The sequence below is a fragment of the Dipteris shenzhenensis genome, chromosome 1 (genome assembly GCF_047967505.1).
Source record: "Dipteris shenzhenensis isolate YYH24624 ecotype China chromosome 1, Dip_SZ_1.0, whole genome shotgun sequence".
Classification (NCBI taxonomy): domain Eukaryota; kingdom Viridiplantae; phylum Streptophyta; class Polypodiopsida; order Gleicheniales; family Dipteridaceae; genus Dipteris; species Dipteris shenzhenensis.
The window spans coordinates 8,638,543-8,782,721 of NC_141596.1; the positions used below are offsets into that span (position 1 = coordinate 8,638,543).

General features: G+C 41.9%; 1 protein-coding gene across 1 annotated transcript; it reads left to right on the top strand.

Moving 5' to 3' along the window:
- Positions 1 to 1,253: 1,253 nt before the first annotated feature.
- LOC147905331 (protein NRT1/ PTR FAMILY 7.3-like) lies at positions 1,254 to 72,889 on the top strand. The gene is made up of 7 exons (XM_087378952.1): positions 1,254 to 1,377; positions 70,247 to 70,413; positions 70,553 to 70,721; positions 70,812 to 71,029; positions 71,115 to 71,620; positions 71,759 to 71,918; positions 72,025 to 72,889. Exons 1-7 carry the CDS (start codon positions 1,254 to 1,256, stop codon positions 72,667 to 72,669), a joined length of 1,989 nt encoding a protein of 662 aa, XP_087235078.1. The 3' UTR covers positions 72,670 to 72,889.
- The last annotated feature ends 71,290 nt before the right edge of the window (positions 72,890 to 144,179 follow it).

A 144,179-nucleotide genomic window follows, 5' to 3' on the forward strand; every position in this document is an offset into this window, starting at 1 on the left:
GATGTGGCTTGATGACATGGTTTGATGATGTGGCCTGATGACATGGTACCAATGACATGGCCTAATGATGTGGCACAGGTGATGTGGCTATCGATGATGATGTGGCAGTCATTAATGATGTGGCAACTAAGCTGGCAGTGATGATGTGGCAGTGATGATGTGTCTTGATGGATAAGATGATGTGGCACTTGATGGTGACATGGCAGATAAGGTCTGCCATGTGGCTAACTGTGGATCAACCAGTTAACCCAAGGTCATCTTCAGCGGACCCTAGTTCTATCCTATCTGCCACATGTCTGACTGCTGGAGTCTGCTGATGTGGTAGACGAAATGCCACATGGCCTCGACAGCAAGATGACATGGCTTGTTAGAATCTCCTAGATGCTGATGAAATCTTTGAGATTTCGTTGTCTTCTCCGAAGCTAGAGCCGTTGTTGGTTGGACGTGCGTTGTTGTGCATGGGCACTTTGAGGAGCCACGCTGGAGTTGGCTATGAAGCTTGTCTGTGCACGGAGGAGCCGACGTCGTGAGAGCAGCGCATTAGGTGAGTTGTTCGTTGGTTGAGTAGCCACATGGGCTCTAACGGATGGCGTTGTGTTGGAAAGGGAGCTTGTTGGTGATCGGACGTTGTTGCATGAGATGAGGGAGCTGCCTCTCATTCGGAGGTTTGCGTAGAGCTTGTGGGCTAGCTGTGAGGAGACGCTTGCTATTGAAGGCCCGTGAGCACCTTCGTGAACTGGGCTCATTGGAGTCGGCTCGTAGGAGCATTGTAGTTGCACTGCCTTGTCGCCCGTGATCGTTGAAGGCTCTGAGGGGCTAAGCGAGTCGTTGAAGATTCCGTCGGAGGCTATAGCCCGTGAGCGAGTCGGTGGTGCTGGGCTTGTAGGAGTTGTAGGTAATGCTCGTAGCTTTGGCGCTATTTGCTGGAGCAGGCCCGTTGGCTCTGGTAGGCCAAATCCTCCTCCTCCCTCGCTGGCCAAATCTCCCTCAAACCCCAAAATGAGCTCGCTTCCAAGATCGGTAGCCTCGGTGAAGCCCATATCTCCATGAGAAAATCCATCTCCAAGGTCTCTGATAGCCCCTAATATGGCCTTGACCGCGTGAAATACCTCGGCCCCTTCTCTGGTGAGGCCCCTAGCTACCTCACTGGTGAGTTCCCCGGTGACTATGGCTGGGACACCACTGGGCTCTCTGCTAACCCCGAGACCTTTGCCAAGAATCATGAGCTTGAGGTCATCCACTGCAGATGGGCTATGCTCGGAGCTTTGGGCTGTGTCACCCCTGAGCTTCTGTCCAAGAATGGAGTCAAGTTTGGCGAGGCTGTGTGGTTCAAGGCTGGTGCCCAGATCTTTGCTGAAGGCGGGCTTGACTACCTCGGTAAAGAGTTGCCAAAATTCCTATCTCTCTTTCTCTCAAAACCAGTAGAGCATTAAGCGCTCTCTCTCACAATAAGAATGTCTCACAAAATGAATTAAAATCCTCACAAGGAAATTACTCAATCTCACACAGACGGAAATCTCTCTCAATGAACATAAATTTCTATCAAAGAAATGAAAGGTGGTCTCTTACCGGAAGTGGACTCTCACGGAGAACACTCAAGAGAACTCTCAATCTCACACTCTCTCTCACAAGAAGGATGGCGCCTCAGCAGAAGGCAAAACCATGCTTTGATACCATGACAAAATATGAAGAGGGGAGAGGAGAAGAGTGGAGATGAGGAGAGAGGGCACAGCTAGAGAGCACACCACAAATGACTAACTGTACACTAGATTTAGTTGAAAAAATAGAATATATACAAACCCTTTTAGGGTTAGGGTTAGGGGATCTAACCCTTTCCTTTATACCACTCTATAAGGTTAGTGCTATGCACATATGATCACGTGATGGTGCTATGCACACATGATCACATGATGTTGAGCGTGAACTCTCAACACATGGTGCCCAAGGGCACACACAATCTGATGGTGCCTAGCTCGAGGGCGGCTGCGGCACCCAAGGGATGTGTGGCAAAATCACTATACCTGAGGATCACATGGTTCTCGAGGGATTTGAGTGGTCAAGGGGGATGTATGAGGGGTTAGAGGGGGGTGGCATAGTGACTAGGAAAATTTAGCTTGTTAGCATAAGAAGTACGTGATTGAAAGAAGTGAAAAGGAAAGCTAGAGATATTCACCTCTTTTGCTGAGTTCAAATCAAGCAACCATGTGTACTTTCTCTTCATCCACCAACCTCTCTCTGATCGGGTCATGTAAGTCCATCTCTTCATCATCATCAACTAGTACATTATGATCTTCGAGGTCATCATCCATGTCATCAGTCTCCTTGTGCTCTACCTCTTTTTCATAGCCTATGGTTAGATATGCTTGAAGCTGAAAATAGGCCATGAAATGGGAGGTGAAGGGAACTGTAGGATGGTATCCTCTTAGTAGAGGGTATTTGGCACATCTAATTTTCCAGGTAAGAAAGCCCTAAACCCCAGAATTTTAGCCTCTCGATTAAAAATTTCCAATATTTTATATTAATATATAAATATACCTTCAATAAAAACATCCGTGATGGCGTCGATGGCAACATGCATCCTGCCATGACTTGCAAGCAAAGGAGACAGAGGCTACAGGATAGGAAAGCCAAAAAGCTTGGTCAAGGCACAAGGAACAAATTGCAGGTTGAGGAAAGCAATGACACAGTATCAAAATAGCAAAATGGCAAACACTTTTGCAACATTTGCGAAGAGAGGGTGGGAGAAAATGGAAGGGGAGAAGGAGAGAATGGAAAGGGGAGGACTATGGGACAGAATGGAAGGGAGGGATGTGAGGGACAATGGAAGGAGGAGAGGTAGGAACCGAAGGGGGGATGTGGGAGAGAACGGAGGGGGGGTTACGGAGAGAATGGAGAGGGGATGAGAGAGAGGGAGGGGTGGAAGAGAGAGGAAAGGGTGGAAAGGGGGTGTTTTAGGGTGGAGAGAGGAAAGGGGTGGGAATGGAAGGAGAGCGGGGGAGAGGGGATGCTTGGGGTGCCAACTCCCTTTAGTAATAAAACCCATCAAAATCTTGAGTTTGAGATGGATTTAGCAATATGCCATGAGTAGAAATCATTCAAATTAACATGGTTGTGTTCTACACTAAAAGAGCTTCAAATATGTCTTTACACCTTGAAATTTGTGTGACACATGAAAAAGTTACATTAATTTGAACGGAGATGGTTTTTCATATTTTAGTGTATTTTTCTTTTTACCCCCCCTCGTCCAAAAGACACCCCCCTCCCCCCCGCTTGGGCCTCACATATTATGAAAAATATGTACAAATCTTAAAATCTTGCATATTTTTCAAGGTATATACCTTATATTTTGAGGGTGGGGGTGACAAAATATGAAGAGGGGAGAGGAGAAGAGTGGAGATGAGGAGAGAGGGCACAACTAGAGAGCACACCACAAATGACTAACTGTACACAAGATTTAGTTGAAAAAATAGAATATATACAAACCCATTTAGGGTTAGGAATAGGGGCTCTAACCCTTTCCTTTATAGCACTCTATAAGGTTAGTGCTATGCACATATGATCACGTGATGGTGCTATGCACACATGATCACATGATGTTGAGCGTGAACTCTCAACATCTTCCCTCAAGATACACATCATGAAGTAGGCCTTCCTTCAAGATGATGATTCTAGGGAATCGAAGGACTGAGCATTACATTCCATCACACCCCTTTAATGGGAATGTCCTTCCTCTGCGTCAAACCAAGAGCTAGTCAGTGTTTCTCGAATAGCTCTTTACCGAGTGGTTTGGTAAAGATGTCTGCAACATTCTCTTTGCTATCACAATGCTACAGTGTGATGTCACCAAGTAACACTCTTTCTCTGATGAAGTGCTCTTTGACATCAATGTGCTTTGTCCTGGAGTGATATATTGGATTTTTTGCCAATGCTTGAGCCGATTGATTATCACAGTATATTATTGTTGGCTTTGACTCATCAAAGTAATCTATTTTTGACAATAGTCTTCTGAGCCATATAGCCTCACATGCACCTGTAGTAAGTGCTCTATATTCTGCTTCAGTCCAAGATAAAGAAACAGTTGGTTGTTTGTTTGAAAACCATGATATAGGACCTTGACCAAGGAAAAATGCATATCCCTGTGTCGATCTCCTGGTCTCATGATCTCCGGCATAGTCACTGTCATAGTATCCATGCAACTGTGGATGACTTTCTCTATATTCTATCCCAAACTGTCTTGTACCTCTGATGTATCTCAAGACTCTTTTGGCTGCATTCTAGTGAGACTGTCTTGGATTTGCCATAAACTGTGCTAGTGAGCTTACTGCATAACAAATATCTGGCCGTGTGATTGTCAGATATATAAGAGATCCAATGAGCTGCTTGTAGTATCTGTCATTGACTGTAGGCTTTTCTGAATCTTTAGTAAGTTTCAAATTTTGTTCCATGGGAGTGGCTGCAATCTTGCAATTTGCCATATGAAACTTCTTTAGGAGATTGTCAATATACTTGAGTTGACTCATGAATGTGCTATCTGAATCTCTTTAGAACTCAATTCCAAGACAATAGTGCATAAGTCCAAGATCTTTCATGTCGAACTCTGCAGATAAGTCTTGTTTCAGTTTTCTGATCAAGCTATCCTTGCTTCCTGTCACAATCAGATCATCTACGTACAAAAGTGCAATAGTAATGTCTTCCCCTTGAACTTTGTAGTAGAGAGTATGATCTACATTGGACTTCATGTATCCTAGATCAGCAAAATACTTGTCGATTCTGCTGTACCAACTTTTGGGTGCTTGTTTTAAGGCGTAAAGACTTTTATTGAGATGGCAAACCTTATTCTCCTTTCCTGGTTCAACATAACCTGCTATTTGTTGCATGTAGACTTCCTCGTCTAGATAACCATTGAGAAATGCAGCATAAGTCTCATCATAGTCTTGACCATATTGTTGTGCAAATCCTTTTGCAACTAATCTGGCTTTGTATCTCTGAATACTGCCATTTGGATTGTACTTCACTTTGTATACCCATTTGTTTGCTATGGCCTTCTTTCCTGGTGGAAGGTCGCATAATTCCCAAGTATTATTCTTATACAAAGCATTCATTTCTTCATTCATAGCAATTTGCCATTCTGGCTTGTCTACTATGTCTTTGAAGTACACTGCCTCTTCTGTAGCCATGATGGTAGTCATAAGAGCATAGTTAGTGGTTTCCACCTGAATTGCTTTACCTTTCTGAGCATATGTCAATCTGGCTGGAGGTCTGCTTTCCCTGGTAGACCGTCTGAGCTGTTGTGGCTCTGCTTGGGGTGTTGCTGGAAATTCTCACTCTTCTTCATCAACCTGTTCTGTAGATGACTGTGAAGTCCATGCTTCTATATCCTGTGTAGGTGAGGTTTTCCATTCTGATTCCTCATCAAAGATTACATCTCTGGAGATAATCACTTTGTGGTTGATGGGATCATACAATTTGTATGCTTTGCTTTCTTCACTGTAGCCAACCATGATGCATTTGCATGACTTTGCATCCAATTTTCTGCGATGATCATCATGTATGTGGGCATATGCTATGCCACCAAATATGCAGAGATGCCCAATGTGTGGCTTTTGTCCAGTGAATGCTTCATAAGGAGGCATACCCTATATCAGTTTGGTAGGAAGCCGATTAAGCAAGTAGTTTGCTGTAGGTATTGCTTCTGCCCAATACTGATTTGGAAGATGCTTTTCACTAAGCATTGCTCTAGCACTATCTGCTAAAGTCCCATTCTTCCTTTCAGCTCTTGCATTCTATTGAGGAGTATCTGCACATGTGAATTGTCTTCGAATGCCGTGATTTCTGCAAAAGTTCATGAATGCTGAAGACATGTATTCACCCCCTCTATCTGATCTCATGACTTTGATCTTTCTGCCTGTCTCGTTTTCTACCATGGCTTTGAATTCTAGAAATCTAGAAATCACTTCAGATTTCTCTTTCAAAAAGTAGACCCAACAATATCTGCTGTAGTCGTCGATGAAAGTCAAGTAGTGAAGTGAACCATTGATGCTACGGGTTTGGGCATAACCCCATACATCTGTATGTATCAAATCAAGAATACCTCATGCACGAGAGGTACTTTTGACAAAGTTGGTTTGCTTTTGTTTGCTGAAGCAGCATGCTTTGCAAACTTTTCCAAGAAACTGTAGCTTCGGAGACATGGCATGCTTATCTGGTACTATAGCTAGCATTCTATATAAGCATCCTTCCTTGACACCTTTTGCTACTAGCTGACATCTTTTGGATTTGTCTCTGATAGTGCATTCATCACCGTCGAAGATGACTTTGTAATTGTGTTCCGTCATTTGACCTACTGACAAAAGGTTTTGCTGAGCTTCGGAACATATAGCACATCTTTCACTAATCCTTTCATACCAGTGAAATTGTTCATAGGGATAACACATAGTCCCTTGAACTAGATTCGGTGAATTGTTTGCTGTGTAGATGACATTTTTTTGACCTTCTAATGGTTTCATCTCTGTGAACCATTCCTGATGATTTGTCATGTGAGATGATGCACCGCTGTCGATATACCAAGGATCCTGTTCCACTTGGTCGACTTGATACATGTAATCCTCTTTGGGATTGAAATCAGAGTTTAGGTACACTGTATTAGTCTGATGCATCCTTGCTTGCAAGAAACATATTTCCATGTTAATTTGCAAAATGACTGTGACTAGAATGTCCACCATGATGATTTCCTCTGCCTCGAGAATTCCCTCGATTGCTACTGGATTGACCACCTTGGTCGTACTGCTTCTTGCGGCAATCTCTTTCATAGTGTCCAAACTTGTAATAGTAGTTGCACTGAATGTTTGACACATTGGTGGATGCATTCCCTCATCCTTGGAATCTTCCTCGGTTGGAATGATTTCCTCTTTGCTGATTTTGATGTTGCTGAGGATGATGCTGATGCTGATGCTGATTCTGGCTTTGATTTTGTTGATGATGACGCTACCTCTGCCTTTTCCTTTGCCTCTACTTTTGTCTGAAGTTGTAAATGCTTGATCATTAGAATGACCTTTTCAAGCTTGAATAGCTTGAGTCCTGAGTTCTTCACCAAGTAGAACTGACTGAAGTTCTTCCCGTGTTAGAATTTGCCATTGAATGGCAATACTCTAGACTAGATTCTCGTATCCCTCTCCTAGTCTATTGAGAATGACTGGTGTTGTGACAACAGATGGAGTAGAGCTACTTGTGGCTAGATTGTCCAATGGTCCAAGTGTAGACCCATTGACATACTCCCATTTGTCTTGAAGTACAAGAATGTTCTCCATTCGGTATTTCCATGTACCGTAATTGGAGTTGTCTAACTTAGCAGATGCCTCTAGATTGAAGTTGCTAGTCGACATGGTGCAAGAAATGTACTCAAAAGTGTCATGAAAAGCTTTGTATGAATCAACTGCAAATACACTGACTATGCCAAGTGAAATCTCTAGACTATGCAATATATAAAATCTAATCTATATTACAAGGCTTGTGGAAATGATGCTGGGAATAGCCAAGAGGATGTACAAGGCTAAAATGATGTGCATGATGCCATGAGATAGCCGAATAGGCTTTACAATGGTGGCATGTGTGTGTGAAATCAAGTGCTATCTGCCCACTGAAACAATCTGCAATGCCTTTCAACTCTGAAGTCTACTCACTGAACTGATGAATGTAAGGTTTCAGGTCATGTAATGATGTGAAATCGTATGTGAGCATATGGACTGGGTACTAGTCGAGAATTTTAGTCATGGCTTAGATTGGTAACTTAGGGAAATTCAAAGCGTCCCCTCTATGGCGATCTAGTCTACTCTGATCTAGATCTATACCAACCGTCGATCGATGAAAGAATAGCAAATAATTCCTTTTCTTTTGTTCTTTTTAAGTGCTAGGTCAGATGCGTCGATGTAAAGGCAAATGTGCATGAAGGAAGTGGTTTTGTCGATGAGGCTCAAATGTGAGTGTAACTTGTGCCGAAATGTGTGCGTGATGTAACAAGCGCGTAGAGCACGAAAAAATGATCGACATCCTTTTTGGAGCACCCTCAAATTCTTCCTGGATCAAGAGATACAACTTGATCTATGTGGAGGGGCAAAAGGAGTGCAAATGTGCTCAATGATGATCTGTCACTATGAGTCACATGTAGTGATGATGTGGCACTGTGCCTAGCAAGATGTGTGCTAGTGAAGCCCTATGCTGAGGTGGCAGGAGTGGTCACATGAAGTGACTATGGACCACTGTGTGTGCCTGCAGAGGTCAGTGCTGTCTGGACAGCTGAGGTGGCACAGATGATGATGTCAGCAGATGACATGGCAATGATGATGTGGCACCGTGATGTGGCCAGATGATGTGGCTTACTGATGTGGCAGTGATGATGTGTCCTTGATGACGTGGCAAGTGACGTGGTAGCTGAGCTGGTAGGGGTGATGTGGCAACCTCACGGGGCTACTGACGTGTTAGATAAGGTGATGTGGCAAGTGTATGAGACTGCTGATGTGGCAAGCACGACTGACGTGGCAGATAAGGAGATAAGGGTGCCATGTGGAGACCTATTGATCACACCTTGGCTAACCTAGACTGGGTTAGATAAACTAAGGTTAAACCTCACCTAGGATTGGCTTGACCAACCCTACCACTGTGGTTACAGTTTGTGGATTGGATAGGGTGAGGTGGGGTGCCACGTGCCTCATCGTGGGCAGCCAGAATCTTGTCAAGATTTTGAAAAAATCTTAGAGATTTCATCTCCTTCTTCATTGGAGCTTGTTGGATGGAGGAAACAGCCTGTGGATGAGCCTGCAAGAGGGTCATTGCTAGAGGCGTAGGTCGGGCAGTAGCTCCTTAGAGGTTGTAGAAGCACTTGGTTGCAGCCACGTAGGAGAGCCTCCCGCCGAGGGAGTCCATGAGTATGGAGGCGCTAGATGGCCCTTGATGAAGCGAACAAAGGTGTGGATGCCTCAGGTTGCTACAAGACGACAAGGAATCCGTGGAGCCTGTGCACCGTGATGCAGGTCGAGGAGGTAAGATTGCTCCCTATTTGGGTGTGCACTTTCTTCTTCTACACTGTGTATGTGCAAGGAGGGACATTCTTCATTGAGGAAGGGCTGTTGGCCGAGGTGGTGCTAGCTCCTCCGATCTACGATTGCCTTTTGGTGCCGATTCTGAAGAAGTGTACAGTTCTTGGGAGCGATAGGATAGATGGAGTTCTTCTATGGAGAGGCACCAGAGACACTGCGAAGCTTAGGGAGCTCCTTCTACGGAACAACAATATTTGGGCAATTATCTGATTTCGGTGCTGGTGATGGTGGTGACGAGCATCATAAGTGGCTATGGTGGAAGCAATTCATTAGCGGTGGCTAGGAGTTGTAAGAGCTACTGGAGCCATTGTGAGTCATAGCCGTGGCTGTCAAGCAGCTCGTTGTGTAGATCTAGGCTTGCTGGAGAGCTTTGTTGCAGCTGCCTTAAGCATTGTGCTTAGACCTTAGGAGGCATTGCTGTTGTGGAGTAGAGGCTAGACTAGTAGAGTCTGTAGGTCACTGTAGAAGTTGAGGCTGCTACCACTCTTCGAAGCATGCTGCTAGATGGGTTGTTGGAGTAGATTTGTTGAGGAAAAACCGGCCAGAACCTCTCTCTCTCAGTCATCAAGGATAAGAACATCTCTATCCCAAAGAACTCTCTTATAGAAACAATGAATCTCTCAAGAAGAATTCTCCCTATCTTTCTCTCTCTCTCACCCGGAGTAGAACTATGAACGGAATGAATCTCTCTCAAAGAACTCTAAAAGGAGATGATGGAAATCTTCTTTCAATGGACGGAATTTTCTCTCAACAAAAGAGAATGGAACACTCAATCTCTATCGATCTCTCAATCTCTCAATTACTCTCACATGAAGGATGGCAATGCCTCAACAGAAGGCAAGGGAGCTCTGATACCATGACAAAATATGAAGAGGGGAGAGGAGAAGAGTGGAGATGAGGAGACAAGGCACAGCTAGAGAGCACACCACAAATGACTAACTATACACAAGATTTAATTGAAAAAATAGAATATATACAAACCCATTTAGGGTTAGGGCTAGGGGATCTAAGCCTTTCCTTTATAGCACTCTATAAGGTTAGTGCTATGCACATATGATCACGTGATGGTGCAATGCACACATGTTCACATGATGTTGAGTGTCAACTCTCAACAAGGGGGAGATGAAATTTTAATATTTTCCCCTTACATATTTGAAAATTTTAAAGGAAATCCATGCATATTATATATGGATCTTGTCCCCCCATACCCTAGATTTTGGACTAGGGTAGTAACATATTACATATTGAGTTGGCACCCCAGGAGGGGATGGAAGAGGTGTGGAGGAAAGAGGAAGGGGGGTATGGGAGAATTGAGGAAAAGGTTTGTACCTTGAGTGGTGGAGGTGGTGGTGATGGAAGGGGAGGTTGTGGCGAAGGAGGAAAAAAGGAGTGGTGGTGGAGGGGATGGAAAAGGTGGGTGGAAGGTGAAGGATAGACGGGAAGAGCTTGACAAAAAAAGTGGGGGGGGGGGGAGATAGACGAAAAAAGTGGTGGTAGAGACGATGGAAAAGGCTAACAGAAGGTGTAGGATGGAAAAGGATAATGGTAGGTGTAGGATGAAGGGGAGGAGCTTGATGGAAAAAGTAGTGGTGGTTGTTGTGGGGGGGGCAGATGGACGAAAAAAGTGGTGGTGGAGGGGATGGAAAAGGTGGACAAAAAGTGGAGGATGGAGGAGAGGAGCTTGGCAGAAAATTTGGTAGTGGTAGGGAGGAGCTTTGATGGAAAAAGTGGTGGTAGTGGGGGTGGAATTGGTGGATGAATGGTGGTTAAGAGAAAATGGAGGTGGATGGAAAATTTGGAGGTTTGGCAATACTTGGAGATGGAGGAGAGATGGTAGTGGCTTGCAAAAGTGAGGGGAGACAAATGAGGGGCAGGGGGGCTTGTTTGGTGGTGTTTTTATAGGATGTGAGGGGTTTTTTTCTCTCGATCTCCTTCCATTCTTTCAATTGAAAAATAGTATCTATCCCACAAGTCCCCTCTGAAAGATCATAGTGGTAGGGAGAGAAGGAATCTAACACTAGGAATGGAAAGGAAAGATAACAAGCATAATGGAAATGAAATGGAAAGAAAATGAAAGCAATGGACAAGTACGCACATGAGATGAAAGAGCTTGATGTTGACTGATATTTTAGACAATAGACAAGTACAACATTATATAGTGTGCCACTAAACTCTAGAAAGTCACAATGTCTATGGGATATCTCCCAATATGACACGTGGCATGTCTAGGAGTCACTAGACTATAAAATCACACCTAGACCACCTAGAACACTCATTTTAGATTCACTTTGGCTTCATATTCCAACACCCCCCCATGAAGGCAAGGTGAAAGACTACTGGAATGGAACCAAGAATAGAACATGACAATGACAGTCATCAAACTGTGCACCCAATGAAACACAGAGGCTAAAGTCTAAGCATGTTCCAAGCACTCTCATGGCTTGAGGCTCAACATGCTCAGAGGCTCATGTTATAGCATGGCTACATGACCAGCTCATTGGTCTAGAAATACACCAACATCTTGAAACTCGGCTAGGCCTGATAACGAGACCTATCAAAGCCAATACATATGGCTCCCATAGTACATCCCCCCTTGGCTTCATAACAGGACATGTTAGGAAGCCACACACCAAAAATAGGAAAACCAATACATCTTTTTAGGAGGACTATCCAAGGCAGAGGACCTTTAGACTTAATGAAAACCAAACACTCAATACATATCATTTTAGGGGGACTACCCAGGGTGGAGAACCCCAAAATACATCAAGCTATAGGAATAATAAAAATAGATCTCTTAGGAGTAACAGATGTTCTCCAAGTAGCCACTGCACATGTGTGCACATCCATGTGAGACGATGATGATGTCGAAGAAGCACTAGGTAGGAACGCCCCAAAAGAGATGTGTTGGTGAAGTCCATGGGGTACCTAGATGGAGCACTCACATAGTCTTGGGAATCAAGCTCTTGGTTATTGTTCTTGTTGTGTGAGTAGGTGAATAAGGTGAGTCACACTGACTCAACCATTGTTAGTTCTTATCTACTATGTATGGTTGTGACCTTAGTAGTGCTTAATTGTATTGTGTGGGGTGAATATGAGCTGATTGTGGAGGAGGCTGTTGCGCCCTCCTCGTTGCTTCCTATATCTCTCTTCTTGTTTTTTCTTAATATGGTATCATAGCTACTGTTCCTTGCCTTCTGGTTGCCCAATTGCTTGTGGAAGCTTGCGGGAGTGCTTCTTCTACTCTAAAGCTTCGAAGTGATGAGAAGAGATCTCGTTTTTTGGACTGAAGTAGCAATTTCCAACTTCTGTTTGGCTTGGGAGCTATCCAATTGATGTCTTCTTGCTAAGGCGAGATCACTATTACCCATAGGTTGCTCGTGGGAGATGTATTTTGACAAAACAAAACTCGTTTTTATTGTTTGGGTGTGATAGAACAGAGCTGATCTCTTTTTTAGGACAACTACTACTTGGTTTGAGCCAAGCAAGAGGTATACATAGCAGTAAGAAGCAAAAACGCCTCTCCAAACCTCATCGCCTAGCTCTCTGGAGGTTGTTTGTGAAATGTCTCTCCAAAGCTCATTGCCCAGCTCTCTGGAGGTTGTTTGTGGCTGAAAAAAACTCTCCTACATCTCCTATCAAGTAAGGAGAACCTTCAGCTTGAAGATCTCGTTTTTTCTCCTAGACAGCTTTTGGAGACTTCAAAAGTGATATATGACTTGCTTTCTTCCTTTTCCAGCACCAGCACCCCAAAGGTTTGCTACATCCTCATACATCATTTTTTGTGGAGTCTTAGTCTCTCTATAAGCTACGAGGACTCTCGTGTTCCTCCAAACACAAAAAGTGCTACTACTGTTTTTTTGTTCAAAAGTGATCAAATTGTCACTTTTCGGACTGTTTATTTCTCAAATTGTGTGGATTTGGATGCTAGTTTGAACTGACAAGTTGGAGGCAAGTATACAAGCTCCGACTTTGCTTTTGGAACAAGTTCATTTGGATTTACTGTCAAAAGTTATGAGCTTGGGAAAATAAAAAAAAGTCACAGTTTACAACTTCTGTCAAATTGTCAGATGTAGTTGAAACCAAAAGGGTATTTCTTTTCACACAAAGTCACCACTTAATCGATTGGAGAAGAACACAATCACATCATGAAAGCAACAACAAACTGGGTACAATCTCCCCCCCTAGATGAGTTGCTCATGCTTCCTCATCTAGAGTATTTATGATATTTCATAAAAGCACCAAGGAGCCAAAATTATCCCTCTCATCCAAAAATGAGGGATTTGCTTTACATAGCCATCTTAGGGCCCAAAATGAATTATGTCCACTACAAAATATATTGCTCAAACTTGCAATAATAAAACAAATACAAAATTTGGCCCATGGCCATATATAATGCACTGTGCGACACCTCGATCGGTACCCTCGCACTAACTCCAATCCTCATTATGAGTTCCATCACCTGTACTCAAGCTGCCAATTACATTAGTTATTAACAATCGATTGAACGAATTACCGAATCAACCAATCCCAACATAACTGTGCTCAAAGCATAATAATCAAGCACAACACCAATAACACTAGCGACATCAGTATTAACATGGAATCACCCACAATACCGACCATCTAGCATGGCAAAATACAAGCTAGTCAGGCGTCCCCAACTAACCACACAAAGTATCCACTAACCCTCGCCGCGTCCGGTGCACTCCTATGGAGCACTTTGCCATAGTCATACTTGACTAAAGTAATAATATCCAAAGCAAGATATATCATAAAATATAATTTCCGTAACATCCCTCTTGCTTGGATTGCAACTAACCTCAGTTGCGTGTTTGATTATAGGAACTAATGAGGTTTGGGAAAGCTCGAGAAAACCGCTTAGGCATCCATTGAGCATCATCTCTTGGATGATTCTTAAATTTGAGCAAGTATTTTTTAATATAGACATTTCCTTTTTGGGTCGAGGTCCGGCTGTTGATGATCAATAATGCAGTCAGGTTCTAGAATTTCTTCTTCATCAACAATCAATGGAGCCTCTTCATAGACAGGATGAATAGGTAAAGTTCCTCTGAAGGGCTTTAAAAGGCTGATACGGAAAGCATTATGTATTTTCCAATTATCAGGTAATTCAAGCCTATAAGCTAGATCATTGATTTTTTGAATCACCTTGAATGGTCCATAAAGATGTGGGGACATCTTGATTACTGGCCATTTCTCAACACTCTTCAATCTTCTTTTCTCAATCTGAAGAAGTACATAATCACCTTCTTTAAAAAGCATGTGTTTCCGTTTCTTATTAGCTTGTTTTGTGAACTTCTCTTGAGCGATTACAATGGCTTCTCAAACCTCTTTGAGAATATTTTGATAGTCATGGGTAAATGCATCTGCTGCCTCTACTCTATGGGTCAATCATGTGATAGGAATAGGTAAAACCTTCCCATGGATAATCTCAAAGGGTGCTCTTCCAGTTGCAAAATGAGGAGTATTATTATAAGCAAACTATAAGAGATGAATGTATTTGTCCCAAGTCTTTGGTTGACTTCCCGCATAAGCTCTTATCATATCCAAAATAGTATTGTTTGTAACCTTAGTTTGTCCATTCGATTCTGGATGAAAGGCTGATGAGAAATCTAACTTAATGCCTAAATTATGAAATAATGCAGTCTAGAAATTACTACACAACTTCGAATCTTGATCAAACACTATAATCTTTGGCAAGCCATGATGAACAAAGATATGCTTAATGAATAAATGTGCAGCTTCCTGAGCTGTTAAAGTCTTCTTGCATGGGATGAAATAAGCTTGCTTACTAAAGCGATCTACTATCGTCCAGATCATATCATTTTGATTTGCTGTAGTAGAAAAACCACCAGTTATGAAATCCATAGAATCTATTTGTTCCCAAGATTGTGTAGGAATAGGCAAAGGCATTAGCAATCCTGGGGTCTTTCATTTGTAACTCTTGATCTTCTGGCAAGTGATGCATTCGGCTACAAAATTAGCCACATCTTTTCTTATAGTAGGCCAATGAAATTCTCTTGCTATCATTGTAAAGTGGCAGTCACTCCCCTATGTCCCATATATGGTGGTTGGTGCATTTCCTCCATTACAATTTGTCTAGAGGGTCGAGTGATGCATAATTTCTTTTGATAAAAGAGGTATCCATCATTGCATGAAAAGTCCAACATAGGATTCCAATTGTTATTCTCTAATTTGTTCCATATATCAGAAAAGTTTGGATCCCCTTGATAAGAAATCTTCATACCTTCAAAAGGGTGGGTCTCTATAGCAGTGATGTGATTAATACTTGGCTTTCTGCTAAGAGCATCAGCAACTACATTCCCTTTTCTAGGTTGATACTAAATCATGGGCTGAAAACTCTGTATAGATAATGCCCACTTGATATGCCTATCGGATATAAGTGGCTGAGTCAACAAATGCTTGATACTTTGCTAATCGGTTTTGATAAGAAACTCAGATCCCATCAAATAATGTTTCCACATTCATAAGGCATGCACAATAGTGGTTAGTTCTTTATCATATGTGCTATAATTGCATTCCGTTGGTTTTTAATTTTCGTCTCTCATATGCTATTGGATGTCCATCTTGCATGAGTACGGCTCTAATTCCATATCCACTAGCATTGGTTACAACTACAAAGAATGGTCTAGAGAAATTGGGTAGTTGCAACACAAGAGCTTGTGTGAGAGCTTCTTTCAAAGCTGTAAAAGATTTATCTTGACGCTCAGTCCATAAGAAATGCTTAGCTTTTCTAAGAAGGTCTGTCAATGGATGTGCAATGTATGCGAAATTTCTGACGAACTTTCTATAAAAGCTACACAATCCCAAGAATGATCTTAATTCATGTATATCTTAGGGCTTAGGCCATGTGACTATGCACTCAATCTTCTTTGGATCTACTCGAATGCCATCGGCAGATACAATGTGACCCAAATACTCTATCTGATTTTGAAAGAAACTGTTCTTTTCACGATTTATGTATAATTGATTTTCTTTCAAGAGTGAAAAGACTAGCTTCAGATGTTCCTTATGCTCCTCAACATCTTTGCTAAACACCAGAATATCACCGAAAAATACTACCACACAATCTTGGTGTTTAAAAAAGATTTGGTTCATCATTCTACTAAAAGTAGCTGGAGCATTAGTTAGCCCAAAAGGCATATTAGGAACTCATAATGTCTCGTGTGAGTTCTAAAGGCAGTCTTGTATATATCCTCTTCTACCATACGAACTTGATGATAGCCAGATTTGAGATCTATCTTACTAAAGACCTTGGCCCCTTTCAATTTATCCAAAAGATCATCAATCTTGGGGATTAGATATCTATTCTTCACTGTGATTTTGTCTAGTGCACGATAGTCTATGCACATTCGATAGGTTCCATTTTTTCTTTTTGACTAATAAGACAGGTGCTCCATAAGGAGAACTACTGGGTCTTATCAATATTCTCTCTATCAGTTCCTCCACTTGCTTTTGAATATCCTTTTGTTCTAGTTGATTGACTCTATAAGGAGCCTTGCAAGGTGGAGTATTGCCCGATAGAATTTCTATCCTATGATCTTCAGGTCGAGAACTTGGTAGTCCAGGTGGTAAATCCTCTAAGAAACAATTAGAAAATTGAGAAAGAAACTTTTGGTGTGTAGGCTTAGTGTTTGGCTGAGTAGCCGTTATCGTATTCACCAAAATTAGATATGTCTTCTCATGTTTTCTAATTGCTCTTTTGGCTTGTGTGTGGTTGAGTAAAGGACTGATCTCAGGTCTCATTGAGCTTTTCAGACATATTTCTTGTCTGTCCTTCTCAATCCACATTTGATGTGAATCGTAATCTATCTTAGGATTATATTGATGCCTCCATGGCATTCCTAAGATGATGTCCACTCCCGGTAGGGGTGCCACTAGAAAGTTTCATGTATCCTTGTAGGGTTTGATTGAGATTTCAAGATTCTTGACTTCTATAGTGCAATTGTACTTTGTTTTGGTAAAAGCAGCTTTAACCTTATAGTTAGATGGGAAAGACTTTAGGTTTAGCTTTGCTAAGGCTCTTTTCGAAATGAAATCATGTGTGCTACCATCGTCATGCAGAATAACAACCTCTTTGCCATTAATGAAACCTTTCATTTTTAGAAGAGCATGACAATTATACTTACGTCCCTCTTGTTTGGCTGCTTTGTCGTCAATCATGTGCACTTTTGCCGTCAGGGTCTTCTTTCTTTCAAGACACTCAGTGGCTATGTGTCCCACCTTGTTGCACTTGAAACACCTTATTTCTTTCTTTAGAAAATTTCCACCGTTCAGCTTCAAAGGAGAATCTATATTCTGTGGAACAAAACCATTTTTAGATTTAAAGAAGGGCTTTTTATTAAATTTCTTTTTCTTATGGAAGGGTACATGCCATTCATAATCTTTCCCTTCTTTTAGGATTCCATTCTTCCTTTCACAATTCATTGCAAGAGAAATTGCAGAGCTCAGTGAGCGAGGATGAAACATGTTAATCTTGGCTCTCAACTTAGACTTTAGACCTGCCACATACTTCCTGCGTTGATCTCGCTCATTAACTTTCTCTAAGGATTGTAATTGGATCAACGTTTGCGAAAATCTATCAGTATATGTGGAGATTGTTTCCTTATCGAACTGCCTAAAAGTATCCCACTGTTGTCTAGCTTTTGCTTTGAAATGTGAGGGAAGAAAATCTCTCTTGATGAGCTTTTGAAAATACTTCCAAGATTTTGGTCGCTTTTTACTGTGCTTAGTGATGTTCCACCAAAGTGTAGCACTCTCTACTAAATGATTTGCAGCACATTTAATCTTGTCTTTTTCAGAGAATTTCTCCCATGAAAAATAATTATCTAACTGATTGATCCAAGACAAGACAGTGTGTGCTTCTTTCTTTCCATCAAAATTTTGAAATGAGAAAAATTTTCTACTTATCTTACTCTCCTTCCTTGAATTATGTGCTCTCAGTGTGGCTTTGACTGTCTTGATAATAAGATCATCCTCAGAATCATCGTCAGATGATACATTGTCAGATGAATGCCTCTTTCTTTTCTTACTATTGATTTTCTTTTCCAATCTCTCCCTATGCTCACGCTCATTGGCCAACTATGCCTCTGAAGTGCATCTAACTGCTCTTGGAGTGTGGGTGGTTGTGGCTGGTGTGCCATGATAATGCGATAAGTACAAATAAAGTGGAGCAGAGAAAGATAAGGATACTAAGTGTATGATAATTAAACGAATGAAAAAGTGTAATTCGAGTGTATGTGGTAAGAAATGGATGGTGGAAAATACTAAGCGTATGAAATATAAAGCAAAAGAAATCAATTATCTCACTCTTTGATCGGAGGTGAAAAGGACTAGAGTGGGAGATATGTGACCGATGATGTCACTCGTAGTCATCTTTGCACTCGAGTGATCTCCAATTAATTGTATGGGTTCGTGGTTCCAATCGCCTTCTTGATTCAAGTGTCTTCAGATTTTGCTTTGCTCTCTTTTTTTTTTTTTTCCAATGCCTTTGCTTATCGGTGGAGTAGCCTCCCCCTTCTGTGTTGAAGATCGCCAAACGTCTTCTTTTTAAAAAAAATAAAAATAAAATTTAGAGCCTTTACCCTTGCTCCATCTATATGGTCAAAGGAAAACTTTGACTTGTGGACGCTAAAGTCTACAGGAACGACATTGCCAATTCTAAAGGAAAAAGCGAACTGTCTACAGATATAGTCTCTGAGAGGCCGGTCAGCTGCTCTTGATTGCGGTGCAGTCAATGGACTGTGGGTTACACAGCGTAGGCATACAGAGATGCAGCAGAGAGGTGCGTGTCGGGCGGGGCAGAATCGATTCCCAATGAACTTCAACAAGGGCTACCAAAGTAATGACAGCCTCTGTGGCAACACGACAGCACTGCATGTGAACAGAGACTGTCGATGGCTGTAGATCTCAGACTCTGCACTCTGGTGCACGCAATGGGTAGCTGTACTGTGAGAATTGAGTAAAGGTAGCGCCATCGAGGATATCAGACTTGGTCAGAGACTATTCAGTGCTCTGAAATCTGTGAGGATGCGGTAGGATGGTGCACACAAAAGACAAAGTCTTGCAAGCAGCTGCAGGTTTGCAGACGGGCACACACAGTGGGAAGCTCTTGGTAAATCTGCAATAGGCGTGCTGAAATGCCACAGATAAGTGCACCAGGCAAAATTTGAGGTTGCTAGAGTATTATGGGCAACACGGCTGCACTGTGCACGTATCCTTTAATGCAAGGCTAAGTCTAGGGAATCGAATGGTGGAGCCACAAGCGGGCGCCGAGCTGCAGTGAGCCGCTACTCTTATTGGTGACTCCTGAGTCCTGACTACTTGAAGGCATGAAATCCAATTAGTTAAGATGTAGGCTGGCTACACATTAGGACTTTGGGAGTCTACTTCAAAGTTTGCCAACAATCAGTTGTAGTTCTCCCAAGATGATGATGCCAGCCTAAGTACTTGGTGTGATCTACATGGCTCAAGACCTAAGGCTCGATGCGCACTTTCCTGAATGCAAAATTTCTCTCCCTTTCAATTTCCACACGAGGGAGCTTCTCTTTAATTCCTTCACAAGAGCATGACCAAAGCTCTAATACTAGTGAAACCAAAAGGGTATTTATTTTCACACAAAGTCACCACTTAATCAATTGGAGAAGAACATAATCACACCACGAAAGCGACAGCAAACTGGGTACAATCTCCCCCCCTAGATGAGTGGCTCACACTTCCTCATCTAGAGTATTTATGATATTTCATAAAAGCACCAAGGAGCCAAAATTATCCCTCTCATCCAAAAATGAGGGATTTGCTTTACATCGCCATCTTAGGGCCCAAAATGAATTATGTCCACTACAAAATATATTGCTCAAACTTGCAATAATAAAACAAATACAAAATTTGGCCCATGGCCATATATAATGCACTGTGTGACACCTCGATCGGTACCCTCGCACTAACTCCAATCCTTGTTATGAGTTCCATCACCTGTACTCAAGCCACCAATTACATTAGTTATTAACAATCGATTGAACGAATCACCGAATCAATCGATCCCAACATAACCGCGCTCAAAGCATAATAATCAAGCACAACACCAATAACACTAGCAACATCAGTATTAACATGGAATCACCCACAATACCGACCATCTAGCATGGCAAAACACAAGCTAGTCAGGCATCCCCAACTAACCACACAAAGTATCCACTAGGACCCCCGTTGCATCCGGTGCACTCCTATGGAGTACTTTTCCATAGTCACACTTGACTAAAGTAATAATATCCAAAGCAAGATATATCAAAAAATATAATTTTCGTAACAGTAGTTGCAGGCATGATATTGCAATGTTCATGGATATATGTGTTGGTGCCTAGTGGTTGGATGTTAATGTCAAGTAGCTTGATAGATGCTATGCCTTGTCAGTGATAGTAGCAAAGTGGCATTTTGAGTCCGGTTGATCCATTGAACTAGTAACTGAAGTTTTCAGACTGCTGTCAAAAGTGTGTAGGTGCCTATTTTCAGCAGCAAATATCAAAAAATCCTTAAGGAATTTGGATCTATAGTGAACTAGAAGTTTGTAGAGCCATGCACTGGCTACATTTTTGCTTTTGACAGTATTTGCATCCAAGCTAAGGTGTGAAAGATATTGACAGTCCAAATTGCAGGAATCTATTTTTTTTGTAATTATGGCAAATGCAAGTGGGTCTAATAATATCATTCAGATTGTTGGTGAGAAATTAGATTACCATAACTATCCCATTTGGAAATTTAGAATGGAGAACTTTTTGATTGGAAAAGGCTATTGGGATTTGGTTACAGGTGATGAGAAAGAGTCTAATTTGCCAGAAAGAAATGCTACTATAGAACAAGTTAAGAATCATAAAGCTTGGTTGGAAAGAGCATGGAGGGTACTTCACTGGTTTTCAATATCTATTTTAGATGCCATGGTTATGCAAATTCTGAACTGCAAGTCTCCCACGAATGCATGGGATATCTTGACAAGATATTATGGCACAACTACAAGTGCCAGGAAAATTCAGTTGAAGCAAAAGTTCAACAATATGTCAAGGCAGGGTAGAACAATACAGGAGTACGTGACTGAAATAAAACCATAGCTGATCAATAAGCTTCTACTGATGCTTTTGTGGATGATGATGACATGGTTGCAGTCACTCTGAATGGACTTGGTCCCGAATATAAGTCATTTGACACTTCTATTTCTGTGAGGCAGAATATGCCGGATTTCAATGAGCTGGTTGCTCTTTTGATCCATGAGGAAGTGAAGCCTAGGTTGAATACCAATGGCAGTAGCTCAAGGAATAGTGATGCAATGTTCTACTTTGATCAGAGAGGCCGTGGTGGATGACACAGAGGTTCATTCTGTGGTAGAGGTGATGGCAGGCATGTCCCTAAAACCCTTAGTTAGTCACCTCAGAGAGGAGGTGGAGCCTTTAGAGGTAGGGGGAGAGGTGCTTCTCATGGTAGAGGTACTTGGCTACTGATATATGGTATATTGATTCGGGAGCATCTAATCACATGACATCACATGGAGAGTGGTTTGATGAGATGACTCCTGGTGTGCATGGTTATGTTTGCACAGGAGATGATACATAGCATGACATTACACACAAGGGTGTTATGCCTCTGGTGATGCATGATGGTCAGACCAAGAAGCTGCATGAAGTGTTGCATGTGTCTTCAATCACCAAGAACTTGTTGTTTGTTGGACAAATGGCTGAGTAGAACTTACAAGTCCAGTTTAATAAGGATGGATGCTTCATTGAGGAGTTTGGTAATGGCTACAAGTTGATTGCGAAAGGGAAAAGGCAAGGAAGAATGTCTACTTTAGATGCAGGCATGTCGGAACTAAAGGTTGCTATGTTTACCCATGGTATGGGTGTTGTCTCTGATTTGGAAATTTGGCACAAATGCATTGGTCATATTAATATTCAGAAGCTGAAAAATATGCAGCATAAAGGCATTGTTGTTGGCCTACCAAAGTTCAAGTATACTGCTTTAGAGCATGTTTGTCCTGCATGCCAGTTTGGAAAACAATCAAGGTTGCCATTCACTAAGCATCTGCAGGAGAGTAGTAGACCTTTGCAGTTGATTCACTCTGATGTTTGCGGTCCTGCACACACTACCTCGATGGGAGGTTCATCATATTATGTCACATTTATTGATGATTTGAGTCGGTATACATGGCTGCATTTTTTAAAACATAAGGATGAGGTCCTGCCTGTTGAAAAGGAGTTTGGGTCATATATCACATGCTTGAGATCAGATAATGGAGGTGAATATCTGTCAAATGAATTTGATGACTTCTTGGCCTATCATGGGATTAGATGGGAGCTTACATGCCCATATACACCACAATAGAATGGAGTGGCTGAACGTAATAATGGGGTGATTGGTTCATGTGGTAGAGACATGTTGAATGAAAAGAACTTACCTGATTATTATTGTGCAGAAGCACTTACAACTGCAGTGTATGTGCTGAATCGCACTCCTACTACTGGCATTCATATGCTCACACCATATGAGAAATTGTATCGACAGAAGCCTTATGTCAGTCATTTGAAAGTGTTTAGTAGTTTGGCATATGTGCATATACCAGATGAAAAGAGATGGAAGTTGGATCCCAAAGTTGAAAGATGTGTGTTAATTGGCTATGCACAGAACCGAAAGGGTTACAAACGCTACAACCCATCGACAAGAAGACTATGGTGAGTCGGGATGTTTTTGATGAGCTGGAATCTTGGTATGGCAAGCCGAAAATGGTTGCTCCAAATGATGCATCTGCACATCATGCATATGATAAAAATCAGCAAATTAGTACATCCATATATGGGCCTACATCTACTGGTTCTACTACAGTGAATCCTTGGTCTGGCAGGTTATGCAATTCCACTGACACTCCTATGTCAGTGAGGGGGAGAGATAAAGGGAAAGCCAAGGTTGTTGAGGTGCTTTTGCAAGCTGAAAATGATGTCCCTGGGCCATCAAATTGTGGCTATGATTTGTCATGTAGTGACAGTTTGGATAGTGAGTTGGGTATACCATCTGTGTCCATCTGTGTCCACACTTGGAGTCAAGGGAAGCAGGTACATACCTCCTCATGAACAAGGAGAGTCAGGCACTCCAGTGAGAAGGTCACAGAGAGCCAGGTATCCTATTGACAGGTGAACTTATAGTGGTTATGCTACTTGGCATTATGCATATATGATAAAAGTTATGGGACATACTGAGCCAACTATCTTTGGTGAGGCTATGCAACATGGTCATTGGCAGAATGCCATGGATGAGGAGATGGATGCCCTTGCCACTAATTAGACTTGGGATTTGGTGGAGTTTCCTAAAGGCAAGAATCCTATTGGTTGCAAATGGGTCTACAAAGTAAAATGCAAGTCTGATGGATTAGTGGAAAGGTATAAAGCAAGGTTGGTTGCCAAAGGGTATGCACAACAGTATGGGCTAGATTATGCAGAAACTTTCATCCCTATTGCCAAGATGGCAACTGTGAGAACTATCATAGCATTGGCTGCTGCAAATGGCTGGAAATTGCAACAAATGGATGTTAAGAATGCTTTCCTAAATGGTGACTTCTTGGAGGAAGTCTATATGGTTCAGCCCAAGGGTTATGTGCACCCTGACTATCCCAACTATGTTTGTAGGTTGAAGAAAGCTCTCTATGGGCTGAAGCAAGCACCTAGAGCATGGAATGAAAGGATCAGTAGATACCTGCAAGAGCTTGGTTTTGCAGTTGGGAAGGCTGAGCATTCACTGTTCACAAAGAAGACAATTGCTGGATATGTTGTGATTGTGATTTATGTTGATGATCTAATTCTGACTGGTAGTGATGATGATGGCATTGCTGAAATTAAGAGCAAGCTGAAAATGGAGTTTGATATGAAGGATCTAGGGGACTTGAAGTTATTTCTTGGCATAGAGGTGTTGAGAACACTTGATGTGGCATTTGGCTTATGCAGAGGCAGTATGCCTTGAATATGCTGGAGAGGTTTGGCATGAAGGATTGCAAACCAATGGATATCCCCTTGGATCAAAACTTGAAGATGATGGCTGATTCTGGAGATGAGATTGATGACATTACCATGTATAGGCAGATGGTTGGAAGCTTGATTTATCTGACTATTACTAGGCTTGATTTAATATATGTTGTGGGACTCATTAGTCAGTTTATGCAAAAGCCACGGAAGCCTCACTTGGATGTAGTGAGGAGGATTATGCGCTATGTCAAGGCAACATTCAGTATGGACTCTCTATGAGTATGGAAAGGATATAGAACTAGTTGGATACATAGATGCAGATTGGGCAGGATGTGCCTATGATAGGAGATCCACCAATGGTTATGCATTCAGCCTTGGTAGTGTAGTGGCGAGTTGGAGTAGTAAAAAGCAACCTACAATGGCATTGTCTAGTACAAAAGCAGAGTACAGAGGTGCAGCATTGGCTGCATGTGAGATTGCTTGGCTTCAGAAGCTTCTGCAGGATTTGGGACTGCATGTGGAAAAACTAGTCAAACTTTATTGTGATAACATTAGTGTGCAGTTGGCAAGTAATTTGGTTTATCATGCTAGAACTAAGCATATTGAGGTACACTATCATTTCATCAGAGAGATGGTGTTATCAAAGAAGATTGATCTCATACATGTGAAGGCTGAAGATCAGGTTGCAGATATCTTTACCAAGTCATTGGGTAGAGATAAGTTTACATACTTTAGAGAGCTACTTGGTGTTGTGCTCCCTACTTGAGCTTGAGGGGGAGTGTTGGGAATCAAGCTCTCGATTATTGTTCCTATTGTGTGAGTAGGTGAGTAAGGTGAGTCACACTGACTCAACCATAGTTAGTTCTTATCTACTATGTATGGGTGTGACCTTAATAGTGTTCAATTGTATTATTGTGTGGGGTGAATATGAGCTGATTGTAGAGGAGACTATTGCTCCCTCCTGGTTGCTTCCTATATCTCTCTTCTTGTTTTTTCTTAATACATAGTGACTCTCAAAATGGCTAAGGGAGAGTTACTGATGTCAAAGTAGAGGCAGGAGGTGTCACGAGCACTTTGAAGAGCCAATCAATGTGTACCACGAGTACCACAAGCACTCGAAGAGGTGATCGAAGAAGTCAAGGAGTAATTGGGACTCACATCAAGCTTGAAGCAATGCACTAATTAGAGAAGTCACTATAGTGTAATGTGTCAAAGTAGTGATGGAGTGCTTACATCATGCTGGAAGCATCTTCACTTCTAATGCAATAGTAGACGTGGAGATTCACCTCGGGTATGGGCAAGTGTAACTATGAAAATATCATCGTGATAAGTTCTTCATGAGTTGGAGCAAGTCTAGAACTTCTTCATGGTAGACAGATGTAGAAGGACAGTAGCTCCAAGAGATGATGGGCAAAATACGGGCACCAACTTGCAAGCAACAGCTCCAAGAGAATGTCGGGCAAAAGGAGCAAATGGCGGGCTGGAGTAGAGGTCAACAATGAAGAGGATGGAGAGCTCCACATTGAGATGGTTGCGTCATGCTTGGCTGTCAAATCATTGAGCTGCAGAACAAAATTCGTGCATAGAAATAAATTTTGTCACTTCTTGCAAGGGCTGTAACTTTTCACAAAAAACTCAGATTGCAATGATGTAAAAACTTTTCACAAAAAACTCAGATTGCAATGATGTAAAAACAAAATTTGTAGTACTCAAGATCCTCTACAACTTTGCTGAAGACACAAAGCTGTGGTTCTACTTTAGATCCAGATAGAAGCATCACATCATCTGCAGGTCACAGAAAGATGTAGTTGAAGGAAGGAGAAGAGAGGTGGCACATCATGGCATGGAGAAGAGAGCTCAAGGAAGGAGAGAAGCGGGCAGCCTTCAAAGAAGGAGGAGGTAGAGTAGCTTCATTGGCTTCCCTCACCTCAACCTCTTGGAAGGGAAAGGGAAAGAGAGAGCAGGGCTAGGAACATGGCTCTGATACCACATGAAAGATCATAGTGGTAGGGAGAGAAGCAAGCTAACACTAGAAATGGAAAGGAAAGATAACAAGCATAATGGAAATGAAATGGAAAGAAAATGAAAGCAATGGACAAGTACTCACATGATACCAAAGAGCGTGATGTTGACTAATATTTTAGACAATAGACAAGTACAACACTATATAGTGTGCTACTAGACTCTAGAAAGTCACAATGTCTATGGGATATCTCCCAATATGGCACATGTCATGTCTAGGACTCACTAGACTATAAAACCACACCTAGACCACCTAGAACACTCATTTTAGACTCACTTTGGCTTCATATTCCAACACCCCCAAGTTAGAATATCTTTGTTAAACAATCTATGGGGGAGCTCTTCCTTAGTTAGGTGGTCTTCTCTATGAAGGGTGGAAAATTAAAGATTGTTAACAACCATGAAATCTCCTTTTACTTGCCATTTAATGTGGATTTTAATGGAATTTCAAGCATGCCATATACATACCCATACATCATTGCCCTTCGTAGTGCAATGTTTTGCACTAAAACTAGTAGCTAATATTGGAACCTCTTGTAAAGAAAAGGGTGCTAAGCAATCTAGTGACATTAGTTGTGCTCTCTATCAACTTCAATAGATTTCATAAATACTTAACTCACATTTTCATTGCTTAGTGCTATGTTACAACAAGCTGTCATTAGTAATGTAACCATGAGACTCATGTAACATTACCTAAAATAGCTCAGTTCCAAATCAAAATGGCTTTCACAAGGGTTTCAACGTTTTCCAACTAGAGGGGGAGTTTAGACAACTTATCAAGAAGTAAATGTAGAGTCAAGTAACGTATTGTTTGGCTGTATGTATGTTAAGAGTATGGACCTATCAACATTCCTTATGGATAGAATTATGATCATAATTCATGAACAAACTTGATGCAAATGCATTGATATATAAAAATTTAATAAAAGAATTTACAATCATTGACTATCAAAAATTAGAATCCATTCAAAAGCTCAAAAATAAATTCTAATGGAAGTTTAAAGCATGCATATCCAAGTTTTAGACCTTCTAGAACAAGTTACAAAATCATACATTGATAGTTAAGCATAACTCGTTTCTAATAAAAATATAACTTTAAATGTTCTCATTGCTTATAATAAAATGATGTTTATACCTTTCAAAATTTTATTCCCACCAAGGTCAACGTTATTTGAAACAGGGGTTTCTATTACTGAAATCAAAATAGTTTTAGGCTTGTCTTGAGACAAGTCTTAGATCAACTAAAATATGGCTCTAGGAAATATTGTCATGTTAAAAACTTTTCATGGAAAGAAAAAAAAGAGATTAAACTCAAAGATCTCTCAACAAATCTCTAAAGATAAAATGAATTTAAATGGATGAAAATCTCTTAGGAATCTCACTCAAGAAATGAGCAAAATTTTTTCTCTCACGGAAGTGAAGAATAGAAGGCTTTCATCAATGGAATGAAAGATGCAAACCTCTCAATCTCTCAATCACTCTTATGCCCTCAAGGATCACGACGATGCCTCATTAGAAGGCAAGGAAGCTTTGAAACCATTTGGAGAGAGGAGAGGAGAAGAGTGGATATGAGGAGAGAGGGCATAGCTAGAGAGCACACCAGAAATGGCTAACCTGTACACTATATTGGTTGAAAATGATGAATATATACAAACCCCTTTAGGGTTAGGGTTAGGGTTTCCAACCTTTTCCTTTTTAGCACTCTATGTGTTAGTGCTATGCACATATGATAACACATGATGTTGAGATGGCTCCTCATCACTACATGCCCCCTATATGACTATTATGATAGCTCTTTAAGAACTCCCCATGGCTCTTGGCCTACCAAGAAGCTTTTTGAACTTAAAGTTCCCAAATCCCTTGGCATTCTAACTACCCTAATCCTCATACAGCCATGTCTTCCTTTGGTTCCTTGGGAGTTCCTTGGCTCTAATCTCATGTTGAAAAACATACCTAAGCAGACATCTCAATATCAAATATGGTGTTAGGACACCAATGACCTTATGTTAATCACCAACTATAAACACAAGTCATCTAATACCATGTTCAAAAACACACGTAAGAACATGTCTCAACTCAAACACACTATTAGAATACTAATAACCTTGCATCGACAACTAGCTACACGCACAAGTTATCTATGTGCAAGATATGCCAAGGTATTTTATCTCACTTAAATGTCCAAGCACAAAACCTACCAACATTAAGTTATTACAATGATTATATGATACACTTGGCTAGTATGATGTTGATGACTCCTAAACTACAATGTGCCTCTACAACAAGATTTGATAGTTTCTCATAGAGACCCACTACTCTTTACAACAAAGTGTTGGCTTGCACTTTATCATGCTCAAGGCACTAGGGGCTGAAGTACCCCACGATTAGCAAGCTTGGCCAATTGATTAAGCAACCAATATAGGGTTGACATAGCCCTTTCCTTGACCTAATTTGGGCCTATTTCCAAACAATCCTATAGGATGTCGATATCTTAGATTGTGATTGATGATTGTATTCAACATTTCAAGCCAAATTATGCAGTACTTTTGTAAGCACTAGGTAGGCACCTTATGTTGAGTCTTTCTACACATCACATGGCCTACATACATGAGCATATTTTAGCCCTATTGTTATCCCTAAAATAGGTCTTATTATTGTCCCTAATTGCTAACCAGGTTGGCCCATGTGCCCTACATGTGGCTACCCTAAAATCAACTCGAGGATGACTAACACATGGGCTACCAATATTGTGGCAGCTAGCTTGTTGTGCACGAGGGAATTTCATTTAGCCCCCCTACATGTGCTAATGTGGCACTAGATCTATACCCATACACATAAATCTATAAAGCCCCTTTTGCCTTCCTAATTTGGGGCCTCATAGGTGGGGAATTGACCCTCATACTTCAATACTCAGTTGGTAAATTAATGAGCTAACTAATCCCAAAATATATGTTTTAAATTTAAAGCTGAAGGTTCAAGACAGGCAAAGATGCTATTAGATTGGACATGAGAATTAGAGCTTAAATTGTACTACATTGGGAAATAAGTAAGAGAAGGCTAGCTAACAAGAGAGGAGCTAAACTTAATTTGTAGAGGAGGGTTAGATTTTATTTTTTTGCTCTAGTTAGAAGGTCTTTTAAGTTAAGTTTCAAAAATTTCATTACTTTCCTTGCATTTTGGATATCTTTTCATGTTTATTAGTAGAAAATCTCAAATTGGGTGAATGTTTTTACTTTTTTGGGGGGGAAATGCCTACATAACTAGCAATGGATTCTCAAGAGGACCCATAAAAATAGCCAATCAATGAATATTCACTCTTATTTTTTTCCTTTGGTACGAGATTTAGTTATGTTCTATCACAAAGTTTGAGTAAAATTTCCATAGATCTACAACCCATGCATATTTCAATGCAACCATTTCAAAATAGGTAAAGCCATATATGGAAAATAGGCACCATGGAGGATGAGCATGGACTCCAACACAAATAACTTGTGTAATAAAAATGTGAAATGTACCTCATGTGTTAAGTATAAGAATTCTAACATCATGGACAACAAAGGCTACTATCATGAGTTTAAATGGAAGCAATATGGTTTCAAGTCTTGTTATACTGTTGAACACCCATAAATAACTTCTAGCATGCTTAGAGTTCTCTCTAGTCACTATAAGAAGGATGGCTTCTATAAGGTAGAGCATGCCACTCCCATTCATCAACAAAGACATATTGATATTCTAGAATAGTTTTTGGTTTTGGAACAAAGCTCTTGTTTAACATTCATGGCTACCAAAATTTTGCTAAAGGGCTTACTTATATTAGCCAAACTATTCAATTGAGCTCCTTATAGAAATGTTGTAGATCCCACCCACTTTAGTTGGGCTTAGTAAATTTCATTAAAGGAATCATCCTAAACATAGATTCTAACTTATCTAAGAACATTCAACATTTTGCATATTAGTGAGAATTTACAAACTTTTATACATTTCATACTTTGCTAATCTTCTCTAACATCAAACTCAAACATTGGTCATAATTTTGGTCACTAAAACCTTGTTTGATCAAGATGATAGGAACACATATCTCCTAATGAATCCTAATATAGGATTGACATAATAAGACCAAGCTCCTATCATCCTTCATTGCACTTATATATTCATGTAGAGAACTGATGTGCTTCATGATGATATCTCTCTTTCAAGAAAACCCTCACTTTTCATATCAAAATTGATGTGCATGATCTCTCTCTCTCTCTCTCTCTCACACACACACACACACACACACACACACACACACACACACACACACACACACACACACACACACACACTAACCCCACTTAGTACTTGTTTTGATTCTTTCTTTTTTTCTCTAAGTATCCCGGTTTCAATATCTAAGGTATTTTTCCCCCCTTCTCCCCGGCTTTCCCCCCAAAACTAACTCCTATACCTACCGCTTTTATTCCAAATTTTTAGTATCATATTTTTTCATTTTGACACTTATCATATAGATCCACTTTTATTCACTTATTATCAGTAGGTGGGGAGTAAGTTCTACATGGTGGGCTTACTCCCCACCATGTGGTCTTACCCTCTAGGTTGGAGGTAGGCCACACACACACACACACACACACACACAAAATAAATTTGATTAGTAAATGTATCTCACACACACAGACACTTATTTCTTTACACACGAACACACACACACACACACACTCACATGAATACTTCCCTAACTATGAATTATTCTTTTATGTACCCCCTTGAAATCTTCCCTTTACACTTTCTTTTTAATCATCCCATACCTCTTGTAATCCATTCTTAACCCATGCACTCATTTGCTCCTTGCTCCACTTGTGACTTAAACTTCACTTGTGGCTAAATTGTTTTTTTTTCAATTATTTAATAATCCTTATGGGTGTCTATATTCCTAGGCAAAGCGATAACAAGCCGGGGAAAACATGCATTACCTGTCTACCAAAACGTAACTATGATGTTCTAACACCTAGTTTGTTTGGATGGTTGCAGTATTAGGTAAGTGGACCCTGACCTCGAAACCTAGACTGCCTGAGGATTTGACATCGTTTTTCAATATTATGTTTGTCAAACTCAATATTATTAAAATTTCTTAATTTGATCAAAATTTTTGCAAACTTTAGTTGCATTTTTCAACTTAGATGTCTTAAACATTTTTTCCTTATATGTTTTCCTTTTTTAACTTTTTATCCAATTGATGGAATTAATTGTATGGCTCAATCATTGATGGGACTTTTTAATCTAAACACACACACACACACACACACACACACATGTATACTTTCCCAACTATGAATTATTCTTTTATGTACCCCCCATGAAATCACTCATTCACTCCTTATTCCACTTGTGACTTAAACTTCACTCGTGGCTTAAATTTTTTTAAATTATCTAAGAATCCATATGGTTGTCTATATTCCTAGGTAAAGTGATAACAAGCTTGGGAAAACATGCATTACTTGTCTACCCAAACATAACTATGATGTTCTAACACCTAGTTTATTTGGATGGTGGTAGGTAAGTGGACCTCAACCTCTAAACCTGGACTACTTGAGGATTCGACATCTTTTTTCAATATTATTTTTGTCAAACTCAGTATTATTAAAAATTATTAATATATATTTGTCAAACACACACACACACACACACACACACACACACACACACACACTCACACACACACACACACACACACACACACACACACACACACACACACACACACACACACACACACACACACACACACACACACACACACACACACACACACACACACACACACACACACACACACACACATTTTTCCCTTTAACACCTTATCTCTAATCCTTCACATCGTACCTCTACTGTCACTATTTTTACCCCTTAATTTCCTTCCCCTCTCTTTAGTTTTTCTCTATATTTATTCTCTCTCTCTCTCTCTCTCTCTCTCTCTCTCAAATTGCCCCCCTCACACTCTCTTGAACCTTCTCCCTGCTCTCTCCTAATTTCCCCCCTCCAACCCTCTCCATCTCTAATCTTTCCCCTTCTCTCTTTTCCAATTTATCTACTCTGCTATTGCCTAATCTAATTCCTTATTTCCAATTTATTCCCTCTCCTATTGCCTAATCTAATTCCTTATTCTTTGAATATTTTCCCCTAATCCTTGCATTTCCCCCCTAATCTACTTCTCCTTAACTACACTCCCTAACTACCCTAACTACACGTCCCTACTCTCACTAACCAAATGACACTCCTTAACTAACCCCCCCTCACACTCTTTCTCTCTCGACTGTCTATTTTATGGCCACTGCGCTCTCAACCGCACACTGACTAATTCTCCCAAGGACTATTAAAACCCCCGTACCCGCCTTGTCTCTCTTACTACTGAGACTGGCAGCATTTTCTTTCCACTCTCCCCATCATTGGGCTAGTGCCTGCTTTGAGCCTATTACTTGAGCTCTCCATCTATGCGTGCCACTCTTGCCCATTCTCATTAATTGTGCCATCCGCATCACTACCTCCCCCTCTCGCTCTCGCTCCTCTCCTTTCGTTAACAACATCCTCTCTCAGTCCTTTTGCCTGTGCATTGATTTGAAGTTCACAAAGCTCACATGGTGCCTTGTCCCATTTTGACTCTCACGTCCTTTATATCATAACTCTCAAACGATATTAGGTTATCCTCAAAATTGCTTTTTCATTTCCTTAACTTCTCGCTTGGACACTTAATGTCACTTTTCACACTTAATTCAGTTTTTAGACCTCTTTCTTGATTCTTCATAAAATCCCCCCTTCCCTTGCCAAGCTCCCTCACCAAGATGATAGAAACACACATCTCCTAGTGAATCTTGATATAGGCATGGCATAATAATACTGAGTTTATATTATCCTTTATTGCATTTATATATTCATGTAAGACACTGATGTTCTTCATGGTGATATCTCTCTTTCAAGAAAATACCCAATTTTCATATAAAAATTGATGTACATGCTCTCTCTCACTCACTCTCTCTCTCTTTCACACACACACACACACACACACATTAATCTCCTTAGGGACCCTTGTGTACTTTGGATTTTTCAATGCATTGATGGCCCATGTAAACATATGATCATATTGAAGTCCTTTTGAAAGTATATGATGGCCCACATGCTATGTTGAGGACCCCTAGAGTTATTCACCTTGAGGGGGAGAGATCTTGGATTTATTCACCTTGAGGTGGAAGAGATCTTGGACCACCATACCTAATGTACTTAGGATGTGTTTATAATTTGTCTCTATTTGGAGGCTTGTGTACATGACTATCTACATGGTATATGTTTCTATCTGAGAGCAACTAAAGGCCTTGATGACTAATTGATGAATGGTTTATTGGGGACCTTGAATTTGACACTAATGGATTGGCAGTTGCCCTTTATGATGGAAAAAGATCTCCACTTGAGAGATATTTCAAGACACGACATCCTCTGACTTTACACATGCCCTTGCAATCTTGGGATGTGCTATACATAGAATCCTTGCAATCTTGGGATGTGCTATACATGGAATCACTAGGTTCACCTAGATTGTGGGGAATATTATGAAAAGGAGTGTATCTTGGTATTGGACCAATATGGCCACACAGCATTGGATATTTATGAGGTATGAAATAGAGGATTATTGGATTTAAATGTGGAACATTTGTCGAAAAAAATGTTCCTTGAGTCCTTTGACCTTGGTGTATCCTATTAGGTAGATATGGATATAAAACTTCAATAAGGGAATTGGACCACCATATGCATATTGGCATGGATAATACGATTCCACATCTCCTAACACGTTCCCAACTACATACATTGAATTTCGAAAGCAAGGAGGAAGGAACCAATTGGTGGGGAGTTTAAAGACTATGGAGTAGAGAGAAGGTAATGTAAGAGAAGATTCTTGCACTTCCCTTACCAACAAGATAATCAGGTCGCAAATCCCTGGCTCCTATTTCTTACGTTACCATTCAACTCGCTATGCTTCCCATTGTTACTCGCTGTGCTTCCTGGGTGTGTGGTCTTGTTGGGGAAAGCTACTACATAGACATATAGCGTGATGTAAGGTTCATGAAGTATAGTTATGGTACTTGATACCTAGATGCAATACTTGCACAAAAAGTTTTTTTGGTTATGGCAAAGTGGTCTATGTATACATGATTTGCAGTCACTGGTTGCCACTCTTTTTTGTCACTCTAGATGGTTTGTGTGGATTGTGAGGTGGTCACACTTTTGTGAATGAGAGCTGCGAAGTTATAGACATAGCATGTTAGCTATGATGGATGAGATATGTGATAAAAGAGACTCCAAAACTTTCGTTTCCTTGGTCTTGCCAATACGGAGCTTGGTCGCTGCTACCAGAACTATAACCTTGTAGCAGTAACGTCTCATTTGTTTTGCCAAAGAAAGCATTACAGGCATTATGGGCCTGACTTCCCGTCCTCTATAGAGGTTTTGAGGCCTTGAAGAGAGTCACCTATGACGATTTCAGTTGGGTATCGATGTGTAATGGGATCTTAGATCTGTCTTATAAGATGCTCAATCTAACAGGACTGTTAGTATTTGTCTGCGAAGGGGTGTGTGTCACATTGCAGAACTACCACTACAAGCGAACATCTGTTACAAGAGGTTATTCATGTTGTTGGGCTTCAAAAATTGTGCATAGCGGGTGCAAGCTTCAAGTGTGAGAATATGATTAACCTCCGAGTGAACCCACTGGCCACTACTTAGTGATATATAGTAGCTTACCTCTTTTTGGGGATGGCTATGATATTGCGAGTGCTTATAGCCAATTGGTCATCCTTGAGCATGTCCTAGCTCTTTAGGCTAGTCTGATAAAATATCACAGACCTCAACACACACTCTTCTCACCAATTTCTTGCTACTCTCTACCTGCTTGTATGACCATAGCAACTCCTCCTTTCATTGGGGATCCGCTTCATCCTTCTCGCTCTATACATTGTCGAGCCTCTGCCATGTCCTTCCAAAGGAAACATACATCATGAGCTTGACAAGTATCTTAAAGGAATAGGAAAAACGATAGACATGGAACTGAATATTCATCCTATATATTGCCTCCATATCAAACATCTAGTTACGAAGCATGTCCTTATAGCTATTTTCCTCCCTCATCTCTGGATCTATTTTTGCAAGGAGGTCATCCAACATTGTTCTTAGATAGAACATGAGCATTCCAATGTCTTTTGGGTATGCCATAGATTTGCAGTAGGTGGATTGATGTACATAGTTTTGGGGCTAGATTTTATAATGGGCTCTTAGTAGTGTCTGCACTGCACTTAAATAGGGAGAGAGTTCATGGAGCCCGGCCTTCTCATTCTTCTTTCATACAACTTGACATGTCCACCTCTCATCATTCGACTATTTAATCAAAATCTTTTGTCTCACATTAGTTGTTTAATCAAAATATTTCATCTAACATTATGGACCTTTTCTTGTCAAAGGACACTATCTAGTCACATAGCTGAGAAAACGTCACTTCAGTCACTTTGGAAATATTATAATATTGCATATATATACATATACATATAATAATATATGTATATGTATATATATGCAATATATATATCTTAACGACTACACTTACATCAAGAAATATGAAATCCCATAACTAATCCACAATTTCTAGATGAATGAATAGTATGTCGTTCATCTTGTCTTGTAATAATAATAATAATAGAAGCAAACCACCGTGCTTATGGCAGTTATATTCCTAGTGTGCAACCAACCACCATACTAGTGACAAACCATCTCACTGGTGGCAGTTAAGTTAATATCCTCATAATAATAGAAGCAAACCACCGCACTAATGGCAATTAATATCCTAATGCAATTATACTAAAAGAATTGCATTCATGCAAAGTGTTATCCTAAAAAAGATACATTGCTTGAGTAAACTCTGGAGAAAATTAATAATTCAATAGATTACACACAGATTACATAGATTACATCTCAAAGACTCCTCTCCTTCATGGGGTTGGTTCCACATTGCTTTGAGAAGGTCGCATTTTTTATCTCCTTGATTGTAGGCTTAGCCCTCCTTGCTCCTTTTCTGAACCTTGGGCAAGTCGTTTAATGGCAATTGCATCTCTTGCTTGTGAAACTATCTCCCATGCTTCAGGCTAGTGAGCAATCGAGCAAAAACTTTTAATTTCCTTTTCTTGCTTTGTGCCTGTCTTTTGGGGACTTTGATTTGCAAAATGTCCTCTTTTGCCACAAACAAAACATTTATCTCCACCTACCCAATTGAAATATTTGCGGCATCTTGCATACCTTTTTGGGCGTCAAAAGTTGGAGGATCTCCATTTGAATTTTCTAGAACCTTGGGCGAGTCATTTAATGGCAATTGCATCTCTTGCTTTTGTATCTTCTTTCTGATTTTGGCTATCTTTTGCAGAACTGATCCTGGCCTACTATATCACAAACATTTGTAAAGGGGTCTAGTTCCTTCCTTCTAAGGCCCGGCCACTCCCTTCATGTCACTTCCTCTTTCCTTGCTTTAAGCTTCCTGGTTGCAGGCTCGGCCCTTCCTACTCCTTTCTTGATGGGGGTTGGTTCCTCCCTTCAAGCTCCTTTTCCTTGTTGCAGCCAGTGGTCTTCTTCAATTTGAGCTCTTTGTCTTTTGCAATTTTTGCCCAAATGGAAAATTGAGCTATAGCATCTACTTTCTCATTGTAGATAGCTATAGTAGGCATGCACATCTGATCTATCCACCATGACCTAGGCTCGACCTAGGCAATGGCAAAAGACATTCTCTACATACCAAGCTTGCATGCACAAACACACCAAAGAGAGAAAAGAGAGTGAAAAAAGAGAGAAAAGAGGGGGGATAAAGAGGATGTGAAAATAAGAGAAAGGGAAAAGTAGAGGAGAAAGGGAAAAGAGAGGATGGAAGAGGAAAGGAGAGGGGAGAAAGAGGGAAAAGAGAGAAAGAGGGAGGGAAAAGAGAGGAGAAAAAGATGGAAAAGAGAGGGGAAAAGAGGGAGGGAAAAGAGAGAAAAGAGAGGAAATAAGAGAAGAGAGGAAAAGAAAGGGAAAGAGAGGAAAAGAAAGGGGAGAAAGAGAGGAAAAGAGAGGAAATAAGAGAAGCGAGGAGAAGAGAGGAAAAGAGAGGGGAAAAGAGGAAAGGAAAAGGAGGAAATAAGAGAAGAGAGGAGAAGAGAGGGGAGAAGAGAGAAAGTAAGAGAAGATAGAAAAAGAGAGGAAAAGAGAAGGGAAAAAAGAGGAGAAAAGAGAGGAAAGAGAGGAAATAAGACAGGATGAGAGGAAACAAGACAGAAACGAGAGGAAATAAGAGAGAGGGAGAGAGGGGAGAAAGAGGATGTGAAAAGGCAAAGTAATTAAAGAAGGTGAGGTTTTCAGGTTGCTCAAAATCCCAATGGGCTTCAGATGCACAAAACAAAATTAGGTGGGAATGGGTCATTTAAAAAATCAAAGAGAGGATCTCAAAATGGCAGGGTCTTTGGCCCACACTTGCTAAGAGAAAGTTTGTACTAAATCACTATACCTAGCCTTCAGTAATATACTTTATTTCTTGCTAGTTCCCCTCAAAGAAAACACTCAATCAGATTAACTCTTTAGAACTTTCCTATGGGGAGGTGACATGGGGCAAAGAAAGATGGCTAAGGTTCAATGGAGATTTTGCACAATGTCCAAAGAGAAAGGAGGGTTGGGCATAGTAAACATGGAAATGTTAGTGGCAGCAAGATTCATGACACAGTGGATCATAAAGACCTTTGAGGCACCCCAGACTAACTGGGCCTTTCTGGTGAGGAAAAACATCAAAAAAATCAAACCTGCTAGATGCAAGCATTGGAAAGTTCTCCCTAAAGGCACAGTAGTCTTCACTAGGTAACACTTTGTGGCTAAAGGATTTGAATTATGGAAGGCGATGTGGAAAGCTTGAGAGCTTCTCAAGCCACATCTCCTTTGGAAGCGTTTCTCAAGAAAAACAGGAACCTTCGATAGTCGGGACTCTATTTGGTTCTCGGTAATCCTGGGATTCATCCCCACAGACGAACGTTTCGGGGCCCTCCATCTCAACAAAAAAGGAATTAGATGTTTGCAGGGGCTTTGGGACAGGAGCAAAAAGAATGTTGAAGAGTGATGAGGAGGTAGCGACAGAATCCATACTAAACTGGTTCGATGCCATCCTAATCAAGGAGTGACATAATTTGTGGGATGTGGAATCTCTAGCATGGATGGGAGGAAGGGCCAAGCCTTTGATCAGAGAATTTAGATAGGCAAGGCAAAACCAGCTCTACCCATCATTTAGGAGCACTAACAGGAACACTAGTTGCACATCTCAACCAAAAATGGATAGACGGGATGGTGGCAAAGTGGGAAAGGAGGTTTGAAAAGATGTGGGATAAGGCAATCCCAAAAAGAGAATCATGCTTGCTATGGCTCATTGTGCACAAGGAAATCTGGACAATGAGGAAAACCTGAAGAATTGGATGTGGGAATGGGAAGTGTGCATGATGCAAAAGGGAGACAAAGGATATTCCTCAACTTTTCATGAACTATGGGCACTCAACCAACGTCTAGAACCTTATGAGAAGCCAAATAATGGGTGTCCCTATGCATTATGCATATCTGCTCTCTTGGGAGACACCCCATCCAAAGCAGCACTGGGACACTGGCAAGTAGTACGAGTGCAAGTGCTTTGGCTGTTATGGATTCAGAGATGTTCTATTATTTTTTGAAATGATATCATTGATTCTTCTCTCATCTTACTAACGTGGTGGTTGAGCGTAGGAACAAAGAAAAATTGGGAGGCACTTGATAGGATGATGAACGAGTTTAAGGCGGGTCTTGAAAAGGAGCAAGCACTCACTAACCAACACGATCAGCTCATGCAAAAAGCATGAGACCTCATGGCAACCTATGTACATAAGCTTTAGGAGACGTCTCCCCTCCCCATGGAACCAACCGTGGCCCCTCTATCAATTGTAACAAATGCACCAACCCCCTCTCCTATCTCACCAGAAGGAAGCATCTCATACATGCAGTGCAAGCAACCTATGGCCCAAATCGCTCCAAGAAGTGTTACCTTCAGAGTTCAGAATGAGAATAACTTGTGGAGCCAACAGTTGCTCAACGCTTTAGCTCAAGAAATGCCTCAGAGACAGGGTGAACCCCAATGCAATGCAGGGCTAAGAAACACATAGCAGACAAACCGATCTTCTAATACTATTGTTATATCTATTACCTTTCGTCCTGGCATGTCTGTCCTAAAGGAAGAATACTAGATTCTCTAAGCAGTAATGGTCTTGCAGTTTTTGAAAGGAGCAGTTGTATTTACTATAACAGTTCACTTTGACTTTTTAATATAAAAGACTCCTCTTTGAAAAAAAAAGTTGTCACCACTTTCCATCAATAGATCATTCCTCAGCACAAGGATACCTATACATCAATGCGTTCTTGCCCTAGTGTAGTGGACATCATTAGGTTCAGCCATAGTGCAACCTACGGAGACTCACATTCCATACTTGATGCTGATTAGTGGTTGAATCGAGGACTACAGATCAATCCTACATCAGCATTCAACACCGCATATGCCTCATGGAAATCTTATGCATTTACAATCTTATTTAAGGCTTATAGGCCTTTATACTATCACATCCTTCTTGACAAGCCTCTGACAGATGCTGCATTCCATGCCAATGGATGTTTAGCTATGCACACATCAGAAAATCCTCAGCTCATGAAAGTTGAGCATACAGGTTTGATTGGTTGCCATACCTTGAGGCTTTTTGTGGGCCTCTTCATTAGCACATCAGTGTATCACACCTGCACCTTCGGCCTTAGCTTTTATGTAGCCCTTTGATCACTCTATCCTCACCGATTATGCAATCTTTTATGATCTTGCATCATTCAACAGAGATTATGCTACTACAACATACATCCGACATTGCTATTAGCTCTTTTGGGTCGATGACACCTTCGTGTGTCACAACCTATTGGGTTTCTTCTCCATCTCTACATCAACTAGCCTAACATCCAGATGCCTCCTCTACAAAGCAATTGCACAGTCCATGGTGACTTATGACATGTTAGCCTTGACATGTTCAGCACGCAACCATACACATAGTTCTTCATGCCATCATCTTTTGATTGACCACCAGTCTTTGATCCAAGTGGACTTTACTATTTGCATACTTCCTTCCTCTTCCCTTTCACTTATTTTTAGGGCTTTGTTCCCAAAGGAGAAGGATTGTTGAGATATCGAGCTCCACTCGCGATATGCCAGGGTGACTGTTGTGCATTTATGTCACCGACTTGTTAGCTGGAGATGCGGTTGGTACACCGCCCACAAATAATAGCTGGATGACAGCTATCCTTATCTACACTAGTTCGTGGCTCAGTTAGTATGCCACCTTAGTTAGTTGAGTTTGGTTTGAGACCCACATATAGGGTTCTATTTTTTTGTACTTGAGTTCTTTTGGCTTTCACAACTAAGAAGAGGAAAACTGTTTTCAGCCTCCACCTTTGTGTGTATTCCCCCATTTGTGCATGTGAGAAAGCCGTAAGTGAGACTCCTTCCCTCTCTCCCACTATCTTCACATGGTATCAGAGCCTTGTTCGTGGTAAGGAGCTCAAGGAAGCAAGCCAAGTTCGTGGTGTCCTGGTAAGAGGACCAGTGTTGCTTTCCTATTTCGAGTTTGGGAGCAAATCTCTGCAGGTAGCACAGCCAGAAGTGCAAGAGTGCACTGTCTCAGATTGAGACGCCCTTCGCGGTGTGGTGAGAGCGCAATATTTCTGATTCGAGGTCATTTCGGGGCCCGTTTTGGAGACAGAAGTTCTCCGCAGGCACTCAGAAAAAGGCCCTGTTTTTGCTATGCGACCACTGTTCTGCGGGTCGGTGAAAAGTTGCCACACAAATTGCATCGTATGCCTGTGTGCATAGATATTGGGAGTTGCAGATTCATGCTTGTTGCCTGTTGATGCAAAATCGTCACTAGGAAGTGACTGTGTGGTGAAATACCACTTTCGTCAGTTTTGCAGATCTGCCCGTGTGAGGCAAAAAGCTGTGTTTTTGCAGTGACAGAATATTTTGCAGTGTTCTGTAATGGCATCTGATTCTCTTTCACAGATTGTCACTGAAAAGCTTGACAAGAACAACTTCCAGGCATGGAAGTTTAGAATGACGAATTTCTTGATGGGAAAAGGCTATTGGGAATTCATTACAGGAAATGAAGAAGAACCTGTTCTTCCTAATGTTCCCAGTCAACAGGAAATGCAGGCATTTAAAGGATGGCATGAGAGAGCCAGGAAAGTTATGTACTGGCTGTCTATCAGTATTTCGGACTCCATGATTGTGCATATTCAGGATGCAAATACACCAAAGGAGGCATGGGATAATTTGGCAAAAATGTACAGCACAAATATGCAAGCCAGGAAAATGCAACTCAAACAGGAGTTGCACAATGTGCAGAGAGAAAATTTGAGCATAAATGACTACCACATGAAAGTGAATAAAATTGCAGATGCACTTGCTTCCATTGGGTCACCAGTGGATGATGACGATTTGGTCTCTGTGACCTTGAATGGTCTAGGAAAGGATTATGCACAGTTCCGGACATCCATTGCCGTTCGTGAAAAATTTCCTGATTTTGAGGAGTTGATTGCTCTTCTAATTTCCGAAGAGCAAAGAAATGGGGGTGCATCTTCTTCAGCAGGAACTTCAAAAGAAACTGTCTTCTACTCAAATGCTGGCAGAGGTAGAGGCAGAGGTAGAGGAGGCCGATAGGCCGTTAGAAATCAGAATATGCAGCAAACGCAAGAAAACCAGTCCTATGCAGGAGGACGTGGTAACTCTAGAGGCAGGGGGAGTCAAAGAGGCCGTGGTGGATGGCAGAGAGGCCAAAATGCAAACAGCAATATTGAATGCTACTATTGTGGCAAAATGGGTCATATGGCTAAGGACTGCTATAAAAAGCAGAATGACATTATGAATGGAAAATTGCAACAAGGCAATTATGCATCCTCTAGTAGACAGGGTGATGACAGAAATGAGCATTTGTTTATGGTGCAGCATATGACAAATTCTGTAACAAGTGCAAAAGAAAGCAATGATGTGTGGTATGTTGACTCGGGTGTGTCAAACCACATGACAGGTCATGCTGAATGGATGCAGGATGCAAGAAAAATGGAAAAACCAGGATTTGTGGAGACTGGTGATGATATTGCACATCCTATTGTGCAGATTGGCAAAATTCCTTTGTCTATGCAGGATGGGAAAAAGAAATACTTGTCTGATGTATTTCATGTCCCGAACATCACCAAGAACCTGGTTTCTGTTGGTCAAATGGTTGAGCAGGGCTTGCAGGTTAGATTTAATCCTTATGGATGCTTTGTTGAGGATATGAAAAATAATGGTCGCTTGATAGCAAAAGGAAAGAAGAAGGGCAGGATGTTTACGTGATGATTGATGTAAATGCACAAAATGGTAATGCTACACAGAATGCACAACAGCAATCACAAAATATCAGTGGACCTGGAGTGTCCTCTACCAGGTTCACATACTTCGCCATGGACAGGCAGATTGAGATCAGGAGAATCCCCTCAAAGCAATGCAGAGAGTGGTATGCAAGTATCACGAAAAGGAAAAGAGAAGGTAGATCAACTCATGTATGATGTGAATGCAGGTCACTCTTGTGTGGATGGTGAATCCAGTGGCTCTGAACAGAGCATTGATGATGAGTTGGGTATTCCTTCTGTTGTTACACCTGGAGTAAGGAAGACCAGGGATGTTTTGAGAGCACCTGGAAGTGAGCCTATTTTGCGCAGGTCTACCAGGGTTAGGTATCCTGTGGATAGGCTAAAATATGATGGATTTATAGCCATTCACTATGCCTATATGGTCAAAGTGATACAGGAACCAGAACCCACTTCTTTTGAGCAAGCCATGGGAAATGAAAAATGGGAGAAAGCCATGGATGAAGAAATGGATGCCTTGGATGCTAATGCTACATGGGAATTGGTGCCTTTGCCTAAAGGCAAGAATGCAATTGGTTGTAAGTGGGTTTATAAGATCAAGCACAATGCAGATGGTTCTGTGAATGAATACAAGGCAAGATTAGTTGTCAAGGGGTATGCATAGACATATGGCATTGATTATGAAGAAACTTTTAGCCCGGTTGTAAGGATGGCAACCGTAAGAGCAGCCATTGCTATGGCTGCATCAAAGGGATGGTCTTTACATCAGATGGATGTAAAGAATGCCTTCTTGCATGGTGATTTGCAAGAAGAGGTCTTTATGGAGCAGCCAGCAGGTTATGTTCATGCTATTCATCCCGAGTTTGTTTGCAGGTTGAAGAAAGCCTTGTATGGCTTGAAGCAAGCACCTAGAGCATGGTCTGACAAGATAGGATAGTATCTTGTTACTATTGGCTTTCAGATTTCCAAGGCAGATTTCTTACTCTATGTGAGAAAAACAAAGAAAGGGATTATGCTGCTAGTCATTTATGTTGATGATTTGATCATCACAGGTGATAGTGATGAAGATATCCTTCATGTGAAAATGCTATTGAGGCAGAAGTTTGAGATGAAGGATTTGGGAGAGCTGCGTTATTTCTTGGGCATTGAGGTGATTAGATCACGAAGTGGGATACAGCTCTTGGAGAGGCAGTATGGATTGGACATGCTGTCCAAATATGGGATGACAGGCTGTAAGCCTATTTCAGTTCCTTTGGAGCAGAATGTGAAGCTGAGCGCAGATGCAGGTGAGCTTCTGGAGGACCCTACTATGTACAGACACATAGTAGGAAGTTTGATTTACATGACTATTACTAGGCCAGATTTGAGCTATGCTGTTGGGTTGGTAAGTCAGTTTATGCAGGCTCCAAGGAAACCGCATTTGGATGCGGCTAGATGCATACTCAGGTATGTGAAGTCCACATTGCAGTATGGACTATTTTATGAGGCTGGGGTTCAGATACAGTTGCATGGATACACTGATGCTGATTGGGCTGGTAGCATTTCAGATAGACGATCTACCAGTGGATATGTGTTCTCTTTTGGGAGTGCTGCAGTCACTTGGAGCAGCAAGAAACAGCCTACAGTTGCCTCGTCGAGCACAGAGGCTGAGTACAGGGGTGCAGCAATGGTTGCATGTGAGGAAGTTTGGTTGCATAAGCTACTTTATGATATGCATCAGTCTACAGATGGGCCGGTTGTCATTTATTGTGACAACATGAGCAGTATACATTTGGCAAAGGACCCAGTCTTTCATGCTAGAACAAAGCACATTAAGGTGCATTATCACTATGTGCGGGAGAAGGTTTTACTAGGTCTTATTGATCTAGTTTATGTCAGCACAGAGGATCAGGTAGCTGACATATTCACGAAAGCATTGGGCGCAGAGAAGCTGCGCAAGTTCAGAGACCTGCTTGGTGTGCAGGATTTGGGATTGAGCTCGAGGGGGAGTGTTGAGATATCGAGCTCCACTCGCGATATGCCAGGGTGACTGTTGTGCATTTATGTCACCGACTTGTTAGCTGGAGATGCGGTTGGTACACCGCCCACAAATAATAGCTGGATGACAACTATCCTTATCTACACTAGTTCGTGGCTCAGTTAGTATGCCACCTTAGTTAGTTGAGTTTGGTTTGAGACCCACATATAGGGTTCTTCTATTTTTTTGTACTTGAGTTCTTTTGGCTTTCACAACTAAGAAGAGGAAAACTGTTTTCAACCTCCACCTTTGTGTGTATTCCCCCATTTGTGCATGTGAGAAAGCCGTAAGTGAGACTCCTTCCCTCTCTCCCACTATCTTCACAAGGATGACCCCACAACTTACGAGGGGCAAATGCACATCTTGTACAGGACCACATAAGTTGTACTCATTGTACATGCTTTCGCTACGTAGTCACTGTGCTCACATACGCACACATTACTCTGATTTCTTTTTCGTTTTCTTTTCTAGTTTTGGATGCTATAATATGCACAAAACACAAAAAGGTCGTGTACATACACCATCTACTTACCCAATGCAATTAAAGAGGGGGTGTTGAGAATGGTGTAAATTGCACCATACCTCTAGGGCATTAGGGGCATACTTTAACCCTAACCCTAAGTGGTTCACATGTATATCTTCATGTTCACATTCAATACAACTTAGTGTTCAAGTAGCTATATTGTGTGCACTCCTCTCTCTCTCACTTTTGCTATCATTTTTGTATGCTATTTTCTTCCCCCTTTTAACCTCCCCCTTTCCCTTCTTTTCTCCCCTCTTTTCTCCCTTCTCTCTCCCTTAACATCCCCCTTTCCCATCTTTCTCCCCTCTTTTCTCCCTTTTAGACATCCCCCTTCCCTCTTTTCTTCCCCCTTTTAGCCATCTCTCCATCCCCTTCTCACCCTTGTCATACATTTAGCTTATCCTTCTATTGGCATTTCAACCAATGGTTTTATTTGGTTGATCCGTATACTAAGGGTGCTCCAACCCTCAACCATCTAGCCATTTCTAGGAGCCTCATCCCAAAAGGTATTTTAAGTCTCTTCCATCTAAGCCTTATAGGCCTTGGCATTAGGCTATCCACTTTGTATGTGGGATTGAGGCCTTAAAAACCATTTGCAACATGTTATTACAAGTTCAAAACTCCATTTAGTCCTCTCCCTTCTTGCACCTTCATGCACTCACGGTTATGCACATTTTTATAGAACCCCCTCAACCATGAGTTAGGTCTAACTAGTATTGATTTTTATACCACGTGCTCCCTTTGTGATTTGTGGGTTGCAATTTTTTTATCATTGACTACACATCGCATGGCTCTTGCCTTGCACATGGTCTTCCAAGGCATGTAGCTTCATGGTTTTTTCACATCTTCATTCATGTGCAAAGCTTCCTTGGTTGCATGTTCTACTAGTTGGCACAAGTGGGCATTAACTTCTTTGAGGACTTTTGGGGTCAAGGTTTTTTTGTGAGAATACAAATTGAGAAGGGGCCTTCAAGGGCCTCATTCCCCCCCCCCTTGATTTGTCCATCCATTTTTTTTGTCACATGTTGCCTGCACGAATCTAGTCCATGTTGTGTCTACCTGCATCACAATCTAATCTACTAGTAGTCTGATCCCCTTGTATGTAGTCCACGTTACTACTGATAGTTGCATCCTTTATTGCATGGTATATGCACTACAAGTTAGTTCTTGGTGTTAGTTGTGTAAGGCCATCTATAGTTCCACTTTTGTCAACTACTTTTGCTAGTCTCATCTCCCTCATCTTGTAGTTCTACTAGTCTAGTATGTTGTCAATGCTGGCTTTCTCTACCCTACTACAATATTTGACCATGCTTTGTGCTAGCTTGTTTTGTGGTCCCTGTCACATTTCTTGTGTTCCAGTCTGACATACTTTTGTGTTGCTGCACTTCCCATGCATCTATCCATCCATTGTGTTTGTGTGGCTTATTTTGCTTATCCATCTTGTGTCTTGTCTACTTCTCGTGCCTACACTACTCTCTTCTCTCCATCATGTGGTAGTCTTGTGCTCTCACTATAATGAAATCTTGTTATCCTGCACATTTATTATTTTCCCATTTTCATTAATGCTTGTAACCTCCTTCTCTACTTCATGCATCATGCATTTGCTACTCCTTAATGTAGTCTACTCTTTTTTTCATGCATCACATCATGTGTCTTGTACTCTTTAGATTAGTCTATCCATTGTTGTGCCATATGGCATGATGCCATTGGTTCATGCCCCTGTGTAGTGTTGTATACTATCCACCCAAACTATATTCCACTACCACATGGTAGATGCTTCACTTTGCACCTACATGCAAAACCACTAACTTTGATAAATGGTTAGCATTTTGATAAGTGTCATTATCTAGCAGAGCCGTGTATTGAGGGTACCCCAAACCTTAGCCACCTAGCCACTCCTAGGATCCTCATCCCCAAAAGAGGACTCAAGGTATTTGAGATATCCTCCATTCAAGGTTTATATGCCTTGAAATTGTGCTACCACCTTTATATGTGGGATTAAGCCCTTAAAACATTCTACCACACGTCATTACAAAGTGAGGTTATATTTAGTCCTCCCCTTCTTGCACCTTCATGCACTCTAATTGCACACATTCTAACACCTTTGCCCTAAATCCCTTGCAGATTCATCTCTTATCTCATGCATCCATTCAATCCATCTCACATCCTACTTCCCTTATAAATTCATCGCATCCTTCATATTCAACCCCTCTCTCCTTTATCTGTCGTCTCATCTTCTTTCATGCATCCAACCCATCCATATAATCTCAGATTCCTTGCATAAAGTGATCCCAACCTTCATATACAACCCCTCCCATGCATCCATATCCCTCTCTGCATCTCTCATCCATCCCTCTCTCTCGCCTTTTTTACATCACTCCTCTCTTCTCTCCTTCTTTCTACCTCCTTTATTTCTCCCCTCCTTTCTTCCCCCTTTCTCCCCTTCTTATTAGGAAGAAAAAAAAGAATGTGTGGGGTCCCTCTTTGCTTCAATGGTATCAATGCATAGGATCCTTAGCCTCCTTCCATCAATAATAAAGAGAAAAATTGTGAGTGGGAAGCACACGCATCATGAATGATATGATGTAAGTGAACTAATTTTAAGTTTGTACTGCTAAAGCATGAGTAGGAGACTAGAGATACAAGAGCATGCAAAGTCTCAAGCTTGTTGAGTATTGATTTTTCCTTGAGCTCGTATTCCCCAAAGCATGCAATTTAAGAAATATGGTGGTCACACTTATGGAAGTTAGCATTACTATCTTAAATTGTAAAGTCCATGACATTTGCATCTTTAGAAGACAAGCAAATAGCTCCAAATGCTTTGGTCTTAAAAAGTTCCCCTCTACACATCAACCTCCACTTAAACAAACCTTATGATCCAAGCATGCAACTAAGACCGAAATCATAGAGAGGAAACATAGCCCACTGAACCATTTTGTTTTCCATCATAGCAAGTCAAGTACATCACTGAAGTACTGACCATGCTAGCAACCTATTAATTCTTTGGATCCTCATATCCATCAGTGCATTCAGTTATCTTACATTTTTCTTGAAGCTAACCTTACTCATCCTTTCTTTCCTTGATAATAACAACCTCATTTTGAGCATTATCTAAGAAACATGTGCTATCCTTCACCTTCATAAAAGGATTTAGATCCTATGCCCAACTGCTCTATATTGGAGATATTAATACTCATACTTGGATCAATGAATATTTTCTTGGGGATTTTGGGTATGACACCTAAAACATCTCATTGACTATTGTATTTTCATTCTAGATTCTTAGCAAACTCATCCTTCTTTTTATCTACCTTCTTCTTCTTGCAACCTCTCAGAATATACCTTGGCTAATCATTCTAATAACATTTCTTTTTCTTGCACTCATTGTTTGAAGGGTTTCCATCTATTGATGAATTTTTTACTTGGGCTTGCCCTTCCCATTACCCTTCCCTTTGGAAGAAATAGTATGCACTTTCTCATTGCCATCATCTTTGTCATATAACTTCAACCTTAATTGAACATAAATCAATAGTATAAAAACCTCCTCAACTATGAGAGGCTTCAACCTCTCTCTAATTGCCAACCTTTTAGCCAACCATTGCAAGTTGATCTTGGAAAGAATTTATGTTGATAAAATGGCCACTAAGATATTTTCCCTCATCACCAAACACCAATGTAAATAATTGCCTATGGAGTGTAACTATTTGTGGTGCACTTTTGGTCTCATACAGATCATTCAATATTTTCATTATCAAATATATATATATATATATTCATTATCTTTTTCGAAGGGCAGAGGCATTAGTTGTTGTAAACCAATCAATGTTCACATGTATTGAATGTCTTTAATGATGATTTTCTCCACTATGCACATCTAAGGATTGACTTTATGCCCACTTGCAACATATATGGCATCATTTGAAAAGTTCTTATGATCATGCAGTAATTCAATGCATAGTGGATTTAAATAGAAAAACTTGTTGAAAGCATCATCATCACCGGGGTGTTCACACATCATGTGAATTGTTCTAGCATTATCAATGGATGAAGTTTTTCTACTATGAAGAACAATCATGGTATTTATGACCTTGGCATATTTTGTGTTATTTGTTGATGGATGGAATTCATGCTAAATATTCCACACTTTTTTTGCTTAGCATGAATCATGTACAAATAGTATTTTTCATTTGGTATTTTCTCTTCTAAGAGAGGCTTACATGGATTGTCAATGGAATATTTCTTTTGCACTATGATTGACCTTGCGTTCATTTTGTTGTCTTTAAATTTGTGAGCATCTTTGTTTGGATCGAAAACATGTGCACATGCTTATCAAATTCATGAGATGAAATTGTGCATATGGCATTTCGGTGGACTAGACTAGCCTTGAATACTAATATTCTAGCATTTTGTGACACCATATATGTGAATCATATTTGAACGATTTGATGATTGACTCCATGTTAAATAATATTTGTTGATCTTTGAACACTACGGTTCCATTGTTTGAAGTCATTGCATTACAGCATGTGTTGTGTATAAATGACATATTATTTCTTGTATCACTTATGTTTGATGCCTTTGGCCTATGGTGGGTCCAGTGGCAAATGTATTATTGATGTAGTATTGCATGTATCAATTATGTTTGATGCATATAGCAAGTGTAAAACCCTAAGGGCATGGATTAATAAAATTTTGAATGGAATTTTATTGTGTACAAGCTTTCTTTTCATTTGAACATTCCACTATCATGTTCTTTGTCTTTCTTCTAGTATTTGTTCCATCATTGTGGATGTCAATCTTTGCTTGGTTGAACCAAAATTGTTTGATATTTTTTATAGATTTGGAATTGGGAATAGAATTTGAATAAATCATATCATATTATTTTCATGTAGTGGTTGACTTAACACCTATATGAGTCATTAATCTATTGATTATTCATGTAGTGGCTGCACCTAGAGGTGGGGGGAAGAAATAAGAGCTATGTCATTGAGTTAAATTAGCATGATGAATGTGGGAGGACTTTGGCCAAGCTTCCCTCAATATTAAAGAAAGGGAATACTATTATATGTCATCACTCGAGGAAGGTCATGAATATGCATGAAATCACTAAAAAAGTTGTGATCGGGGTAGTAGTAGACATTAACAACACCCCTTTCATCCCGGGGGATTCACTCTTCATTAAAGGGGGACGTCACCTGCGTGCATGTACTTCAAGAAAACCCCCTATTTAAGATCCATGTAGGATGATAAAACACCCATATTTAAGCTTATAAGATACCACCAAAATTCCATTATGTCCCCCCCTTTCCTTAAATCTACATTCTCTCTCAAGCATTTAGATTACACAATAAGCAAATTTAGGTTACTTTCCCTATGACTATTTAAAACCATACACAAAATCAAACTTGTTTGGACTAGTTACCCAAGGTAACCTATATTATGTCCCCCCTTCTTAAATATGACATGGTCCCCCTAGCTTAAATTCAATATTGGGGGAAAAAAAAGGGCCCCCACCCCTAATGTATAAGCTTATGCCTCATTTCAAAAAAACCCCCTATTGTACACTCACGTGATATCATAAGTTTCCCCCTGTGAATCCCACGGGCCTTTCATAGAGTGAAAAGTAGACAAAATTTGGAGTGAAAAAAGAGAAATGTTTTAATAGAAATACTCTGCAATAAATATCCACAAAAAAGGAATTGACATCATTAAAGGAAGAACAGATTTTTCAAAAGAGAGAAAGCGAGTAGTGATGCTTTGAAAAGTCGTTGGCAGCATAACATTTATTGAAGAGGGGAGTCTGCATACCTACCACCATCCAACAAGACAAACATGGTGAGAACCAGTCGAACCTTAGTTGGGAAGATAGGTGTCATAAACACCCTCCCTTATTATCAGAGTCACAATAAAGATAAATGCTTAACCATTGACTTACAAGCTAGTTTAAAAATATTTTTAAGGCAAAAATTGTATGGTGTGATCAATAGGGTTGTGTAGAATTATGTTAAGAGAATTAAGGGGGTGAAGAAGTAGAAGTATGTATAACCAAAGGACTACGTTAAATGAAAAAATGATAGTTATGAACAAGAAGAAAATAGGGAGAGAAAAGAAATTTTTGGAGAGATTATTTAGAGGAGATAAAGCTGAAGAGCAGATGGGGCACATGAAAACTAAAAATGTTTTTGCAATATTAAGTAATGGAAAAGGTATGGAGATAGACTACCAAATAAATTGAAAATAAGGTGCAAAGAGATGGCAAGAGGAAGAGAAGAGCAAGGTAAGGAGTTTTTTTGAGGGGTTTGAAGCAAAAATAGAGAGAGGGGGGCAGAGGGGTGGGGGGGATGTGATAAATAAAAAAGCGAAAGAAAGAGAAAAGAAATTAGTAAAGAGACAAGAAGGGGGAATTGTGAGTTAAAGGTATATAAAAGGAAGGGGACATGTAATTAAAGAGAAGGGAAATGAGAAGGGGGGTTTGATGTCAATGAGGAATAGTAAAAGCATGGAAAGAAAGAGAAAAGAACTCAGTAAGGAGAAAAGAAGGGGCAATTGGGAGTTTAAAGGGAGGCCATTATATGTAATTATAAAAAGGAAAACGAGCAAAAGGGGGGAAATTTGAAGTCGACGAGGATTTGAAGGAATAGAAGAAAGCATTCGGGGGATTAGGGGAAAGGATAGAGAGGGAAGGGGGGGTTTAATGACATAAGAAAACCAAAAAAGGGGGGGGGGGGGTAAAACAAAACAAGAGGAAGTAAAAAAAGAAAGGAGTGAAAAAGAACCTCAGAGTCCATGGTGGAAAAGCATCATCATGTGTATTGGAGGTGGAAGGATGGCGTGAACAGAGAGGATGTGGTCGTGCTAGCAACGTCGATCGACAGACAGAGGAAAAGAGTAGGTGGTAGGGAGGTTGACGGTTAGAGAGATCTGGTTGGAGATTAAGGAGGGCATCGGAGCAACAGGTTGTATCCAGAGCCCACAAAAGGTGGAGGTAGCACAACCAAAGATGAGGTGTAGGCTGTGTGCAACAGCGCTATTACGGGTGCAGAGAGTAGGAGCAAATGCATAGCAAGGGGGGTTGTGCAAGTACAGTAAGTGAGATGAGTGGAGAGTGATGTGAGGCTTTAAATAGATAGAAGCGATGGTCAGGTAGGGAGAGTCAGGGAGGTGAGAGGTCTAGGTGGTAGGGGGAGTGGAAGCGCACAAAGCAAGGCATAGAGACCACTGTAGAGAAGTGGAAGAGGCACAAAAAGTGAGATGATAGGCACATAAAGCAAAGAGAGTGAAGGGAGGTAGAGTGCACATGGTGGGAAATAAGGATAGAGGGGGGCATTAGTTAATTTTATGTGTAGTTAAAAAGTTCCTATTAGGCCTAGTTTAAGAGATATAGGATAAATAGGGCTAGTTTCTTTTAGGCTTAGTTAAAAGTTATGGGAAATTTTAGGGGAACATTGAAAAAAAGAAAAAGTATAGGGAAATTAGGAAAATAGGGAGATTTAGGAAATGGGAAAATAGGAAAAAGGAAATAGAAAAAAGGAAAAAATTTAATTAGAGAAATAGGAACAATAGGAAATTAAAAGGTTTTAGGAAAATAGGGGAAAATTGAAAGGGGGGTTAGGAATATAGGGGGTGTTTAGAAAAGTTAAAAAATCTTAATTTAAAAAATTGAAGAAGACAATTAAAGTTTTTAAAAAAAAATTATATAGGGAAATAAAAACAGGAAAAAGGTGATATAGGGGAATAGAAAAGTAGGAAGAATTAATAGAAAGGCCTTTTTTTAAATAGATAGGAAATTAGGGAGATTAGGGAAAAGGAAAGAATGAAAAATAGAAAAATAGGGTAATTAGAGAATAGAGAAGATAGGAAAATAAGGAATATAGGAAAATAGGGGAAATTTATCAAAAGGGAAATTAGGGAGTGTAAAAGAGAGAGAAAGGCTTGAGAGTGTAGATGTAGGGGGGGGGGGAGGGGGAGTTCGGGAGGGTAGGGATGGAGGGGGAATTTTGAAAAAAGGAAAGGTGGGAAAATAAGGAAAGATTAATAGGGGTTAGGAAAATTAGGGGGAATTTTAGGGAAGTAGGGGAAATAGGGAGTGTGATGAGAGGGAAAGGGCAGAGAGTGTAAATGTAAGGAAAAGGGGGGGGGGAGGGGAAAAAGTAAAGTAAATGTTATGGAAGAAATTAATAGGAAGTGTGTGTGTGTACCCGAGCAGAGTACATCACACAAGGTGAGACAGTAGGTCATCACCGAGTGTGATGACATACTGTCTACCCAAAAAGGGAAAGAAGTGTGTGTAAATTAAGTTGAAGATGTGGAAATGAGTTTGAGGCAATGTAGTTGTGGATAATTTTATTGATTCTATGGAGAAGGATGCTGTTGTCCTTGCAAATGTTAATAAGTAACGATAAATGAAAGAAGACATCAAATTCGTTAGAACATGAGTAAAGGACAGTGAGAAAAAGGTTAGGCATGCTTTGTAAGATGATGAAAAAGGTCGATCGCTATGGTAGCAAATAAGGGAGATGGTGGGAAAATTGAGGGTTTTTTTCTTCCAAACAAATGTGGAAGAAAAATCTCCAAGAAAAGGGGGGGAAAGGGAGATGTGAGTGTTTAAAAAGGTGCAAGAGAGTCCAATGAGATTTTGGTTGGTGTTGATAAAGGAGGAGGTTAAGCTGCATTTGAGGGAGACGATGTGAAGAGGGTAGATGGTAAAGGGGTCATCCTCATTAAGAGGTCTAGAGGGGTCGAGGAAATTGGTGATGAGGGGATTATTGATGAAAAGGATGTCATCGACATACCTAAAGGTAAGGAGAAAGAGAGAGAGAAAGTTGGAAAGCCAAGACGTGCTAACTTCTTTATGAATTTGAACTTGAAAGAAGTGAGATACAAGTGGCACCAAAGGGGTGAACAAGAGAAGCCCATAGGGATGCCTTTAGATTGGGTCTAGTAGAGAGGGCTAGCTTGGATAACACTTGAATCAAGAAGAATGTGGTTGTACCTTAGAAATGTATCAAAGCTAAGGAGAGTTTTAACATCAGCCCTTTTCGTGAGGTGGAAACTACCAAAATTGAGAGAGAAGCCTTTGTAGCCTACTTTTGAAGCAAGTTTGCAAAAATAGGTGAGGGATTCCATAAGGCTAAAAGGGCCAAAGTGGGGAATGGCTTCCTAGCAGTTTGCTATGTCGGCAGAATATAAGGAGTGAATTTCAAGGGATAAGTTAACAAGGAATTGTAAGTTAGAATCAAAGCCCCAAAGCATGTTTGTGGATACATTGAGAAAGTTTTTATAAGTGGAATGTCATTTTTCTCCCTCTACGGAGATGATGTTTTTTTAGCTCTTTGAGCCCTGAGGCTAAGAGATCAGTAAGTGAGGAGAAGATGCAGCTATGGGCATTGGTAAGCCAATGAAAGCTGTGTTTATGTGCCTTGTAGGGGCACATGAGATAGGCATTAGGGGAGAATTGGGGTCTCCAAAGGGCCCCCACTTAGTGTTTCCTAATTTCAAGGATTAGTGAGGTATTTGAGGTGTACCAATGGGAGTACTCCTTTTTGTGGGGCAATGCCATGTTGAGGTGGAGGGTGGGCAGACCTGCCAACAACCCCTATTGGCTTCTCCTCTTACACCAGGACCACTCAAACCGTCCCCCCACCTCAACCCATGCTTGACCCTTCTCCCATATGCACCTCCCCCAAACAAACCTACAAGTCATTCAAGAGGCGATGGGCCCTTCTTGGCGAATTTTACCCCTGTCTCAGCTTGTTAAAGGCCTGCCCCCTCCTCTTCTCTTGTCCAGCTCCATTCTCCCTCCATTTTTTAAATGTGGGAATGCATTTGGCATCGTCTCTGCCCCCTCTTGCTCTGGTCCACTGTGTTTCTTCCTCTCCAGCACCTCCTGTAGCAGCTGCTCATTCTCTCTCCACTCCTAGCTATAGCACCTCCTACAGCAGTAGCTGCTCATCCCCCTCTGCTCTTTCTTCCTCCATTCCTAGCTACCTCGGGGGGGTCACTATTGAAATTAGTGTCTAGGTACACTGTCTAGGTACACTGTATCAGTCTGATGCAATTCCTCGCTTGCAACAAACATATTTCCATGTTCATTTGCAAAATGACTGTGACTAGAATGTCCACCATGATGATTTCCTCTGCCTCGGGAATTTCCTCAATTACTGCTGGATTAACCGCCTTGGTCGTATTGCTTCTTGCGGCAATCTCTTTCATAGTGTCCAAACTTGTGACAGTAGTTGCACTGAATGTTTGACATGTTGGTGGATGCATTCCCTCGTCCTTGAAATCTTTCTCGATTGGAATGATTTCCTCTTTGCTAATTTTGATGTTGTTGAGGACGATGCTGATGCTGATGTTGATTCTGATGTTGATTTGTTGCTGATGATGACCACTTTTTTTATATGATCTACCTCTGCCTTTTCCTCTGCCTCTACTTCTATCTGAAGCTGTGAATGCCTAATCATTAGAATGACCTTTACGTGCTTGAATGGCCTGATTCTTGAGTTCTTCACCAAGTAGAACTGATTGAAGTTCTTCCAGTGTTGGAATTTGCCGTTGGATAGCAATACTCTGGACTAGATTCTCGTATCCCTCTCCTAGTCCATTCAGTATTACTTGAACCATTTCTGCAGGGTTCATAGTCTCTCCTACTGCTGCAAGTTGATTGTTGTAGTCTTTTATGCGGAGAACATAAGCATGACTGGCTTCACTGCTATTGCAAAAACTCTGGTTGATTTGGTTTCTCAGGGTGAGAATCTTAGATGTGTTCTTGGACTCGTAGAGAGCTACGAACATATCCCATGCTTCTTTTGATGTCTTCACTGTGTTGAGTTGTCCTAGCATGACATCTTGCACACTTTGCTTGATCAGGTGATAGGCATACTTGTCTTTCTTATCCCATTCTGCTTGAGCTCGGGCAATGGTAGGATCTACTACTAGTGCAAAAACTATTTGTGTAGCTGTAGATGCCATTGTAGATCCCATTGCTGGTGCTATGACAACAGATGGAATAGAGCTATTTGTGGTTGGACCATCCAATGGTCTAGGTGTAGACCCATTGACATACTCCCGTTTGTCATGAAGTACAAGAATGGTATCCATTCGGTATTTCCATGTACCATAATTGGAGTTGTCTAACTTAGCAGATGCCTCCAGATTGAGGTTGCTAGTCATAGACATGGTGCAAGAAATGTACTCAAAAGTGTCGTGAAAAATTTTGTATGAATCAACTGCAAATACATTGACTATGCCAAGTGAAATCTCTGAACTGTCAGTGAAGATCGAACTGCAATATATAAAATCTGATCTGTATTACAAGGCTTGTGGCAATGATGCCGGGAATAGCCAAGAGGCTTTATAAGGCTAAAATGATGTGCACAATGCCATGAGATAGCCGAATAGGCTTTACAATGGTGGCATGTGTGTGTGAAATCAAATGCTATCTACCACTGAAACAATTTGCAATGCCTTTGAACTCTGAAGTCTGCTCACCGAATTGATGAACATAAGGTTTCAAGTAATGTAATGATGTGAAATAGTATGTGAGCATATGGACTGACTCCGAGTAGGTACTAGTCGGGAATTTTCGGCATGGCTTAGATTGGTAACTTGGGGAAATTCAAAGCATCCCCTCTATGGCGATCTAGTCTACTCTGATCTAGATCTAAACCAACCATTGATTGATGAAAGAATAGCAAATAATTCCTTTTCTTTTGTTCTTTTTAAGTGTTGGGTCAGATGCATCGATGTAGAGGCAAATGTGCATGAAGGAAGTGGTTTTGTTGGCGAGGCTCAAATGTGAGTGTAACTTGCACCAAATTCTGCATGTGATGTGATGAGCATGTAGAGCACAAAAAACCGAGCGACTTTCCTTTTTGGAGCGCCCTCAAATTCTTCCTGGATCAAGAGATATGACTTGATCTAGGTGGAGGGACAAAAGGAGTGCAAATGTGCTGAATGATGATGTGTCACTATGGGTCACATGCAGTGATGATGTGGCATTGTGCCTAGAAAGAGGTGCGCCAGTGAAGCCCTATGCTGAGGTGGCAGGAGTGGTCACATGAAGTGACTATGGAGCACTGTGTGTGCCTGTAGAGGTCCAGTGTGATGTGGCAGCTGACTCGATTGCTTATGTGGCATGGTGCCACGTGTCAGAATGTTCACCACGTGGTGACCCAAATTTGACCCAGAGTTAACTTGACCTCAGGTTGCATTGACCAACCCTATCTTCAATGAACCTTACCATGGTTACAAGTGTGGTTTTGTGGATAAGATCCACATGTCAGTTGATTGACCACACCTCTGTGTGGTGACCCTTGTGATAGGGTGAGTGGCTTGTGCCACGTGTCGCTCAATGGAGAGCCAAAATCTTTAAAGATTCTATCTCGTTCTTCGTTGGAGCTAACAATGCTGAGGCGTTGCTAAAGAACTGTGAGCACTGGAGTAGAAGGGGCCATGAGCTATAGACGATCATCGTTGTGGTGTTGAAGGAGTGCTGGAGCTTCCGTTCGGCTGAGCGGATTGTTGGTCAAGTTGTTGCTAGTTGAAGGGCTAGAGGCAAGGGCTAGAGGCAAGCTCATAGTCGTTGCAAGAAAGTTGGCATTGGCACAGCTGCCTGTGTGCTTGCAACGAGAGGCACACCATGGATCGATTGGCGAGGTTGTTGATGGCAGATGCAGGAGGTCGGCAAAGGCTTTGGAGCCTTTGGCTATTGAGTCACGCTAGATATGTAGAGCGCATTGGAGTTTTGCTTGCTTTGGTTTGAGCACTGCAGCCGCCTAGAGCAGAGAGCCGCGAATGTAGAGGTCATTGAGGAGGTGCAGCTTTGTACGTAAATGGTTGGAGAGGTGGCTTGCATGGGCAGTTTTGAAGTGTTGTCGGTGAGCCCGTGAGCCAGCGGGTCAAAGCTTGGAGAAGCAAGCCGTCATGGATGAGCCCTCGCTATGGAGAATCAGGCCGTCGTGGATGAGCCCTCACTAAGAAGGCTATGCATAGAGATCCTTATTCGTTGTAGGCATGTAGTCAAGGTCGGAGCCTTGGAGACTTGGCGAGCACGCAGGGGCTGATGCGCCTCACATATGCAGTCGTTGAGGGAGTCCAAGAACTCTTTCTCACAGATATCTCCAAACCTCTCTCTTTCACACAATCTCTCAGAGTGAACCTCTCTCAACCAAACCTCTCACAATGGAATCCTCACAATCTCTCTCTCACTCAAGCTCTTGTAAGAGCTGAGATCTTTTCTCTCTCAATTGGCAAAGAGATGAGACTCTCTCTCTCACAACCACAAAACTCTCAATGACGGAGTGAGTAGAATTCAATGGGAATTCTCTCAAAGAACTCTCACAATCTCTCAATGATAGAACGGAAACAAATGATGGAAATTTTCTATCAATGGACATAATTTTTTCTCTCACAAAAGAGAACTCTCACAAGAACACTCGAGAACTCTCAATCTCACAATCTCTCTCACACTCTCAAGAATCACAATGCCTCAGCGGAAGGTAGAACCATGCTCTGATACCATGACAAAATATGAAGAGAGGAGAGGAGAAGAGTGGAGATGAGGAGAGAGGGCATAGCTAGAGAGCACACCACAAATGACTAACTGTACACTAGATTTAGTTGAAAAAATAGAATATATACAAACCCATTTAGGGTTAGTGTTAGGGGATCTAAACCTTTCCTTTACAGCACTCTATAAGGTTAGTGCTATGCACATATGATCACGTGATGGTGCTATGCACACATGATCACATGATGTTGAGCATGAACTCTCAACATGTTGCATACTTGGGTATCTCACATGCACGATGGGTTGCTTTCCCTATCAAATGTAGTACCAGCCCTCTCAGATATTAGCAACTTTTTTCACTCAGTTGCTCGACCTAGGAGAGGTGACATCCTTAGGCAAGAGATAGGTCTCCGCTAGCAACTGGCTACTCTTCAGAGAAAAGAGCATAAGGGGCTTATAGATGCTTGGGTTCAGGAGCACATTGTTGCAGCAAGGGCTCAGCAGTAGCACTCATTCCTGGATCAGAGAGCAAAGTATGCCTTTCATGCCAGGGAGTCATTTTGGACCCAAACGGGAGGTAGGTTTTATTAGATATCAAAACTCCACTCTCGTCTAGCTACGTGGGAACCAGCTAACTCTACTTGTAAGCCCCCCATATCAGCAGAAGGCATTTGAGTAGCTAGGTTATCCAGTAGGTCCTGGTTTGGACACTAGATGGGGGCCATGTGTGGCCTGATGGCTGGACCACTTCAGATAGAGTTGGCACACTACCAACTAGGCTACATGCAAGTGTGGGAAGGCATCCCATGACTCACCGCACTAAGGGTAGATGGAGCATTTCGCAGGGCAGCCTACTCTAGGGTTGTGGGGCTCATTTGGAGCCCCAAATGATCTCGGATGGGGCTCTGGGGCTGAACAGAGGCTGAACAGAGACTGTAGGTTAGTTGCTCTATTTTGCCCCATAGTTCTAATGTGTGGTCGGTGGTCGGGACTGACCTCCAGTCGGCCATTTTGGGCCGACTGGGTCGGTCTCCAAATTGGGTCTAACCGACTACGACTGGTGGCTATATAAGAGCAAGCTCATGAAGCCCATATTTATCACTAGCTACAACAACCCTAATTCCTTAGCATCCAACCTCTGTCCTCTACTGTTTCCAGCATGCCATCAAAGCTTCTCACACAAGAGCAAACGGTTGGGAGGCAACGCCATCTATTGTATCAATTTTACAGTAATCAAATTTGGATTCTCCATACTATTTGCTTTTATCTCTTGCATACAAGATCCTGTTATCTGTTGAGCATGGACGTTGTATTGTTTTCTTACATGGTATCAGAGCTTGGGCTCTAGCAAGAAGATTTGGTGGTGTGTTTTTGTTTGCGAGCAGATTGTGAGAGATGGCCCAACCTGCAAGACTGCAAATCCCACCGTTCGGCGAAAGTGGAAAGTTGGACGGCACTAACAATTCACTCTAGAAGTTCAAGATGAAGACCATCCTAAGCGCATACGAGCTTTGGGATACTGCTACTGGGGTGGACATGAAGTCGGTTGCGAGATCGGATCCAGCCAATGCAGGACAACAGATAGTACCAACTATAGATCATATTCTTGTGTGGACAAGAAGAAATGCAGATGTGCAGTGTAAGTGATTCTATCATGGCATTAATTCAACATGTCACCACAGCGGAGGAGGCATGGACGGTCTTGAAAAATCAATATGAGACCATGAATCAGACGTGGATTCATAATCTAGAGACTCAACTCACGAATGAGAAACTGTCTGAGTCTCAAACGGCAGAGAAGTTCATCACCATGGTGAAGAATCTACGCGACCAGATGACTGCGATTGGCATCACCATCACCAGCGAGAATCTAGCACGAAGGTGCATACAAATTCTCCCACCAAAGTATGACGGTCTTGTTATGGTGCTGAATATGCAGAACAAAAATCCGCCCCTCAACTTTGAGGATTTCAGTGCTATGCTTCTGGAGGAGGAGATGCGTCAAAAGACGAGGATAGGAGAAGATTCGGCTTTCTCGGCTGGATCAAAGAAAGGTAAGGGTAAGGACTCTGGTAACCCATCTTCTTCTGATGATAAAAAAAGAAAGAAGAAGATCAAGTGCTTCTATTGCAACAAGGCAGGGAACAAGCAGAATGAGTGCCAGAAGAAGATTGCAGATGAGAAGAATGGAGTAAAGAAAGAGTCCAGCAACAGTGCACAGGAAGTACCACTAGAGCTGTTCATAGCAATTGAGAAGATTTTCATGGAGGCAGTTCATGTACCTATAGATGAACCTTGGATTATTGACAGTGGTGCATCACGCCACATGACCAATCAGAAGGATTTATATATCTCTCTACATCCGGTAGGGAATGACATCCTGGTAGCAATTGGCAACGATGCAAAATGTCTAGCAAAAGAAAAAGGTACGATTGCTCTCAAGTCAAATGGAGGTACACGGTGCAACAACATCTACAAACTCTCAGCTTTCAGTGCTCGAGCCGATGTGAGCAACACTAAGCTGTGGCATGAAAGGTTTGGTCATCTAAACCTTAGTTCTTTAAAGGAGATGCATAAAAGAGGAATGATTGCAGACCTACCAGAAATTATAGATCTGCCTGATGTATGTGAAGCTTACATGATGGGCAAGCAGCATTGGCAGCCCTTTCCTAATAAGGCCAGTAGGGCAAAGGCTCCTCTAGAGCTCATTCACGCGGACCTTTGCAAAAATATGGAGATGGAAGCTTTCGGTGGTTCCTACTACTTCATGACGCTGATCGATGACTACAATAGAAGGATATGGATATACTTCCTGAAGACTAAAGATGAGGCTTTTAGTAAGTTCAAAGAATGGCATGTAATGGTCGAGAAAAAAATAGGGAGGAAGCTGAAGAAGTTGAGATCAGACAGAGGTGGAGAGTTCATATCAAGTGAATTTGAAAGTTACTGCAAAAGTCACAGGATCAAGAGGCAGAAACCCCCACCACATACATCACAGCAAAATGTAGCAGAGCGCCAACCTTTTTTGGTAAGAAACCTTCAGCTACACATTTCAGAGTTTTTGGATGTGACTGTTTTGTGCATGTCCCTGATGCTAATAGGACCAAATGGGAACCAAAGAGCTGGAAGTGTATTCTCTTGGGCTATAGTGAAGAGGTAAAGGGTTACCATCTCTATAATCCTATTACCAAGAAGGTAATAGTAAGTTGCGATGTAGTCTTCTTAGAACAGCCGCATCAATTGGAGGAGGATGCTTCCTTCCCAGACAACCAAGACCAAGATATCCATCCGATACAACCACCAATAGCAGACCGAACTCCCCCAACAGTGCTTGGGAGGATTCAAGATAAAGAAGAGAAAGAAGAGCTTATAGAACCACAACAGCAATGGCCATTCCCAAAGTGGGTAAAGCAGCTTTTGGATGGGAGAGAACCTCCAGCTATTGAGGAGGAACCATCCGCACAGCACCGGTCCAAGAGATTAGAGGAGCGAAGAAGGGCGCAGAAACACTTGGTCAACTATGCTTTGATGACAGAGGTGATCTGTGCTGAAGAACCCAAGTGTCTTGAAGAAGCACAGGGTGATGATAGGTGGATGAAGGCTTGCAGTCGAAGTATGGCTCCATAATGAAGAACAACAATTGGGACCTTGTGGATCGACCACCAAAACGCAAGGTAATGGGCACCAAGTGGGTGTACAAGACCAAGTACAAGTCCGACGGTACATTGGATAAGTACAAGGCTCGGCTTGTGGCAAAAGTATTCGCACAGATACATGGTTTTGATTATCAGGATACTTTTGCTCCCATAGCTCAACTAACCACAATTCACAGTATTTTGGCTTTAGCAGCACAGGAAAGTTGGCTCGTGTTTCAGATGGATGTAAAATCTGCCTTTTTGAATGGAGATCTCAAGGAGGAGATATACGTGGAACAACCACCAGGTTTTGTGATCCTCAGTTCAGAAGCCTCAGTTCAGAAGGTAAAGTCTGTAAACTAAAGAAGGCACTTTATGGGCTGAAACAGGCCCCACGAGCATGGTACCAGCAGATTGATGCCTACTTTTTGCAAAACAGGTTTAGGAGGAGCCCATCTAATGCAAATTTGTATATCTACAGAGAAGGAGGCAGGTGTATGATGGTGGTCCTTTACGTGGACGACCTTGTCATAATAGGGAACCATGAAGAAAATATCTCACAGACAAAGCAGTTGCTAGGAAGAGAGTTTGAAATGACAGACCTCGGACAGATGCATTTCTATTTGGGGATGGAAGTTTGGCAAGAGCCAAAATAGATCATCTCACAGTTGAAGTATGCTGGAGAGATACTGAAGGCATTTGGCATGGCTGAGTGCAAGACAGTTGGCACCCCTATGGAGGTTGATGTGAAGCTCTCAAACGAGGATTCATCACCACTCGTGGCAAAGGAAAGTACAGAAGGCTTATGGGCGGTTTGATTTACTTGTGCAACACGCAGCCAGGCATCAGTTTTGCGACTGGTGTATTAAGCAGGTTTTCCAATAAGCCCCGGGAGAACCATTGGAGGGTAGGGATGCGGGTGCTAAAATACATCAAAGGCACACTTGATTATGGCATCACCTATACCAAGGGCAACATCTTGACTGGTTCTATGACTCAGATTGGGCAGGAGACATGGACAGCAAGAGATCAGTGACAGGTTACTGTTTCTCACTTGGATCCGGAGCTGTGTCATGGGTCAGCAAGAAGCAACCTACAGTTGCTCTTTCTTCTACTGAGGCTGAGTAAAAATCAGCATGTTTTGCTTCTTGTGAGGCAGCGTGGTTGAGGAGGATTTTAGGGGACATGCGTGCAGTGCAGAACAAACCTATGCAATTATCATGTGACAATCAGAGTTGCATGGCAATTGCAAAGAACCCTGTGTTCCACGCTCGCACAAAACACATTGAGATTCAATATCACTTTGTACGCGAGCTCATCATGGATGGAGAGGTCGACTTGGTGTACTGTCCGACTATAGAGAATGATGCGGACATCTTCACGAAGGCTCTTGGAAGAGACTTGCTGCAGAGGCATCTTCATCGACTAGGCATTGGCTCGGCATTGGACCGAAAAGTAGTTCACTTAGGGGTGGACATTAAGGGGCGGTGTTAGATATCAATGCTCCACTCTCATGTAACTACACGAGAACCAGCTAGCTCTACTTGTAAGCCCCCATATGAGGATAAGGCATTTGAGTAGCTAGGTTATCTGGTAGGTCCTAGTTTGGACACCAGATGGGGGCCATGTGTGGCATGATGGCTAGACGGCTTCAGATAGAGTTGGCACACTGCCAACTAGGCTACATGCAAGTGCAGGAAGGCATCCCATGACTGACCACACTGAGGGTAGACAGAGCATTTCTCGGGGTAGCCCACTCTCAAGTTGCGGGGCCCGTTTGGAGCTCCAGATGATCTCGGATGGCTTTGGGTCGAACGGACTCTGTAAGTGAGTTGCTCTATTCTGCGCCACAGTTCTAACGTATGGTCAGTGGCCTATTTCGGGACCGACCTCCAGTCGGCCATTTTGGGCCAACTAGGTCAGTCTCCCAATTGGGTCTAACTGACTACGACTAGTGGCTATATAAGAGCAAGCCCGTGAAGCCCATATTTATCACTGGCTATAGCAACCCTGGTTCCTTAGCATCCAACAGAAACAAATATACATAAGGGACTATTTAAAATAGTTTTGGAAAAATTTTACAATTTTGTATAGAAAAGGGGTACATTTTATTAATGAAAAATTTACAGATAAGGGATTTTAGAAATAGGCCTTGAATGCACGTGGTATAGAGAATTTATACTTAGTGGCCCCCCCGAGGTACAATCATCCAATCAAAGAATCTCCTATCGATCCAAGGAGCTTAGATCAAGAAACACTCGTAATAAGGAAACACAATTTGAAATAGCCACACAATTCAAATTGTGTGGGAGGCCTATAAATCTCATCAAGGAAACACAATAGTACAGCTACAGAGACTTCAATTGATACAAGGAGCTTATAGTAGGCAACTCTGCTATGGGCTCATGATGTGAAACACGGTCAGAGCCTTGAGATTGAGTGGGAGGCCTGCAGACCTCATGCAGGAATGAAGCTTTCTCAACCAAAGAGTTGGCATTCAATCAAAGGAGCTTCTATCAGGAAACACTACTAAGAATTGCAACATTCAACCATCAGGCTTCTTAGATTGGGTGGAGGCTTGCAGAACATTGTGAGGGAATTAAAGGATCAGAGGATCAAATTCAATAATGCTCTTTAAAATCGCATCTATAGTCATGTGAGTGCAATCAATTTTGTGACAATGGCTACCCTTGAGGAAGGAACTCTAGCCTATTGATACTGATTAGCTGACACCCGAACAAAGGTGATTGGATTCATCCACACACCACTTTGCGATGGTCAAAGGGACATCAACGTTTATCTTACAAGAAAGTGTCACAAAAACCCAACACAAACATGGCATCCTAGCACATTGACAGATAACCCCAATAAGAAGATATAATGTAGATGCACAGTCATCAACAATTGGTCCCACAAGGACACTTTCCTTCCTTGAAATTGTGAATGCAAGGATATATCTTTGCTTTGGGGATGTCTCCTATCTCTTGCAACAAATGCATGCACCGTTCCCAACAACAAGCTTGCTTGCATTGGCATCCCCAACAACAAGTCTTCTTGCATCTCACTTGCATTGGGAACACAAGAGTGGTTGATGAAGGAAGGAAGTACCCAAATTGGTTGCTTGAAATATGGGACAATACGCATTGTCATTGTGGTAGATTTGGAAAGAAACTGAGGGTGTGACAGACTTACCAGAAAAGAGCTTGCTACCAAGATTTAATCAATACAATGATTAGTAGCTTTGTACTCCCTATCAACTCTTCCAATGACTGGGGTTGCTTGACTTCATTTGAAAGCTGAGTTGATGTACTCTGGATTAAACAAGAGTCTCGAGGGGTTCACCTTAAAAACTTTTATGATACCACGTGCATTCACAAGGAGGAGTATTTAAAATCAACCTTTTGGAAAAATTTAACAAGATTGCAATAACAAGAGGGGATTTTTAATATAACTTTAGACAAAAAGCACTTAGTTCATAAGTAAAGAGGGGTAAGTTTTATTTGGGGGAAAATTTTACTAAAGGTTTTTCTTAATGCCCCTTGAATGTATGTGATACTTACAATTTCTTACTAGTGCACCCCTTGAGACAAGAGGCTAGGACTATTTGCGAGAAAATGAATCAATGAGCATAATAAAGAGCAACAGATAATAGGAGACATGTAGAGTTAATATGGCAGGTTATGCAATCATGCAATAGATGTGTCATGTTAAATTATATGGCGCAGCGAAACAGAAACTGAACAAAGAATAGAGTACACAGCAAACTGGAGAGGAACAAAATTTTCCTTCAATACTGATGTAGTATAAATGATGGCTCCGTCCACTCGTGCACTCTCATAGTGGAGCTTAGATGGTGATCTAGACAGATACTAGGTGAAGAGCTACTAGCTGGAAGATCTGATCTCATCTGAACTGATCTGATACAATGAACTTGGGAGGTCGCCTCTTTATAGCTATGAGGGTGGTAGTTGGATCAACGTAGTCAGTGGAACCAACTAGTCATCCATGGAATATTCAAGGAATATTTCCTATACCGTCGCCTCGACGGCTCCCGCCCCCAAACCCCCACTAGGGGGGCCAGCTGGCCCCCAGGTCCTAGCAAGAATAAGGGGCTCCCACACAATCACCTTTCTACCATCAACGGTCTTATTGATAGACCTCATCTGACATGCAAGTCAGGATCCATCCAGTGTCCCGGGCTCACACATGGCTTCTCCTCATATGGGGGCCTTACAACTTGAGCACCTTGGACCATTGATGGTTATCAAGAGGATGGGGCATTAATTATATCTAACATGTCATGCTCAACATAGTAGAAAGAGCAATAGATAATAGTAGACATGCAGAGTTTGAATGGCAAGTTAAGCAATCATGCAATTGGTGAATACCAACATTACTTTTAGAGGAACAAAGAATTTGCAAACTTAGCACATCTAGAGTGGACAAGAAATACTTGAAGATTGTCATTTTTTTATTGCTTATGCTTTTATATCTCAAGAGAAGGCATATGGTACCAAATGAAAGAATGAATTTTTTTGGAACCATGGCAACGCTCATGTCAACTATAGTAAATGATGTTGCTATGAAAAGTGTGTGGGTTCATGATTTGCTGCTTCACCATATAGATTCATGGGAGTGTAATGTATACCCATTCTATGAAGCTAAAGACTTTTGGTCACAATATCGATGTTCTAGGGCTCCCTTTGAGTGGTTATGTTCTACTATCTTCCGACCCTATGGATTTGAGGTAACTGACTTGGGACCAAATAAAAGAGTCATCTCTTTATGACATAGGGTTGCCATTTCTCTATGGCGTCTTACCCATGGGGATAGCCAATTGTCCATAAGCTCCAACTTATTTTGTGATCAAAGTATAGTGGCAAGGATCATATAAGAGGGACTTCATATCATAACCCAATATTGGATGGAGGTGTATATCACATGGCCATATGGTGAACAGGCTAAGAAAATTTGAAAGAAATTTGAGGATTTGCATGGATTCCCTCGAGTGATAGCCTCCGTGGATGGAAGCCACATTCCTATTGTAAAACCTTTGTTGGGTGGCAATGAATTCTATAACTACAAGTCATTCTACTCCATAATCTTGATGGTAGCTGTAGATGTGGACCAACAATTCCTTGAGATTGATGTGGGTATGTGTGGCAATATTCATGATGCAAAGGCACTTGCTTTACCCAAGATTAGGCATAGGGGGATGGAAGGCCAAATAGCTCGCGAGGGATATTGGCTATCAGGAGATACAGCCTTCAATCCCCCCAAACTAAGCCCAAACCATGGTTGATGTTCCCGTACAAGAGATCCCATGGTCAACATATTGCTACACAATGAGCTTTCAAGTATGCCTTTAGCGCCACTCAAATATGCGTTGAGCAGGCTTTTGGAAGCTTAAACGCAAGGTTTTGAATTTTATTGAAATGCATGGAAGCATATTTGAACACGAACATACTCACAATTGCAACCTATTGTGCCTTGCATAATATGCTTCTTGTCAAAAATGAAGTGGGAGATCCTTCATTGGATAGAGGAGGCCAAGGTTCTACTACATGCTGCAAAGTTGGGTAGTAAAAGAAGAAAGTAAGGAGCAGATGAACCCACACAGATGGTCGCAATCAAGGTTGCCGTTACAGATGCACAATTGGATGAACTTCAATCATGTAGGAATCATGTGCTATGGCTATAGAAGCTACTTTCTTAGCCAGGCCAACACATCCAAGTCCAAGTTCTACAGCCTTTGATGATGATGAGGATGTTGCTAAATCAGTAATAATTAGAGATAACCTTGCAGAATTGTTTCTTTTAAAGAAACACATGATGGTCTCAACATTTTCTTGGGTCTAGCCAATCGCGAAACTATTTTCAAGGCCATTTTGGGGCCACGACGCGATGCGCTTCTGAGTGAATATTTGAATTTTGTGTGGACCTGCGTTCTTGCCACAGAAATTTTTTCGATGTCATGAATGTGCACTGGCACAATAATGAGAAAGAATAGAAGACAACTTACTCGAAAGAAGACAATGGCAAACCAAAGTCTACGCAAGGCCACATCGAGGTGCATGCGGGTTGCAAGGCATTTGCAGGGCAAGGGTAGGTTGTAGATACTTAATCTTCCAAGATTTGATGGGCGGGAGGTGTGAAAATTTGAAATTCGTGGGAGTAGTGAAACTTCAGCACAACTTTTATGGCCAGTGACCATTGTGACATAATTCTTGGCAAGTGTGTTGCCCACACCTCAGTATTTAACCACATACAAGTGTGCAAAGATGAGGATCATCGTCTCCCAGAAGGCCACCATTGTCACATCATTAGCCAACCGACATCACTTGTTGATACACCTGTGTCTTCCATAGCTCTTCCAACTCCCAATAACTCTTAAATGGGTTGCTTACCACATGGGCATGTCTGGACCTTTCCTGGTGTTGATTCACAACCTCAACATTGTCCGGCATGACATCTTTTACTACACAAGTGTCCTTCACATTGAAGCTTGTTCGTTGTCACAAGAAAACACACATTTGTCCCAGTGGAGGTTCCCTTGTAAACTCATATTAGCACACGTCCTTGCCTCTGTTTTCCCGCCAAAGAAGCACTTCACTGGCAATATTGCATCACAGACCCCACAAGGACCTTCATGGTAGATCTTTGCACAATAATGTCTCCCACAATGCAGCTGATGGCCACAAGGCTTCCCACAGCTCAGAGCACTGATGTGTATGACTAGTCTTTCCAAATGAAAAGAACTGGGGGCCAACCAAGGCGTTACGAGGAAGGCAAGGGTACCCAGGGCAGCACTTCATAGTGCAAATGTGTTGGCAATGGATGTTCCTTCCTGAGTTCAATGGTTTCTTGCAAGCCCCCCCACAAGAATGGGGTGTGATATAACCTAAGGCTCTAAAACTTGCCCACAATAGCATCTATATCTAATCTGATCAGCACTTACAAACTGTGGAACACTGGCAACCAGGACACCTCCAATTTCCTGCTGTCATCTGGCTCAAAGCAGAAAGAGATACATGTATAGAAATTGGTGCTCTTGCCCATTTCCTGACGCAAGCAATATGAATAAGGTGAATGATAATAAATCATTCATAAGGTCTGCCCGAGATCCATATAGCGATAGAGGGTGGAGATGATGAATTGAAAGCCATGAGAGAGAGAGAGAGAGAGAGAGAGACACACACACACACACACACACGTTAAAAAGGTGGAGGATATCTAGAGGAAACAATCTTGTTTTCACAAGTGGCATGCATTTAATCAAAGGCAACGCAAACCACATAAAATCCACAACTAAAAGGCCATAGTTTGAAAACAATAGGTGATAGGTGAGGGCAACTCCAAAGGAAGAAAGACTAGGCATTAAAGCACTTTGACGATGGAGCCTCCAATAATAAAGAAACCTCCACTTGCAATAACTAATGGACCAAGCCAATTGCAAAAAAAGAAGAATTTCCAAATTTCCAATAATATGGATTTTTAGCTTTGCAAAAGTAGAACCGTTGCTAAGGCTACCCATAGGGCAGGCCAAAAATGGAGTAGCAACCTCAGCAACACCAAATAGCAGCTTCCCTCTTCACCATGTCGTAACATATCATGCACTCAACTGGTCCCCTTCTCAACTTTTCCTCGAGCTCTTGGACAAGCTGGATCTTCTTCTTAATAAGAAGATCAAGAGCTAGGCGACCGTAGCCACACGATATCCTGAAATCATTGCACCCCATGACACCACGCCTCGATCTTGCAATTGAAGACGTGTCCATACTGTACATATCCTGCAATGAATGGTTCCCAGGAGATACCATCTTGATTGGGTAAATCATCAAACACACGGTGTGCATATAAACAATGCCACGAGCTGCGACGTAACGTCCCGATTCCCCACCTTGTTTGACATTGAAAGGATTCGTCGCACCAGCAGTTGCATCCGGCGCTGATTCCGCTCTCCAAGAGTTGCTGGAATTTCATTGCCTGCCTACAGCTGCCACCCGATTGGCTCTCAAACCGACCCTCTCTCCAACTGCATCATATTCCTCATTGGTTCTGAAGTTTAGGGATCCCACAACAATGGTCTGTCTGCGTGGCTCTCTCATCCTCTTTTCGGCGCATACATGCTATCTCGCTTAGAACCAAAACTTCCTAAAGTTGGTTCTTCTACACAACCGCGCTTTCTCCTAATCTCTGGCTGTTGTTCGCCTTCATGTTTCAGAGGGATGTGGACCAATGTGAGGAGAACCGGGGGCTTCGACCACCCTACTCGGAGTCACTGCTACATGACGACGAACGTGCTGAAAGAGGCAGGTCAATGGATTGGCTGGGACGACCTGCAGACAATAGACATGAGCTTGGCGGCTGGACATGCTCTTTGTGTGCTCTTGGTATGGATGATTGGCTTCCTTGAAAAGAATCGGGTGATTGAAATTCTTCTAGACACCTGTAACCAGTTAGTGTGGATGTGATCATTACAGGAGCATATGGGCTCATTTGCTCTGCATTATCCGGCATTGTTGGCAACCTAGTACTTTACTTCGTGGATGTGTTGAGCGAAACAAATGCTGCGGCAGCCAATAACGTGAACTATCTCGCGGGAACTTTATGCCTTTCTTCTATCATAGGAGCTTTCATAAGCGATGCCTATATGGGACGTTTGTGGGGTTCCGTCGTATTCGAGATCCTTTCCGTTCTCGTAAGTGATTACAATCGATCCCTACAAGTTCTCGTAGCTACATCAGCATATGAAGCAAAATAATTTTGCACACTATGTACTGCAGAGTTTTGGGTTGTGTAGCTCGGCCGCTATGCTGATGACAGGCAATGGATCGCCAAGTGCGGGTTCACGGACATGGTTGTTTTGTTCGCTATATCTTATGGTAATGGCGTGTGGATCGACCTATCCAAACCTTTCGGCGCTGGGAGCAGATCAGTTGCGTTCGCATGATCAGAGGACTCGATTCTTCACAATTTTAGCCATGATCATTAGTGTGGCAGAAATCTTTGCAACCACGGGCATAACCTACCTTGACAACAAGGAGCTTTGGGTTTTGAGCTTCTGGCTTTGCACGGGAGAAGCAGCCGCCGGACTGATCTTGAGTCTTTATGCAGCAAGAAAGTGTCGACAATACCGAGTAGGAGGCAATCCACTTGTGCGAGTGGCTCAGGTGGTGGTGGCGGCCACAAGGAATCGGAAGCGGAAGGGTTCAGGATTATTGCACGAGGCGAAAGGGAAGCTTTCAGCGATCCCAGGCTGTCGGAAACTTCCGCATACTTATACCTTCAGGTGACTGAAACAAGGTTTCGATGCGGTTGAACGAAGGTAGCCAGCTGGGCAGCGACATATGATAGGGGGGCAATGAGAGGAGGCAAAGTGGGGTGAATTGAATTTGCAAGGAAAGACTTGACGTAAGCGAGCTGGCAGGTATTTGGACAAAGCTGCAGCGCTGACGATATGCGAAGGAGGAAAGCAGGAGGAGGCGGAGAGTCCATCGCCATGGCGATTGTGCACGGTGACGCAGGTGGAGGAGGTGAAGTGCCTGTTGCGAGTGCTTCCCGTGGGCCTGGCATGCGCGTCTGTGGAGGCGAGTTCTTCGACCTTTTATCAATGATCATATTCTTTACCTTTTTGTGATTTGATACCAGCTTTGTCTTATCGTGAATGAAGAACTTCTTTCTTCCTGCTCACAGGTTGTATGTGCTCAGAATAACACGCTCTTCATTGAGCAAGCGGCATTGATGGATCAGAGGGTGGGTACAGGCCTCACCATAGCACCCGCATCCATGCAGTTGTTAAACACAGCAGGAGCCCTACTTACGGGCTTCCTCTACAATGCATTTGGTGCTCGCCTACTCCATGGCTACGTGACGTCCCTCCACATGCAAGGCTTAGCCATGGTTGTTAGCATCGCCTCCATGGTCATAGCCGCCCTAGTGGAGGCCCATCGCCTGCATATTGCCCACGAGGGGCGTCTCATCTCTATCATGTGGCTCATTCCTCAATTCTTCTTGTCTGGTGTGTCCATCAACCTTCTATATGCTGGTTCCCTTGATTTCTTCTATAATGAGGTCTCCGATGGCATGCGCACGATTAGCACCTCCTTAAGCACACTCTTCTTGGGCTCTGGCAACTACTTGAGTTCCATCTTCATCATCATTATTACAACTATCACCACTCAAGGTGGTCAATTAGGATGGATCCCTAAGGATTTGAACGATGGCCACGTCGATTACGTTTATTGGTTCCTTGCTTGTTTCTTAAGTTGTGCTTTGGCCTTGTATGCCACATATGCTCATTTCTACACATACATTTCAAGTAGATATGAACAACCTTGAATGGGATTTCGAAGACATCTTTTGTAATTATCACATCAAGTCCTAATGGCAGCTACATTGTCCATTACATAAAGGCCTTGTGGCACCTTGGCCATCTACCTAAATGTCCATGTCATGTTTACAGTTACAAAAAATCAATCGACTTGAACAAGTCTTTAACATTATTTAAGAGAGAAATTTTAATAGTTATTTATAAAAGTGGATTTGGCCACTTCAAACAGGGGGCTTTTTCATGTTTTTTACTTTGTCAAAATGATAGGTGTTGGTATAGCGTCAATTCTTTTTGGAAGTAAGCATCAATATATTTTGCCTTAAATTAAAGAATGAAATTTGGTTTCTATTTTTGCAAAAGCTTTACCTTGCATTGTTTTGTGAGGGCACATGTAGGTTTCCATCCTACTTTATCCCATGTTGAAAGTGTAGAGTTAAAATTCTATTCCTAGCTAATAGAATACTTTTTTCCACTCACCAAGCTTTGTCTTTTATGTTGAGTGATTTGGAGGGTGTATCATAAAAGAAATGCTAAAATATGATTCATTAGTATTCTTCACATGCATGGATATTATATGTTCTCCAAATATCGAGCTGCTCTGCACTTGTCAAATACCACCAGTCAATCATTGTGTTCAAGCTTCGCACTCAAGGCTTTCTTGCTTCATGAAAACCTCATCAGCAAGGCTATTCTTGTGTAATCTTAAATAGAAATCCATGTGATCCATTTAAAGTTTAGGCCCGCTAGCAACGCTAGCACATAGCTAGAAGTTGGTCATGGTGGGGAGGTGGTAGCTTGATGTATAGGAATTACTCACAAGAAGTTTTTGCTATTTTTACTATTATAGAAGTATTGCTAGTTCTTATTAGTAGCTTTCACCCATTCCCCACCAACAAGAGGAAAACTTGGAATATCATTCACCCCTCATTCACCCTCACTTTAGATTTCATACAAATATTGACACAAAATCCATCATTAGGAACATAATCCAAAGCTAGTAGAAGTAAATCCATGCCAGTGACATGAATTTAGTTTTGATCTAGTTTTGATGTGCATTCTAGACAATGATACTTCTCCTTCATTAGGGGATAAATGGGGTCTCAAAAGGGCCTCCAATTAGTGTTTTCTAATTTCAAGGGATTAGAGAGGGATTTGAGGTGTACCAATGAGAGTGCTCCTTTGTGTGGGGCAATGGTATGTTGGGATGGAGGGATAGCAGGCATGCAGAGATCCCCTATTGGCTATTCCTCTTGAATTGGGGACCACCCAAACCATCCTCCCCCCCTTAACCCATGCTTGACCACCCTCCCATGTGCACCCACCCCAAATCAGCCCCAAATCTCATTTCAGTCTTTGTGGGCCCTTGTGGGCGAATTTCTCTTATCCTTGGGTGTATTGCAGCTCTGTCCCTTCTTTCTCTATTCCTTTGATCTGGTCCAACTACCCTCTCCCTCCATTATGGGACCTTTTGGACGAATTTCTTTTGTCCTTTAGCCTACTGCTGCAGGCCTGTCCCCTTTCTCTGCTCCTCTACTCTAGTCTAATCGCCCTCTCCCTCCATTGTGGGACCTTTTGGACAAATTTCTTTTATCTTCTAGCCTAATGTAGGCCTGCCCCCTCTCTCTCTTCTCCTCTACTCTAGTCCAACTGCTCTCTCCCTCCATTTTTAAAAATTTGGGTTGCAGCACCTCCTACAACTGGTCTTCTCTCTCCTCCTCTTCTCACTATTTCTGTGCCTCCTCTTGCTCTACCTTCGCCTTGTCTTTCCTCTCTTGATTTGCCCTCTCTTGCTCTATGGCCTCTTACTCAGCCCTCTCCTAAAGTTCTCTTTCCCTTCTGTAGGTGCTTTTCCTTCTGGTATAGGTGCTCTTTTCCCTCCTTTAGGCACTTTTCCTTCTACTACAACAATTGTTTGCCCTCCTATAGGTGCTCTCTCCCTCTTGCTTTTCCCTCTCATATAGGATACAATTGCTCTTTCCCCTCCTATAGCTATTGTTTTCCCAACATGCATGGTCTGGAACACAGTTTCACAAGATGGCAATGATGTGAGCTCTAGTATATTCTGGATGCATGGTCATCAAGATATTGACACAAGCTGGCAATATTGTGAGCTCCAGTGTGTTGTAGAGGCATGGTTAAGAACAAAGTGACCAAAGTGACCAAAGCTGGCAATATTGTGAGCTCTAGTGTGTTCTAGAGGCATGGTCAGGAAGAAAGTGATAGAAGTTGACACTACTGTGAGCTCTAGTGTGTTCCAAAACATGAAAAATGCATTGGATGACTTGAACTTACAATTTTACTAACTAGATAGTCATGGAACATTTTGCCAAGGGTCCACATAAGCTTTCCAAGAGGAAAGATGTATTTCTATGTACCTTCCTTGCCTATCTTCTTTACAAGTGTAGGTGTCAAGTGCCTATTTTAACATAGGAGTGGGAAGTAGTGGAATCTTTGATATAACTGACAATGGACTATCTCTAAGTTATGTGCAAGAATACCTTTTAGTCATGGACAACGAAATGTATAGTCCTTCAACTTTACTTGAAATGGTGAAATGGTAGGCAAGAATCTAGAGAAATGTATGAAAAATGTCCATTTTATCCCTCATGCAACATCAAACAATGTGTTTGACTAGTATAGGCTATTTATAAATTGTAGGTTGGGCATTTTGGCATTTCCATAGGTTTTCTTCATGACTTGGAGGACATTAAAAACATTGATGCATTTATTTTGATGGTTTTATTGTGTGGTTTCGTGTCCTAAGTTTTCAAGTAATATGTATAAAGTTTTCATGCCTAAAGTTTTCATGTCTAAAATTTACAGTTTATACCTATTTGCCTTGCTTGCATCATGCAAAGGTCAATAAACACTGGAAGAGAGGAAAATTTTTGGAGAATAATCATGATTGAAGGAGACAATGCTATGATGGTAAGCATCCTATGTATTGATTAATATTTTATGGTCTTTTAATGTAATGTGCTTTGTTAGGTCTGCTAATGTAATGGTTGTTGAATTGATGCAGGAGGTGTTTGAGATTAAGGAGTTATCTCCTCGACATGCCAACTTTCATAGCACATTTGGTTGAAATCACTCATTAGTGCACTATATTAGTTGAGTAGGAGGATACGCTATGGTCTTCCACATCCAATTTTTAGAATGTCCTACTTAACTACTGAAGTGCATCAAAGTATTGACAGCTTGATCATTGTGATCCACATTACATGGCTTCCCCTATTGCATTGTATCCAATTGGCAATGGTGTAAAAAACTTTGTGCTTGGCTACCCTGAGAGGAGAGCCTTAATGGTATTTGTATTAGGATCTTACTTGGGGATTTCAAAAGCCTCATTTTTCTATGTATTAGATGTAGCAAAGAGGAGGTACAGGCTATAAAGAGTCTTTGTATTTGAATGGAGAGATTATAATACAAAAATGTACATTTAATCACATTCTCTTCCTTGCAAGATACCATGTCATAAGCAATAAATTTGATTTAGTCATGGTTAAATTTTGAATGTTTTGTTAATGCAATATAAGGTAATGTTGCTTTGAATTGTAGAGTATTGAATACACCACCTCCAAGTTTGTTGTGTAGATCTACATGAACCTTTTATATGCAAACTTGTCCCTTATCCTTCATTTGTATCCAAAGTAATTACAAATTTATGACCCCCTCAACTTGTGACTGATTTTTAAATGTCTTCTACATTGAAATTGAACATTTGGGTCCATTCAAATATCATAGAGCTACTCATGCTCTTGATTGTGAACTATAAATATTTGCAATCGGAGTTATAGCGCAAAAGTTATAGCTATTTTACTATTCTCTTCATATTCCATGCAATTAAGTTCTATTACTTGTATATTTTTTTTTATAGAACTAATTTAGGAAAATATTATGAATATTCCAAGTCAAAAAAATATTCTCAACCAAGTTTGGTCATTTTAGTGACCATTTATGGCAAATGTAGGATGAATTCGACCACGGCGAAGAGGGCAAAGTTCATTAGGATGTCATGGGGTGTCCAAAAATGCCAAAACCCGCCACGATGTGAATTTGGCCATTTGGAGGGTGTCCAAATGGCCAAATTCGTGCAGTGGTGGGTTTTGGCATATGTGGACACCCCATGATGTCCTAATCAACTTTGCCTTCTGCGCTGCGGTCAAAATTCCTCCTACATTTGCCAAAAATGGACATTTAAATGGCCGAAGTTGTCAAATTCCTTCATTTGTCCTTTCAAAATGTATATTTCTTCATAGAAAGTCATGACATGCATCAATCCTTTACAAGGTGATATAATAGCCAACCTAAAAATTAAAACAAAAGATACATGGATGCAACCAACCTCCATGACCAAGAAAACATAGAAAATGAAATTTTTAGATTCCTCTTCAAAACATATATTTTCTCATGTAATGCATTAAATTATTTCAAGGTGATTTAGTGATATTAAATCAAAAATTACATTGACATAGACAACCTAAAAGGTGGCTTCAAAGGCAAGATAAACAAAGAAAATGAAAATTGATAAGGCGATGTAGTGGAAGATCAAAGTCTTTTGGATTAAATAAAAAATTACATTGACATAGCCGACTGATAAGGTTCCTCCAAGGGCAAGAAATTATATAGAAAATATATTGCCTAAGGGTCTTACCAGAGCTATGCTACAAGGCACATGAGTTGTGATATTGACCAACCATCATTTGCTAAGTTACTTTGTAAATATTTTATTTTCTATGTTTATCTATGTTGAAGGTGATGCACCCCATGACTTTCTATAAAGACGCATGGATTTCAAATAGATAGATGAGGGAATTTGACAATTCGGGCCATTCCAAAGTCCATTTTTGGCAAATGTAGAAGTAATTTGATGGCGACACAAAAGACAAAGTTGGTCCAGACGTCATGGGGTGTCCAAAAATGCAAAACCCACCACGACGTGAATTTGGTCATTTGGAGGGTGTCCAAATGGCCAAATTCGTGCCATGGTGGGTTCTAGCATTTCTGGACACCCCACGATGTCCCGACCAGCTTTGCCTTTTGCACCGCGATCAAATTCATCCTACATTTGCCAAAAAAGGACATTGAAATGGCTAAAGCTGTCAAATTCCTCCATCTACACCTTCAAAATCTATATTTCTTCATAGAAAATCATGAAATGCATCAATCCTTTACAAGGTGATGCAAAAAAATCTCAAATTTTGGTTTTTAAACACTCCATTTAATCAATGTGGTGCCATGGTCAAATCCCTTCTACATATGTATTGGAATGGACAAACTTGGCAAACAGCATTTTATTGACTTGTAAGTTACATCAAAATGTCATATAACTTTTGTGTGCAAGCTGATATAAAAAAAGATGGAATATTAAAAACAACAGATAATTAAAATAGCCATAACAAAAGATTCACCATTTGGCCATAGATACATTAAAAATTTTAGCTTTTAATAGAAGAAGATTATTATAGAAATAGGTGTTTCTATTTCAAATTGTATTACAAAGAGGCTTCATAGCCTATTTCTCTTCTTCTTCAGCTCTAATACACCAATAATAGGGTCTTTGAATCCTTGACTAAGTCCTTAGAAAAACCACTATGGTATTTGGAATCTCACATTCAACTCATAAGTTTTTATAATCTCATGTATAACACATTGGAATGGATCACATAGGTTGCCTTGGGTCAATATTGTGAATTCTCCATGCCTTCTTGTCCCAAATGGATAGATTCTCCATTCTTGCTTGCTACTGCACACTTGAAGAAACATCAATTTAGAAATTTAAATTTAAATACTAATGTAATGCATCATGTGAATTATTCCTCTTCAATCAACTTCTCAACTTCAAGACTTACATTAGCACAGCAGCATGAGCTCCACAAATCTCCTTTACATCACCATTCCCTTCAAGTCTTGCATTACCTCCAAAACAACTTGCTAATGCATGACTTTGTGTCTTTCAATATGAAGAGTCCATATCATCCATGCCCAAAATTCTCATATCATCCTCCATGAAGTTCCTGAAAGAACAACTAAGGGAACCTTATCAAAAGCAATGCACCACAATGGATAATCCAAAGTAAGAAATTACATTGAAACACTATGGAATTAAGCTTTTAGCTCATATTCTCCTCTTTAGAGCACCTCTAATGGTTCAAGATACTTCTTTTCTTGAAAACAAAGATCATGGATCACATATTGATCTTGCAATTGTACGTCACATGCTAACATGGGAGATCTCCTCAAATGGTGCCATCAATAGTAACAGAGTTTACAGAGACTATGATAGGCCATGATAGAAGGTAGGTCATGTTTAAGGAGGGATGAGAAGGACCATGAATGATTACGAGGGAGAAGAAGCAAGCAGAGGACTAGGTGTGAGGATGAGGGCAGACGAATACACATGAGTAGGAGGAGTAGAAGCAACAAGAACAGGCGTGAGCATGAGGCAAGAGGTGCTTGCATGAGTAGGAGGAAGCCTTATGTATATTTATTTCTGTAAATTTTAGGAATAAAAAATATCCTTCTTTTGAACTCACGTGATAGGGTTACATATGATGAGTGACCCCCACGAGCTAGCTACAGTACCTCCTGTAGTGGCTGCTCATCCCCCTTTGCTCTTTCTCCCTCCATTCCTAGCTACAACACCTCCTGGAGTAGCTGCTCATCCCCCTCTACTCTTTCTCCCTCCATTCCTAGCTATAGCACCTCTTGGAGTTTCTCTCAAGCTTCAGTTGCACCCTCTATACCTTCTCCCTCTCTCTCCCTCTATCGGAGCTGCTCTCTCCCCCCAAGCTGCACTTTCCAATCCACTATTGCTATTGTGACCTCTATACAAGCATGGTGAGGAGACCATACATGTACTTTGTGTCCCATAGGAGCAAAAATGCACTGGGTGAATGGGTGCCTTGCACCTATAGCTTGAATGATTGGATAGTCATGAGAGGATCTACCAAGGGTCCATATAAGCTTCCCAAGAGCAAAAGAGGTGATCTTTTGCATGAATGGAAGGGCTGCATCATGAAGCTCAAGCTTGGGAAGAAAACAATACAACGTCTGTGCTCAACAGATAACACGATCTCGTATGCAAGAGAGAAAAATAGATAGTATGGAGAATAAAAAATTTGATTACTGTAAAATTGATACAATAGATGGCGCTCCCTCCCAGCCGTGCGCTCTTGTGTGAGAAGCTTTGATGGCATGCTAGAAACAGTAGAGGATGGAGGCTAGATGCTAAGGAATCAGGGTTGCTGTAGCCAGTGATGAATATGGGCTTCACGGGCTTGCTCTTATATAGCCACTAGTCGTATTTGATTAGACCCAATTGGGAGACCGACCCAGTGAGCCCAAAACAACCGACTGAAGGTCTCGAAATAGGCCATTGACCACACGTTAGAACCATGGCGTAGAATAGAGCAACTAGCTTATGGTCTCTGTTCAGCCCTCTGTTCGGCCCAGAGCCATCTGAGATCATTTGGGGCTCCAAACGGGCCCTGCAACCCGAGAGTGGGCTGCCCCGGGAAATGCTCCATCTACCCTCAGTGCGGTCAATCATGGGATGCCTTCTTGCACTTGCATGTAGCCTAGTTGGCAGTGTGCCAACTCTACTTGAAGCCGTCCAGCCATTAGGCCACACATGGCCCCCATCTGGTGTCCAAACCAGGACCTATCGGATAACTGAGCTACTCAAATGCCTTCTCCTCATATGCGGGGCTTACAAGTAGAGTTAGCTGGTTCCTGCCTAGCTACACAAGAGTGGAGCATTGATATCTAACACCCCCCCTCAATGTCCATCTGCAAGTGAACTTACTTTTTTGGCCCTATGCCAAGTCGATGAAGATGCCTCTCCAGCAAGTCTCTTCCAAGAGCCTTCGTGAAGATGTCCACAACATTCTCTGTAGTCAGATAGTACACCAAGTCAACCTCTCCATCCATGATGAGCTCGCGTACAAAGTGATATTGAATCTCAATGTGTTTTGTGCGAGCGTGGAACACAGGGTTCTTTGCAATTGCCATGCAACTCTGATTGTCACATGATAACTACATAGGCTTGTTGTGCACTGTACCCATGTCCCCTAAAATCCTCCTTAACCACACTGCCTCACAAGAAGCAAAACATGCTGATTTGTACTCAGCCTTAGTAGAAGAAAGAGCAACTGTAGTTGCTTCTTGCTGACCCATGACATAGCTCTAGATCCTAGTGAGAAATAGTAACTTGTCACTGATCTCCTATTGTCCACGTCTCCTGCCCAATCCGAGTCACAGAATCTGGTCAAGATGTTTCCCTTGGTATAGGTGATGCCATAATCAAGTGTGCCTTTGATGTATTTCAGCACCTGCATCCCTACCCTCTAATGGTTCTCTCGGGGCTTATTGGAAAACCTGCTTAGTACATCAGTCACAAAACTGATGTCCTGCCACGTGTTGCACAAGTAAATCAAATTGCCCACAAGCCTTCTGTACTTCGCTTCATCCACCAGTGGTGATGAATCCTCATTTGAGAGCTTCACGTCAACCTCCATAGGGGTGCCAACTGTCTTGCACTCAGCCATGCCAAATGTCTTCAGTTTCTCTCCAGCATACTTCAAGTGTGAAATGAAGATCTATTTTGGCTCTTGCCAAACTTCAATCCCCAAATAGAAATGCATCCTGTCATTTCAAACTCTCTTCCTAGCAATTGCTATGTCTGCGAGATCTCCTCTTCATGGTTCCCTATTTTGACAAGGTCGTCCACATAAAGGACCACGATCATACACCTGCCTCCTTCTCTGTAGATATACGAATTTGTATCAGATGGGCTCCTCCTGAACCCGTTTTGCAGAAAGTAGGCATCAATCCATTGGTACCACGCTCATGGGGACTGTTTTAGCCCGTAAAGTGCCTTCTTTAGTTTATAGACTTTACCTTCTGAACTGGGGATCACAAAACCTGGTGGTTGTTCCACATATACCTCCTCCTTGAGATCTCCATTTAGAAAGGTGGATTTTACATCCATCTAAAACATGGGCCAACTTTCCTGTGCTGCTAAAGCCAAAATACTACGAATTGTGGTTAGTCGAGTTGTGGGAGAAAAAGTATATTGATAATCAAAACCATGTACCTATGCGAATCCTTTTGCCATGAGCGGAGCCTTGTACTTATCCAACGTGCCGTCGGAATTGTACTTGGTCTTATACACCCACTTGGTGCCGATTACCTTGCGTTTTGGTGGTCGATCCACAAGATCCAAGTGTTGTTCTTCATTATAGAGCCATACTCCAACTGCATAGCCTCCATCCACCTATCATCACCCTGTGCCTCTTCAAGACACTTGGGTTCTTCAGCACGAATCACCTCTGTCATCAAAGTGTAGTTGACCAAGTGTTCCTGTGCCCTTCTTTGCTCCTCTAATCTCTTGGACCGGTGGTGTTCGAATGATTCCTCCTCAATGGCTAGAGGTTCTCTACCATCCAAAAGCTGCTTTACCCACTTCGGGAATGGCCGTTGCCATTGTGATTCTGCAGGCTCTTCTTCCTCTTCTTTATCTTGAATCCTCCCAAGCATCATTGGGGGAGTTCGGTCTGTTGTTGGTGGTTGTACTGGATGGATATCCTGGTCCTCGCGTTGTCTAGGAAGGAAACATCCTCCTCCAATTGATGCAGCTGTTCTGAGAAGACCACATCATGACTTACTATTACCTTCTTGGTAACATGATTATAGAGACGGTTACCCTTCACCTCCTTCACCTCTTCACTGTAGCCCAAGAAAATACACTTCTAGCTCTTCAGTTCCCATTTGGTCCTGTTAGCATCAGGGACATGCACAAAACAGTCACATCCAAAAACTTTGAAATGTGCAGCTGAAGGTTTCTTACTGGAAAAGGCCTACAGTGGAGTCATCTCGTTCACAGCCTTCGTGTAGCTACGATTCAGAATGTAAACTGCCGTGTTACATGCTTTAGCCCAAAAAGTCTTTGGCAAATCTTTCCCTTTCATCATACTCCTGCCCATTTCATAGATGACGTGCATCTTGCGCTCTGCTACTCCATTTTGCTGTGATGTATGTGGCGGGGGTTTTTGCCTCTTGATCCCGTGACTTTTGCAGTAACTTTCAAATTCACTTGATGTGAACTCACCACCTCTGTCTAATCTCAACTTCTTCACCTTCCTCCCTGTTTCTTTCTCGACCATTACATGCCATTCTTTGAACTTACTAAGAGCCTCATCTTTAGTCTTCAGGAAGTATATCCATATCCTTCTACTATAGTCATCGATCAGCGTCATGAAGTAGTAGGAACCACCCAAAGCTTCTGTCTCCATCTTTCCACAGAGGTCCGTGTGAACGAGCTCTAGAGGAGCCTTTGCCCTGCTAGACTCTTTAGGAAAGGGCTACCGATGCTGCTTGCCCATCATGCAAGCTTCACATACATCGGGCAGATTTGTAATTTCTAGTAGGTCTGCAATCATTCCTCTTTTATGCATCTCCTTTAAAGAACTAAGGTTTAGATGACCAAACCTCTCATGCCATAGCTTAGTGTTGCTCACATCAGTTCAAGCACCGAAAGCTGAGAGTTCGTAGATGTTGTTGCGCCATGTACCTTTACCAATGACCTTCCCTTGAAGATCCAAAATCTGTGTGCCATTCTTATCGAAGTGAACTTTGAGGTCCCGATCCGTGATCGTAGAAATGGACAACAAGTTCCTCTTGATATCTGGCACATAAAGAACATCAGACAACTGTTTCACAACTCCATCTGACTTAAGAGCAATCGTACCTTTTCCTTTTGCTAGACATTTTGCATCATTGCCGACTGCTACTAAGATGTCATTCCCTACCGGATGTAGAGAGGTATACCAATCCTTCTGACTGGTCATGTGGCACGATGCACCACTGTCAATAATCCAAGGTTCATCTGCAGGTACATGAACTACCTCTGTGCAAATCTCCTCAATTGCTACAAACAGCTCTACAGGTACTTCTTGCACACTGTTGCTGGACTCTTTCTTTACTCCATTCTTCTCATCTACAATCTTCTTTCGGCACTCATTCTGCTTGTTCCCTTCCTTGTTGCAATAGAATCACTTGATCTTCTTCTTTCTCTTTTTATCATTAGAAGAAGATGGGTTACCAGAGTCCTTATCCTTACCTTTCTTTGATCTAGTCGAGAAAGCCGAATCTTTTCCAGTCCTTGTCTTTTGATGCATCTCCTCCTCCAGAAGCATAGCACTGAAATCCTCAAAGTTGAGGGGCAGATTTCTGTTCTACGTATTTAGCGCTATAACAAGACCGTCATACTTTGGTGGGAGAATCCATATGCACCTTCGTGCTAGATTCTCGCTGGTGATGGTGATGCCAATCGCAGTCATATGATCGTGCTGATTCTTAACCCTGGTGATGAACTTCTCTGCCGTTTCAGACTCAGGCAGTTTCTCGTTCGCAAGTTGAGTCTCTAGATTCTAAATCTGTGTCTGATTCGTGGTCTCGTACTGATTTTTCAAGACTGTCCATGCCTCCTTCACTGTGGTGACATGTTGAATTAACGCCATGACAGAATCACTTACACTGCAGACAATAGAGCACAATGCATCTGCATTTCTTCTTGTCCATGCAAGAATCTTATCCGTAGTTGGTACTATCTAGTGTCCTACTTTGGCTAGATCCGGTCTCGCAACCGGCTTCACGTCCACCCCAGTAGTAGTATCCCAAAGCTCGTTTGCACTTAGAATGGTCTTCATCTTGAACTTCCAAATGGATAGTTAGTGCTGTCCAACTTTCCGCTTTTGGCGAACGGTGGGATTCGCAGTCTTGCAGGCTGGGCCATCTCTCACAATCTGCTTGCAAACAGAAACACACTACCAAATCTTCTTGCTAGATCCCAAGCTCAGATACCTTGTAAGAAAACAATACAACATCTGTGCTCAACAGATAACAGGATCTCGTATACAAGAGACAAAAACAGATAGTATGGAGAATAAAAAATTTGATCATGAGAGTTGGATGGTGGGGACTCGCGTTGCTTGGACTCCTGATGATGAGAATCGCCTTCAGATCCTTGGTGATCATTGCCCTCTTGGCCAGTGGGGCTTGCAATGTGTTTGGAGGCCATGGCATTGTGAGGAGGACAACGGGTAGCATCTAAACGGTGTCCAGTGGGTCTAGCCATTTGTTTAACTCATGCCATAGAAATGAGGGATTTTAGGGTTTTGAAGTGCTTTATATAGTCTTTTTTAAAGCACTTTAGGGTTTTTCTTTTAAATTAGGGTTTTTTGAGTGCACATCCTCCCCCCCAGTCTTTTGTCACTAGTTCGGTAATACTTAATCTTCACCACCCTCCCTCCCAACCCACTCACCCCTCTACCCTGCCATGTTGCACATGCAATTCGAGTGCAATTCTGGAATTTCCAAACAAATTTGTGAATTTTGGAATCTATAATTGACTCAAAATAGTGTTAACTTTATTCATCAAACATTTTACATTTGGGGCTCTCTTATGACCCAACGCCTCCCTTGTCTGACTCTACATTGCAACCAAAGTGCAACCCCTTGGCTCCCTATTGAGGACTTCCAAGCAGCACATCTCCTTGTCTTCTTGACATGTTGAACTGCTTTTGCGAGACTTGAGACTTCTACCTTATCGTGCTTGCGAGTCCTAGCCTCTAGACATATATAAAACCAATCGAACATTTCGTGTAGTGCATTGCTTCATGCGATACCACCCCCATGCCTTGTATTCTTGAAGTATGCTGCCTTTGCTCTGTAGTGTGATTTCTCCATTCCTTGAGTATTCCAAATGGACAGAGGCCCCATTGCTCCACAAACCATGGTGCATGTGCGTAAAGAATATGCTGTAAAGAAAAACATTGTATTAAAAACATAAACTGACTCAAGTTTAAAGCACAAAAATTCAACCTAAGGAGGATTACCATGTAATGTGTAATATGTGACTCCCCCCATGCTTCTACCATTAATGATATCAATTCTCCCAATGCTATCCTAAATCTCTCATAATAAAGCTCATCTGTTTGACCTTGTCTAAGCAACTTTATAAATGCATCAAGCTTTGTCCACAGTTTTGCTCTCAAAGTAGCAATTCATAGATGTGAAGCTTGATTTGTGGTGAACTCACACAAATCTTTCCAGTACTCCCAACCTAGGGTGCTTTGAGCCAATGTTTGTTTTTCTTTATCAGCATTGTGGTTGGACAAGAACCTCCTTACCTTTCCTCCACCCATGGACACTTTAGCAGGAAGATTTTGTGTCTTTCCTGATTGTTTCTTGTCCTGCTTAAGCTTCACATTGCCTCTGTGAAGTCCCAATAGTGAGAGTAGTTCTTCAGCTTTTGCAATGCATTGTGCAGATACTTGTTGTGGCCTCAAATTCCAAGCATCTACAATCGCTTTATGCTGTTACTCTATAAGGAGTCTTCTTTCTTCTCGTTGTTTCTCCCTTCGCAAGTGTTGCGAAAGTGTCTTCTATTGCTGTTTCAATATCATGCCATTGCTTTCCTTGACTCACAATCTATTCCTTGTGCCTTGACCAAGCTTTTCATCTTTCTTGTCTCGCAGCCTCTGTTTGCTTCTTTTACAAGCCTTGGTGAGCTGGATGTTGCCATTGATGCCACGATCAGTCCAAAATAGATATGGAGAAGTGAGCTTGTGAGGAAAGCAAAGAATAGAAGACAACTTACCTGAAAGAAGATAATGCCAAACCAAAGTCTGCTCAAGGTCACGTCAAGGTGCATGTTGCAGGGCATTTGCAAGGTGGGGGCAGGTTGTAGGTACTTAATCTTCCAAGATTTGATGGGCGTGAGGTGTGAAAATTCAAAATTTACGAGAGTAGAAAAATTTTTAGCCGCTGGTTTCCTCCCCTTTGGTGATACACATTAGTAGAATTGATATCCCAAACAAGTGCAATGTGGCCTCAAATGCTTCAAAACACAAATAGACCAAAGGGCATGCTATCAGGTTTGAAGCTGTGTATTATGAAATGCAATGAACTTTGGCATGCTTATGAGCCATATAGCAAGCAAGTGCATGGAAAAAGAAATAATTCAAAATTATAAATAATGTTGGATTTATCAAAAGATCTTTATACATGTAGAAAATTGGACATTTTTAACTTCTTCCATTTTAGGACAAATCTAGATACCAATACCAACAACTATCAATATTTTAAGATCACCATGCAGTAGTCCCACTAGTTTGGATTCCAAATTTTCAATCTGTTTTGGTTTTCTGCAACAAATCAAAAAAATATTATTGAGCATGCCCTCAAATGGGTGTGCATCACTTTAGCACAACATTGGAGGCCCATTAATCCATGCCTAATGTTCTCATTTAGGTGTGTCCTTGGGTTCAGGTGAAGCTTACGTAGTGTACTTTTAAATGATTACTTGGTTGCATTTATGTATAGAGCACAATTTTGATGTTTTTAAAATAAATTGCTATATCCTATAGTCTTCAGGATGCATGCTTCACATTCAACATAGCACTTCTAATGCTTTAACGGTCTCATTCCAAATATTTGTCCCTGATTTTTTTGGTCTCATGTTCAAGTTTGGAATATGTAATATAACTTGAAGACATAGTTTTCCAAATTTTGTTGAGCAATGCATAAGTTATGGGTCATGCAAGATCCCTATATACAGAAAATTCCCTAAACCTTACAAAAAATGGCTACACCCAAGCAAACAATGACCCAATGGTAATTTCAAGAAAGTGATATCAAGTGGTATTATGAAACAAAGAGTATAGTACCTACCCAAGCAATATGATGGTGATTCTATAAATGAGGCACTGATAAAATAAGGGGAAAAGAAGAAGGCCTAGATGGAATGGAACAATGTTACATTGGCCATCTTTGGACAAAGTCCAAAACAAAAGATAAAGTAGACAAGTCTTTCATTTGAACAAAAGCAAGTCTATGGAGGTAAATTTAAATATTTACATTAGAGGAGAATTGGGGTCTCAAAAGGGCCTCATAAGGAATGGGTTAAGAAATTGATTAGGCCTAATGCATGCCCTCTTGTGGGGTCCAAGGGAGTGCTAACCCCCCCTACCTAGGTAGGTTAAGCCAAGTTGATCCCACTTCTTACACTTCTTACACCTAGGAAGGGGCCACCTCTTACACCTCTTACACCAAGGAGGGGCAAGGAGAGGCAGGGGGGAAGGTGCAAGCTAGGCTGAAGGGGGAGAGGAGAAGGCTGAGGCGGGAGGAAGAGGAGGCAGGGGGGAGGGATGAAGAAAGGGTAGAGGAGGTGGAGGTAGGGAGATGAGGGAGGGAGGGATGAGGCAGGGGCAAGGAGAGGCGAGGGGGAGGAGGGATGATGTGGGGTTAGAGGAGGCAGAGGTAGGGAGACGAGGAAGGGAGGGAGAGGGGGGTAGTAGTTGGGAGAGAGGGAGGAGAGGGCAGACAGGGTTGAGAGGGAGGGGCAAAGAGGGTGGAGGAGGGGGTTGAGGGAGAGGCTAGGTTGAGAGGACGTAGGGGCAGCTCATGCGAGGAGGAGCAACAACTCATCCAAATTCATGGCGATTGATGGTTTCTTATGTCATGGATTATTGATTGGGGAAGAAGCCTCCATTGGACCAAAAGAAAGTATCCACAAGACTCATTGCTCCAAAGGCATTTCCATGGTTATTGCCAGAATTGTATGCTAGTATGAATACATGTACAAATTCCAAGATCACATGGGCACTGGAGTCATATTGTTTTGCTATGGGTTGCCTATTTATTAGAGAAATTGCCAACTTTCTCATAGATGCGGCAGGAGCTCTTGGTGACAACTTGGTGAAGGGAGATGTGTTTATCAAACTCTTGGTTGATTGCAAGAACTCGCTATGTAGGATTGATCCGAGGGAGCAAGCTACCATGGAAGAAGTTTTGATAAAAATGCATAGTTTTAATGTAAACAAGGATGTGGCAATGCTTCCATTGAGGAAATGAAGACATGTTGTTGAACATAAGTTGCATCTTTTTTGAGCTTGAACCATATGACCACAATTATTGCATAATTTGCAGTGTCCTTGGATTGTACATATGGATTATTGATGTTACTATAACATGTATCTTGAATTTGATTGTAACATTTTGCAAGATTTTGTTTGTTTTATTTGTATCCTTCAACTTGCACAAGCATCTCACTTTGTGCACTCTGCAATAGCTAAAAATTAAAGTAATGCATCTTGTTCAATTTAATGGATCATGCTCAATACACAATTAAAATAGCTAGATAAATTCTCACATCTTGTAATTTGAATAAGTATGTTCCAATCAACCATGTTTCTTATTTGTTATTGGCATGGTTATTAGATCCTCTCTCTCTCTCTCTCTCTCTCTCTCTCTCTCTCACTCTCACCATGGATTCCTCGTCATCACAACTAGGAGGCTAACGTTTGGGCTACCATCAATACACGGCTCCACTTGATAATGACACTTATCAAAATGCTAGCCATTTTATCAAAGTCAATGGTTTTGCATGCAGGTGCAAAGTGAAGCATCTACCATGTGGTAGTAGAATAGAGTCAAAGTGAAGAGTACACTACACAAAGAGGCATGAACCAATGGGATAATGCCATATGGAACAACAATGGGTAGACTAAGCTACAAGAGTACCAGACACGTGATGTGATGCATGGAGAAAAGAGCACACTACATTAAGGAGTAGCAAATGCATGATGCATGAAGTAGAGAAGGAGATTACAAGCATTAATGCAAATGGGAAAATAATAAATGTGCAAGATGACATAACAAGATTTCATTGCAGTGGGAGCAACATGGAGACCACATGATGGAGAGAAGAGAGTAGTCTAGGCATGGGAATCAGACTAGACACAAGATGAACAATCAAAATAAGCTACACAAACAGAATGGATGGATAGATGCATGGAAAGGGTAGCAACACAAAACCATGTTAGAATGGAACACAAGAAATGTGAAAGGGACCACAAAACAAGCTAGTAAAAAGCATGGTCAAAGATTTTAGTAGGGTATGTTGAGATATCAAGCTCTACCCCCGATATATCTCCTGGATGACTATCATTTATGTCACCGCCTATGTTAGTTGTACTCGTGGTGTAGTTAGACTACCACGTATGTTTTTGGTTTGGGTTCACATATGAACCACGTATTCTAGGGTTTGACATATAGGGTATTTCCCTCTTCTATTGTATTGTTGTTGTTGTGTGCAAAAGTGAAGAAAGGCTTCACCCTCCAACCTTGTGTCCTCTCTCTTTTGTGTGTTGTGAAGAAAGCTGGACTTGAGTCTCCTATCTCTCTCCCTTATTCTTTACATGGTATCAGAGCCTTGTTCGAGGTAAGGAGCTCAAGAAAGCAAGCCAAGTTTGTGGTGTCCTGGTAAGAGGACTAGTGTTGCTTTCCTATTTCGAGTTTGGGAGCAAATCTCTGCAGGTAGCACAGCCAGAAGTGCAGGAGTGCACTGTTTCAGATTGAGAGGCCCTTCGCAGTGTGGCGAGAGCGCAGTATATGCTGCCCTGGGTGACTTTATTTTTTTGATTTGAGGCCGTTTCGGGGCCCATTTTGAAGGTGGAAGTTCTTCGCAAGCACTCAGAAAAAGGCCCTGTTTTTGCTGTGCGACCACTGCGCGGCTAGTCAGTGGAAAGGTGCCACAGAAATTGCATCGTATGCTTGTGTGCAGAGATATTGGGAGTTGCAGATTCATGCCTGTTGCCTGTTGATGCAAAATCGTCACTAGGAAGTGACTGTGTGGTGAAATACCACTTTCGTCAGTGTTGCAGATCTGCCCCTGTGAGGTTTTTTGCAGAAGTTTTGCTATTTGCCCTTGTGAGGCATTTGCTGTGTTTACAGGTTGCTGTTGCAATTCGTGATTTGTAAAATGTCTGAGAATCTGTCTACCATTGTCAGTGAGAAGCTTGACAAGAACAACTTCCAAGCATGGAAGTTCAGGATGACAAACTTCCTTATGGGAAAGGGAGTTTGGGATTACATTAGTGGTGAAACTGCAGAACCAGTTTTGGGTGCTGCTCCCACTCCTGCTGAATTGAAGGCCTTTAAAGAATGGCATGAAAAAGCCAGAAAATGCCTGTATTGGCTGTCTGTTAGCATTTTAGATTCTATGATTGTGCATATACAGGATGTAGAGATGCCTAAGGAGGCATGGGATACATTGGTGAAGCTGTATAGCACAAATACCAAAGCACGAAAGATGCAGCTAAAGCAGGAGTTGCACAATGTGCAAAGGAAAAATCTGAATATAAATGAGTATTCCTTGAAGGTGAAAGGCCTTGCAGATTCTCTTGCCTCCATTGGAGCACCTGTTGATGATGAGGACTTAGTGTCCGTGACCTTGAATGGTCTTGGGAAAGATTATGCACAGTTTCGGACATCCATTGGAGTCCGTGAAACATTTCCTGATTTTCAGAAACTTATTGCTCTCTTGCTGAGTGAAGAGCAAAGGAATGGTGGTTCAGCCACCTCAGCTTCTCAAGAGACTGCTTTCTACTCGAATACAGGTAGAGGCAGGGGTAGAGGAAGAGGCCATTTTGGTGGCCGTGCAGGAAATCAGAACCAACAGCAACAACAGGAAAACCAGTCCTATGGAGGAGGACGTGGTAGTTCTAGAGGCAGGGGGAGCCAAAGAGGCCGTGGTTCATGGCAAAGGAACCAGCAAGTAAATAGCAGCACAGAATGCTATTATTGTGGAAAGCCTGGACACAAGGAGAATACATGCTATAAAAAGCAGAATGACATCAAAAGTGGGAAGTTGCAGCAAAGCAACTATGCATCATCAAGTGGGCATGGTGACGACAGAAATGAGCACCTTTTTGTGATGCAGCATATGGTTAACTCCATGTCAGGAGATGCTGCAGCTTGCAATGATGTTTGGTATGTTGATTCAGGTGCCTCTAACCACATGACCAGTCATGGTGAGTGGTTTCATGATGTTAGAAATTTGGATAAGCCAGGTTATGTTGAAACAGGTGATGATACTGCGCACCCAATTACGCAGGTTGGTAAAGTGCCATTGGCTATGCAGGATGGCAAAACGAAGTACTTGGCAGATGTACTTCATGTTCCAAAAATCACTAAGAACCTAGTTTCAGTTGGCCAGATGGTTGAGCAAGGTCTGCAGGTTAGATTTAACCCTGATGGATGCTTTGTTGAGGACTTGAAAAATAAGTGCCGCTTGGTTGCGAAAGGCAACAAAAATGGCAGAATGTTCACCTTGGATGTTGATATGCCTGAGGTGAAAGCTGCTATGTTTGCGCATGGGAGAGGTGTCATTGCAGATATTGAGATATGGCACAAGCGCATTGGGCACGTGAATATACAAAGGCTGAAATCTATGCAAATGAAAAACATTGTTGCAGGTTTGCCTAAATTCAAAGTTGAGGGAATGCAAAAGGTATGTGAAGCATGCCAAATGGGTAAGCAGGCTAGACATGCATTTCACAAAAATGCTAAGGTGAGTAGAAGACCTTTGGAAGTGATCCATTCAGATGTTTGGACAACCAAAGCTGCTTCTATTGGTGGATGCCATTATTATGTGACGTTTATCGATGACTACACTAGGAAGGTGTGGATTTATTTTATGAAGCACAAAAGTGAAGTGTTCAGCCATTTCAAGGCTTTTAAGGCCATGGTTGAAAAAGAGAAAGGTGTGCATATTAAAGTGCTAAGATTTGATGGAGGGGGAGAGTACTTTTCAGAAGAATTTTGTGAATATCTGAAAGAACAGGGAATTCAAAGGAAGTACTCATGCAGGTCTACCCCTCAGCAGAATGGGGTTGCAGAAAGGAAGAACAGGCATATTGCAGAAGTCGGACGGGCGATCCTAAATGAGAAAAACATGCCTGATTATTTTTGGGCTGAAGCAGTAGCAACTGCTGTTTATATTATGAACAGAACCCCCACTGCAGCTGTCCATGGCATGACGCTTGAAGAAATGTATACAGGCCAAAAACCAGATATTTCTCACTTGAAGGTATTTGGTTGCATAGCTTATGTTCATGTTCCTGATGAGAAGAGAACAAAGCTGGATCCAAAGGTAGAAAAATGCATCTTTATTGGATATGCTCTGCACCAGAAAGGGTATCGCTGTTATAACCCTTCCACCCGCAAAATGCAAGTGAGCAGAGATGTTGTTTTTTATGAAATGAGCAGCTGGTATGCACCAACTGTTATGGTAGGAGATGCAAATGCAGGAAATGGGAATGCTGCAATAAATGCAGAGCAGCAATCTCAAGCCTTGAGTGGACCCAGAGAGTCCTCTACTAGTGGATCTAATGCATGGACAGGGAGATTGAGATCTAGTGAATCGTCACATGGCAGCCCTGATAGTGTTGTGCAGGTATCACATAAGGGAAAAGAAAAAGTAGACCATGCTCCAGTGTGTTTGATGTGTCTGCTGGTAGCTCTCATGTTGATGGAGAGTCAAGCGGCTCTGAAATGAGCCTTGATGAGGAACTTGGGATTCCTTCTATTGTTACACCTGGTGCAAGGAAAAGCAGGCATGATTTAAAGACTCCTGCAACTGATCCAGTTGTACGGAGGTCTACTCGTATTAAGTATCCAGTTGACAGGCTGAGATATGATGGGTATACAGCACATCACTATGCTTATATGGTCAAGGTTCTAGAGGAGCCAGAGCCCACATGTTTTGAGGATGCAGCAGGGCATAAAAATTTGGAAGCAGCTATGGATGAAGAGATGGCTACCTTGGATGCAAACCACACTTGGGATTTGATGCCTTTGCCTCATGATAAGAAGGCTATTGGCTGCAAGTGGGTTTACAAAGTAAAGCACAATGCTGATGGGTCTGTTAGCAGGTACAAGGCAAGATTGGTTGCCAAAGGTTTTGCGCAGACATATGGAATTGACTATGAGGAAACTTTCAGCCTAGTTGCAAGGATGGCAACCGTGAGAGCAGTAATTGCTATGGCTGCTGCAAAGGGATGGTCTTTGCATCAGATGGATGTGAAAAATGCCTTCTTGCATGGTGATTTGCAGGAAGAGGTTTATATGATGCAGCCAGAAGGTTATGAGGATAATTCACACCCTGATTTTGTATGCAGGTTGCGCAAAGCCTTGTATGGCTTAAAACAGGCGCCGAGGGCATGGTCAGACAAGATAGAGCAATATCTTGTCACTATTGGATTTCAGATTTCCAATTCAGATTTTTCACTTTATGTGAAAAGGACAAATAGAGGGATTGTGCTTATAGTCATCTATGTTGATGACTTGATTATTACAGGTGATAGTGATGCAGACATTAATGAAGTGAAGCTGCTGTTGAAGTAGAAATTTGAGATGAAGGATTTGGGAGAGCTGCGTTACTTCTTGGACATTGAGGTTATTAGATCCCCGAGTGGGATATGGCTGTTGCAAAGGCAATACGGTTTGGACATGCTGTCCAAATATGGGATGACAGGTTGTAAGCCTATTTCTGTTCCATTGGAGCAGAATGTGAAGCTCAATGCAGAGACAGGTGAGCTTCTTGAAGATATTACTATGTACAGGCGCATAGTAGGTAGCTTGATTTACATGACTATAGCCAGACCAGATTTGAGCTATGCTGTGGGGCTGGTAAGTCAGTTTATGCAGGCACCGAGGAAGCCACATTTGGATGCGGCTAGGCGCATACTGCGGTATGTGAAGTCCACATTGCATTATGGACTGTTTTATGAAGCTGGGTGTGCATTACAGGTACATGGATACACAGATGCTGATTGGGCTGGTAGTGTCTTAGACAGGAGATCTACTAGTGGTTTTATGTTTTCCCTTGGGAGTGGTGCCATCAGTTGGAGCAGCAAGAAGCAGCCAACAGTTGCCTTGTCGAGTACAGAGGCTGAGTACAGGGGTGCAGCAATGGCTGCATGTGAGGTAGCTTGGTTACGGAAGCTACTTGCAGATATGGGACAGTCAATTCATGCAGCAGTTGTCATTCATTGTGACAACATTAGCAGCATCATGCTTGCTAATAACCCAGTTTATCATGCTAGAACGAAGCACATTGAGGTGCATTATCACTTTGTGAGAGAGAAGGTTCTAGCTGGTGAGATTGATCTTGTCTATGTCAGCACTGAGGAGCAGGTGGCTGATATTTTTACGAAGGCATTGGGTACCGAGAAGCTTCGCAGATTTAGGAGCTTGCTTGGTGTACGTGAGATGGATTTGAGCTTGAGGGGGAGTGTTGAGATATCAAGCTCTACCCCCGATATATCTCTTGGATGACTATCATTTATGTCACCGCCTATGTTAGTTGTACTCGTGGTGTAGTTAGACTACCACGTATGTTTTTGGTTTGGGTTCACATATGAACCACGTATTCTAGGGTTTGACATATAGGGTATTTCCCTCTTCTATTGTATTGTTGTTGTTGTGTGCAAAAGTGAAGAAAGGCTTCACCCTCCAACCTTGTGTCCTCTCTCTTTTGTGTGTTGTGAAGAAAGCTGAACTTGAGTCTCCTATCTCTCTCCCTTATTCTTTACAGGGTAGAGAAAGCTAGCACTGACATCATACTAGACTAGCAAAACTCGCAAATGCGGGAGATGGGGCTAGCAAAAGCAGTTGACAAAAGTGGATCTATAGATGGCCTTACACAACTAACAGCAAGAGCTTGCTTGTAGAGAATAGACCATGCAATAAAGGATGAAAATATTAGCACTAATGTGGACTACATGCAAGGGGATTAGACTAGCAGTAGATCACATTGTGATGCAAGTGGACACACCATGGAACATATTGGTGCAGGCAACATGTGACAAAAAAAATGTATGGACAAATCAAGGGGGGGAAATGAGGCCCTTGAAGGCCCCTTCTCAAGTCTTATTCTCACATAAAAGGCATGACCCCAAAAGTCCTCAAAGAAGTTAATGTGGACTTATGCCAACTAGTAGAACATGCAACCAAGGAAGCTTTGCACAGGAATGAAGATGTGAAAAAACCATGAAGTTGCATGCCATGGAACGTGTAGTCAATGATCAAAACGTTTAACCCAAAAATCACAAAGGGAGCATGTGAGTATAAAAATCAATAGTAGTTAGAACCTAACTCATGGTTGAGGGGGTTCTGTTCAAATGTGCATAATTGCGAGTGCATGAAGGTGCAAGAAGAGAGAGGACTAAATGGAGTTCTCAACTTGTAATAATATGTTGCAAATGTTTTTAAGGCCTCAATCCCACATACAAAGTGGATAGCCTAATGCAAAGGCATATAAGGCTTAGATGGAAGAGACTTCAAATACCTTGGATCCACTTTTTGGGATGAGGCTCCTAGAAATGGCTAAATGGTTGAGGGTTGGAGCACCCTTTGTATACAGACCCACCAGATAAAACCATTTGTTGAAATGCCAATAGAAGGATGGGCTAAATGTATGGCAGGGATGGGAGGGGGGAGAGGGGTATGGAGACATGGCTAAAAGGGGGAAGAAAAGAGGGGTGAAAGAGGGGAAGGGGGTTGTCTAAAAGGGAGAAAAGAGGGGAAAGGGGTCCAATAAAGGGAGAAAGAAGGGAGAGAAAATAGGGGACACAGATGATAGAAAAAGTGAGAGACGGAGAGAGAGAGGAGTGCACATGATATAGCTAGTTGTACACTAAATTGCATTAAACATGAACATGAAGATATACATGTGAACCCCTTAGGTTAGGGTAAGGGTTTGCCCCTAATTCCCTAGAGGTATGGTGCAATTTACACCATCCTCAAGACCCCTCTAGAATTACATTGGGTAAGTAGAGGGTGCATGTACAAGATTTTTTTGTGTTTGGTTTGGTGCAGATGATAGCATCCAAATCTAGAAAAGAAAACTGAAAAGAAATCAGAGTAGTATGCGCATATGTGAGCACGGTGACTACATATCAGAAGCATGTACAATGAGTATAACTTATGTGGTCCTATACAAGTTGTGCATTTCCCCCTCTTAACTTGTGGGTCATCCTTCGCCTTTGGGAAGAAAGCCCAAAAAATAAGTTGAAGCGAAGAGGAAGGAAGTATGTATTAAGTAAACTCCACCTAGATCAAACACTGGTCGATCAAAAGTTGATGGTGTGAAGAATAGTGTGTATGGCTGCGTTCTAAACATGTCATTGGATAACATGTCATAAGTCACCATGGACTGTGCAGCTGCTCTCTAGAAGAGGCATCTAGATGTGAGGCTTGTCGATGTAGTGATGAAGAATAAATCCGGTAGGTTGTGACATAAGAGGGTTTCATCAACCCAAAAAAGCTGATAGCAATGTCAGATGTATGCTGCAGTAGTGTGATTTCTATGATGCAATATAATAAAATACTACATAATCGATGTGGACAGAGTGATAAAGGGGCTGCATAAAAGTTGGGACCAAAGGATTAGGTGTGATACACTGTTATTTGAGATTTTTTTCGTACGTTTTTTTAAAGAAAAAAAAGTATTTTTTGATTTTAAAATGCTTGTGGACATTTAAAATGCAAAAAATGCATTTTTAATAACCGGTCAACATACACTAGTTGATTGGCTAAATACCACTCGATGTATCACAACACCGTGCCGTATTAGGTTGAATATACTACACAGTGTAATATAACACCGCACTATGAATAAAACATTGATTAGTATCAAATACACCGATTGGTGAACCCCTACATCGCGCGGTGTATTGGGATTACACCGTGTTGAAGGCATAGCTGCCAAAACATAATATACAAGAAGCATACTACCTTTTGCAAGATTTCCTCTTTGATCTTTTTATATCTTGTGATAGTTTTGTAGTTCGATTACTTTTTGACTATACTCTAACTATGGGAACCTTGTTGTCAGGAGTGGAGATGTGTTTGTGTTTTTCACTTATCTGAAGACACTTTGAACACTATTGGTGATCCTATTAGCATTCCTACCTAGAATTGCCAGTTTTTTCTCATAGCACAACAAGTGACACTAAAGAATACCACATGAAACAACAACAGAGAAACATACAAACATCAACTCCAAAAACAACAAAGCTCCCAACTGCATCGTAGGATCACACCTACATGCACAAAGCTGGTGACTATGCCAAGGATTACAAATGACATCATAAACCGCATACGGTAGCAATTGTCGAAAAAAATACAAAATTCTATCCTAGTGAATACACTAGTAGAGGAGGATCTCACAATGCTACTTTAACAATACGTGCACATCCATACTGAAAAGAAATACTTCGCCAAAGCAAGCTTTTACAAGGCTCCATATAGTTGTCATTAAGCAGCAACTACAGGAGCAATCGTTTGAATCTAGAAAGGCTTAAAGCTTCAAGCCGCAACTCATAAAGAAAGACCCCAACAAATGCAACAACAAAAATAGCTGACAGTCAGACTCCTATTGGAATAGTGACACATAGCAACATCAACAAGACATTGAAACAAGCATAGTACATCAAGGTCGGCAACAAAGATCACAACACCGACATTACAATTTTCACTGTGAAAGTAGCATGCAAAGCTTAGCTGATAGCAGCACTCGATAAGCTACTGTAATCCCACCTCTCTCCTTTTCCTTTCATGGAACGACTTTCCCATGTTGGATAGCTTTGGAGAGGAAACGTTGCCTCACCATATTGCTATTGCATATTTTATAAGAAATAGAGCTCGGGTAGAGGCTGCTTCCCAAACAGATGATCTAGAGGATATCTTTCATGACCCTAATTATATCCCTAGTGGGACAAGTTCCCTCGAGGGGGTCACTATGTATAAACCCTCTATATCACGTGCGTTCAAGGCCTATATTTAAAGTCCCTTATCTGTAAAAAAATTTCATTAATAAAATGTACCCCTTTTCTATACAAATCTGTAAATTTTTTCCAAAACTATTTTAAATAGTCCCTTATGTATATTTATTTCTGTAAATTTTAGAAATAAAAAAAATCCTTCTGTTGAACTCACGTGATAGGGTTACATATGATGAGTGACCCCCCTGAGCAAGTTCCTCTGATAATTCCCTACATAGCCAAGAGGTGCACGATGCAAAAACTGAGCTAGAAAGATTAATGCTATCCACTCCAACATAGGAATTATTACAAAGAACACTTGCCACTAATATTGCAGTGATCTCCTTGTGACTGCAAGGAAGCAACTGAATTTCAACCCCCTCCCACCAAAGAAGAAGAAAAAGAAGCCCATCAAAGTTCAAGTTCAAGTTCACGCTCAGCAAAAAATGCAGAATCCATTGGTCAAAGTTGCAAAGTTTACTGGCAAAAAAGGTCAAGACCCTGATAGCCATGTTGGGCAATTTGAGACAAGGTGGACAGCTAGTGGATTTGGACAATTTCCAGATGATACCAAGAAGGAGCAATATGCTGCAACGTTCAATGTTAAAGCAACAATGAATTGGTTTATGCAATATGGTATTGCACATTCACACTTATGATGCATTAAAAATTTCTTTCTTAATTCATTTTAGGAAAGAGAAAACACCAGAGGACATCTTGAAAAAGTTGAGAACAATGAAACAAAAAGACCTCGGACTATTCACAAATGATTAGAAAACTCAACAGAAGGCTCATAGCAAATCAAAGACCTACCTAGGAGCAACTAGGAGACTATTTTTGCAAAGGATTAGACAAGGAGTTGAGAACTGCAGTAGCTGCCAACGACCAGCTTGGAGGAGCAAATGATTTTAACAATATGGTGGAAGATGTAGAGCGAGTAGAGAGAATACTTTGGTATAACATAAAAATCCAAGAAGACAAAGAAGAGACGACATTTAGATTCAGAAACAGACTCAGAGACACACACAGATAGTGAAGCAGAAGAAGATACTAAAGATGAGGAAGAAGACTCATCAGAAAATGACGAGGATGATGAGGAATACTCCAAGAAAAAGAAAAAAGAGAAAAGCAAAAGCTGAAAGAAAAATCCACAGCAAAAAAGACAATAGACAAAATCTCCAAGTTGAGAAGATGATTAGAGACCGGTTGCAAAGCTTAAAGCCACCTCACAACAACAAAAGGTTCCATGTAAATTTTGCAAAAAGGACAATCATGACAAAGAAATATGCTGGTACAACCTCAATTATAGAGGCAGAGTACCACCTTACATTCAACAACAACAAAATCAAGCACTAGCAATACCTGCTAATCAAATAGTAGTGGCAGGACCACCACAACAAAGGTATCAAAATGCAGCTCCAAGAAGACTGTATCAACAACCATGGGGGAACATGCAGCAAAGGCAAATTAAAGACCAAGCTTGCACCTAATGTGGTATGGATGGCCATAGGTAAGGTCCACCATGTGATCTTTGGTGCAAGCATAGGGAAGAAACAGGTATACCCATTGTTCAATATGATGGAAGGAACAATCAAAATCATCCAACAACAACAATAGCCTCCTCCAAGAGTACATATGGTCTATCTAGATCCCATCCATCAGGAGTACAACTACAACAATCAATGCAATCAAAGAAATGTTCAAGCTTTGGCAGTTACAAGATCAAAGAATACAAACCCATTACCAGGGCTAGGAGATGCCCCAAGCGAAACAGCTAGGCCAATGAACTGGCCAAATCAAACCGAGACAAGGAACAAACCATTGCAACAAGTGCTATAGAACAACGCATCACAAGATTTTAGAAAAGAACACTGGAATAACAAAGACAAAGGGATAATGCAGTACCAACAGATCCGACTGCAGTCTCCCTACCCAACAACAACACAAAAATCATGCTATAAATTTACAATGCAGTAGCAATAGTTTCCAGGGGAGAGCCAACATCCACAGAGTATTTACTCAAGTCAAAGTGCAACTCCAAAACAAAAAACGAACTCTCAAGTTAGAATAGCGTCAGAGTTCCCAGAATTAGAGAATATACTTGCACAGATAGAACCACAGACTTTGATACATGCCAAAAGAACTCCAAGAAGTAAGGATACTATGACAAGAGACCAAGAGATGCACAAGACACGAGCATGCAGAATGAGGACAACATTCTTCCAAGAGTTAATGGACTCCAAGGTACAAATTACTCTTGATCAGCTACTAAACTTGGTTCCAGCTTTCAAACATCAAATTTGTTAGAGATTGCATCCAGAAGAGTCACATCCAACAAAAGCTCAACAACCAAGTAATGATGAAGAGGAAATTCTAGATATTTACACATCAATAGTTGAAGATGTGGACTACCAATACCACTCATTGATGTAGACTACAAAAGGTAGAGAATCCCATAAGTTTTGGTTGATGGAGGCTCATGTGTCAATATCCTTTTAGAAGATTTATTCAAAAAATTATGTTGCAAACAATGAATTGGTTCCAGCACCATTCTAGGTGAGGATGGCTGACCAAAGGAGAATTCAACCCCTTGGGATATTGAGAGCGCAAGAGATTACAATCATGGGACTATCATTCATAGTCACATTTGTAGTGCTCCAAATGGAGGACAAGGATTCTGCTTACTCAATGCTATTGGTGGTGGGTAGAAGAGCTGCCAAGGTTAAGCAAGACTAGGGATTAGAGAGAATCACTATCAAGAAGGGGAAAAAGAAAATCAAAATCAACCTATCCTCTAGATGGTGTTTTCCAAGAAAAACACAGCCACTGCAAGTAGAGGGAATCAATATGATTCCAAATTTTGATGAAGATGAAGAAGTCTGTCGGATCAGGTTTTCACAGAAAAAAATACAACAAAGGCTACTGATGCAAACATACAGGATACACCAGACGATATCACTTCTAAATCAGTAGAGAAAGCACTTATAAAGGCAGAAATACAATTTGAAGAACATATGCAAAAAAGTGCCACAATCTGCCTTGGAGATCTGAAAGCCAATAGTGACAAGATACTATCCTATCTTGTTAGACCATGCTCTGGGTGCTTGCTTCAAGCCATACAAGGCCTTCTTCAACCTATAAACAAACTCAGGATGAACAACATGAACATAACCTGGTGGCTGCTCCATATAGACCTCTTCTTGCAAATCACCATGCAAGAAAGCATTCTTTACATCCATCTAATGCAAAGACCATCCCTTTGATGCAGCCATAGCAATGACTGCTCTTACGGCTGCCATCCTTGCAACTTGACTGAATGTTTCTTCATAATCAATGCCATATGTCTGTGCATACCCCTTGACAACTAATGTTGCCTTGTATCTGTTCACAGAACCATCTGCATTGTGCTTCACCTTATAAACCCACTTGCAGCCAATTGCATTCTTGTCTTTAGGCAAAGGCACCAGTTCCCATGTAGCATTGCTTCCAAGGCATCCATTTTTTCATCCATGGCTTTCTCCCATTTTTCTTTTCCCATGGCTTGCTCAAAAGAAGTGGGTTCTATTTCATGTATCACTTTGACCATCATAGGCATAATGAATGGCTGTAAATCCATCATATTTCAGCCTATCCACAGGATACCTAGTTCTGGTAGACCTACACAAAATAGGCTCACTACCAAGTGCTCTCAAAACATCCCTTGTCTTCTATACTCCAGGTATAACAATAGAAGGAATACCCAACTCATCATCAAGGCTCTGTTCTGAGCCACTAGATTCACCATCCACATAAGAGTGACCGCATTCACATCAACCATGGGCTGATCTACTTTCTCTTTTCCTTTTCATGATACTTGCATACCACTATCTGCATTGCTTTGAGGAGATCCTCCCGATCTCAATCTGCTTGTCCATGGCAAAGTATGTGAACCACTGCTAGAGGACACTATAGGGGCCACTAATATTTTGTGATTGTTGCTATGAATTTTGTGCAGCATTACCATTTTGTGCATCTACATCATCAATCACATTTACTGGTTTATACCAGCTGCTCATCTCATCAAAGATAGCATCTCTGCTCACTGTAAACTTACAAGTAGAAGGGTTATAGCATCTATACCCTTTCTACTATAGAGAATAACCAATAAAGATGCACTTCTCAACTTTTGGATCATACTTGGATCTCAACTCATCTAGCACATGAACATAGGCAATGCAACCAAAAACTTTCAAATGAGAAATATCTGGTTTCCTACTAGTATACCTCTCCTCTGGAGTCATGCCATGTATTGCTGCAGTCGGAGTCCTGTTCATTATGTAGACTGTTGTAGCACTTGCTTCAGCCCAATAATAATATGGTAGGTCTTTTTTCGTTGAGCATGGCACGAGATACCTCTCCAATATGCCGGTTTTTCCTTTCTGCAAGTCCATTTTGCTTTGGGGTATGCCTGCAAGAAACCTGCAAAATCATTTGAGAGGTACTCTTGCCCTCCATCTGACCTTAGGCATTTTATTTGCAGGGCCCTGTTTCTTTTTCAACCATAGCTTTAAAAGCTTTGAAATGCCCAAACATTCACTTTTATTTTTCATAAAATACACCCAAACTTTTCTGCTGTAGTCATCAATAAAAGTGAGAAAATAATGGCAGCCTCTAATAGATGCAGCTTTAGTAGTCCACACATCATAGTGGATTAATTCCAATGGCCTCTTACTCTCTTAAACATGTCTACGAAATGGTTTCCTTGCCTATTTTCCAAATTGACAGGCTTCACATACCTTATGCATTTTTGCAACCTTAAACTTAGGCAATCCTGCAATAATATTTTGGGCCTGAATTAATTTAAGTCATTGTACATTAACATGAACAATGTGTTTATGTCAGATATCAATATCTACAACTACACCGGTCCCATGTGCAAACATTGCTGCACTCAATTCAGGCATGTCCACATCCAATGTAAACATCCCACCCTTCTTCTTTCCTTTTGCTATCAAGCAACCTTTATTTTTCATATCCTTAACAAAGCATCCATGAGGATTAAATCTGACCTACAAGCCTTGCTCAACCATTTGACCAATAGAAACCAAGTTCTTGGTGATATTTGGGACATGAAATACATCAAACAGGTATTTCTTTTTTCCATCTTGCATAGATAAAGGAATTTTACCAATCTATATAATAGGATGTGCAGTATCATCACCAGTCTCCACAAATACTAGTCTTTCCATTTTCCTTGCATCCTGCATCCATTCTGCACGACCTGTCATGTGGTTTGACGCACCTGAGTCAACATACCACACATCATTGCTTTCTTCTGCACTTGTCACAAAATTGGTTATGTGCTACACCATAAATAGATGCTCATTTCTGTCATCACCCTGTCTACTAGAGGATGCATAATTGCCTTGCTGCAATTTTCCAATCATGATGTCATTCTGCTTTTTATAGTAGTCTTTAGCCATATGAACCATTTTACCATAGCAGTAGCATTCAATATTGTTGTTTGCATTTTGGCCTCTCTGCCATCCACCACGACCTCTTTGGCTCCCCTTGCCTCTAAAGTTACCACATCCTCCTCCATAGGACTAGTTTTCTTGAATTTGATGCATATTCTGATTTCTGCCACGGCCTCCAAATTGGCCTGCTCTACCTCTACCTCTACCTCTTCCAGCATTTGAGTAGAAGATAGCTTCTTTTGAAGTTCCTCCTAAAGAAGATGCACCACCATTTCTCTACTCTTCAAAAATTAGAAGAGCAATCAACTCCTCAAAATTAGGAAAATTCTCATGGACGGCAATGGATGTCTGGAATTGTGCATAATCCTTTCCTAGACCATTCAAGGTCATAGAAACTAAATCATCATCTTTCACTGGCCACCCAATAGAAGCAAGTACATCTGCAATCTTCTTCACCTTCATGTGGTAGTCATTGATGCTCATATTTTCTCTCTGCCCATTATGCAACTCCTACTTGAGCTGGATTTTCCTGGCTTGCGTATTTGTGCTATACATTTTTGTCAAAGTATCCCATGCCTCCTTCAACATGCTTGCATCCTGAATATGCACAATCATAGAATCTAAAATATTGATAGACAGCCAGTACATAACTTTTCTGGCTCTCTCGTGCCAGCCTTTAAATGCCTACAACTCTTGTTGATTGGGAACATTAGGAATAACTGGTTCTTGTTCAGCTCCAGTAATGAACTCCCAATAGCCTTTTCCTTAAGGAAATTCGTCATTATAAACTTCCATGCTTGGAGGTTGATCTTGTCAAGCTTTTTAGTGACAATCTGTGAAAGAGCATCAGACGCCATTATAGAACACTGTAAAATATTCTATCACTGCAAAAAAACACAACTTCTGCCTCTCAAGAGCAAATCTGTAGAACTAATGAGAGTGGTATTTGACCACACAGTCACTTCGTAGTGATGATTATGAATCAATAGGCAATAAGAATGATTATTTCACTCCCAACATCTCTGTGCACAGGCATACGATGTAATTTCTATGATAACTTTTCACCGACCTGTAGAATAGTGGTCGCACAGCAAAAATAGGGCACTTTCCTGAGTGCCTACGGAAAAACTTCCGCCAGCAAAACGGGCCATGAAATGGCTTTGAATCAAAAAAATAATTTCACCAAGGGCTCTGCCATATCTTGTAGCATATACTACCCTCTTGCCACACCGTGAACGGTGTCCCAATCTGAGATAGTGCACTCTTGCACTTTGCGGCTGTGCTACCTATAGAGATTTGCTCCCAAACTCGAAAAAAAGGAAAGCAACACTGATCCTCTTACTAGGACACCGTGAACTGGGTTTGCTTTCTTGAGCTCCTTACCACAAACCGAGCTCTGATACCATGTGAAGAGAGTGGGAGAGAAGGAAGGAGTCTCACTTGCAGCTTTCTCACATACACAATGGGGGGAATATACACAAAGGTGGAGGCTGAAAACAATTTTCCTCTTCTTAGTTGTGAAAGCCAAAAGAACTCTAAGTACAAAAGAATAGGTGAACCCTATATGTGGGTCTCAAACCAAACTCAACTAACTAAGGTGGCATACTAACTGGGCCACTAACTAGAGTACATAAAGATAGCTTTCATCCAGCTATTATTCATGGGTGGTGTACCAATTGCATCTATAGCTAGCAAGTCGGTGACATAAATCCACAACAGTCACCCTAGCATATCACGAGTGGAGCTCGATATCTCAACACTTAGTTGTGTCTACACTGCACTTAAATAGGGAGAGAGTGCATTAAGCCCAACCTTCTCAATCTTGAGTCTCATGTTAGTTTGGTAATAAAAATATTTGAGTTCAGTGAGCCTGACCTTCTCATTCTTCAGTCTCATGTTAGTTGCCTAGACTAGCCAAAATATTTCATCTCACATTAGTTGTCTAACCGAAATCTTTCATCTCACATTACTTGTCAAATCGGAATCTTTGGTCTCATTATTATCACTGCATTGGCGTGGATCAAAGGACACTATCTAGTCACATAGCTGAGAAAACATTGCCCAAGTAAACTCTGGAGAAGATTAACAATTCAATAGATTACACACATATTACGTAGATTACATCTCAAAGGCTCCTTTCCTTCAGATTACATTTCAAGGACTCCTTGAGATCCCTGATTGTAGGCTCAGCCCTCCTTGCTCCTTTCCATAATGGGACTAGTTCCTTCCTGTAGGGGCCCCCAGCCCCTCCCTTCATGTCGCTTCCTCTTTCTTGATTTGAGCTTCTTGGTTGCAGGCTCGTCGACCCTTCCTACTCCATTCTTGAAGAGGGCTGGTTCCTCCCTTCAGGATCCTTTTCCTTGCAGCCAGGATCAATCTTGGCCTTCTTTAATTTGAGCTCCTTGTCTTTTGTGTCTTTTGCCCAAATGGCAAATTGAGCTACAGCATCTACTTTCTCATCATATATAGTTGTACTAGGTAGGCACATTTGATCTGTCCACCATGATCTGGGCAATGGCAAATCGCATTCGCTCTATAGCTAGATTTTGTATGCACAAATACCCCAAACCAAAAAACATGCACAGGTCGTAGCACGCAGGCCACCGAATATAACAGTTATCTATGAATATAGGGGCATGGAAGACCATGCATTTCGGACACTGCTGCATAGTAGGATAGGCATTCAATTTAACTATTGTGGCCGTCAATACCATGGTCTTGCTCTGTACATGAAGAAGTTGCTTCTTGATTCCTTTCTCCCTCATTCTAAGGCTGTGGATCTTCTCCTTCATCTCATCCACTTTTTTCTCACTCTGTGCAACAGCTTCATCTGAATCCCTCAGCATCTATTGAAGCTACTTAAATTGCTCAAAAACATATTCATGGGCCATTTCCAAGACTTCCACTCTAGTTTGGAAATCTCTCGGGACAAAGGACTACTTTTCATATCTATCAAAAGCCATGCAAAGCTCGTGCACAACCCTATTGAATTCTTCTTGTAGGGTCTTGTAGCTTACTCTTTGGACTTCCAACAGTGTTTCGAAAAAACAACCCTCACAGTGACTACTGCAAATAATTGCTCCACTGTGACTGCTGCAACTTGCTCCATCGTGGCTACTCTCTACATCCTTCCTGGCCTAGAGAGCTGTGTCATTGTCTTCTCCACCCCAGCTGCTCTATGCCCCATCCTTCTTGGCCTTGAAGCTCTCTCGCAATTCCTACATCACCTTTCTAGTTTTTGCATTCTCCTTTTTTTTGCTCCTCCATCATCTGGTCTTTTTCAATGTTCAATGCATTCTACATGTTATAGAGCCATTTGTAAAGACCCTCCTTTTCATCTCTCTAAGCTTCAACTTCCACTACTTCTCAAAAAAATGTGCTTGCAAACTGCCTCTAAAAAATCCTAGAGCATTTTCAATCATGCTTTCATTGATTGTAATCTTTTGACCTTGCTAGACTAGTTGCCCCTCCTTCACATTCACCTCCTATACCAACCTATTGAAGTTTTGGAGAGCATCTAAATTGGGCTTTTGAAGAGCGAGAGAGGAGCTCCCAAATGTCATGATTTTGAGATCAGGGTCAAAAAATTCATATTTCCTAAGGAATACGCCATCTATCTCATCAGCCATTTCCTTGAGTTGCTGTTCTACATGTTGTAGTGCATGAAGCTATTGCTTTAACAAAAGATTCTCGATTTGAAGTTCATTGTGATTCGCTCCCATTCGGTCGAGCTGGACAAGGAATTTGTCCTTCATCTCTTGGAGCCAACCTGTCACAGTAGGCATGCAAGCCTATTGTACCTTGACCTATGCTGTTAGATTTGCACTATGTTTGCTCTGCTACTCCGTAGACTTTGCATATTCTTCCTAAAGTTCTACAAGTTTGGCCTGTGCACTAGCAAGTTGTGATGCATGTCAGACTATTTGGTCATGAATTCCTGTGCTGCCTCTTTTTCTTTCTACAATTGTTGGACCTGTTGCTGCAGCTTTGCTTGTTCGTTCTTTTGGTGTTCAAAATACTGTTGGAGTACAAGCAGGGCATTGCCCGCCTGCATGCCTGACACCTCTATCTTTACTGCGAATGCTTATGTGTCCTTCACAAGAGTTTCCTGCAAGTTTAGGTTGTAGATTGGAGATAGATTTTCACTTGGGGGGTGAGTTGAGGAGCAACTGGGCCACTCGTTCTCGAGCTTTAGCCATGTTTCCTTAGGCATCATTGCTTTAGCTCATTGATTAAGCTTGATCTTTTTGGCAGATTTCTATTTCGCTTACTAAGGGGGCATCTCCTCCTTGTGCAGTGGCATGTCCCAGAGTGTATCTGCCAAGGACTTACCATATATTGCTTGTAATGCCTGCATGGAGTACTGCATATGAATCCCAGCTCATTGCGTTTGGCTTGACCAAAAGTTGCATTCTTTCTAGATACCACACCAATTGTTGGCAATGGCCTGTATCTTGCACATTACTAACAAAGAAATAAAATTTCTCCATTTTAGGCTCCTTGTGCATGTCACTATCTACATCCTTCTTGTATGCAATTTCCTCCCTAATCAAAGGCAATTGAAAAACCTCCGAGATAATCTCAGGTGTCACCATGAGATTGTTGCACAACATACCTCTCGATTTTTGGAAAGCTTCATATTGTGCGAGAGGATCTTGTGGAGCCTTCTAGGATGTCCACAGAAGACTCGCATACTGAAGCAGGCCAATCTCCTTTAACCATTTTTGGCTTTTGCAGAGGTCCAGAGAGACGTTGAAGTTGGCAAATCTAGCCGTCACAATCTGTTTCTTGAGCAGTGGCTGGGGGGGTTCGTCATCGGACTCTGTCTCCTCACTCTCTGCGATGACGATCGCCTTCTCCCTGTTTGGGCTTGTTCAGTGGCTCTTTCTTGGCAGAGTCAGGGACTTCTTGTTGTGACCCATCTCGTTGTCTAGAAAAGCGGCTCTCTGAAGGAGCTCTAGCGATGCCTCTTGTGGTTCGAAAGGAAAGGAGTTGTGATCCTCAAACTATGATTCGGAGCCATTTGAAGAGAAGTTTGAGTGCAGAAGTTATTGTTCACTAGGCTTGTGTGGAGATTCACTAGTAGTCTCACATGTGTCGAACTGGCAGTTTGAAGCAGCGATTGGGTGTGTGTATAATCCACCTCCCATTCCTCCTTACTTATATGAGTCTTTTTCATGGAGTCGGTAAGGCGTGCATCGACGATAATGCTTTTCCTCATGTTGAGGGTGTTGCTTGTGTGAGCAGCCTTGTTGAATTTTGTACCATTGATTCTGTGTATACATGCACTAATGGGTCGGTATGGCTAGTCCAGTGTCCTCTATGAGTCGGCGAGCTGAGGGTGGAGTGAGGTTGGACAGGTGGAGCATAGTCAGACAGCAAAAGGAAAAGGTACGATTGCTCTCAAGTCAAATGGAGTTGTAAAATAGTTGTCCAATATTCTTTTTGTGCCAGATATCAAGAGGAACTTGTTGTCCATTTTTGTGATCACGGATCGGGACCTCAAAGTTCAATTTGATAAGAATGGTGCACAGATCCTAGATCTGCAAGGAGCCACCAACGCGATGGTTTTCTTCTATTATTACAAGATGAATGGATTTGTAGGATTTGTGCATTCATTATGGAAAACCAACATGCTGGTTGTTGGGATATACTAAAAGCAAGCATGGGATGAAATTTGACATTTAAAAAAATGATAAACAACCTAAAGGGAACTTGTTTAATATAGCACTGTGTAACAAATTTTAGGATAGTATGGTAGTAGTGTAGGTATAGCATGGTAGTAGTACAGCATAAGTTATCACTGGCGTAGTGGTTGGTTGCACTAGGATATTAACAGCCACCAACGCAATGGTTTGCTTCTATTATTACAAGATGAATGGATTTGTAGGATGTGTGGATTCGTTATGGGGGAAACCAGTGTAGTAGTTGTTGGGATACACTAAAAACAAGCATGGGATTTACCGTTTGGGATTTACAAAAATAATTTAATAAAACTAGCACAGTGGTTGTTTGGGATATACTAAAAAGAAGCATAGTCTCAAATACAAATTCCATTTTCTAGAACAAGTGGATATATTGTTTCCTTGCAATGAGACTACATAAATTTTCTTAGTACTATCTCAGTTGTCCTCAGCCACCGCTCCAAGACACCCCAAGATGTGCTCATGCATGTCTAAATCCAATTTGAAGACTATAACATCCACGGAGTACAGTCGTCGAATGCAGGGTAATGAGTGATTAGAGGTGATTAGGCTTCATGATTTACTTCAACAGTTGCATCCATGGAAGGAGTACAGTACATGCTCAGGGAAATTGAGCCCCAAATACCCCAAGGTCAAAGATTGCAGGCAACAGGCACAAGTTGTAGGTCCCAGCTCATAGATTGCAGGTTCCAGCTACAAGTTGTAGTGGTTGTGTCTTGCAGGAGTCAAGCCTCACCACTCTAGGTTCTGGTCCTCATATACAGGGGGTTTGAACCCCAAATAGCTTAGGGCTTGGAGGTGCGAGGCTAACACAAGCGCTATTTGGGAGATGATTAGGAACACCTCCTAATTCCAGGCTTGTCCCAAGCGCTCTTATATGGTTAACACAAGCGCTATTTACGCTAGTAGGGAGAGATGGAAAGAATAGAAATATTCCTTGGCACCTTACGAGCCCAAGAGCCTTTTAATGTAAAGAGAGGGAGAGTGCTAAAATAAAAAGTGTTGACCCTCCCTTCAAAAGGTGACATGTATAAAAGGCCAAATGGTTGACTTTGGTCTTCATTGTTGTATGCACAAGTTTGGAATACAAGCTCCCTCTTCTCTTTCAAGAGTGTCTTTGGGTGTTCTCTTGTTTCCTTTGTAGTGCCTTTATGTTTGCCACTCCATCCCCCTTCACTCTCCTCTTCCCTTCTCCTTTTCCCTCCCTTCTCCCCTCTCTTCTCCCATCTGTCTCTTCCCTCTTTCTCTCATGGAAACACGTTGCAACAATTCGGGATCCTCTTGAGTGACACATGTGGATGGATCATTCCTTGCATTTCTCTCTCAAGGAGTAGCTTGGAGTGGAGGCTCCATGGTCATTCCTTCAAGATCCACATGACATGTGAGTCACCGTCAAGACTACACATTTTTGGCACCAATGCCAGGGAATGGAGGTATGCTTTTGCATTGCACTTGCCTTTTTTCGCTATCTACGCATTGCACAAGGTTTCAAGCTTAACTTGGAGCTTTATTAGTGGAGAGGAAAAGAGTGAATAAGTGTGAGTTTGGATGGAAAAGTTACAAAAAATGTCATTTTCTAGTGGAGAGTCTTTTTGATAATTTGAAGCTTGTTTTTTATGTTTCTTAGTGTTTTGAGTTGGTAGGAAGATAGTTTGAAAGATTAATAAGGAGTGTATGATGTATAAACACACAAAAACCAACCAAGAATGATGATTCATGCTGAATTTCAAAGTTGTTTTGTGTGGTAAACCTCTCCCCTCAAGAAATCTTGCATTTTGGCATTCAGAAGTTGTTTTCTTTCAAGTTTTTTTCATTGACTAGGTAGACTAGGTAGTATAGCACCCCCCTAGCATAGAAAAACTTGAATAGAAACTCAAAATCCTTCCCAAAAAAAAAAAACCAGTCAGCAACATAGCATTTTTCTATCCCCATAGGTCGGCATGATAGCGCTATCCCACCGACTGTTGCCATGGCCGTATCTTGTCGACTTAACTTTTGACCATAGTCTAACATGCCGCCCTAATTAAATTCATCTCAGAGTTGATTATCCCACCGGCTTGATAGCCATTGACCGTGGCCATAGCGTATATCCCCGCAACCATAGCTATAATGTTATCCTATCGATCATTGTGTTCAGTCATCCCCACGAACCTTGCTATAATTATTCCATTGACCGGCACATTAGTCATTCTCTTGCTAACCCCATTATCCCTCTGATCATTGTCTTAAACTCATCCCTACATCCGTGGGGATACAACCTACATCCTATCCCACCAAACACATGGCACTATCTATCCCACCAACCGACACGTTACGTCCTATCCCACTGACCATCGCCATCATAGAGCTATCCTTACAGCTGTGGGGATACCTCTGGGGTAGTCCATAATAAAAATTCTAGAACTATAGTTTAGCCTGAGTGTGCCTAGTTAGAGGTCTCATAGATGCACTTGCGGTCCGAGAGAATTTTGTCCAAGGATCCCGTGTCAGAAGATAGTGCTTCGAGCTATGCTCATCCCACCTTTCGCCCTAGCTGGGGATTCAGCCCGATCCGAAAGTGTGGTGGGTCTCAGTGGTGACCTCGGGGGGGTCACTCATCATATGTAACCCTATCACGTGAGTTCAAAAGAAGGATATTTTTTATTCCTAGAATTTACAGAAATAAATATACATAAGGGACTATTTTAAATAGTTTTGGAAAAAATTTACAGATTTGTATAGAAAAGGGGTACATTTTATTAATGAAAAAACTTACAGATAAGGGATTTTAAATATAGGCCTTGAACGCACGTGATATAGAGGGTTTATACATAGTGACCCCCCCGAGGTGGTGACTCACGTGTCGTGGGGTAGTTGAAGATATGTCGACAGAGCTTCTGTGAAGATAGTGGGAGAGAGGGAAGGAGTCTCACTTGATGCTTTCTCACATGCACAATGGGGGAATACACACGAAGGTGGAGGCTGAAAAACAGTTTTCCTCTTCTTAGTTGTGTAAGCCAAAAGAACTACAAAGAAATAGAGGAACCCTATATGTGGGTCTCAAACCAAACTCAACTAACTAAGGTGGCATACTAACTGAGCCACGAACTAGTGTAGATAAGGATAGCTATCATCCAGCTATTATTCGTGGGCAGTTACCAACCGCATCTCCAGCTAACAAGTCGGTGACATAAATGCACAACAGTCACCCTGGCATATCGCGAGTGGAGCTCGATATCTCAACACTCCCCCTCGAGCTCAATCCCAATTCCTGCACACCAAGCAGGTCTCTGAACTTGCGCAGCTTCTCCGCGCCCAATGCTTTCGTGAATATGTCAGCTACCTGATCCTCTGTGCTGACATAAACTAGATCAATAAGACCTAGTAAAACCTTCTCCTGCACATAGTGATAATGCACCTCAATGTGCTTTGTTCTGGCATGAAAGACTGGGTTCTTTGCCAAGTGTATACTGGCCCATCTGTAGACTGATGCATATCATAGAGTAGCTTATGCAACCAAGCTACCTCACATGCAACCATTGCTGCACCCCTGTACTCAGCCTCTATGCTCGACAAGGCAACTGTAGGTTGTTTCTTGCTGCTCCAAGTGACTGCAGCACTCCCAAAAGAGAACATATATCCACTGGTAGATCGTCTATCAGAAACACTACCAACCCAATCAGCATCAGTGTATCCATGCAACTGTATATCTGAACCCCAGCCTCATAAAATAGTCCATACTGCAATGTGGACTTCACATACCTGAGTATGCGTCTAGCCGCATCCAAATGCAGTTTCCTTGGAGCCTGCATAAACTGACTTACCAACCCAACAGCATAGCTCAAATCTAGCCTGGTAATAGTCATGTAAATCAAACTTCCTACTATGCGTCTATACATAGTAGGGTCTTCCAGAAGCTCACCTGCATCTGCGCTCAGCTTCACATTCTGCTCCAAAGGAACTGAAATAGGCTTACAGCCTGTCATCCCATATTTGGACAGCATGTCCAGTCCATACTGCCTCTGCAAGAGCTGTATCCCACTTGGTGATCTAATCACCTCAATGCCCAAGAAATAACGCAGCTCTCCCAAATCCTTCATCTCAAACTTCTGCCTCAATAGCATTTTCACATGAAGGATATCTTCATCACTATCACCTGTGATGATCAAATCATCAACATAAATGACCAGCAGCATAATCCCTTTCTCTGTTTTTCTCACATAGAGTGAGAAATCTGCCTTGGAAATCTGAAAGCCAATAGTGACAAGATACTGTCCTATCTTGTCAGACCATGCTCTAGGTGCTTGCTTCAAGCCATACAAGGCTTTCTTCAACCTGCAAACAAACTTGGGATGAATAGCATGAACATAACCTGCTGGCTGCTCCATAAAGACCTCTTCTTGCAAATCACCATGCAAGAAGGCATTCTTTACATCCATCTGATGTAAAGACCATCCCTTTGATGCAGCCATAGCAATGGCTGCTCTTACGGTTGCCATCCTTGCAACCGGGCTGAAAGTTTCTTCATAATCAATGCCATATGTCTGTGCATACCCCTTGACAACTAATCTTGCCTTGTATCTATTCACAGAACCATATGCATTGTGCTTGATCTTATAAACCCACTTACAACCAATTGCATTCTTGCCTTTAGGCAAAGGCACCAATTCCCATGTAGCATTAGCATCCAAGGCATCCATTTCTTCATCCATGGCTTTCTCCCATTTTTCATTTCCCATGGCTTGCTCAAAAGAAGTGGGTTCTGGTTCCTATATCACTTTGACCATATAGGCATAGTGAATGGCTGTAAATCCATCATATTTCAGTCTATCCACAGGATACCTAACCCTGGTAGACCTGTGCAAAATAGGCTCACTTCCAGGTGCTCTCAAAACATCCCTGGTCTTCCTTACTCCAGGTGTAACAATAGAAGGAATACCCAACTCATCATCAATGCTCTGTTCTGAGCCACTGGATTCACCATCCACACAAGAGTGACCTGCATTCACATCATACATGGGCTGATCTACCTTCTCTTTCCCTTTTCGTGATACCTGCGTACCACTCTCTGCATTGCTTTGAGGGGATTCTCCTGATCTCAATCTGCCTGTCCATGGCGAAGTATGTGAACCACTGGTAGAGGACACTCCAGGTCCACTAATATTTTGTGATTGCTGCTGTGCGTTCTGTGCAGCACTACCATTTTGTGCATCTACATCAATCATCACATTTACTGGTTTATACCAGCTGCTCATCTCATCAAAAACAACATCTCTGCTCACTGTGAACTTACGTGTAGAAGGGTTATAGCATCTATACCCTTTCTGCTGTAGAGAATAACCAATAAAGACGCACTTCTCAGCTTTTGGATCCAACTTGGACCTCAACTCATCTGGCACATAGACATAGGCAATGCAACCAAAAATCTTCAAATGAGAAATATCTGGTTTCCTACCAGTATACATCTCCTCTGGCGTCATGCCATGTATTGCTGCAGTGGGAGTCCTGTTCATTATATAGACTGCTGTAGCAACTGCTTCAGCCCAATAATAATCTGGTAGATCTTTTTCATTTAGCATAGCTCGAGATACCTCTCCAATATGCCTGTTTTTTCTTTCTGCAATTCCATTTTGCTGTGGGGTATGACTGCATGAATATTGCTGCTTTATACCATGCTCCTGCAAGAACCTTGCAAACTCATTTGAGAGGTACTCTCCCCCTCCATCTGACCTTAGGCATTTTATTTGCAGGCCTGTTTCTTTTTCAACCATAGCTTTGAAAGCTTTGAAGTGCCCAAACACTTCACTTTTCTTTTTCATAAAATACACCCACAGTTTTCTGCTGAAGTCATCAATAAATGTGACAAAATAGTGACAACCTCCAATAGATGCAGCTTTTGTAGTCCACACATCAGAGTGGATTAATTCCAATGGCTTTTTACTCTCTTGAACATGCCTAGGAAAAGGTTTCCTTGCCTGTTTCCCAAATTGACAGGCTTCACAAACCTTGTGCATTTCTGCAACCTTGAATTTAGGCAATCCTGCAACAATATTTTGGGCTTGCATTAATTTTAGTCGCTGTATATTAACATGACCAATGCGTTTGTGCCAAATATCAATATCTGCAACTACACCGGTCCCATGTGCAAACATTGCTGCACTCAATTCAGGCATGTTTGCATCCAACGTAAACATCCTGCCCTTCTTCTTTCCTTTTGCTATCAAGCGACCGTTATTTTTCATATCCTCAACAAAGCATCCATGAGGATTAAATCTAACCTGCAAGCCCTGCTCAACCATTTGACCAACAGAAACCAGGTTCTTGGTGATGTTGGGGACATGAAATACATCAGACAAGTATTTCTTTTTCCCATCCTGCATAGACAAAGGAATTTTGCCAATCTGCACAATAGGATGTGCAGTATCATCACCAGTCTCCACAAATCCTGGTTTTTCCATTTTTCTTGCATCCTGCATCCATTCAGTGTGACCTGACATGTGGTTTGACGCACCCGAGTCAACATACCACACATCATTGCTTTCTTCTGCACTTGTTACAGAATTTGTCATATGCTGCACCATAAACAAATGCTCATTTCTGTCATCACCTTGTCTACTAGAGGATGCATAATTGCCTTGCTGCAATTTTCCACTCATAATGTCATTCTGCTTTTTGTAGCAGTCTTTAGCCATATGACCCATTTTGCCACAATAGTAGCATTCAACATTGCCGTTTGCATTTTGGCTTCTCTGCCATCCACCACGGCCTCTTTGGCTCCCCCTGCCTCTAGAGTTACCACATCCTCCTGCATAGGACTGGTTTTCTTGCGTTTGCTGCATATTCTGATTTCTACCATGGCCTGCAGATCGGCCTCCTCTACCTCTGCCTCTACCTTTGCCAGCATTTGAGTAGAAGACAGTTTCTTTTGAAGTTCCTGCTGAAGAAGATGCACCCCCATTTCTCTGCTCTTCAGAAATTAGAAGAGCAATCAACTCCTCAAAATCAGGAAAGTTTTCACGGACGGCAATGGATGTCCGGAACTGTGGATAATCCTTTCCTAGACCATTCAAGGTCACAGAAACCAAATCGTCATCATCCATAGGCGACCCAATGGAAGCAAGTGCATCTGCAATTTTCTTCACTTTCATGTGGTAGTCATTTATGCTCAAATTTTCTCTCTGCACATTGTGCAACTCTTGTTTGAGTTGCATTTTCCTGGCTTGTGTATTTGTGCTGTACATTTTTGCCAAAGTATCCCATGCCTCCTTTGGCGTATTTACATCCTGAATATGCACAATCATGGAGTCCGAAATGCTGATAGACAGCCAGTACATAACTTTCCTGGCTCTCTCATGCCATCCTTTGAATGCCTGCATTTCCTGTTGACTGGGAACATTAGGAAGAACAGGTTCTTCTTCATTTCCTGTAATGAATTCCCAATAGCCTTTTCCCATTAAGAAATTTGTCATTCTAAACTTCCATGCCTGGAAGTTGTTCTTGTCAAGCTTTTCAGTGACAATCTGTGAAAGAGAATCAGATGCCATTATAGAACACTGCAAAATATTCTGTCACTGCAAAAAACACAGCTTTTGCCTCACACGGGCAGATCTGCAAAACCGACGAGAGTGGTATTTCACCACACAGTCACTTCCTAGTGACGATTTTGCATCAACAGGCAATAGGCATGAATCTGCAACTCCCAATATCTCTACACACAGGCATACGATGCAATTTCTGCGGCACCTTTCCACCGACTAGCCGCGCAGTGGTCGCACAGCAAAAAACAGGGCCTTTTTCTGAGTGCCTGCGAAGGACTTCCGCCTTCAAAACGGGCCCCAAAACGGCCTCAAATCTGAGTGCATATACTGCGCTCTTGCCACACCGCGAAGGGCGTCTCAATCTGAAACAGTGCACTCCTGCACTTCTGGCTGTGCTACCTGCAGAGATTTGCTCCCAAACTCGAAATAGGAAAGCAACACTGGTCCTCTTACCAGGACACCACGAACTTGGCTTGCTTTCTTGAGCTCCTTACCACGAACAAGGCTCTGATACCATGTGAAGATAGTGGGAGAGAGGGAAGGAGTCTCACTTGATGCTTTCTCACATGCACAATGGGGGAATACACATGAAGGTGGAGGCTGAAAAATAGTTTTCCTCTTCTTAGTTGTGTAAGCCAAAAGAACTCAAATACAAAGAAATAGAAGAACCCTATATGTGGGTCTCAAACCAAACTCAACTAACTAAGGTGGCATAGTAACTGAGCCACGAACTAGTGTAGATAGGGATAGCTGTCATCCAGCTATTATTCGTGGGCGGTGTACCAACCGCATCTCCAGCTAACAAGTCGGTGACATAAATGCACAACAGTCACCCTGGCATATCGCGAGCGGAGCTCGATATCTCAACAGCTTCCAGTCTTGGCTACTCCTTGTGGGAGCAATGCATAGCATGAGCCATCCGCAAGTGTCACTCAAGCAGCCTCCAGATTGTTGCAATGTAGTTTCACATAGAAAAGAGGGAAGGGGAAGAGGGGAGGGGAGAGGGAGAAGGAGGAAGAAGGAAGGAGGTGGAAGGGAAGAAGGAGAAGGGAGTGAAGGGGGATAGAGTGACAACCACAAAGGCACTACAATGGAAACAAGAGAACACCCAAAACACTCTCTTCAAAGAGAAGAGGGAGCTTGTATTCAAACTTGTGCAAACAACAATGAAGACCAAACTCAAACTTTTGGCCTTTTATACAAGTCACCTTTTGAAGGGAGGCCAACCCTTTTCCTTTTTAGCACTCTCCCTCACTTTACAACCATGGGCTCTTGGGCTTGTAGGGTGCTAAGGCATATTGCAATTCTTACCAACTCTCCCTTCTAGCAGAAATAGCACTTGTGTTAACCATACTAAAGCGCTTGGGACAAACCTGGAATTAGGAGGTGGTCCAAACTGGTTTCCAAATAATGCTTGTGTTAGCCTCGCCACTCCTAGGCTCGGGTGATTTAGGGCTCAAACTCCCTGAGTGCCCTCACACCTTCACCTGTTTGGTGTTCAAACCTCATGAATGCAGCTCAAAACCTGGAGTGACGAGGCTAGGCTTCCGTGAGACCTTCAAACGTAATCCTAAATGTTGATAGGAAGACTTTTCTTTAGAATATTTGGGGAACAAACTCCTTGAGTTTGAGCTATATTTCTTCTGGGGCTATTTTTGTTAGTGTCACTATTTCCTATGGATGTGGAGCTGAACAATGCAAGGCACATGCACTCTTTGTGGTCCAAAAGTTTGCATCTCGTTGTTTCGACACCTCCTTGTTCCAAGCGGGGGCAATTGGAACATAAACCTATGCACGTTGCTTGGAATCTTTGGACTTTTGGGTGGGCTTAGGTATTTGGGGATCAATCTCCCTGAGTTTGAGCTATACTCCTTCCGTGTGCATATTGCTTGTAATCATTGACCTTGGTGTGTTTGGGTATCAAACTCCCTTGAGCTTGTCCTGTTGAAGTAGATCATTCGGCTTGGTCACCTTTACTCATTAATTACCCTGCATTTGGTGGTTGTACTCTATGGATGTTAACATGCCCCCTTTCCTGTTGCTGATTCAGCTACACTGGAGGAGGGTGGTGGAGAGGACTGACTACAAGATGGCATAGCGATCTAGTTGCCTAGATGTGAGGCGAGCAAGGTATGAGTGGTACTTCCAAAAATGGGTGGCATGCATATCCTCCTAAGTGCGGAGGTGATGCCCGTGGAGATTGCAGATGCGTAGGTAGAGGCGGAGGTCCTGGAACTGAGTTGGACCAATGTCGAGGTTGAAGACAATCTGGTTGGTGAGATTGTGAATGCGGTCATCGATGGGGTGGCTATGGGTGAGAAGATCACAGAGGAGTAAGATGATGAGGCGATTGAAGTTAACAATGACAACGATGGCTGGAGCCATAGGTGTCACTGAATGACTTGAGGCGAAAGCAAAAAACTTCCTACATCATTTCTTTTGGGAAGTTACTTAGGAAAATTGTACAGCACATTGGGGTGCTATTGTTGGAGAGCTCACAGCCCAAGTCCAATGTCATTCCATGGGCATGTAGAGTGGGTGACTCGATGATCGGGGAGCGATGCAGTAGTAGCGCAAACATTTCTCTAGCTTCAAAAATGGGATCCGCAAATTAGGCTACAGACTGACATCTACATCGATCACAGGGACGGGGGCATCAGGGGCGAGGTTATATCCTCCTCTTATGCGCTTGGGATGCTGTTGTTGCCAGTCATCAAATGACTACATTATGAATTGTGTGAGGGGGAGCACCTCTAGAATTTCATAGAGATGGAGGTTGGAGCCCTCGAGCTGGCGCTTCCAATGGTGCATTAGCGCACTATTCGGCAAGTGTTGGAAGGATTGCAAGTCTGGATGCCAATGAGCATCTTCAGGAGGAGACCTTGGTGGGGATGGCGGAGCTTCGTCATCAGCAAGTGGCATTGGCTCTGTCTCTGGGGGGCCTGTAGGAGTCGTGGTGTTAGTGCTTTGTACAAAATGTGCTGCTTTGAGTATCGTGTTGAATGCCTCATCAAGGTCAACTGGAGCGGTGGAGGTGATGGACGGGGAGGGCTTGTGTTGTGCAGTGGTGGTGTTAGAGGCATTAGAGGAGTACTCGAGAAGTGTTTTCTGAGGGGGAGGAGGTTGGGTAGCTTGTTGGGTGGGCTAGGTGGGATCTAGTGGATTCGGTAATGGAATATCTGCAGGGATGGTGGTGGTATAAAAGAGGGTGACTGCATTTTTTTCTTCATCCTTGGTTATTTCTTCAGGGTATGCTATGTGAATTGTTTCAAAATTGCTCACCAAGGAATCAAGTGAGTCTTGGAGAGCTTGTAGCACCCGATTAAAGAGTATTATTATTCTGAGGGGTTGGTAGGTGGTGGTCTGGTAGGCCGCAAGGTGTCCTTGAGCTTGGATTACTGAGACTCGGCCGTAGGTTTGTATCCAAGTTATGTCTGCATGCAAACTTTTGAGAGTGCATATCCATGGCATGAGTTCTTCAGGCTTTGTGAGTTGCATCACCTCATCATCTGCTGCAGGATAATTTAGGGACTCAGTTAGATGACGTGGCACCAGCCTTGAAAGTTGAGAAGAATGGGATGGGCGGATAGGGTTTGGAGATCGAAGGGGCAAAGAAGAGATAGGGAGGTGGGCTGGAGGTCAAGAGAAAAATAAGGCATGGCTAAGATGGGGCGGCAGTGGTTGGGATTACGACAGAGAATAGTTTGAAGGGCGTTGGGCAGTAGTGGAGTAGTAAGGTCTACATGGAAGGTGAGGTTTTGTGCATGGAGTGCATCGAAATGCATTTGGAGGGTTTGGGTAATGGTGCGTGGTGCAAGTGTATACATGGCTAACTGTGCAGACACCTCCCGATACATTGTGAACTCCTGCTGCTCATAGTCTTCAAACCCTGACTCCTCCGTGTGGCTAGTGGCACACTGTCTTTCAATCTCTTCTTGGAGGGAGACTGTGAGGCTCCTCTCTTGTGCTAAGAGATCCTGTAGGGAGCAGATCTGTTGGTCCAACATTGTGCATAGGGTTGATTCTACCTTTTTTATCTATTCCATAAATGTCTAGACCAGGGATTCACTGGTGGCGAGGTCATCTTTGACTTTCATCAAAGTGAGCTCGAGCTCTTCTAGCTTAGCCTAGTAGTCTGCGACTCAATATAGTGCGGCATGGCCTGTTGCTTGCACTGCACCATTGTCAACTAGATTTCCTGTGCTGAGAGCTGCTGGGCTTGGACAAGGTTGGAGGAGAGTTTTGAGGCTTGCTCCTACCTCCTTTGTAAGATCATGCGGGCGACTTGCAACAGTTGTGCCTTGACTTCAAAAAGGTTCATCTCCATGATGTCGGCATGTGAGAACTATTCTGCCATCATATGGCTATAGCCTCCCGTTGCCCTATACTGGGGCACGCTACAAAATTGTATGGCCTCTTCTAGGCTTGGCCCATGTTGTAGAAGAGGTGCCTGTGGTGGTGAAGGATGCTGTCTCCTAAGGGGTGGTGGACACTGAGACAAAGGGTGTAGCAAGGGTTGTCAACATAGTTTTAGCTCCTGTACGGAGGCTGATTTCAAAGGTGTCATCGCCCTAGAGGTCTTTAATGAGAATAGGCCCTCCTTGCACCTGTTTGCCCTTATCTTGAGGACCTAACTGCTGCATGCGTAGTTGTCATTGCACAAATTCATGCAACTGGATTTCCTCATATTGGTTGAATGGCTGATTTGGTTCCATGACTTGGTTCCGGTTGCACCTGAGTGACCGGAGTGGCGCTTGGCATTGTCATCGCTCTCTTGGGCCTAGTTTTTATCTCTTCTTGCTCAGTTTGTACAAGACTGATGGAGGATTTCTCAGCGAGTCTAAAGCCAATGGGTGGATGCTAACTTTTGAGATAATAGAGGAGTGGCATGTACAACATTGGATTGCCAATGAAGTCCCTGTGGGTGCTAAGGTCATCTCTCATCTGGTTGCAGTAGTAGTTAGCCCAATTCGTCTCCTCAATGTTCACCATTCACAGCCCGGGGGGTCCACTAGGGTTTATCGTATGGTACCACGTGAGTGTAAGGGAGGGGGGTTATATAAGGGAAGAAGGTACATTTTATAAGGTAAGGTCCCGTAAATAGGGGTTAGAAAAGGGGAATTTTCATATATTTATTGCACGCAGGTGATGTCTCCTTATTACTACTAGTGAATCCCCTGTGATTCACAGCAAGATATTGGGCACCACGGATTGATGATGATCTCTATGTTTCACTTGAGTGAGCCATTGCAGGTCTCTTGCTAGGCGCTCTAGCTTGGGCTTGTAGATGGTGTTGAACTAGATGCGGCCTCGGCACTAGTGGCAGTCGTAGGGACAGACTATCTTTAGGGAGTTGAGGCTCTTCTTTTGCTTGGAATATTTTTTTGCCACCACTGGCAGGTCGAATACTACCCGTACTGTGTTTTGATTGATCTGGTACTGGTGCAGGTTGCCTATTGCATCTCTCAAGACATCAATGTTGGTGTTGCTATCGTATGTCTTGAGGAATTTTGCCAGCAGCTTCATGTCTAGGTGGCATGGGAAGCGGGCTGCTACTCTCTGCAAGCCTAAAAAGTTAAGGGCTTCCACGACTGCCGAGTCTTGGAGAGCAGCATATGCTACTACAATGTGGTAGTGGAGGGTGTATTCCTCACCCTCGAAGGCGAAGCGTGAGTGCATCATGCAAGCATCTAGTTCTTGGAGCCATGCTTCTCCCAATGGCGAGTGCGCTTGTGAATGCATGATCTTGTATTTGCCAATAGTTGGCACCGGGGTGTGCTTCCGTGTTTTTGTGGGGGTTGTGCCTCTGCTGTGGCTGGTTCTTCTTGAGTTTCCTATCTGGTGGAGGTTTCTTCATGTTGTAAATCCTCCAAGGGCATTTCGTTTGGCATTCGAATTGTGGCCAAAGGAGTGGTTTGAGAATTTGAGGGGCTAGTGGCCTTTGGAATAGGGCGAGGATGGAGATCCAGGTGAGTCTCAAACTCAAAAAAGTTATGTTCAGACTCCATGGCAAATAGAAGTGGAAGTTACATGACGAGGGAATCGACAAATGAGGAGGAATAGGCAGACATCAATTTGCTAGTGGGGATGGAGAATATGTGGGCAAGAAACTGTCATATTTTTTGATAAATTTTGATAGAGTTTGGCTACAATAGCTATGGCGACGACCCGGTGTAGGCTTGCTTTTATAGATTTCTATCCCCCTGATTGGTGAGATACTGGTATGGCAACGGTCGTTGATGGCGACGGTCAGTGTGAAGTATGTTAGGCCGCGGCCAATGCCGCTACCCAAATGGCAACGGGGTGGTGCTATGTTGGATGGTGATGACCCAGTAGGGATCATAATCACAACAATCGACGATCAACCTTTCGGGCGACGGTCGGTGGTGAATGCTTCAGAGATGGTCGGTGGGGTAGTAACTATGTAAAAATAGGAAAAAAGAGGAAGGGGGAGTGGGGTGGGGGAAATGTGGATGGAGCGAAGTGCACTTGTGTTGTGTGACGTGACAATGAGGTTAGTGTGGGGGTTAAAGACCACTGTACCTTAACCCCAGTTATGTACAATACTTAAACACAGATATATGGATGAAATAGAAGATTAGGGTGTTCTACACCCACCAAAACTTGTGTCTCTTAAGCTCCCTCTCACCCTCTTAGCTTCCGTTGTGTCCTCACAGTTGGTATCAGAGCTTGGCAGTAGAGCCTGGCGGTAGCATGAGCAGCTCAGTGTAGCCTCTAGCTTGGAGAGAGAGTGGTGCATCCCAAAGATCCTTGTTCAGTGGGAGGAGCTAGAGATTTTGGAGCTGCTATAGCAGTTGGAGAGAAAGGGGCAAAATCCTCTTGGGCATTTGTTTTACTGGGTTGCAAAGTTGAAGGCGGAGGATATAAGCAAATCTTCTAAGACACACATATGTAGTAGCGAAAATATCTAGATTTAGAGATAGAATTTTGACTTGAAGGCTTCAAGGAATTTGTAAATCAGATTGAGAGATACATTTTCACTTTCAACATTTCTATCATCCGAGTTTTCAGTGAAAAGTTACAGCTCCTGCAAAAAGTGACAAAATTCATTTCCTGCGAGGATTTTGTGATCTCCATATCTAGGCCCCCATTTGTAGTTCTAACACTTCCACTGGATCCAAAGTGATCCAAAACTTCTACTTGAGAAGCTGTGTCCGGTTCCGTGAACTTTTGCTGTGGTGAATCTCTGTCTACTCCGACGTCTTCATTTTGCCATTTCCTCTATGAGTGGGATCTCAACATTTGGGCCTCCATTTGCAGAGCTATCTATCCCATTGGCTCCAGGACTACTTGAAACATATGTATACAAAGTTGCTTGCCATTCCATGAAGAATTGAGGGAGTTGTGATTATTTGTGTTTCTCCATTGTCTCTTTGAAGGAAATTTCTCAAAGTTTCCAAGACCTTCTCATTGATTGCCATGTGGCATTTTGGCCAAGGTTAAGTTTCCTAAGGTTCATTTTTACAAAGTAAATGCAAGGGTTGGCTGGCTCTTACTCCATCCTTGAATGAGATTTTGGAGTTGTGGCAGAAGAGAGATATCTGTAGATTGTCTTGCTAAGTTTGATTATGCACTGACACCCATGTTTTGAGAATCCTAGGTTCTACTTTCACTAGTGGTCATTGCCGTAAGGCCATGATTTCTTGGATATACCTTATGCAGATCACTCTGGTTGTAGTCTAAGCCATGTGCGCTCTTTTGTGGTTTGCATTGGGTTGCAGTGGATGCTTTACAAGCCATTTGGATGCATTGCAATCCTTGTTGGATGTGTTGATAGGCCCAGATTGCCTTGTGGGATGCTTTATTGATGGATGCTTAGCGCACAGATGCTATTTTATGCTGAGGGATAACTTTGACATATTGCAGTGGATGCACTCTCTTGGAGTTCCTTTAAAACAAATTGCCCCTTGGCAATTTTCACATTTAGATGCACCTAGGCCCAAGCCCTATTAGAACTACCTAGTCAATGCCATTACGCCCTCACCTAGGACCTTGGCAGTTACTTCTCTTGACCATTTAATTACGCACATTAATTATTACAAAAGTTGGTCATCTAAGAGAAAATGCCCACCGATCTATCCGAGGTCATGCTATCTCGACTAGAGCATGTGCTATGATCTTTTGAATGAGACATTATTGATGCTTATGCCCATGGACAATGTTTATGCTTGAGGCATCTAGCTCTTATTGGCATTATATTTGCCATTATTTTGTCATTGTGGGTTGACATTTTCTTTTGGGCCAGATTTGCTTATATGTATGCATAGTATATGCACATGATTTAGATGCATTTTGATGCTTTGAGCCTTGAGTTTTGGTGACACTATCCTTCATTAAAGAAGACATATTGGGTGCACCTAGTATTTGGAGTGATTTCTCTTTCGCAAGTACTAGCATTTGGGATTTTGTTTCATTTGCATCATGGCATCCTCTTCCATGTCTGAAAAGGAGTTTTTCAGCATTAAAAAGTTTTATGGGACAAACTTTTCTTTGTGGAAAGAATAGATAAGGGATGTGCTTATTAAAAAGAAGTAGATTAAACCCTTGGCAGGGATTGAAGCTAAGCCAAGCAGATATGTCTGAGGATGATTGGAATGAGCTGGATGAACTAGCAAAGCCTACTATTAGACTTCATCTTGCACAGTCAGTTTATTTCACAGTTAGTAAATGAGCAGACTATAAAAGATTTGTGGAAAAAATTGTATGCCACTTATGAGAAGGAAACTGCCTCTAATAAAGTTTACCTCATGAAGAAGTTGTTTGAGCTGCAGATGAAGGAAGGAGTCTCCATTATTTTCAACCAGCTTCAGGAGGAGGAGATGAATTTTGATGTGGAGACTAAGGCAATATTTCTATTATGTTCATTGCCATTGTCATGGGATACCTTTCGTATAGCTGTTAGTAACTCTGCACTTGGTGGAGTACTGAAGTTTGATGATATTGTGGGTAACTTGTTGGCTGAGGATATTAGATGCAAATCTATGTATGGCAACAAGCAGGATGCAGCCTTAAATGTGCAAAGGGGCAAATCACAGTTCAGGGAGAAGTCCCAAGAAACAGGGAAGTGTTGTAGCAAATCTAGGGCATGAAACATTGAGTGTTACCACTATGGCAAGAAGGGCCAGATGAAAAAGGACTGCTACAAGCTAAAAAGAGAGCAAAAGGATAAGAAAAATAATGCAAATTGGGGTGCAAATAAGAAGGAAGAGAGTCCAAGGGAGGACAAACGAAAAATGAAGATCAAGGAGATTAATGCAGTCACTGATGATAGTGACAATGACATTCTCTTCATGTCTAGTCTAACTACAGACTTGCTTACCACTTCAGATGATGCATATTCCCAGGATTGGATTTTGGATTCTGGTGCTTCATTCCATGTTACTCCCCATAGGGAATGGTTCTCCACTTATGACAATGGAAAGACATGTTGTGTGCATCTTGGAAATAACTATGCATGTGACATAGTGGGAGTAGGTGACATAAAGTTTTCTTTTGCAAATTGGTCTGCATTTGTTTTGAAAAATGTGAGACATGTGCCTAAGTTGACCAAGAGTCTTATTTCAACATGTCAGCTAGATGATGCCGATTTTCAGACCACTTTTGGCTTTCAGATTTGGAAAATTCAGAAGGGCTCTATGGTTTTGGCCAGGGGTGCCAAGTGTGGGACTTTGTATCCCTTACATGTATCAGGGGTGTTTGATCATGTTGTTGTAATAACTGAGCAGCCAAGTACTTCTTTGTGGCATCGCAGGTTGGGGCACATGATCTAGAATGGAATGAAACTCAAGATTATGCCATTTGGGTTATGTACCACATTTGAGTTTTTCTGATTTTGAATTTTGTGAGCACTGTCTCTATGGGAAGAAGACTAAATCAGCCCATAAAAGAAGGGGAAAGAAAGAGCTTGAAAGGCTTGATTTGGTGCATTTAGATGATGTGAACCCATGCCTACATGATCATTAGGTGGGGCTAAATACTATGTGACATTCATTGATGATGCAACTAGGAAAGTGTGGGCTTATGCTATAGCTCAGAAGAGTGATGTGTTCCAGGTATTTCAAAAATGGTTGGCTTTGGCTGAAAATCCGTTAGGTAGAACGCTTAAATGCCTACGGGCTGATAATGGTGGAGAGTATATCTCTCATGATTGTCAACATTTTTATGATACATGTGGGATTAAGAGGGAGCTCATGTCCCCTCATACTCCAGTGCAGAAACTAGTTGCAGAATACATAAACCGCACCATTCAGGAAAGGTTGTGATGTATGCTTTCTAATGCAAGTCTTTTTGGTGGTTTTTGGGCTGAGGCAATGAAGACTACAGTGCATGTGATCAATAGATCACCTAGCAAGAGTTTGGATGGTGGTATTCCTGAAGAGGCATGGAGTGGCAAGAAGCCCTCTTACTCTCATTTGCGTATATTTGGGTGTGAGGCATATGCACATGTGCCAAAAGAGCTTTAGAAGAAGCTAGATCCTAAGTCTAAATGCATCTTTCTAGGTTATGGTGAAAGTGGAGAGATGGGTTATCGTCTTTGGGATCCAGAAGCAAAGAAAATCATATGAAGCCATGATGTGGTCTTCAATGAGACGAAGATGCATAAGACACCCATGAGGGATGTGGAAATGAGGAGAATCACTTTCCACGATGTCAATCCACCTGCATATGTTGATAGACAGCAAGCTGTCCATGCATTGAATGTGCAAGAAATGGTGCACCAGGTACTCCCACAATACACAATCAAGGGTAGATGATGGATCATCTATTGGTGGCAATGATGAGCCAAATGTGGCTGATATTCAAGCAGGACATCAAGCTGAAATGCCCTTGAGAAGAACATCTAGAGTGTCTAGACCGCCTTAGAGATTTGTTCCAGGGGTAGACTATGTGATGCTTACTAATTGCGAGGAGCATTCTTACTACAGAGAGGCTATGATGCACGAGGATCAGTGCAAGTGGGAGTATGCTATGCAATGATAGATGAGTTCACTCATAAAGAATAAGACTTGGGACTTGGTTTCTTTGCCACATGGAAAGAAAGCATTGCCATGTAAATGGGTCTACAAGATGAAGGTCACAAGTGATGATGTGCTTAAGTACAAGGCCCGTTTGGTTGCTAAAGGGTTCAAGCAAGAAAAGGGTGTGGACTTTGATGAGATATTCTCTCCGGTTGTGAAGATGACCACACTTAGAGGTGTACTTGGTCTTGTGGCAATAGAGGATATGGAGCTTATGCAGATGGATGTCAAGACAACTTTCTTGCATGGGGATTTGCATGAGGAAATTCACATGATACAGCCAGAAGGCTTTGAAGAAAAGGGCAAAGAGCATTTGGTTTGCAAGCTGAAGAAAAGTCTTAATGGCCTTAATCAAGCACCTAGAGAATGGTATCACGAGTTTGATGCTTTCATTTGGTCCCAAGGTTTCAGAAGAAGTGAGGTTGATCACTGCCTCTACACTAAAAGGGCTAAGGATAATAGCCTAATACTCCTGGCACTTTATGTGGAGGATATGTTATTGTCTAGCAAGAACACTTATGAGCTTGATGCATTGAAGGAAAATTTGCATGAGGCCTTTGACATGAAGGATTTGGGACCTGCTGGTCATATTCTTGGTATGCGCATCGCACGTGACCGGACTAGAAAACTCCTTTGGCTTTCACAGAAGGAGTATGTTACAAAAGTGTTGCAGCGTTTCAATATGGAGGGGGGGAAGGTAGTAAGTAGTCCATTGCCTCCATATGTGAAACTAAGGCAGGCAGATAGTCCCAAAATCAGATGAGGAGAGGGCCATGATGACCAAGGTTCCTCGTCAGTGGTTGGGAGTCTTATGTATGCTATGATAGCTACTAGACGGACATTGCATTTGCAGTGGGAGTTGTTAGCCGGTATATGGCTAATCTAGGAAAGAGGCATTGGGAGGTAGTTAAATGCATCATGAGCTACATGAAGGGTATGAAGGAGGTGTGTATCTACTTTGGCAGAGGAGAGATGTGTGTATTTGGGTACAGAGATTCTGACTATGCAAGGCATCTGGATAGCAGGAGATCCACTTTTGGTTATGTGTTCACCTTTACAAGTGGTGCATTGTCGTGGATGTATCATGCATAGAAGTGCAATGCTTTGTCTACTACAGAGGCCGAGTATGTTGCAGCCACAGAGGGCTGCAAGGAGGCTATATGGCTTGATCAGCTAGTGCGAGATTTGGGCATTCATATAGGTGTACCGACATTGTGATTCCATGAGTGCTATTCAGCTAGCACAGTATCTAGCCTTTCATGAAAAGACCAAATACATTGAGGTCAGGTACCATTCTATCAGGGAGGTACTTGAGGACAAGTGCATAGACCTTGTCAAGGTTCATATAGATGAGGTAACCTTGCAGATATGTTGACAAAGAATCTACTAGTCAGTGGTTTCAGTATTGTCCTATATTGATGGGCATTGGATCATTGGTTGTTCTCCCTTAAAGGCACATTGGCCTTTAAGTGGGAGGTTGTGGTGGTTAAAGGCCACTGTACCTTAACCTTGGTTGTGTACAATACTCAAACACATATATATATGGATGAAATAGAAGATTAGGATGTTCTGCACCCACCAAAACTTGTGTCTCTCAAGCTCCCTCTCACACAGCTTTTCTTGTGTCCTCACAGTTAGCATGTGAGAACATGAGCACTTATAAAAAATGCAAGAGTGGACTCTAGTTACCTAATAGTGTTGATCATGTGTGTGTGTGCAGTGTGTTCAGTAGAGACTAGTGTGCTACTGGTGCATCAAGTGAGATGCCTACCATACTAACTCACGTAGACCTAGACATGATGGTTATGATGAATGCGGTCGAGGCAAATGCCGTACTGCAGCATAGCGACGAGTGAGGAGCCATGTAGAGTATGTGTCCAGCTTGCTCTTTACCTTGGACACTAGAGGCACCTTTGTGTTGGACTTTGTTGTTGTTGCGGGCTCCGATGCTGAGTGTCTATCCCCAAAGGAAGGTCCTTGTGTAACTCTGTGTGGGGTGGAATTCAGTCCCTATGGGGTCTCTCGACTAGTGGTGGCGATGCTTGTGTTGAGTCGGACCACCCGTGGCACCATTGCATATTCGGTACCTTGAGGCTAGCCTATTGTGTCCATATCGTTGGTAGGTTCTTGTGGTACTGTATCCTCTGAGGACGTAGGTTCTTGTGGTGCTTCCTTCATCACCTTTGAGGTTTGCAATGCCTTCTTCTGGATCCAGGTGACTTTGTTGCCTTGGCCGCTTGAGCGGGTGGTGTTGCTCGAGCTGTTGGTGATGCATGGCGATGGATGAGGTGTGAGCATTGGACGCAGCTTCCTTCGGGTACTGCCTGTGTGTGGGGGAAGCAATCTCGACGTGGCTGGAGCTGCTGCTGATGCGTTACCATTCTCCGAGCATCAGTTTCGATCGAAGTGACATTGGGTTGTGAGGATAGCATCTTGTACTTGTAGCTCCCGAATCTCTTGAATGGTGGATGGTGGCATGGGTGAGCATGCAATGGCATTGGTATACCACTGCGAGGAGCTTTGTGCTCATTTCAAGTTGGGACCTGGGTGGTGTGCTAGTGGAAGCTGGGCCATCCAGTTGTCTTTGCTGCATCGCTTAATTGTTGTGAATTAGCGAGGTCGGGGCTGAAGAGGGGGGGCTTGGTTTGCATAGTGGGACTACCACCGTTTGACCACAATTGGTAAGCAAAGCAATGTGGGCATGCCAGTTGACTTGGCAGTTGACAACGTAGCACCAGGTTCTTCCTAGAATAATTTGTTCTTTGGCGGCTTCTATAGGGAGAACATAAAAGCGTATATCCACAGCTTGGCGAACAACCATTAGACTTAGATTTACATAACCCAAGGTTTATAGAAGTTGGCCATTTATATCTCTTATTGAGGCAATAGTGAGGGTTAGGGGTACCTAAAGCTTTTCCCATACCTCTCGAGAGATGAAATTGTGGCTCGCCCCAGGGTCCATGAGTGCTTTGATGCGCATGCACAATACCAGTAGTTGAATAAGTAACCTGGCTAGCTCTATAGTTAGCTCATCCATTAGTTGAATTTGCTCAGTCCTTTCCTTAAAAAGGATCATTTGTCTATGCTATCGGATCTTAGCATTATGGATTCTGGCTTCCTCAATGGCCTGGTGCTTCATCCTGGCCACCTCTGCCTGAGCTCTTTTTCTCTATGCACGGCTTGAAGGGTAGGGATAGTGAGTGGTCTATATTATCTTTTCAACTTGCTTCCGTTTAGGCAGCCATCCATTTTTGTCCCATCAAGGGTGTCTATTTGGCACGCCCCTTGGGGGGTGATCGTTGAGCAAAAATTAATAGCAATATATTTTGCAATAGAATAGCAATATGTTGTTATTTTACTGAATCAGCCTGATGGTTGGAACATCATGAAATTGTGGCTGCTTCAGCTCAATCACCAGTAATGTGATTGTCCTGAACTAGTGTGGTTGAACAAACATTAGTTGTTGACCAGGACGATGGTTGAAATTATTGTGTTTCTTAGTACCTAAATTTATTAAATTTAATTTCTTGCTATTCGGGTCACATACCACTATTTCTAGACCTGGATGGCTTGGACTTAATGTGATTGTCCTAAACCAAGCCGGTGTTGGTTCAAGACAAACAACAGTTACTCACTAAAATTGTGAAATTTAGAAATGAAAAGTAATGTATTGTTATTTTCTAATTGTGAAATTCATGAATAATATGTGAAGTTGAGACCGTCAGACTAAACCAGCTCGGTGGTTGAGATTGTGATAGTTTCCTAAATCATCCCGATGGATGAAATTGTGACTGTCCTAAATGTGTCCTAAAGTAGTCGGATGGTTGAGTGTCCTAAACGTGTCCTAAACCAATCCGATGATTGAAATTTTGAGTGTCCTAAACCAGCCTGGTATTTGAAATTGTGATTGTCCTGAACTAGCATGGTGTTTGAAAATTGTTTTGCTTCATTATATACTTTAATTAAAGTGTGTTTTGCCTTGTTTTAGTAGTGTGAAAAGGGGGCTAGTTACTATACTATTGTGCTTATCTGAACATTTTTTGGGCAAAGGAGCTTTGAGCATTGTAAGCCCTCATATGTAGGGATTTGCGGGTAGTTACATGGAATGACTTGTCACTTACGACTAGGTAGTTACATGGCTTGGAATTTTAGTTTAGTTTCATAACTTATGATTTCATTCTAGATGCATGAAATATAGTACATATATACTAGCAAGATTTAGGAAAATGGTAGAGTAGACATTAGTGCATGAAATGATTTACTTTTGCAATAGTTTATGTTTGTGTGTATGATTTTCTTACTTTTAGCATATGTATTTATTTATAAGCATGTAACTATAGCTTGTAACTATACCTAGAGAAAAATTCAATGGGCCGGTTGGAGGTTTGCTTAAGCCGACCTGTAACAACTTGTTCGTTGATGAATAATATTATACTACGTGCCAGATGGAGGTTCTCTTAGGCCAACCTGGAACATCTCGTATGTGGTTAAAATTCATATTTTATAGTACTAAAACTCTACAAACTAGTATCTAAGAGTGACGAGGAAATATTTGACTTTGAGCTGGTTGCGGGCTCGCTTATGCTGGCCGTTTGCACCTTGCTCGAAGTCTAGCCAGTTGTGGAGCTTGCAATTGCCAGCTCATAGCAACTCACAAAATTATGTTGCGTATGTGTGGAAAGATATTGGTATACATAGGTTCACTATCCTTATGTTTTATAGATTATTAGGTGAAACAAATTAGATATTATGAATATATTACATACGCTTTCATTTGTAGCTTTTATTAGAACTCAAACACCATAGTACATATAGACATAGAAAAAAACAATATTGAGGATTGAGGATATTAGGTTAACAATTTCTCCTAGCTTAAAAAGTAGTAGTAAAAACAATTTCTCATAGCTTAGAAAGTAGTAGTAAAATTATTTAAAAGTACTTGTGTAAGTGATGCTAGCTCTACTACATCAGTGTGAGTAAAAAACTGACATCCATCAGGGAGGTAGCAACCTAAGGGTGTCCACTTTCGGACCACTTGCGGGAGAGTGTGACACCCCCTCAAGTGAAAATATAAAGGTTTTGCTTCGGTGTGAAATACCTCAATCAAGTTATCGTCTCCAATGAAATTCGCACACGAGGACAACCATACCAAGCCAATACCTCGATCAAGGTCCTAGACTTTCTTTCACCGAACCGAGCCTATACCTCGATTGAGGTATCGTGGCAAGCTACCTATACCTTGATCGAGGTATCATGGCAAGATGACATCAGTATGTGGCATCTGACATGGCAGATGACATACCTCGATCTAGGTACCGTGGCAAGTCCACATACCTCGATCGTGGTATGCTAGACCGATGACTTGGCCGCATGTCAAATACCATGATCGACGTATGTGGCATCCGACATGTACTATGCTGGCAAGTGACATACCTCAATCGAGGTATCATGGCAGGTCTATACCTCGATCGAGGTATGTTGGACCGATGTGTATGTGGCATGTCAAATACCACGATCGAGGTATGTGGCATTCGACATCTATTGTGCTGGCAAGTGAGATACCTTGAACCTCGATTCCACCTCCCCCACCTCCCACATCTATGGAGCCTCCCACATCTACACCACCTGCCACATCTACACTGCCTTAGCATGAGTTGGATACTTGAGATGCACGGATTGCAGAGTTGGAGGCATTGTTGGCTGAGTCTAGGGTCGAGGTTAGTTATTCTGATTATTTTAGTTTATTTTTTTGTTGCATGTTTTGAACTGAAGTTTTTTGGTTCATTCTCACCATGTACGCGACATGTTTGCTTGGCAGGCACATTTATTGCGACATGACATGGAGTCTCATGTATGACAGTTGGAGGCAGATTTGGAGGAGCAAAGGATTTGGACATGCATAGCCTACCATCGAGTGGAGCACTATATTTTGCAGTTGAGACATATTAGTCATGATCCATCTCACCATAGGATCCACCCCAGTGTGGCCCTGTAGCCTGCTCCTCCTGTAGATGTGCCGACTAGGACACCCATAGATGCACCAATCATAGCCAGGCTTCCTACCACCACTTGCATCCTTTGCCACAAGGATTTTGACACCGTAGGGTGGTTTGGACAAGGGTGTAGCCACATCGCACATCTCCATTGCATGACCCGCCACATGGTGGCACGATCAGTGTTCCCTGTATGCTTTGCTGACATTGATGTGGCCACATACAGAGGACTAGGCATGGATTAAATGTATCCTAGTCATCGTCAAGCCATTGATCCATTTGCTTGCATGGTCTTGACAGAACACTATAGGGAGGAGGCACAGAGAGCTTTGCTGCAGCAGGAGGGTGCTGATACTTTAATGGTTGCAGCGTGTGTTCTGCGACGCTTCTCATATGGTGATTTCATGCCAGGTGACGAGGCACGAGCAGAGGTATTGAGCGAGAGGCAGAGCTTTATATATCATTGCAGCAGTGGGTGGAGCAGTAGCTTGGGCAGGGTTGAAGACCAGCGTCTTCTACATGTAGAGATGATTACTCGAGCTGGATTTGAGGCACGAGTATTCGCAGATGCACGACTTTCGGAGCTAAGGCGTGCATACATAGAGGAGGTGAGGGAGGCAGAGATGGCAGTGGTGGCTCGTGCAGCATGCCCTCCACTTCATCAAGATGAGGTTGGCCCATCTGATTTGGCTTTGCTTGAGGGCACACAGCGGACGGTTGGGCAGCCAGTCATACAGGAGCCACGTCAGAGGATGACTAGAGGATCATATGTGGAGTTATCAGATTCTGATTTAGGATGATTGTTTAGGCTTCACACATATCTTGTTTAGGGATGCACTTCTGCATGATGATGATGATGATGTACACTTTCATTTTGGTGACTTTCATGATGTTGTTCTTACTTTTATGATGTATGAGCATTTTGGTACTTTCATGATGTTCTTCTTACTTTGTTTATCTCAGTTTATAGTTTGTTCAAATCTAACATAAACATTTAAAATTAGGAGTATCATTTTGAATTTTAGATATCTCAATTCACACATCTAATACATAAGGTATTTTAAAAATAATGCCGTGAGAAGTAATTGTAAACATCAAGCATTGAAAAGGTGCTCAAGTATAAGGTCACTCTCTCTCTCTCTCTCTCTCTCTCTCTCTCTCGTGCTATGAAATTTATCATTTTGAATATCATATTGAATTTCATAGATATCAATGCTTGCAGTTATTACATTAATATTGTCACTAATTTTTGTAAATTGTAAATTAAGAAAAAAATGTCAATGTTTAGCATGGAATGGTGCTCATTGGTAGTAACATGTGTCAAAAATTAATACTTGATTGTGTACGATTAGTCCAAAATCATCCCGAATAGATAAGTCCACATGTGTATTTGGTCAGTACGTTTGCCATTTTTCATACGTAGTCACTAGTAGGGATTGTAAAAATGTACGCATCATACCTTCCACATGGCACATACCAAATCAGTTGGAGACCCAATCTTGCATGGATGTAGGTCTAGGGTAGCCTAAGAGCCGTGCAAAGTTTTATCCCCAATAGATAAGTCCACATGCGTATTTGGTTAGTACGTGTGCCATTTTTCAGACGTAGTCACTAGTAGGGATTGTAAAAATGCACGCATTATACCTTCCATGTGGCACATACCAAATCAGTTGGAGACCAAATCTTACATGGATGTAAGTCTAGGGTAGCCTAAGAGTTGTGCAAAGTTTCATGTGCAACAAATAAGTCCACCGGCATATTTGGTTAGTATGTTTGCCATTTTTCATACGTAGTCACTAGTAGGGAGTGCATGCAAAAATGTATGCATTATACCTTCCACGCAGCACACACGAAATAGATTGGCAACCAAATCTTGCATGGATGTATGTCTAGGGTAGCCTAAGAGCTGTGCAAAGTTTCATCCCCAACAAATAATTCCACATGCATATTTGGTTAGTACGTGTGCCATTTTTCATACGTAGTCACTAGTAGGGATTGTAAAAATGTACGCATTATACCTTCCACGTGGCACATACCAAATCAATTGGAGACCAAATCTTGCGTGGATGTAGGTCTAGGGTAGCCTAAGAGCCTGCAAAGTTTCATCCCCAACAGATAAGTCCACATGCGTATTTGGTTAGTACGTGCACCATTTTTCATGCGTAGTCACTAGTATGGATTGTAAAAATGTACGCATTATGCCTTCCATGTGGCACATACCAAATCAGTTGGAGACCCAATCTTGCGTGGATGTAGGTCTACGGTAGCCTAAGAGCCGTGCAAAGTTTCATCCCCAATAGATAAGTCCACATGCGTATTTGGTTAGTACGTGTGCCATTTTTCATGCGTAGTCACTAGTAGGGATTGTAAAAATGTATGCATTATACCTTCCACATGGCACATACCAAATCAGTTGGAGACCAAATCTTGCATGGATGTAGGTCTAGGGTAGCCTAAGAGCTGTGCAAAGTTTCATCCCCAACAAATAAGTCCACATGCGTATTGGGTTAGTACGTGCACCATTTCTCATACGTAGTCACTAGTAGGGATTGTAAAAATGTACACATTATAGCTTCCATGTGGCACATACCAAATGAGTTAGAGACCAAATCTTGCATGGATGTAGGTCTAAGGTAGCCTAAGAGCGGTGCAAAGTTTCATCCCCAACAGATAAGTCCACATGCATATTTGGTTAGTACATGCACCATTTTCCATACGTAGTCACTAGTAGGGAGTGCTTGCAAAAATGTACGCATTATACCTTCCACATGGCACATATCAAATCAGTTGGAGACCAATCTTGCATGGATGTAGGTCTCGAGTATTCTAAGAGTGGTGCAAAGTCTCATCCCCAACAGATAATTCCACATGCGTATTTGGTTAGTACATGCACCATTTTGCATATGGTCACTAGTAGGGATTGTAAAAATGTATGCATTATACCTTCCACGTGGCACATACCAAATCAGTTGGAGACCAAATCTAGCATGGATGTATGTCTAGGGTAGCCTAAGAGCCGTGCGTTATTTCATTCCCAATAGATAAGTCCACATGTGTATTTGGTTAGTACGTGCACCATTTTTCATACGTACTCACTAGTAGGGATTGTAAAAATGTATGCATTATACCTTCCACGTGGCACATACCAAATCAATTGGAGACCAAATCTTGTGTGGATGTAGGTCTAGGGTAGCCTAAGAGCTGTGAAAAGTTTCATCCCCAACAGATAAGTCCACATGCATATTTGGTTAGTACGTGCACCATTTTTCATATGTAGTCACTAGTAGGGATTGTAAAAATGTACGCATTATACCTTCCATGTGGCACATACCAAATCAGTTAGAGATCAAATCTTTCATGGATGTAGGTCTAGGGTAGCTAAGAGTTGTGAAAAGTGTCATCCCCAACAGATAAGTCCACATGCGTATTTGGTTAGTACGTGCACCATTTTTCATACGTAGTCACTAGTAGGGATTGTAAAAATGTACGCATTATACCTTCCATGTGGCACATACCAAATAAGTTGGAGACCGAATCTTGCATGGATGTAGGTCTAAGGTAACCTAAGAGCGGTGCAAAGTTTCATCCCCAATAGATAAGTCCACATGCATATTTGGTTAGTACGTGCACCATTTTACATACGTAGTCACTAGAAGGGAGTGCTTGCAAAAATGTATGCACTATACCTTGCATATGGCACATACCAAATCATTTGGAGACCAAATCTTGCACGGATGTAGGTTTAGGGTAGCCTAAGAGCCATGCAAAGTTTCATCCTCAACAGATAACTCCACATGCATATTTGGTTAGTACGTGTACAAATTTTCTTGGTCACATTTTTATAATTTCCTAAAGCACAAAACACAATTACAACATAACTACTAATAAACAATTTTTTGTTTTAGAGAAACAACAAATCCCATTGAGAAGACAATAGACATCATAAAATAGAATCTAATACAATGATGTGTATGAACGTGCATAAAACCATCATAGTGAAATACAAAATATGAGTCCATGAAAATTACAATGGTACAGTCACACAGTGAGCCTATACATATCGAATACAAAAATATGTAATCAACTAGTGATACCTAATAAAAATCTATCTGATCAACTGATGATCCCAAAACTATGATATGTAATGTGCTACTCCTCAGGATCGGCTCTCATGCCAATAGTTGCAAGTATGCTCTCATGATCCTCCACTGCAAGGTGCCATCATGGACTGGACGTCACCTTGCGAGTGCGAACATGACTCAAAGTAATCTTGATCACAACAACAAGATGAGAATCCTGATCCACCATGTACTCCTGAAACTCAATATAATGACCACGCCTCTGTATCTGCTGAAAATAGTGGCCACCTACGATCATGCTATGAGCATCGAAGTCCATCCCAGGCCCATCCACTATATCCTCATTTAGCACACTCCGCCATAGAGCATCGCAACAAGTAATAATCCACACCCTCCTCATTGCCCTCCGAAGCAATGACCACGAAGATATAACCAATACGCAACATATCTATAAGCTGGTCATAATCTCTAGAGGAACTGAATCTTGCATCCTGATCATCATGTACCTCCTCCCAAGGCTAGAAGGGAGAAAGCACTCACCGTTCCCATGGATCGGCCCATGGTATCATGGCGCACCCTCCCCAATCATCATCAATGCATGAGGAGCAAAAACATGCAAACCGTTGAGAAAAGATCGCAGGGTGAGACTCACCTATGCTCCTGATGGAATGGAAATCAAGAGTACCAGACACTGTACGACAATCAAAAGGCCTAGACCGATCAAGACTCCCAATGTCCATGCACCAAAAATACCAGCTCACCACCCTATCATCACGTGACTAGAATGAGGACATAGCACTAGTGGATAAGTGCTGGCTGCACCACCGCACCACATCATGTGCATCCTTGAAGCGATCGGCACTGTGACACAACTGGTATCGATGCAAAGCATGCTTCATGTAAGCACCTACACCATCGTGCTCTCCCTTACCGTGCCCTATCTCGAAATAGCTCCATGTGATCGGAATGCCTATCTCACGGTGCCATCTGCAGAACTAATAAAATTGTCTAGCAGATTTGAACTGACCACCACATCCGTCTGACCAGATCCACTGCCGATGCCATGTGACACCATGATCCCTCAAGAAACTATCATGCAAAGTGAAGCAAAGCTGTACAAAATGGGCATCATGCGATCGATCATCACTAATGTAGAAGTGATACTCTCGCACAATGACGCGTGATTCCATGGTGCTATCAATGCCATCCACATGAGCCTGTGCATGATGATAGCTAATGTGCACAAATATAGCAACCTGCAATATGGCATTGAAAAAAAATATGACTATTGAAATAATTTAATAGAATGAGGCCATAAAAAAACCAATAACTCAATCACACGTCACCTGTTCGGAGAAATAATACTCCGATTGGATGTCATGCTGTGGTGCAAAGGTATAATTCTCTGCAAAGTCCACCACTGAGACAACCACCCCTATAGGAAATGTCCTCAAACATGCACATAACTAACGATCCTCCCACTTCTTAGTGTGTGAGTGGCGTATGTAGCGGTACAACTTCCCTAAAAAACTGTCAATGAATACAACACGTGGTGTCTCCTTCCCCACAACCTACAACTCCTCGACTGTGCACCACCATCTATCCACTTTTTATAGATTTCCTTTCTATTTGGAGAAACTCTTATATTTTTGTGCCAAAACATCATCACTGTAGTAATGACTTCTGCACTTAGGCTATCTCTCCTTTTCTTACATTCTGTTGAAGCCCATAGAATTCTCAGATTGAGATGATCATGCATTACTTCTAATCTACGTTCAACCGACATTCAAGCCATGCTCATCCTTTTGATTGATAACATCTTTGACATTGTGCGCCCAAGCCGTTTCTCCTTTGTTTCAAGGGACATCAACATAGCTAATGTCATTCCCTTTGTAGCTAGTTGATCTAAGCTTACTCTGCACCCCTTTCACTTTCTGTAGGCCATTTCTTAGGTTAGAGAGCATCGCCTCATGGGTGTGTATCCCAAGGTGTTGGTAGGGTTGTTACTCTACAAACTTTAGGATGCAAGCTAAAGCTTGTGAAGACTCGAGAATGGTAATTATCTAAATGGCGTAATGTTCTTGTCTCAAATGCTCCCATCAATCTTGACACTCTTGTGACACCACAGCTTGTGTTCTTCGCTCTGATGGCAATGATCAAAAGAGTGCATTTGTAATCGCTTCCTGATGCTACTTTGCAAGGAGTCTTCTTTCTTCTTGTTGTTTCTCCCTTCCTTGATGTTGTAAAAGTGTCTTCCATTGTTGTTTTGATACCATGCCAGTTCTATCCTCAACCCACAATCTATTCTTTGTGCCTTGACCAGGCTTTTCAACTTTCTTGTCTTGCAACCTTTGTCTGCTTCTCTTGCAAGCCATGATGAGCTACATGTTGCCATTGACACCATGGCCATGATGATTCCAGAATGGACCCAAAGAAGCTATCTGGTGAGGCAAGAAAAGAATAGAAGAAAATTTACCCGAAAGAAGACAATGCCAAACCAAAGTCTATGCAAGGTCACGTCGAGGTGCATGTGGGTTGGAGGGCATTTGCAAGGTGGGGGCGTTTTGCAAGTACTTAATCTTCCAAGATTTGATCGGCGGGAGTGTGAAAATTTGAAATTTGTGGGAACAGCAAAAATTTTGGCTGCTGGTTCTCCCCCCTCCAATGATACACATCAACAAAATTAGATATCCCAAACAAGTGCAATGTCGCCTAAAATGCTTCAAAACACAAATATTGTGTATTATGAAATGCAATGACTTTTGGCATGCTTATGAGCTATATAGAAATCAAGTGCATGGAAAAACAAATAGTTCAAAATTATAAATAGTGTTTGTGAATCTAGATACCAATACCAACAACTATCAATATTTTAAGACCACCATACAATAGTCCCACTAGTTTGGATTCCAAATTTTCAATCCGTTTTGGTTTTCAACAAATCAAAAAACATTCATGAAGCGTGCCCTCAAATGGGTATGCATCACTTTAGCACAACATTGGAGGCATGTTAATCCATGCCTAATGTTCTCATTTAGGTGTGTCCTTGGGTTGAGAGAAGCTCACGTAGTGTACTTTTTCAATGATTACTTGGTTTCATGTATGTATAGAAAAAAATTTTGATGTTTTTGAATACATTTCTCATTCCAAAGTTTTTTGCTCTCATGTTCAACTTTGGAATGTGTACTACAACTTGAAGACAAAATTTGTCAAATTCCATTGAGAAATGTATAAGTTATGTGTCATGCAAAATACCTATATACAGAAAATTCCCTAAACCTCACCAAAATGGCTACACCCAAGCAAAAAATGACGCATCATGTATGTATCAAGTGCCTATATATTGGCCTTCTCTCATGAATGAAGTACAAGACTTATTTTGGTTGTTCCACTCTCATATTGTTGCTTATCCATGATCCAACATGTGGTAGCAGAACCATCACGTCCTCCTTGAGCCACTTTTAGCCACGTCTCCATCCTTCCTTCTATTTTTGCCCCTTTCTCGCTTGATCTTGGAGCTTCAAATTTTACAAATGTAGGTGATCATTCCCAAACACTTTCATCCATATATTCCCCTCATATAGGCGCACTTCGACTCTAGAGGGTTTCTAGAAATTGTCTTTTCTCAGCCCATGGCAACATGATTATTGTCTGATAAACTTTTTCCAGACACAACCTATATAAGTAAAATTTCGACCAGCTGTCCTAGGTATAGTTGGGAGAATTTATAAGCTAGCTATTGTTCAAGTTTGAGTACATTTGGTCCATAGACAAGGGAGCAATAAAAGAAAAACCAATTAATTTTAAAGCAGTTCTCACAGACAACCTGGTGCATATTTTTAGCTATCCTCTAAGTTGGATATTCTCTAGTATATAAGCTTTATTTTGGCATAATAGTCCCTTTCATTAGGTCTTCCAACTATGCAAATTCAGCCCTCCAAGTTGTTGCTATCTCTAATTGCTATTTTGGATAGTTTTAGCTTTGAAATTGTTAACCAAGTCAACTAAAAATTGGGGCTTTTTAGGTTTTTAGTATATTCACTCTTCTCGACCATTAGAACTCAGTTATGGTACTCATGGGTGTCATTGAACTTTGCATTTATGGAGATGACTTAGTGGTCTATGCAACATATCTTATGATGTAACTTCTTGGCATCTGTATGGGGATGACATGATGATTGTGCTCTCAAAGAACCTGTTCTCAAGTTCCACTTGTTTGAGTCTCTTTGTCAAACCTTGTTAGGCAATAGACACTGTACCCATGTGGTAAGACCTCTCCTAGAAGGAAATATTTGCTTCATCGACACCAAGTACAATACAATGGACAAGCAAGTTTATCAGTCTGATACAATGGTGGCTTGGAAATGACGCCAAAAAATGATTGCCATCAAAGGGGGGAATTTCCCCACATCTTACACTTAAAATTTTCTATGTGTTCAATAAGGGTTCTCTGTCCTAGGATGTCCCCCTCAAATGATTGCTAGTCTTATGTGAGTTTTACCTTGTTAGACCCATAGGAATTTCCCATGCATAGTCATTGTCCATTCTCCCAATTGTAAACCAAAAGACCAAAGTTAGAGTGAGATCATGTTGGGGTGAAGATGCCCAAATGAGTCTACTACTGATGCAACTAGAGTGAGTTCCAAGTTGGGATCATGAGTGTTGTCCACTAAAGGTGGGCAAGCCTTGAAGTTTCCCATGGACTACTACTAGGGTTGAGGTCATCACTTTGTGGCATGGGGGGGTATATGATGGGATAAATTGATGTCCTGGGGTCAATACCAAGGATTACACGATATGTGGTTGTGAGTGTGATCACATGAGTGAGTGTGTGAACACACATGTGTCATTAGGGAAAAAGGGAGCTCATTTTGGGGACCTATAAGAAATTCACTATTTTTTGATTTATTTCTCTCCTAAAAGACCTAAAAAATAGTAAAATATGGAAACGTGGCTCAGAACTATCAATATGGACTACAGAATTGTCAGTTCAGAAAGGAATAAGATAATCTTTTGTCTGACTAACACGATTTTGCATTAAATATCTCCTTAGATTTTTTTTTGTTTACCAAAGATTCTGCATCTCTTTTGCCGACGTGTGCAGGCCTTTCATAGAGAATCCATCAGTGAACTTGGTGATTGCAAGTTTTTAAAATATTTACATGGATACTGCCACACTTCCATGATTCATGTTACAAAATGACTATGAGATTGACAAGCAAACTTCGCAAACTTAGAAGCACAAAAAATGGCCGATACTAGTGAGTCACTATCTCAGAAGAAGTGATTACACCATCTGCACATCGACTTAGAAGAACAATATGCTCCAGCACAAAAAAGATGAAAGGATACGGTGCTGAATGCTCAACAGTGGGAAAATATGAGAAGAGAAGGGCTTCAACATATTGACTTATGGTGCGATGGAAGCATATATCCAAAATGTCAAGTAAAAAACTCTACACCTCCATTTGTCAATCCCACCACATTACTGAGGTTTGCCGGCGATGGACAAAATGGACTTCTTGGTTATATTTCAGCGCACTCTGCATTTGCAGAAACGTATAAAATGATGTACCTATAAGAAAAGGGGGCCAAGATGCAGGAGATAGCCATTCGTGCAAAATTGGAGCAGCAGTTGTAGAATGAAATTGAGGAGCATTAAAAGAGTAAAAAAGAGTTGACAAGAGCAAGAAAGAAGAGAACCATGCTTGGAGAAAGACTACGTAGTAGGAAGATTAAAAACATTGCAAATTTGAAGGCTGGGACTGGTGGATGCAAGCGAAGAATTCAGGAAGCAAGGTTAGATTGAAATTTATCATTTTGTATACTCAAAAAGGCTCTCAAATGACTATATCTATTTCGTCCATTATAGCAAAACAAGAATGGAGGTGCTGAATGATATAGGCATATTGTGTTGTTACTATAGGAAATTATTGGAGCCTGCAAAAGAAAATATGGATCCGAACCTTCTTCCTATTAAACAAATGAAAGGATTGCTTTCTTGTGGTGTAGCAAAAGGTTTGATTGAGGAAAAAAAATACAAAACAGTCAAATGC

Bases quoted from the DNA above. Each gene is read 5' to 3' on its own strand.
- LOC147905331 (XM_087378952.1), top strand. From the start codon at position 1,254: ATGCTCGGAGCTTTGGGCTGTGTCACCCCTGAGCTTCTGTCCAAGAAT. The intron at 70,414-70,552 runs GTCTGTCTGCGT...TTCATGTTTCAG, and splicing joins TTAGGGATCCCACAACAATG to AGGGATGTGGACCAATGTGA. The intron at 71,919-72,024 runs GCGAGTTCTTCG...TCCTGCTCACAG, and splicing joins TGGCATGCGCGTCTGTGGAG to GTTGTATGTGCTCAGAATAA.